Raw genomic sequence first — 126,509 nt, forward strand, 5'->3', positions numbered from 1 at the left:
TTCTCCATTCAGCAGGCTTCTTAGTCCAGGACCAGGCTTCATCTGTCCACAGGATCTGTCTCTGTGTATGCATCATTCCCCAGTGACAGTAAAGAACAGTCACTGCTGACATCATGATACAATCTGAAAGAGTTGTTGTTGACAAACTTCTATCTATCCAGGAATTGGTTTTGATTTCAAGCGGCCCCTGTCTCAGCTGAGAGAGGTGCACCTGAGACGCTACAACCTGCGTCGCTCTGCTGTGGAGCTGTTCTTCATCGACCAGTCACACTACTTCATCAACTTCAAGAAGAAGGTCTCTAACGGCTAGATTCAAGGGCCTGAGGTCTTAGTACAGTGAAGGCTAATGAGGGGAAGACGGCTCCCAGTAACGGCTGGAATGGAGTCAATGTATTGGTATCAAACACAGGGAAACCATGTCTTTGATGTGGCTGATACCATTCCATTCATTCCGTTTCCAGCCGAGCACGTCCTCCGATTTAAAGTGGCACCAGCCACCACGGTCTTTGTCCCACAGTGTTGATCCCAATACCTGTAAAAGATGTGGAATTGTATCATTATTTGACACCAATGATAATGTGAAGTGATTTGAAATGGTCCAGTATAAGAGACATGTATAACCTGACCCCGACCTCCCTCCCCAGGTGAGGAACATGGTGTACTCTAGGATCCTGGGGCTGCGGCCCCCCAACCTCTTCTATTTCGGCTCCCGTTCTCCTCAGGAGCTCCTCAAGGCTTCTGGACTCACACAGGTACAGCTGATAACTCTGGCTGCATCACAAATGGCACCCTATTCCCTATGTAGGGCCCATAGGGCTCTGGTCAAAAGCAGTGCACTATGTAGGGAATAGGGTGCAGTTTGGGATGCAACTTGTGTGTTATAACTATTGATTCAGTAAGGACCTACTACCTCAGCCTACTACCTCAGCCTACTACCTTAGCCTACTACCTCAGTAACATCTTAATGATTTAGTCTCAGATGATGATGTCAGACATGTCAACTAAACTAGGAGGAAGCTAACTGTTTGTGTTTTGTCATTAGAGATGGTATGCAGAGAGGAAGCTAACTGTTTGTGTTTTGTCATTAGAGATGGGTATGCAGAGAGGAAGCTAACTGTTTGTGTTTTGTCATTAGAGATGGGTATGCAGAGAGATTTCCAACTTTGAATATCTGATGCAACTGAACACCATCTCTGGACGTACCTACAACGACCTGTCTCAGTACCCTGTGGTAAGTCCCTGTCCCGGAAACCAGTGAGGGAGGGAGGAATGGAATGAACAGAAGAATCAATGAACAGAAGAATCAACAAACGAATGAATTATTGAATTTATGAATGAATGAATGAACAGAAGAATCAACAAACGAATGAATCATTGAATCTATTAATGAATGAATGAACAGAAGAATCAACAAACGAATGAATCATTGAATCTATGAATGAATGAACAGAAGAATCAACAAACGAATGAATCATTGAATCTATGAATGAATGAATGAACAGAAGAATCAACAAATGAATGAATCATTGATTCTATGAATGAATGCAGGAACAAATGAGCGAACAGCATTCATGCTGTAGTCCAGTCTAATCTAATGGTGTCCCTGGGTTGGGTTGTGTCCAGTTCCCATGGGTGCTGAGTGACTACACCTCTCCAGATCTGGACCTGGAGAACCCAGCCGTGTTCAGAGACCTGTCCAAACCCATGGGAGTAGTCAACCCCCGTCACGCACAGAACGTCAGGGAGAAGTGAGTACTGCAGTAACCTCGCACAGACAACTCCAGGCCTGTGTCCCAAATGCCATCCTATTTCCTATGTACACTATGTCACTATTAATAACCAGGGAATAGGTGGCTCTGGTCAAATGTAGTGCACTATGTAGGGAAGATGATGCCATTTGGGACATAGCCCCAGATCATCTCCAGTTCTGTTAAAACACCAAGCTTATCCTAGTATATGTGTTATGTTCTCTGCATTGAGTCTGTTTATTATGACCAGTATTATACACAGCCTACATGCTCCACTAAATACACTGTGTTACTGCCTGTGTTTCATGTTGAATTCATTGTTGTTCCTGTTCATGCAGGGTACCATTTGAATCATTTTGTCTCGTCTGATCAGGTATGAGAGCTTTGAGGACTCAACGGGCACAATAGATAAGTTCCACTATGGAACACACTACTCTAACGCTGCAGGAGTCATGCACTACATGATCCGTATGGAGCCCTTCACTACCCTTCACATCCAACTGCAGAGTGGCAGGTACAGTAACCCTTCACTATCCTTCACATCTAGCTGCAGAGCGGCAGGTACAGTAACCCTTCACCACCCTCCACATCCAGCTGCAGAGCGGCAGGTACAGCAGGGGTGTGTGTGTGGGTGTATATTGGGTTGTTTGAAGACACAAGTGTGTATCGGGGTGTATGGAGCTGAGGAAGGGAGTATGATGGTGTTTGAAGTTGTATGAGGGTGTAAGGTATTAACCTAACATTTCAAAGTGTGTGTGTGCCTGTTACATTTGAACAGTGTGGTTCCTGGCCGTGTGTGTTGCAGGTTTGACTGTGCAGACCGTCAGTTCCACTCTGTAGCAGCAGCCTGGCAGGCTCGCATGGAGAGCCCCGCTGACGTCAAAGAGCTCATCCCTGAGTTCTTCTACTTCCCAGAGTTCCTGCAGAACATCAACGGTGAGTAGCACTAAGGCTGTGTTCACTTCACATGAGGAAGACTAAGCCTGTGTTCACTTCACATGAGGAAGACTAGGGCTGTGTTCACTTCACATGAGGAAGACTAAGGCTGTGTTCCCTTCACATGAGGAAGACTAAGGCTGTGTTCACTTCACATGAGGAAGACTAGGGCTGTGTTCACTTCACATGAGGAAGACGAAGGCTGTGTTCACTTCACATGAGGAAGACGAAGGCTGTGTTCACTTCACATGAGGAAGACGAAGGCTGTGTTCACTTCACATGAGGAAGACTAGGGCTGTGTTCACTTCACATGAGGAAGACGAAGGCTGTGTTCACTTCACATGAGGAAGACTAAGGCTGTGTTCCCTTCACATGAGGAAGACTAGGGCTGTGTTCACTTCACATGAGGAAGACTAAGACTGTGTTCCCTTCACATGAGGAAGACTAGGGCTGTGTTCACTTCACATGAGGAAGACTAAGGCTGTGTTCCCTTCACATGAGGAAGACGAAGGCTGTGTTCACTTCACATGAGGAAGACTAGGGCTGTGTTCACTTCACATGAGGAAGACGAAGGCTGTGTTCACTTCACATGAGGAAGACTAGGGCTGTGTTCACTTCACATGAGGAAGACGAAGGCTGTGTTCACTTCACATGAGGAAGACTAGGGCTGTGTTCACTTCACATGAGGAAGACGAAGGCTGTGTTCACTTCACATGAGGAAGACTAAGGCTGTGTTCCCTTCACATGAGGAAGACTAGGGCTGTGTTCACTTCACATGAGGAAGACTAAGACTGTGTTCCCTTCACATGAGGAAGACTAGGGCTGTGTTCACTTCACATGAGGAAGACTAAGGCTGTGTTCACTTCACATGAGGAAGACTAGGGCTGTGTTCCCTTCACATGAGGAAGACTAGGGCTGTGTTCACTTCACATGAGGAAGACTAAGACTGTGTTCCCTTCACATGAGGAAGACTAGGGCTGTGTTCCCTTCACATGAGGATGACTAAGGCTGTGTTCACTTCACATGAGGAAGACTAGGGCTGTGTTCCCTTCACATGATGAAGACTAGGGCTGTGTTCCCTTCACATGAGGAAGACTAGGGCTGTGTTCCCTTCACATGAGGAAGACTAAGGCTGTGTTCCCTTCACATGAGGAAGACTAGGGCTGTGTTCCTTTCATATGCGGATGACGAAGGCTGTGTTCTCTTCACATGAGGAAGACTAAGGCTGTGTTCACTTCACATGAGGAAGACTAAGGCTGTGTTCCCTTCACATGAGGAAGACTAGGGCTGTGTTCCCTTCACATGAGGATGACTAAGGCTGTGTTCACTTCACATGAGGAAGACTAGGGCTGTGTTCCCTTCACATGATGAAGACTAGGGCTGTGTTCTCTTCACATGAGGAAGACTAGGGCTGCTGTGTTAGCGAACTCACTCTGGAGTGTCAAAGTGTGCTCTGGGAACTGTCAATCCAGAGTGCTCTATAATCTGAGTAGATTTCCAGAGTGTATTTCTGAAAGCATCCTAAGTGGAATGCAACGATGTTAAGTTCATTCCTATTCACAAGTCATTCCTTACACAGTATATCAACACAACAGAAATATATCATAGTGTTTCATAGAGCCTCATAACCTACCAAATGTTGGATACTCTGTTTACGTAGCGGAGGAAGGATTGACTGTGTCTGTGTGTGTTTACTGCAGGGTTTGACCTGGGCAGTCTGCAGATGACCCACAACAATGTGGCTGATGTTCTGTTGCCACAATGGGCCTCGTCTAGAGAAGACTTCATCAGGAAACACAGGAAAGCTCTGGTGAGGCCTTCCGCCTGGAAAAAAAAATCTATGGGAAACGCAGATGCTACACTCTCTGATTGGACACATCTTAATCAACTAATCAAATACATTTCCTTTTACAAATGCATTTTTCCCTCAATATGGTGTAGGAGTGTGAACACGTTTCCTCTCACCTCCATGAGTGGATTGATCTGATCTTTGGCTGCAAGCAGAGAGGGGAGGAGGCGGTTGAGGCTCTCAATGTCTTCTACTACTGCACCTATGAAGGTAAGGAGAGAGAAGGGCTGAGTCCCAAATTACACCCTATTCTCTATATAGGTCACTACTTTTGACCAAAGCCCTATGGCTCCTAGTCTAAAGTAGTGCACTATATAGGGAAACGGGTACAATTTGAGACTCACAACTTCTCCCAATGTGATATGAGGAATAGGAGTGGGTGAGAGAGCTCTTCCCTCCATCCTCACTCAGACACCACAATGTATACTAGGTACATTTCCATATCAGAGTTGCGTAATAGACTTATATTCTGGTCTGTTCTATTCTGCTGTGTTCTATTCTGTTGTGTTATATTTATTCTGTTATTTTGTGTAGGTGCGGTGGATCTGGATGCCATAGCCAATGAGACGGAGCGCAAGGCCCTGGAGGGCATCATCAGTAACTTTGGACAGACGCCATGTCAACTACTCAAGGTGTGTGTGTGTGTGTGTGTGTGTGTGTGTGTGTGTGTGTGTGTGTGTGTGTGTGTGTGTGTGTGTGTGTGTGTGTGTGTGTGTGTGACCCCTGTCACATTACATTTACAGTCCTGCTTGATTTGTTAAACAATTTATAGTCTCACTCCATAAACCAGAGGGAATGGTTGTATTGAGTCTGGAGAGTAGAGTGTTTATGACTCCTGCTGTGTGTGTGTGTGTGTGTGTGTGTGTGTGTGTGTGTGTGTGTGTGTGTGTGTGTGTGTGTGTGTGTGTGTGTGTGTGTGTGTGTGTGTGTGTGTGTGTGTGTGTGTGTGTGTTTGACTGAATGACACTGTTTATCAGTCTGTGAATCTGACTGTCTGTAGCTCCCTCTCTGGGTGTCCGTCTGTAGTTCTCTGTCTGGGTGTCTGTAGCTCTCTGTCAGGGTGTGTGTAGCTAGCTGTCTGGGTGTGTGTAGCTAGCTGTCTGGGTGTCTGTCTGTAGCTAGCTGTCTGGGTGTGTGTAGCTAGCTGTCTGGGTGTCTGTAGCTAGCTGTCTGGGTGTCTGTAGCTAGCTGTCTGGGTATCTGTCTGTAGCTAGCTGTCTGGGTGTCTGTCTGTAGCTTCCTGTCTGGGGGTCTGTAGCTAGCTGTCTGGGTGTCTGTAGTTAGCTGTCTGGGTGTGTGTAGCTAGCTGTCTGGGTGTGTGTAGCTAGCTGTCTGGGTGTCTGCAGCTAGCTGTCTGGGTGTCTGCAGCTAGCTGTCTGGGTGTCTGTCTGTAGCTAGCTGTCTGGGTGTCTGTCTGTAGCTAGCTGTCTGGGTGTATGTCTGTAGCTAGCTGTCTGGGTGTATGTCTGTAGCTAGCTGTCTGGGTGTCTGTCTGTAGCTAGCTGTCTGGGTGTCTGCAGCTAGCTGTCTGGGTGTCTGCAGCTAGCTGTCTGGGTGTCTGCAGCTAGCTGTCTGGGTGTCTGCAGCTAGCTGTCTGGGTGTCTGTCTGTAGCTAGCTGTCTGGGTGTGTGTAGCTAGCTGTCTGGGTGTCTGCAGCTAGCTGTCTGGGTGTCTGCAGCTAGCTGTCTGGGTGTCTGTCTGTAGCTAGCTATCTGGGTGTGGGTAGCTAGCTGTCTGGGTGTCTGCAGCTAGCTGTCTGGGTGTCTGTCTGTAGCTAGCTGTCTGGGTGTCTGTCTGTAGCTAGCTATCTGGGTGTGTGTAGCTAGCTGTCTGGGTGTCTGTAGCTCTCTGTCTGGGTGTGTGTAGCTAGCTGTCTGGGTGTCTGTCTGTAGCTAGCTGTCTGGGTGTCTGTCTGTAGCTAGCTGTCTGGGTGTCTGTCTGTAGCTAGCTGTCTGGGTGTCTGTAGCTAGCTGTCTGGGTGTCTGTAGCTAGCTGTCTGGGTGTCTAGCTAGCTGTCTGGGTGTCTGGAGCTAGCTGTCTGGGTGTCTGGAGCTAGGTGTCTGTAGCTAGCTGTCTGGGTGTCTGTAGCTAGCTGTCTGGGTGTCTGTAGCTAGCTGTCTGGGTGTCTGTAACTAGTACCTCAGTGGGACATTGACTGACCCAGTGTGCTCTTTCTTCCTTTCTTGTTAGGAGCCACACCCTCCTCGTATGTCATCAGAGAATGCCTCTAGGAGGCAGGCCCGCATGGACACTCTACCCCCCAACCTGTTTGAACAGCTCGACAAACTACGCCCTTTTAAGGAGGTAAAGAGAGGAATCATTCTCCTATATTTCATCAGAATCATAAACTTTCTCTAGTAGTCTATATCATAGCCCCTACATTTAAAATTACAATAACCACTTCAGTATTCAAATGTTGTGTGTGTGTGTGTGTGTGTGTGTGTGTGTGTGTGTGTGTGTGTGTGTGTGTGTGTGTGTGTGTGGTGTGTGTGCGCGCTCCTAGGTGGTGTGTGATGGGAGACCTCTGGTCCAGGCGGTGGTTCCCAGGAACCAGAACCGTTCCTTTATCATCCAGGGCTCTGACGTACTGGTGAGAACACAATCTCACTCACTCACACATGCATACACGTTCCTTTATCATCCAGGGCTCTGACTTACTGGTGAGAACACAATCTCACTCACACACACACAGCAGGTAGCCTAGCGGTTGGAGTGTTGGGCCAGTAACTGAAAGGTCACTAGTTTGAATCCCCGAGCCGTCAATCTGTCGATGTCCCGTTGAGTAAGGTACTTAACCCTAATTGCTCCAGGTCCTTGTGATTAAAATAATTACACATTTACCTGATTTGTTTGATATTAATAGTTAGCAATTAATACTTAACAAATAGGATGATATTTCTGTCCTGTTAGTGTCTGTGTTTTTATGGTCTCCACTCTAGTTCCCTGCAGCTAATCTGGGCGTATGGTCACTGGAGATGGCTTGAGCTGACAAATGAGTTAAAGACTGCATTACATAGAGAAGAAAGTGTTTTACTAGAGATAGTTTAGAGGTAGAACAATCCCTCCTTGTCTCTAAATCATCCGTGCATCTGGGAAACTAAGCCAGGGTGGGTTAAGACAACAACCCACGTGCAGATAACAGGATGAACCCAGAGTGGCTTATGATGCTCCTTGGTCTGAATGAGGGGGGTTGAACCAACCATGACTGAGCATTGTTACTGTCAGCTATACATAGTGTTCTGCATTTGTGTAAAGGTTAGGTTACTCGGTCCAACACTCAAGTGTGGGGGTTAGGGGGGAGGGGTCGACCAGCCTCATTATTTGCAGTAATTAATCAATATTAAATCAAGATGATTGTTTGAAGAAATGGCCAAATCTCTCTCAGTACTGAATTTCCACGACAGTCTCTGTTGATAATGGCTGACGCTGGCCGTGACCTCACTCTCCCAGGGTGTTTCAGGGGGAGTGGGGATCTGTAAAAAACACTTTTCCAATTCACACATGGTATTAATACACACTTGTTAATGTGTGAAATAGGACAAATACTGTATAAGCACCAAATTATCACACACACACACACACACACACACACACACACACACACACACACACACACACACACACACACACACACACACACACACACACACACACAAAGAGACAAACTAGAGAAGGGACACACTGATACCTCACTGACACCAGCCTCTCTCACACTCAGCACAGCTACATGAAACAACACATTCAAAGTGTGCTAAAGATGTTGGACCTTTCTGCTTGGTTGAAGAGATACAGAGGGTTGCACAAGTAACTTTCTCAGGTTAACCAGAAATCCCAGTTGGTAGACTCCTGGAATGATGAGGAGTCTGGGAATGCGCTGACCAGGACTTCTGGAATGATGAGGAGTCTGGGAATGCTCTGACCAGGACTTCTGGAATGATGAGGAGTCTGGGAATGCTCTGACCAGGACTCCTGGAATGATGAGGAGTCTGGGAATGCTCTGACCAGGACTTCTGGAATGATGAGGAGTCTGGGAATGCTCTGACCAGGACTTCTGGAATGATGAGGAGTCTGGGAATGCTCTGACCAGGACTTCTGGAATGATGAGGAGTCTGGGAATGCTCTGACCAGGACTTCTGGAATGATGAGGAGTCTGGGAATGCTCTGACCAGGACTTCTGGAATGATGAGGAGTCTGGGAATGCTCTGACCAGGACTTCTGGAATGATGAGGAGTCTGGGAATGCTCTGACCAGGACTCCTGGAATGATGAGGAGCCTGGGAATGCTCTGACCAGGACTTCTGGAATGATGAGGAGTCTGGGAATGCTCTGACCAGGACTTCTGGAATGATGAGGAGTCTGGGAATGCTCTGACCAGGACTCCTGGAATGATGAGGAGTCTGGGAATGCTCTGACCAGGACTTCTGGAATGATGAGGAGTCTGGGAATGCTCTGACCAGGACTTCTGGAATGATGAGGAGTCTGGGAATGCTCTGACCAGGACTCCTGGAATGATGAGGAGTCTGGGAATGCTCTGACCAGGACTTCTGGAATGATGAGGAGTCTGGGAATGCTCTGACCAGGACTTCTGGAATGATGAGGAGTCTGGGAATGCTCTGACCAGGACTTTTGGAATGATGAGGAGTCTGGGAATGCTCTGACCAGGACTTCTGGAATGATGAGGAGTCTGGGAATGCTCTGACCAGGACTTCTGGAATGATGCGGAGTCTGGGAATGCTCTGACCAGGACTTCTGGAATGATGAGGAGTCTGGGAATGCTCTGACCAGGACTTCTGGAATGATGAGGAGTCTGGGAATGCTCTGACCAGGACTTCTGGAATGATGAGGAGTCTGGGAATGCTCTGACCAGGACTTCTGGAATGATGAGGAGTCTGGGAATGCTCTGACCAGGACTTCTGGAAAACCCAGGAATTTGGGGGAAAGTTACCAGAGTTGTTTAAGCCGTGTTCAGTATGGGACTTCTTTTGACTGTCTCCCTCCCTCTGCTCTCTTCCTTCCCTGTAGGTGACAGTGAGTTCTAACGGTCTGATTGGGACCCACAGCTGGCTGCCTTACGATAAGAACATCGCCAACTACTTCACCTTCACCAAGGACCCCACTGTGGCCAATCCCAAGTAAGTTAGTGGCCCTACAGAATGCCTGACAAAAAATGACAACAAAAAGTAAATCCCACTCTAAACACAGAGAGAAGGATAAGGAGGACCCCACCACACACAGTGTATTGCATACCAAATGGCACCCTAGTCCCTATATAGTGCCCTACAGGACCCTATGGGCTCTGGTCAAAAGGAGTGGGCTAAATAGGGCACAGTGTTCCATTTGGGACTTAAACTGTGTAGTGTGTAGCCATCCCATCTGGTCCCCAGCTCAGCTGCATGCTTTTATTCATGTGACTTCAAAGCACAAGTTTAAATGGATGGAGAAGTCTGTGTTTTATGAGGCTGGAGCGTTAGAGCTGCACTGACCCCATAAACATGTGTCTTATTGGGATTAGTCTGAATGGGAAACACTGGAGTTCCTTTTCATTGATAAACAACATCTTTCTGCTGGAAAATGTTAAAGGACAAATCACCATTTGTTTATATTAACATGACACAACTATAGAAACATTTTGGTTTCAACAACCTCTCTTTTCCTTCAGTTAAAGGCCCATTATTGTAAATCATTACTAGGTTTACTCAACCTTCGCTCTTGGCTCTCTCTCCTGTAGAACCCAGCGGTTCCTCAGCGGTCTCTTCGCCCCAGGGGTAGATCTCAGAACCCAGGTGTTGGTGGTGTCGAACGATGGCCGTCTGCTGTTCAGTGGAGGACACTGGGACTGCAGCCTCCGAGTCACCCAGCTGGGAAAGGGCAAACTGGTGGGCAGGATCTGCCGACACATCGGTGAGCTACAAGATAATGATGGGAGGACGGGGAGGGAGGACGGGGAGGGATGGAGGACGGGTGGAAGGGGAGGGAGGACGGGAAGGGATGGAGGACGGGTGGAAGGGGAGGGAGGACGGGGAGGGATGGAGGACGGGTGGAAGGGGAGGGAGGACGGGGAGGGATGGAGGACGGGTGGAAGGGGAGGGAGGACGGGAAGGGATGGAGGACGGGTGGAAGGGGAGGGAGGACGGGGAGGGATGGAGGACGGGTGGAAGGGGAGGGAGGACGGGGAGGGATGGAGGACGGGTGGAAGGGGAGGGAGGACGGGGAGGGATGGAGGACGGGTGGAAGGGGAGGGAGGACGGGGAGGGATGGAGGACGGGTGGAAGGGGAGGGAGGACGGGGAGGGATGGAGGACGGGTGGAAGGGAAGAGAGGGCGGGTGGAAGGGGAGGGAGGGAGGGAGGGAGGGAAGGAAGGAGGGAGGACGGGGAGGGAGGGAAGGAAGGAGGGAGGACGGGGAGGGAGGGAAGGAAGGAGGGAGGACACGGAGGGAGGGAAGGAAGGAGGGAGGAGGACAGGGAGGATGGGTGGAAGGGGAGGGAGGGAGGGAGGAGGACGGGGAGGGAGGGGGGACGGATGGAGAGGAGACATGTCTGATAGTGATGAGTGTCCTGTAGACCTGGTAACATGTCTGATAGTGATGAGTGTCCTGTAGACCTGGTAACATGTCTGATAGTGATGAGTGTCCTGTAGACCTGGTAACATGTCTGATAGTGATGAGTGTCCTGTCTGTCCTGTCTGTCCTGAAGATGTGGTGACATGTCTGGCTCTGGACCTCTGTGGTATCTACCTCATATCTGGTTCCAGAGACACATCCTGTATCGTGTGGCAGGTTCTACAGCAGGTAGGACTTTCATCTTCCACTATCACAGGTCTTAGCAAATCAGTGGCACTAGTAGAATAAGCAGGGTACAAATGATCTCCTAATTATCTTCATATTTCTACTCTCTCTGTAAAATGGTCTTCTGATGGAGAGTCCAAAAGGTTTAATCTCTCCACCCCTCCTCCCTCTCTCCTCTCCCAGGGTGAGTTCTCCAGTGGTCTCTCTCCTCGTCCAGTGCAGGTCCTCTGTGGACACGACCAGGAGGTCACCTGTGTGGCCATCAGCACCGAGCTGGACATGGCTGTCTCTGGGTCAAAGGTGAGAGGTCAGGGGTCAGATATGGTGTGTTAAAGGGGAAATCTGGGATTTGAGAGAGCCCTTCATTCCAGTTTGAGTGAAATTATCCAGGATGTAGACTGTCACATTTGGTTTATCACGCTCTCTCTCTCTCTCTCTCTCTCTCACGCTCTCTCTCACGCTCTCTCTCTCTCTCTCTCTCTCTCTCTCTCTCACGCTCTCTCTTTCCCTCTCCCTCTCTCTCAGGATGGTACTCTGATAATCCACAGTGTACGTCGTGGCCAGTTCCTCCGTACCCTGCGTCCGCCCAGTGAGAGCTGCCTACCTGCCCAGGTCACTGAGTTGCAGGTGGGCATGGAGGGGCACATCGTGGTACAGACTGCCCTGGAGGGACGCACTGCTGGAAAGGTACGGAACACACACACACACACACACACACACACACACACACACACACAAACTAATCAACTGTATTTATATTTGATTTCATTGTATCGCTCTCAATAATCCCCTCTTCCCTCGCTTTCTCTCTCTCTCTTTCTCTGTCTCCCCCTCTTCCTTCTTCTCTCTCTGTCCTGTATTAAAGGAGAAGTACTCCCTCCATGTTTACTCTGTGAACGGCTGTCTGCTGTCGTCTGTCAGCCTGGAGGAAGAGGTGACAGCTCTCTACCTGGTCCCTGAGTACATCATCCTGGGGACCCAGCAGGGAAATCTACACATCAGACACCTGTGCAGGTGAGACATACAACACAGTGTGTATGGCCATCATCAGCACACACTTCAATTAGACTTCCATAGCATTCATTCATCTGTGTGTGTGTGTGTGTGTGTGTGTGTGTGTGTGTGTGTGTGTGTGTGTGTGTGTGTGTGTGTGTGTGTGTGTGTGTGTGTGTGTGTGTGTGTGTGTGTGTGTGTGTGTGTGTGTGTGTGTGTGTGTGTGTGTGTGTGTGTGTGTCAGTCTGGCGCTGGCGGTGTCTCCCCTGCCGTTGAAGGTGGCGGTGAGGAGTGTGTCGGTGACCAGAGAGAGTAGCCACATCCTGGTGGGCCTGCAGGATGGAAAGCTCATTGTGGTGGGGGCTGGGAAACCAGAGGAGGTAACGTCTGCTTCCTTAATGCACGCTGTTCCAGAACAACTTGCTCCTGACCTTCTATCCCATCTGGAATTCATGTTAGATGATAACAAGATTATCTTTACTTCAATAACATCCCTGATAGTTACATTCTCCTACTTTCAACACATGCTCAGTGTGACCTGTTCTCTCTCTCTCTCTCTCTCTCTGTGTCTCTCTCTCTGACTCTGTCTCTCTCTGTCTCTCTCTGTCTCTCTATCTCTCTCTCTCTCTCTCTCTCTCTCTGTATCTCTCTCTCTCTCTGTATCTCTCTCTCTCTCTCTCTCTGTCTCTGTGTCTCTCTGTATCTCTCTCTCTGTATCTCTCTGTCTCTCTCCTCTAGGTACGTTCGGGTCAGTTTTCCCGTCGGCTTTGGGGCTCAACGCGCCGAATCTCTCAGGTTTCCTCAGGAGAGACAGAATACAACCCCACTGAGACTTCTGGGAAGTGAGGGTCGCCATGAAAACATACGGAAGGCAATATTATCGTAGCCTGTGAGGTTCACCCGAGGCTTGGTTATTGGTTGATGGCCGACACCCAAATGGCATCCTATTCCTATATAGTGCCTATTGGGTTCTTGTCAAGTGCAGCAGTATATAGGGAACAGGGTGCCATTTGGGACACAGACCTTTTTCTACCCACCAGCAGTGGATTTGCTGGATCAGAATGAAGGGAGTAGAGACCCTGGATGTTGGCGTCAGAAAGCCCACCCAGAACTTTACTGGACTGATTGACTGTTAAACGGCCTCTTCAACCTCTATGGGTCCAAACCTTGATGGGTCCAAACCTCTATGGGTCCAAGCCTCTGAGCTCTCCGAGAGAGACACGATAAACCAAGGCTTTTTTTTTCTACAAAAGGGAAAATAAAATATTTTTTGATTTAGGTGGTTTTATACTCTATTTTTAAAAAGGCATCATTCCAAAGATGACTTGTGTTTTGTAGGCAAGAGAGGAGACTCTGTTTTATGTGGCTTCAGACCCCTTTTACTGGGTTGTTCCAAGGCCGGTTGTGTGGCAATGGCACCTTGTCTAAAACTCCTTGAAACTTGAAAACTATTAACGTTGCAAGAGATTTCCATGGTGAAGTACCAGTGTATACCACTAGAGGGTGGGATTTCTCTCTCTACATGTGTGCAATCCTGCTGAAAATAAAATGCAATAACCCGTTTGGAGTGGTCCAGACAGTATGTGCGGTTTTGTATTGTCACATGATGGATGGCGATGTTCACAACAAATGAATCACTGTTGCCTTAAATAGGAGAGAGGAGATGTTTTATGACATGTACGGTATATAGCATCTGTATGTCACATTACTGCTTTAGATGATTGGTTTGATTGGTTTTGTGTTCCTGATGTGTTCCTGGTGTGTTCCTGGTGTGTTGCCTGTATTGCATTAATGACTCATTTAGTTTGTCGGTGGTCTTCATCTTCACTCCTGACACAGATACTATTTTCCAGCAGAGAAAACCTGACTGTAGCTGATGTTATTGTTTCTAACTTGTTGTAACTGAAAAGTGCCTGTCATCTTTTCCTCCAGCACTGATTGGCACGAGATGAGATGATCCCCCTCCTTCTTTGGGTCTCTCGTCTGCCATCTTTCCCTCCCTCCTCCTGCTCTGTCCATCACTTGTACTCCTGTAGCAGGCCGGTGTTTTACAGTAGCTCCAGTCTTCGTAAGGACCTGCGTGTCCTCGGCAACCAAATCTGTGTCACTTGTAACTAACGGTCATATTGTTGGTAAACTGTTAGACAGACAGCTGTTAGTGTCGTCGTCCATCAGGGCTATTTAACCTTTTATACTGATATTATCTTGTTATTTTCTGAAGCACTGAGTTGAACCCTTTTGAACTAGAGATTGCTTGTGTCCCAAATGGTACCCTTTCCCCTATTATAGTGCACTACTTTTGCTCAGGGCTCCGGTCCAAAGCACTGCACTATATAGGTAATAGGGTGCGATTTGAGACGCAGTCGTGGTGTCTGTAGAACACATGGGTGGAAAGATAGACTTGGGCTCCCAACGAGCCAGTAGAGGAATGTACTTCCTGTGAAAACCCCCCTTTTTTTGCCGTATGGGTTGGAGAAAGACTATTGTTATGCACTGTCATGTTGGGATGGGAGAGACGCAAAGGAAGCGTCCCAAATAGCACCATGTGTAGTGCACTACTTTTGACCAGGGCCCCATATATGGTGGCATTTGGGACTCGGTCACAAAGACAAAAGGGAACTGTTGGGGAAATGCAATGGCAACAAAATCGCATCTACCAGCTAACATCTCTAGTCTCTACTAACAGACTGCAATCTGTGATTGGATGGAGAGTGAATTTTGGAGAAAAAGAGAGAATATTGCTGTGATCTTTTCCACCATTCCGGCTCTCTCAGTAACACTTGAGCCTGGGAACGAGGTTAATATTGCTGTAACTTTCATGGTTGTTTTACTGCGTGTCGCTATGCTATGTGTTTAAAAGGTCAAGGGTCACAATATATGGTAATGCATTATTACATGTCTATGTTAATGATCTGGCTGTGATGTTGACAGAACTTCTGGGTTTTATTGAAAAAGGTGTGCCTGAAATGCCTGCAGAAATGATATGTGTCTGTTTGCTTTATTGTCTATTGTCAATAGTTTCTCTATTGGCCCTGGTCCAAAATAGTGCACTATATAGGCAATAGGACCTATGGAACTCTGACTTGTTTTCATAATCAGTTCATCCACTTTTAACCTCCTGACTGATCTCTCACCAGATCTGGGTTCAAATACTGTGCAGAATCATTAAAAATACTTATACCTGAACTTGATTGAGCATGCCTGATTTGATGGACCAATAGAATAGTCCCAAAATGGGAAACGCCATTTGACATTCCTGGCAGGCTAGAGCAAACGCTCAAAATATTTGAAAGATTAAAAGTAGTATTTAAAGCCAGGTCTGTGTCCCACACCACAGTCCCTGAGCCCCAGGACACTACTGCTGAATAAAGAACTCCAGGTAGAAGTTGCCCCTAAACACTGATCTAGTATCAGATTCCACCCCCAGATTCTAACCTTAAATAATAATGGGTAAAATGAAAAATGTATCTAAAGACCGAACGTGTGTGCTCGCATACACCCCTAAAAGACCTTTGCTTGAAAAAATAGAAATAGTACTGTTTGTCCATTTTGAGACGCCGTAGCCAGCATACAATTCTTCAAAATAATCAGAATTAATCTAAGATAATTTAAGAAATCTGTCATTCATTTTTACGTTTTTGCCGAGGAGATCTTAGTCGCGCAATTTTACAGTGGTGGAAAAAGTACTCAATTGTCATGATTTAAGCGAAAGTAAAATACTACTTAAGTATATTTAAAACCAAATACTTTTAGCCTTTTACTTCCAGATGGCACAATTTTCTTGTTGTTTTAATATACGGATAGCCAGGGGCACACTCCAACATAATTTACAAACGACGCATTTGTGTTTAGTTAGTCCGCCAGATCAGAGGCAGTAGGGATGACCAGGGATGTTCTCTTGATAAACGCGTGAATTTGACAATTTTCCTGTCCTGTTAAGCATTCAAAATGTAGCGGGTAGTTTTTGGGTGTCATGGAAAATGTATGGAGTAAAAAGTATATTATTTTCTTTAGGAATGTAGTGAAGTAAAAGTAGTAAAAAATATAAATAGTAAAGTAAAGTACAAATTGCCCAAAAAACGACTTAAGTAGTACTTTAAAGTATTTTTACTTAAGTACTTTACACCACTGCAATTTTACATCCAACTAAGATGTTTGGTGCAGTATTTCTCAATTAAAGAATTTGCATGAAAACGTGTCATTTCTCATTGACTGACAACAGACTTTATAGAGCCCCACAGTGGAGGTGTTATAATACCCATAAAACCTAGTAGTCAAACAGGGAAATGGTTCCAACCGCTTTTCCACCATTCATTTTTCCCATAGGGGATTTTAAAAACACTTAAAATAAGGGCTGTGTTTCAGGTAAGCTTACCCTGGTGTGACATTTTGATAACGGTGTAAATCTCTTTAGGACAAGGTGACTTTTATCAATATATTCGTCTCTATTTACTTTGATTCTAAAATGCTAATTAACATCAAAGTTGACATCATGCAAGACTACAAATGCCTGCAAGCTCCTGCACGTCATCTCTAGCTGATATCTTGCTAACAGGTATTGTTTCAATTTAAAACTTGCACAAGACAGTTCACAGAATTGTCAATTTAAATAAAATGTTAAAATGTATTCATTACTACATTTAGCTAGCAGTAGATAGTTAATATGCACAAACACTTCCAAACTGTTTTGGCTGGGAAACATGCGGACTCCTTAAGATCAGCGTCCGGGGGAACTTCACCTGACTCAATGTTTATGTCCCAAATGGCACCGTATTTCCTACATAGTGCACTACTTTGAGTCCTGGTCAAAAGTAGAGCACTACATAGGAAATAGGGTGCCATTTGGGATGCATTCCATATAAATACTGTACGTATCTGAGAGAGACTAAAAAAGTGCTCATTTGCACCCAGAACAATCCCAATTGAAGCCTGATGTGAGTTGAGGTGAGGTGATATATGTGATATGAGGGCAGGTGATGTGATATATGTGATATGAGGACAGGTGATGTGAGGGCAGGTGATGTGATATGAGGGCAGGTGAGGTGAGGTGAGGGCAGGGCAGGTGATGTGATATATGTGATATGAGGGCAGGTGATGTGGTATATGTGATATGAGGACAGGTGAGGTGAGGTGAGGGCAGGTGATGTGATATATGTGATATGTGGGCAGGTGATGTGATATGAGGGCAGGTGAGGTGAGGGCAGGTGATGTGAGGTGAGGGCAGGTGAAGTGAGGTGATGTGATATGAGGGCAGGTGAGGTGATGTGAGGTGAGGGCAGGTGAGGTGATATATGTGATAGGAGGGCAGGTGATGTGAGGTGAGGGCAGGTGAGGTGATGTGATATGAGGGCAGGTGAGGTGATATGAGGGCAGGTGAGGTGAGGTGAGGGCAGGTGAAGTGAGGTGAGGGCAGGTGAGGTGAGGGCAGGTGAGGTGATATATGTGATATGAGGGCAGGTGAGGTGAGGGCAGGTGATGATAGGTGAGGTGATGTGAGGGCAGGTGAGGTGATGTGAGGGCAGGTGAGATGAGGGCAGGTGGGGTGAGGCGAGGCGAGGGCAGGTGAGGTGAGGCCTGTCTTGGTTTGGACCAGTTCTACTGCCTCTGACCTACTGTTTTGATGTCTCTAATGTTCTTCTAAGCTGTTGAAATAACAAGCTTTTCTAATCAAACTGATTGTCTGTCATGTGTAACTTTTCCATAAACACACAGCTCACATCGTCAAGATAATTCTCTGAGAGATGATCATTTTCTCCAGTGTGAGGATCATCAGAAACAAGACAGTGCTGATCTGATGTTACTTCTTCAACTCAGCCCATGTTGTTGTCAATACAGAAGATCATTCATTCACATTTATTCATTCACTCAGAGGGAGAGAGAACATTTCAACGCTGCTTATTCTACCACTCATCTCAACAGTTTTTCTGTTGTAGAGTTGTATGTTTTTGTTGAAAAGGTCACAGCAGCTACACCACATTTACTTAAAGGGGATCCTTTGAGCCAACATCCTGTCAGCCGGCCCATAAACACCTCATGGGGACAATTCAGCAGGCTGTGGGGAGGGGGTTAAAAAGGCCTGTAGCCCTTCCAGTCAATACAAGCAGAGAAGAAGAGGGGGGAAGTCAGGAAGGGAAGGATGGAGGGGAGGAGGGATACAGAGGCTATTCTTCCTCTGATGTGGTCCTGTTGACAATGGGAGGAGGGCTTGACACCTTGCTCTCGGTTCTAACAGGTAGATTGCTCCTCCTGTCCTATCCTGACCTCTCTAGTCCTGAGTGGAGACTGATGGTGGTGGGAGACAGAGGTTGTATCCCAAAGTTCCTATATAGAACATTACGTTTGACCAGGGCCCATAGTGTCCTGACCTCTCCTGTCTTGAGGGGAGATCTTCCCTCCCTGTGTCTCCCTGTCTCTCCTTGTCTCGCTCCCTCCCTCCTTGTCTTCTTCTCCCCTTCCCTCTCTCCCTCCCTGTCTTCTTCTCTCCTTCCCTGTTTTCTTCCCTGTCTTCTCCCTGTCTTCTCTCCCTCCCTATCTTCTCTCCCTCCCTCTGTCTTCTCACCTTCCCTCCCTCCCTGTCTTTTTGCCTTCCCTCCCTTTCATTTTGCCTTCCCTCATCCCTTCCTCCCTGTCTTCTCTCCTCCCTCCCTCCCTGTCTTCTCCCCTTCCATACCTCCTTGTGTATTCTTGGCTGTAGGACAGACAGATCAGGGTTGTATTACTGCCTGACCTCTCGTCCTGAGGGGAGACTGAGGGAAGCGGAGGATGGAGGTCAGGGGGAGGGGAGGAGGAAGGTGGATATCATGAGCTCCCCCTATCTTGGTGGTCTTCCTGACCAGAACCACAACTAACCACAACTACCCTCAAACTATCTAACTATCCTCCACTCTGACCTCTAGCTCTTTCAATTCCCTCCCTCCCTCCCTCCCTCCCTGTGTCTTCCCTCCCTCCCTCCCTCCCTCCCTCCCTCCCTCCCTCCCTCCCTGTGTCTTCATTCCCTCCCTCCCTTCCTCCCTCCCTCCCTCCCTCCCTCCCTCCCTCCCTCCCTGTGTCTTCTCCCTCCCTCCCTCCGTACGTGTCTTCATCCCCTCCCTCCCTGTCTCTTCTCGGACAGACAGACCAGGATTTTATTATGTCCTTTACGCTGAGCTGCTATTTCTCACCCTGGTATGATGACCACGGCCTGACCACTGACCTCCACCCCAGCCATTGGACAATATGAGGATGCTGATGGTCTGGAGAACCTAGTCATCGCTGACAAAGTCTATGTCCAAAAAGGCACCCTATTCCCTACGTAGTGCACTACTTTTGACCAGAGTCCTATGGGCCCTGGTCAAAAGTAGGGTACCACATAATGATCACTGACTGTAGCCTATTGTTGTCGCAAGGATTTAGTCCAGAAAACGTACGATAAACTCACTTTTTGTGAAGTAAACTGTTTTGAAAATGTATAAAGTAGTAGTGGTTATTTGTTATGTATACTGTAACTGTACTCGGACTATACCAAACATTAGGAACACCTTCCTAATGTATATTTTGTCTTGCCCATTCACCCTCTGAATGACACACACAATCCATGTCTCAATTGTCTTAATGCTTAAAAATCCTTATTTAACCTGTCTCCTCCCCTTCATCTACACTGATTGAAGTGGATTTAACTTGTGACATCAATAAGGGATCATAGCTTTCACCTGGATTCACCTGGTCAGTCTGTCATGGAAAGAGCAGGTGTTCTTAATGTTTTGTATACTCAGTAGAATCCGTACAGTATTTCACTGCAAGAGTCATTTTAGAAAAACATTTTTACAAGGTTGGTTGGAAAACAGAGCTGAGCCTGAGAGAACGAACCACCAGAATAAACCAATGGAAATCTGTCAACTGAAACTGTCAGCACAACAGCTCACAGAATGTTGTACTGGCCTTTCTTGAACTAACACCTGCACTGATTCTGCTGATAGCTGCTGTATTGACTGTCGTGTTTTAGTTGTACCCAGCATTTTATTTTGTTACATTCCCGTCAGGTGAGTCACACTGTTAATCTTTGTTGGCATGTTCCTCTTGCAGTGTGAGAGTCTGATGTGCAACGTTTTGGCCCCGAGATCTTCAAGTGGTCGAGTCACTTTCAAAGCCTATAGTTATTTTCCTAGGGGTTACTGATATTTATATTTGTGGCTAATATTCTCCCCCGCCAGTCTTTTAATTAACATGAATAACACTAATATTAGCCTATAGTTTTAGTAAATACACTACATGACCTAAAGCATGGTCCTTAATATGGAGTTGGTCCCCCCCTTTCCTGCTATGACAGCCTCCACTTTTCTGGGAAGTCTTTCCACTAGATGTTGGAACACTGCTGCGGGGACTTGCTTCCATTCAGCCACAAGAGCATTAGTGAGGTCGGGCACTGATGTTGGGCGATTAGGCCTGGCTCGCAGTCTGTGTTCCAATTCATCCCAAAGGTGTTCGATGGGGTTGAGGTCAGGGCTCTGTGCAGGCCAGTTAAATTCTTCCACACCGATCTAAATAAATAATTTCTGTATGAACCTCGCTTTGTGCTAGTTGGCATTGTCATGCTGAAACTGGAAAGGGCCTTCTCCAAACTGTTGCCAGAAAGTTGGAAGCACAGAATCGTCTAGAATGTCATTGTATGCTGTATATTTCCCTTCACTGGAACTAAGGGGCCCGAACCATGAAAAACTGACCCAGACCATTATTCCCCCTCCACCAAACTTTACAGTTGGCACTATGCATTCGGGTAGGTAGCGTTCTCCTGGCATCTGCCAAACCCAGATTTGTCCGTCAGACTGACAGATGGTGAAGCGTGATTCAACACTCCAGAGAACACGTTTCCACTGCTCCAGGGTCCAATGGCAGTGAGCTTTACAACACTCCAGCCGACGCTTGGCATTGCGCGTGGTGATCTTAGGCTTGTGTGTGGCTGCTCGGCCATGGAAACCCATTTCATGAAGCTCCTGACGAACAGTTCTTGTGCTGACGTTGCGTCCAGAGGCAGTTTGGAACTCGGTAGTGAGTGTTCCAACTGAGGACAGACGATTTTTACATGCTACGCTCTTCAACACTCGGCGGTCCCGTTCTATGAGCTTGTGTGGCCTACCACTTCACGGCTGAGCCGTTGTTGCTCCTAGACGTTTCCACTTCACAATAACAGCACTTGGGGCGGCAGGTAGCCTAGTGGACTTGTAACCGAAAGGTTGCAAGATCGAATCCCTGAGCTGACAAGGTATAAATCTGTCGTTCTGCCCCTGAACAAGGCAGTTAACCCACTGTTCCTAGGCCGTCATTGAAAATAAGAATTTGTTCTTAACTGACTTGCCTAGTTAAATAAAGGTAACCCCCCCCCCCCCCCCCCAAAAAAAAACAGCACTTATAGTTGCTTGGGGCAGCTCTATCAGGGCAGAAATTTGACGAACTGACTTATTGGAAAGATGGCATCCTATGACGGTGCCACATTTGAAAGTCACTAAGCTCTTCAGTAAGGCCATTCTACTGCCAATGTTTGTTTATGGAGCTTACATGGCCCTGTTCTCAATGTTATTCACCTGTCAGCAACAGGTGTGGCTGAAATAGCCGAAACCACTAATTTGAAAGAGTGTCCACATACATTGTATATATTGTGTAGGTGCATGCTTATAAAAGTATATGTTGTATACAAATTATATAGGATAATTAGGATGTCAATGTATAATATTATAACCTAGCACTTGTAATAGCAGCATGTAGGCTAAGCTTTACTGTAGTAGCATGTTGAAGGACAATCACTGATATTTAGCTTTGGTCTAAATAATGTCTGGGCTATTTAATAGGCCTATTAGTTAGAATCAGAGATCATCATTTTATGGGCGTGACCCAGGCATGCAGAAAGTAGCAGCTTTTCAAGTTCATGTTAGATCTTTTAAATGATTCAAAAGGATTTATAAGACAAACATTGAGTGAATGACACACCTTGTAAATAGTTAAGAAGGCACCACATGGGGTCCTGGGACTTCAGAGGGGGGACAAATGGAGACGTCTCTCAGACACAATAGCAGTGGCACTTCAAAGACTGTCTGGCTGCTGGAGAGAGAGAGACAGAAGAGAAGAGACAGCCAGGAGAGAACAATCAACAGAGAAGGTCACTGATATGTTACAACTCTGCTAGGCTACTGTCGTAATGTCCCAATGGCACCCTATTCCCTATCTAGTGCACTACATTTGAGCAGGGCACTATATAGGGAATAGGGTGCCATTTGTGATGTAACAATAGGCTACTGTGTGAGACTACTTTCTAGACTACTAAAATTAAGAAGTACATGAAATAAGTTATGTATAGAGGCAGCTTGTCCAAAAACCAAAAATATAGAGGCTATACCATATGCCTTCCCTGAATATTTGAAAACAGTTTAAATAATGTCTGGGCTATTACATGTATAATTTAGTAATCAGCAGAAGCTGTTATCCAAAGCGTGATAGAAATAGTGCATTCATTAAATAGCCCTGACATTATTTAGGACTAAGCTAAATATCCGTGTTTGTGCTTCAATAGTCTATTACAGTATAGTTTAGCCTACTTACCGGTAGTACAACTGCTAGGTTACAATATTATACATATATATCTTAATTATCCTATATAGTTTATATACATTTCATTTTATAAGCATGTGCTTATTTACATATATACTAAAAATATAGGCTATTATTTGTGTTATTAATGTTAATTAAAAAAAGAGTGTGACGGGGAATATTAGCTACAAAATATTTATTTCTGTTTACCCCCCCCCCCCCCCCCCTGGAAAAATAACCGGGGGTTTAAAAATTAAGACCGCAAAATACAGACCAGGCTACATCAAAGTCCCAACTTCCATTCTTTAAACAGATCCCTACGGCATCTTCCGGAATGTATCTCCTTTTATTTATTACAGTGTATCAAGTTTCATCTCCATTTGAATATCACTTCAATGTGTTTATTGCCGTCGCGTATCAGCCAATCACAAAGCGAGGACCCGGGCTCCAGTGGTAGAGAGCTGAAGGCGTTGAAAGTAAACCAAGCGCTTGAAGATCTCGGGGCCAAAACGCTGCGCTTCAGACTCACACTCTGCAAGAGGAACATGCCAACAAAGATTGAAGTGTGACTCAACTGTAGGGAATGTAACAAAGAAACGGTCTACAGTAAAAGTAGATTGTGTGTAGCCTAAAGAAGAGGATGTTTACTGTTTTCCTGACGTTTTCTTTCATGGCAGTTGATTTCACTGAAGAGAAGCGGCACCCGGACTTGCTGTTGAGTTTTGGGGCAATTTTTCTTCCACCGTATGTGTAGGATACTTTGATGCACTTTTTTTTAAATTGCTCTTATTTGGCCGTGTTCTTGTTACTTTCAAAGTGGTTTATTGACAGCTGCGAATAATTTTTACTTTCAAAGGGGTTTCTTGACAGCTGCGAATAGTTTTTAGGAAACTAGCTGCGCTTTTTTGACATTTACCTGTGTTACTTCTCACGGAGTAGGCTATTGAAGCCTTCTTTGGTCCCAAAGACTTTTGAAGGGGTATAGCCAACTCATTGTACGGGATTTTCCATCGGCGAAGAACTGTGACATGGACGCGCTTTGGGTCTGCACACTTTTTCTGCTCGTTAAGGTAAGTGTCATGACGCTCCTATTCCTGATATAAATAGGCTGTACCTCACTAATATATCTCACAGGCTACTGTCCAGTAATACACGAACAGATCAATTCCCTGTTATGTTCTGCTGACAGTACAATGTATAGTAACGCACATTAGTGTCCTACATGAGGGGAATTCAGTATTTAGCCAATCTGCAAAAAGTTAATGTTTTTCGCTACATTGTAAACTATGTTGGCATTACGCACGCGCTACATTGTAAATACATGCATTTATTTTATTTAACCCTTATTTTACCAGGTAAGTTGACTGAGAACACGTTCTCATTTACAGCAACGACCCGGGGAATAGTTACAGGGGAGAGGAGGGGGGGATGAATTAGCCAATTGGAAGCTGGCAATGATTAGATGCCTTGCATCTTGATTGTGTTACATTGTAATCTAGCCTACTTCTCACTCTACATTTACAATGTTCTGTATAGCTACAGAATGTGACATATTGTCATTATCTACAGCTCTCCTGCTTTTACTCAGAGATAAACTCTGTTTCTCTTTAATCTTCCTTACCAATTGATTAGACTTAGGCTGTATTATTACTATGTGTCATTTAAACGTTAATGCAGGTAGTTAAAATGAGAGATTTGATCTGTACAGATCAAAGTGTCAAAATAATCCTTTCCACAGCTGGAGAAGAGGACAATTTGACACTCCATCTCCTTTCAAGTCCAACAGACCTGAGGGCCTGTAGAGGAGAGGCAGCAGCTCATGTCTGGTCATGTTCCCAGGGCCTAACCCTTTCTTCAAGATCAAAGCACTGGAGATTAAACTCCATCAGATACTCTCTGCATTCATGTGACCCGGGAAAGATATTTATCTGTTTAATGAGGGGATAATATCAACAAACGTTCAGTTTAAATGGAAAACAAAGTTTGGGTTCCCCAAAACACACCTTTGTTTCTATCACAGAGGTTTGACACCTTTGTTTCTATCACAGAGGTTTGACACCTTTGTTTCTATCACAGAGGTTTGTGTGAAAATGTAAAAAAACACATTTTCTTTTGGTGAACTTCTCCAATTAGTTTTCTTTGCTTAACATGAATGTTTTTTCAAATCTCAATGTTTTAAAGATCATTATACTTGTCGTTGAATCCTACCGGCCCACTAATGTTAGTGGTTTGATTGTCCAAGGTTACATTACCAAACTGTATTACAATTCATAGATAGTACCATAGTCCTTCCTTGCGGCAATTCCTGGTAAAAATGCGTCATGAGTCAAACTATTGCTGCGGTCTGGATATCCGGAGCAAAGAAATTATCATTTCTCTCAGTCTGTGGCGAGAGAAGGGCGACCCTGTTTGTAGCAGAACAGTAAATGTAATTTCCATTTAGACGCTAAGCAGTTTTCTGATTGGTTATCACTTGAACTCCCGACCACCGCTTTGCTTTCCCACGGCGACATCTTTGAGAGTCAGTCAGCATTTTGAGAACTTTAATAATAAATTGCAGACAGACAAGCAGGCTCACAGTGGCATGGCTATTGGTATCCAGTAGTTTGTCATGCTGTTAGGAGGAGATGGAAACCTCAGCATATTCTCTGACTGGAACAAAACATGGTTAACAAAAGAAAAAAAGTTCCAGATTCCAAACGTTTACTTTTTAAAGATGACCTGCTACTGCTGATGACAGTAATCAGTGTTCATATTAAAATCATGGACCAATCGGACAGGCAAGCAGCTCTAGCTCCACCCTCCCTACCCATCCCTCTGCCTTAGTGTGTACGTCCCAAAATGGCACCCTATTGCGTATTATAGTGCATTGCCTCCCAAATAGCACCCTATTCCCTATATAGTGCACTATTTTTGACCGGGGCCGATAGGTCCACATTTTGACCAGATTTGCCCAGATAATGAGTCACGGAGGCAATTATGTGCATCCCAAATGACACCCTATTACCTATATAGTGCACTACAGGACCTCTATCTACATCTCCTGTTCTTCTGTCTGCTGGAGGTGTCAGTGTGGAGGTGGTGACACCATGCTGCTGTCCTCAGGGTGGAGGTGGTGACACCATGCTGCTGTCCCCAGGGTGGAGGTGGTGACGCCATGCTGCTGTCCCCAGGGTGGAGGTGGTGACACCATGCTGCTGTCCCCAGGGTGGAGGTGGTGACACCATGCTGCTGTCCTCAGGGTGGAGGTGGTGACACCATGCTGCTGTCCCCAGGGTGGAGGTGGTAACACCATGCTGCTGTCCTCAGGGTGGAGGTGGTGACACCATGCTGCTGTCCCCAGGGTGGAGGTGGTGACACCATGCTGCTGTCCCCAGGGTGGAGGTGGTGACACCATGCTGCTGTCCCCAGGGTGGAGGTGGTGACACCATGCTGCTGTCCTCAGGGTGGAGGTGGTGACACCATGCTGCTGTCCTCAGGGTGGAGGTGGTGACACCATGCTGCTGTCCCCAGGGTGGAGGTGGTGACACCATGCTGCTGTCCCCAGGGTGGAGGTGGTGACACCATGCTGCTGTCCCCAGGGTGGAGGTGGTGACGCCATGCTGCTGTCCTCAGGGTGGAGGTGGTGACACCATGCTGCTGTCCCCAGGGTGTGAGGGTCAGTGCAGAGAGAGAGCCCTGCCTCCTGGGGCTCCCCACCCTGTCATGTGCTCATCACCGTGGAAACTCCAGGCTGCTGCAGCCAAGGAGTCAAACATGTCAAATGGGATCGCACTGCAAGAAGGCCCAAGGAGTCAAACATGTCAAATGGGATCGCACTGCAAAAAGGCCCAAGGAGTCAAACATGTCAAATGGGATCGCACTGCAAAAAGGCCCAAGGAGTCAAACATGTCAAATGGGATCGCACTGCAAAAAGGCCCAAGGAGTCAAACATGTCAAATGGGATCGCACTGCAAAAAGGCCCAAGGAGTCAAACATGTCAAATGGGATCGCACTGCAAAAAGGCCCAAGCGCGGCTTTAGGGAGTGTGTGTGCATGCGTGCTCACGCGTGGGTGACTGCACGCTTATGAGTGTACGTGCACCACTGTGTGTACGCACACTTTTGTGTGTGTGTGTGTGTGTGTGTTGCTTATGTGTGTGTGTTGACGGAGTGACTGTGACAGCCGTGGAGTTCATAGCCCCTTTTGAAAGCAGATAGGGCTCCATGGTGGTCTCCTCTCACCAGGGAATCAAGTCCTCTACTACTGAAGTGGAGAGAGCACCTGCAGCCCCTCAACTCTCTCCAGTGGCCCTGACAGATCAGGCAGATCAGGTCTGTGTGTTCTCTTTTCTCATGCTCCTTGAGCCAAGGAGGTGTCGACTGTGTAGGCTGCTTGGCTCTGTATATAAGCAAGTCCTGAGCTACCATATAACAGTCTGAAATTAGTTTATATAAGCTAGCATATAACAGAACAGTACACAATGATTCTAATACAGTGCATCAAAATTCTAACAAGTCAGCACTTTTTTGGAACAAGATTCCACTCTGATGTCATATGCAAATCGGCTCACTTTTCATGTTGACTTTCTCAACTGCCTATTCCTGTTCAGTAGGCGAGTACGGAGAGATTTTACACAGGTCACATATTCCCTCTGAGGTCCATAAATCGGAGCTCTGTTAGTCCCAGTCCTGATTACTGTGGTCATTAAGCCCCAGGCAGTGTGGATGTTTATACACACACACACACACACACACACACACACACACACACACACACACAAACACTCCACCCCTTGAACTGGTGCACGGAGGGGAATATTAAACTCTATATTTGGTCAGCACAAGAGGAAATGCCAATGGGTCTGGCTCTGCAGAGCAAAGTAGAGCTGGAGTGGACCCTGTCTGGACTTTCTCGTGTGTGTGTGTGTGTGTGTGTGTGTGTGTGTGTGTGTGTGTGTGTGTGTGTGTGTGTGTGTGTGTGTGTGTGTGTGTGTGTGTGTGTGTGTTTGTGTGCGTGCGCTGTTGCCAGTTTCTGGTCTATAGCATGATGAAGCAGCAGTTGGAGACGTTACCAGACAGCATCGCTGCCACAAAATATTTATATTTCAGTGAAGGGTAATTGTGTGTGTGTGGTGTACAGAGATGAGGTAGTCATTCAAAAATCATGTTAAACACTATTATTGCACACAGAGTGAGTCCATTCGACTTATTATGTGACTTGTTAAGCAAATGTTTACTACTGAACTTATTTAGGCGTGCCATAACAAAGGGGTTGAATACTTATTGACTCAAGACATTATGGGGTATTTTGTTTAGGCGAGTTACACAAAATCTGAATTTAATCCGTTTTAAATTCAGGCTGTAAACCAACAAAATGTGGGGAGAGTCATGGGGTGTGAACACTTTCTGAAGGAGCTGTACGTTCCCAGTTTAAAATGATACCAGTAGACAATGTACACCAGATTTTGTACATGCCTTTTAAGTGCTGAAATATAAAATAGTTTAGTGCAAATCCAACCCTTGTAATTTAGGTACAGTATGACTTTTTTTTTAGATGACTGTTAGGCCACAGGAGGTGAGCATTACAGGTAACATTTTATGAGGTTAATTTATTTAATTCATTTTAGGAATGTTGCTTGCAAAATGATTGCAGTTGTTCCCATAGCTAGACAGTACATGGTTGCTCAATGTATCACTGACCTTCGCTAAGCTAGCAACTTGGCTAACACAGCTAGCATTTTAAGTCAATAATATGCTGTTTTTATAAAAATGTTGTTGGCTTTATAATTGTGAGAGAAATTTTTGTAGCTAGTAGCTAGGTAGTTAGTCATACCTAGGTAGCTTAGCTGACTTTTCTCAAAATGAACCTCATTGTGGCTAGCTACTTCTTGTCTCTTGTGCTAGCTTTTACAGCCAAATATCCCTTCAGAAACTTACAACATAAAAATATTGATATGGCCAGCATTATAGACCATTTCTCCCCTCTTACTGCAGCTTTAGCTCATCTTGTAACGGTCCTGACCTGTTTTATGTTGTTTTTTATGTGTTTATGGTCAGGGCATGTGTTTTGGGTGGGCAGTCTATGTTATCTGTTTCTATGTTGGTTTTGGGTTGCCTGGTATGGCTCTTGATTAGAGGCAGGTGGTTTGCGTTTTCCTCTAATTAAGAGTCATATTTAGGTAGGGCGTTCTCACTGTTTGTTTGTGGGTGATTGTCTTCCGTGTCTGTATGTTATTTCGTACCACACGGGACTGTTTCGGTTTATGTAGTCCTGTGTCAGCGTGCTTCGTGTATATGTAAGTTCGTTTGTTCAGGTCTGTCTACATCGTTTTGTTATTTTGTTAGTTATATCCAGTATAGTTCGTTTTCGTCTTTGTCTATTTTGTTTATTTAATAAATCATTATGTGTTCAAACTTCGCTGCGCCTTGGTTCCCTCAATACTCCTCCTTTTCCGAAGATGGAGAGGAGGAGGAACGCCGTTACACATCTCGAAACAACAGAGAAATGCTGTGAAAACCAGTGTGCTGTAAACATTCTAAAATGCAGTGAAAACCAGCGTGCTGTAAACATTCTAAAATGCTGTGAAAACCAGCGTGCTGTAAACATTCTAAAATGCTGTGAAAACCAGCGTGCTGTGAAAACCAGCGTGCTGTAAACATTCTAAAATGCCGTGAAAACCAGCGTGCTGTAAACATTCTAAAATGCCGTGAAAACCAGCGTGCTGTAAACATTCTAAAATGCCGTGAAAACCAGCGTGCTGTAAACATTCTAAAATGCTGTGAAAACCAGTGTGCTGTAAACATTCTAAAATGCCGTGAAAACCAGCGTGCTGTAAACATTCTAAAATGCTGTGAAAACCAGCGTGCTGTAAACATTCTAAAATGCTGTGAAAACCAGTGTGCTGTAAACATTCTAAAATGCTGTGAAAACCAGCGTGCTGTAAACATTCTAAAATGCTGTGAAAACCAGCGTGCTGTAAACATTCTAAAATGCTGTGAAAACCAGTGTGCTGTAAACATTCTAAAATGCTGTGAAAACCAGCGTGCTGTAAACATTCTAAAATGCCGTGAAAACCAGCGTGCTGTAAACATTCTAAAATGCTGTGAAAACCAGCGTGCTGTAAACATTCTAAAATGTTGTGAAAACCAGCGTGCTGTGAAAACCAGCGTGCTGTAAACATTCTAAAATGCCGTGAAAACCAGCGTGCTGTAAACATTCTAAAATGCTTTGAAAACCAGCGTGCTGTGAAAACCAGCGTGCTGTAAACATTCTAAAATGCTGTGAAAACCAGCGTGATGTAAACATTCTAAAATGCAGTGAAAACCAGCGTGCTGTAAACATTCTAAAATGCTGTGAAAACCAGCGTGCTGTAAACATTCTAAAATGCAGTGAAAACCAGCGTGCTGTAAACATTCTAAAATGCTTTGAAAACCAGCGTGCTGTGAAAACCAGCGTGCTGTAAACATTCTAAACTGCTGTGAAAACCAGCGTGCTGTAAACATTCTAAAATGCTGTGAAAACCAGTGTGCTGTAAACATTCTAAAATGCTGTGAAAACCAGCGTGCTGTAAACATTCTAAAATGCCGTGAAAACCAGCGTGCTGTAAACATTCTAAAATGCTGTGAAAACCAGTGTGCTGTAAACATTCTAAAATGCTGTGAAAACCAGCGTGCTGTAAACATTCTAAAATGCCGTGAAAACCAGTGTGCTGTAAACATTCTAAAATGCCGTGAAAACCAGCGTGCTGTAAACATTCTAAAATGCTGTGAAAACCAGCGTGCTGTAAACATTCTAAAATGCTGTGAAAACCAGCGTGATGTCAACATTCTAAAATGTTTTGTCACCGGTGCTTGTTTTGTTGAAATGTTGTTGTCCTCACTGTTGCTCCTACGGCACTAATCTGGTGAGCACCTTTTGGAGCTCCGCCCAAGCAAGGCATTGGATTGGTTTGACATGTGAGGTGAGGTGAGGTGTCACTGATTCCGGGTTCCGACCCCTCTTTAGCTGATTTCTGCCATGGAACTTCCCCAGGCTTCCCGTTTTAGGGAGGCTTGTGCATTCCAAATAGAACCCTATAGGACTCTGATCACAAGTGCACTACGTAGGGTATAGGGTGTCATTTGGGACACACATTGAATACACGGCCATTGAAAGAGACTACAAGCCATTAGCCAAGCTCTTCTCACTGTGATGGGCCATTCTCACATTTACATTTTCTGTCATTTAGCAGACACTCTTATCCAGAGGGATTTACAGTCAGTAGTCATTTAGCAGACACTCTTATCCAGAGGGATTTACAGTCAGTAGTCATTTAGCAGACACTCTTATCCAGAGGGATTTACAGTCAGTAGTCATTTAGCAGACACTCTTATCCAGAGGGATTTACAGTCAGTAGTCATTTAGCAGACACTCTTATCCAGAGGGATTTACAGTCAGTAGTCATTTAGCAGACACTCTTATCCAGAGGGATTTACAGTCAGTAGTCATTTAGCAGACAATCTTATCCAGAGGGATTTACAGTCAGTAGTCATTTAGCAGACACTCTTATCCAGAGGGATTTACAGTGAGTAGTCATTTAGCAGACACTCTTATCCAGAGGGATTTACAGTCAGTAGTCATTTAGCAGACACTCTTATCCAGAGGGATTTACAGTCAGTAGTCATTTAGCAGACACTCTTATCCAGAGGGATTTACAGTCAGTAGTCATTTAGCAGACACTCTTATCCAGAGGGATTTACAGTCAGTAGTCATTTAGCAGACAATCTTATCCAGAGGGATTTACAGGCAGTAGTCATTTAGCAGACACTCTTATCCAGAGGGATTTACAGGCAGTGCATTCAACTACGGTAGGTAGAACAAGCACATATCACAGTGATAAGACAACCACAGCTCACTGTAGAAGCTCATGTGATGGCTGAGATGAATACCTGTTGAAACTGAGCTCCCATCACCCTGATACTGCAGATCTGTGCTGAGGTTCACATGTTGTCTGGCTCCTCAACTAGTGGTGCAATAAGACCTCTGTGCTGAGGTTCACATGTTGTCTGGCTCCTCAACTAGTGGTGCAATAAGACCTCTGTGCTGAGGTTCACATGTTGTCTGGCTCCTCAACTAGTGGTGCAATAAGACCTCTGTGCTGAGGTTCACATGTTGTCTGGCTCCTCAACTAGTGGTGCAATAAGACCTCTGTGCTGTTGATCTTGGAATGAAACGTACCCTCCTTTTCCTTCAAAGCTGTGCTGTTGATCTTGGAATGAAACGTACCCTCCTTTTCCTTCAAAGCTGTGCTGTTGATCTTGGAATGAAACGTACCCTCCTTTTCCTTCAAAGCTGTGCTGTTGTTCTTGGAATGAAACGTACCCTCCTTTTCCTTCAAAGCTGTGCTGTTGTTCTTGGAATGAAACGTACCCTCCTTTTCCTTCGAAGATGTTCTCTTTCTAGTGGTGGTGGAATTGTTTCAGTGCAGTTTTGTGACTGGAATGATCAAATCAAATGAAATGTTATTTGTCATATTGGCCGAGTACAACAGATGTTGACGTTACAGTGAAATTCTTACTTACAAGCCCTTAACCAACAATGCACTTCAAAAAATAGTGTTATATTTACTAAATAAACTAAAGTAAAAATGTTTTATTAAATTAAAAGTAACACAATAAAATAACAATAACGAGGCTATATACAGGGAGTCAATGTGCAGGGGTTCAAGTTAGTCTAGGTAATTTGTACATGTAGGTAGGGGTAAAAGTGACTATGCATAGATAATAAACAGCGAGTAGCAGCAGTGAACAAAATAAAAAGGATCAATGTAATAGTCCGGGTAGCCATTTGATTAATTGTTCAGCAGTCTTATGGCTTGTGGGTAGAAGCTATTAAGGAGCCTTTTGGACCTAGACTTGGCACTCCGGTACAGCTTTCTGTGCGGTAGCAGAGACACCAGTTTATGAATTGTGTGACTGGAGTTTTTGACAACTTTTTGGGCCTTCCTCTGACACCATCTAGCATATAGGTACTGGATGGCAGTAAGCTTGGCCCCAGTGATATACTGGGTCATACGCACTACCCTCTGTAGCGCCTTACGGTCGGATGCCGAGCAGTTGCCATACCAGGCGGTGATTCAACCGGTCAGGGGGAAAATGTGTTGTCGTGCCCTCTTCACAACTGTCTTGGTGTGTTTGGACCATGATAGTTTGTTGGTGATGTGGACACCAAGGAACTTGAAACTCTCGACCCTCTCCACTACAGCCTGTCGATGTGAATGGGGCCATGTTCGGCCCTCCTTTTCCTGTAGTTCACAATCATCTCCTTTTGTCTTGCTCATGTTGAGGGAGAGGTTTTTGTCTCTAACCACCTCCCTATAGGCTGTCTCATCGTTGTCTGCGATCAGGCCTACCACTGTCGTGTCGTCAGCAAACTTAATGATGGTGTTGGAGTCGTTCTTGGCGACACAGTCGTGGGTTAACACGAGGGGACTAAGCAAGCACGACTAAGGGGCCCCCGTGTTGAGAATCAGCGTGGCAGATGTGTTGTTGCCTACCCTTACCACCTTTAAAGGCGGCCTGTCAGGAAGTCCAGGATCCAGTTGCAGAGGGAGGTGTTTACTCCCAGGGTCTTTAGCTTAGTGATGAGCTTTGTGGGCACTATGGTGTTGAACGCTGAGCTGTAGTCAATGAACAGCATTCTCACATAAATGTTGCTTTTGTCCAGTTGTGAAAGGGCAGTGTGGAGTGCAATTGAGATTGTGTCATATGTGGATCTGTTGGGGCGGTATGCGAATTGGAGTGGGTCTAGGGTTTCTGGGATGAAGATTTTGATGTGCGCCATGACCAGCCTTTCAAACCACTTCATGGCTACCGACGTGAGCGCTACGGGGCAGTAGTCATTTAGGCAGGTTACCTTTCGCTTTCATGGGCACAGGGACTATGGTGGTCTGTTTGAAACATGTAGGTATTACACATTCGGTCAGGGGGAGCTTGAAAATGTCAGTGAAGACACTTGCCATTTGGTCCGCACATGCTCTGAGTACACATCCTGGTAATCTTTCTGGTCCCGCGGCCTTGTGAATGTTGATCTGTTTAAAGTTCTTGCTCACATCGACTACGGAGAACGTGATCACACAGTCGTCCGGAACAGCTGATGCTCTCATGCATGCCTAAGTGTTGCTTGCCTCGAGGCGAGCATAAAAGGCATTTAGCTCATCTGGTAGGCTCGCGTCACTGGGCAGCTCGTGACTGGGTTTCCCTTTGTAGTCCGTAATAGTTTGTATGCCCTGCCACATCCGACGAGCACCAGAGCCAGTGTAGTATTCAATCTTTGTCCTGTATTGACACTTTGCCTGTTTGATGATTCGTCTGAGGGAATAGCGCAATTTTTATAAGCGTCCGGATTAGTGTCCTGCTTCTTGAAAGTGGCAGCTTTAGCCTTTAGCTAGGTGCGGATGTTGCCTGTAATCCATGGCTTCTGGTTGGGATATATACGTATGGTCATTGTGGGAACGACGTCGCAGATGCACTTATTAATGAAGCTGGTAACTGAGGTGGTATACTCCTCAATGCCATTGGATGAATCGTGGAACATACTCCAGTCTGTGCTAGCAAAACAGTCCTGTAGCGTAGCATCCGCATCATCTGACCACTGGCATGGTGTGTGTGTTTGTGTGCGTGCATGTGTGTGACACCGTTTATGTTTGTGTGTGTGTGCGTTGGTTCCTGTGTGTGTTGGGCTCGTTGGAAGCTCCACATGTTGACACAAGCTGCTTCTTGGAGCAGACATCGGAGACAGCGGTTTCTCCCAAATGGCACCCTATTCCCTACGTAGTGCACTACTTTTGACCAGAGCCCTATTGGCCCTGGTTAAAAGTAGTGTACTATAAAGGGAATAGGGTGCCATTTGGGAGTGAGTCGGGGAGAAATCCGAGGGTTGTTTAGCTGTTAGCAGGAGGTTAGTTGTTAGACATCTGTTAGTTCCTGTCTTCCCTCAGGCTCCAGGGATAATGGCTAGTGGGTCAATCAGCCCTCAACATGGGCATGTTTCAGATGCAGACTGCTTTAGAGGGCCTTGATGGGGGGGGGGGGGGGGGGGGGGGGTGTAAATCTCTTGTTCTTAGACAGAGTGAGGGGCGGGCGGGAGGGAGCGACACACACACACACACACACACACACCTGCAGAGCTGGGGGGGGGGGGACAGACGGACATCAAAGGCCCCCTCAAAACAGACACACATGCTGGGCTGCAGTGGCTAACTGACACACCCGCCTGGGGCTACAACGGTCTCCCCTCCTCCTCACCCTCCCTCCCTTCCTCCCACCCCTCACTGTGTCTGAGGACAAGAGACACACACACACACATTGTGACTATAATGTCATTCACACCCATGTGGAATGTGTCAATGTGGGAGGGAGGAAGCCCTTTCTACTCCTTCCTTCTTCCTGTCTCAGTGTTTTCCTTCTCCTTTGTTTTATTCTTTCCATGGGTCTAAAGCCAGTCTGATTAAAGCCAGTCTGATTAAAGCCAGTCTGATTTAAAGCCAGTCTGATTAAAGCCAGTCTGATTAAAGCCAGTCTGATTTATAGCCAGTCTAATTAAAAGCCAGTCTGATTAAAAGCCAGTCTGATTAAAAGCCAGTCTGATTTAAAGCCAGTCTGATTAAAGCCAGTCTGATTAAAGCCAGTCTGATTAAAGCCAGTCTGATTAAAGCCAGTCTGATTAAAGCCAGTCTGATTAAAGCCAGTCTGATTAAAGCCAGTCTGATTAAAGCCAGTCCCTCCTGCTAGGCTGCACTGGGCTCTATAAGCCCTTAGGAATGTCTGATGTATCCCTTATGTTTAACACACACTGGGGCTGCCTTCCCAACGGCACCCTATTCCCTATAGAGTGCACTACTTTTGAGCAGAGCCCGGCGAGCGCTATAGACCCTGGTCCAATGTAGAGCCCCATATAGGGAATAGGGTGCCATCTGGGCCTCAGTCTGGCCCCTCCATTACCCGGCCGGGGGCAGATAAGCGCTCAGCACTCTGAAAACAGAGCCAGATCAAAATATATAAAAAAAGACTATTTTCAATTGGCCCACCTTCTCCGCACCTTCTCCCCATTCTTTCCGTCCGATGGCGAGGCAGGCAAAGGGGTGTGTGTGTAATTAATTTCCTGATTTCTAGACGAACATTGAGGTCTTATTTTTGAGTCTTTGGTTGGTGGAACTGGACTGGCCTTGACTGAGACCAGCCGAGAGAGACGCTTGTGCTCTTACTCCTCCAAACATAGCTTGTTACCATAGTTTCCATCCTAGTATTGAGCATATCTAGGTGTTGGCTTGTCACCATAGTTTCCATCCTAGTATTGAGCATATCTAGGTGTTGGCTTGTCACCATAGTTTCCATCCTAGTATTGAGCATATCTAGGTGTTGGCTTGTCACCATAGTTTCCATCCTAGTATTGAGCATATCTAGGTGTTGGCTTGTCACCATAGTTTCCATCCTAGTATTGAGCATATCTAGGTGTTGGCTTGTCACCATAGTTTCCATCCTAGTATTGAACATATCTATGTGTTGGCTTGTTACCATAGTTTCCATCCTAGTATTGAGCATATCTAGGTGTTGGCTTGTTACCATAGTTTCCATCCTAGTATTGAGCATATCTAGGTGTTGGCTTGTCACCATAGTTTCCATCCTAGTATTGAGCATATCTAGGTGTTGGCTTGTCACCATAGTTTCCATCCTAGTCTTGAGCATATCTAGGTGTTGGCTTGTTACCATAGTTTCCATCCTAGTATTGAGCATATCTAGGTGTTGGCTTGTTACCATAGTTTCCATCCTAGTATTGAGCATATCTAGGTGTTGGTTTGTCACCATAGTTTCCATCCTAGTCTTGAGCATATCTAGGTGTTGGCTTGTTACCATAGTTTCCATCCTAGTATTGAGCATATCTAGGTGTTGGTTTGTCACCATAGTTTCCATCCTAGTATTGAGCATATCTAGGTGTTGGCTTGTCAACCACTTACCACTCATCAGTTTGATCTATAAAAGAGTTCCCTCATCACTGGCATCTGCAGCACCGATAAATAAATCACTATCTATCTATCTATCTGATAATTGATGCTAAGCTAACTGTTGTGTTTCTCCTTCCAGGTTGCCCTGGGAGATGCCTGCGTCACTGGGCAGTTCAGCCAGTCAGGGGAGTGCTGTAGCCCGTGTGCTCCAGGCCATGGGGTGGAGGTAGAGTGTGGGATGGAGGACACCAAGTGCAAGCCTTGCCCTGAGGGTGAGTCATGGAGGCAATAGGGTTTAGATGCTGTTGCTTATGCCATTCCCCCAGTAGACATACAACTATAGTACGTACATATTGATAATACTGTGAGATACATTCAAATCACCTATACCTTGTATGTTCTAGGAACGTTCTCCCCATCAGACGGTCTCTCCCCGTGCCTCCCCTGTGCCCGCTGCCCGGCTGGCATCCCAGAGCTGACCTCCTGCAGCGCCACCCAGGATACCCACTGTGACTGTGACCAGCACTTCTACCTGTGGCGGGATGGGAAGAGTGTGGCAGGGCTATGTGCCGCCTGCACCGTGTGTGGACGTGGCGAGGGGGTGGTGAGGCTGTGTGGAGCCCAGGGGAACACCCAATGCCAACCATGTCGCCCAGGAACCTTCTCAGAGGAGAAGAGTGATATCAAGCCCTGCCAGGCCTGCTCTCAGTGCTCTGACACTGAGGTGGAGATCAGAGCCTGCCAGCTCAACTCTGACACCCTCTGCATGGGTGCGTCTCTGTGTGTATGGTGTGTGTATGGACTTAAAGTTGACCGGGGCAGCTCTAGCAGGGCAGCTCTAGCAGGGCAGCTCTAGCAGGGCAGCTCTAGCAGGGCAGACATTTGACAAACTGACTTATTGGAAAGATGGAATCCTATGACGGTGCCACGTTGAAAGTCACTGAGTTCTTCAGTAAGGCCATTTTACTGCCAATTTTTGCCTATGGAGATTGCATTGCTGTGTTCTCGATTTTATACAGTTGTCAGCAACGGGTGTGGCTGAAATAGCTGAATCCACTCATTTGAAGGGGTGTCCACATACACTATATATACAAAAGTATGTTTCCCATGTCAATAAAAATCCCTTTGAGAGAGAGGGAGAGGGAGGGGGAGAAAGGGGGGGAGAGAGGAGACATGTGGCCAACACCTGTACCCACACCTAATCTGAACACTTAGCAACACTCTTGAGGAAACATGAGCACAGTCCAACAGAGAGAAAACACTCTTAAGTGCTGCAGTCAAATGGCTCGGAGCCGACAGCTCTTAAAAAGGGCCTGACAATCTAACTACCCCCACACCAGACCCCAGGGCCTTGGCACATTGGTGACCCCAACATGGTAACCCCTCACTGGCTCCAAATGACCAAGCCTTGGCCTAGTGGCCTGGATCTCCCCAGGAGTCTGGTCATCTGAACACACACAGGTCACCCCATCTGACACTGTAGATAGAGGTCAGGGGAGTCCCCAGTCGTGTTTGATCCTAAAATAGGCCGGATGTAGAAGGAGTAAGGAGGGGTTTGGGGGGTGGGGTGACTGAGGCAGGGGCTGTAGAAAGGGGTAAAGAGGAGGGGGGGTTGACTGAGTCAGGGGCTGGTAGCTGACTGGGTTAGGGGGGCTGGTATCTGACTGGGTCAGGGGGGTCTGGTAGCTGACTGGGTCAGGGGGGTCTGGTAGCTGACTGGGTCAGAGGGGTCTGGTAGCTGGCTGGGTCAGGGGGGTCTGGTAGCTGACTGGGTCAGAGGGGTCTGGTAGATGACTGGGTCAGAGGGGTCTGGTAGATGACTGGGTCGGGGGGGGGCTGGTAGATGACTGGATCAGGGGGGTCTGGTAGATGACTGGATCAGGGGGGTCTGGTAGATGACTGGGTCAGGGGGGGGCTGGTAGATGACTGGGTCGGGGGAGCTGGTAGATGACTGGGTCGGGGGATCTGGTAGATGACTGGGTCGGGGGAGCTGGTAGATGACTGGGTCGGGGGAGCTGGTAGATGACTGGGTCAGGGGGGGCTGGTAGATGACTGGGTCAGGGGGGGCTGGTAGATGACTGGGTCAGGGGGGGCTGGTAGATGACTGGGTCGGGGGAGCTGGTAGATGACTGGGTCGGGGGGGGCTGGTAGCTGACTGGGTCAGGGGGGGCTGGTAGATGACTGGGTCAGGGGGAGCTGGTAGATGACTGGATCGGGGGGGGGGCTGGTAGCTAACCTAAATATGTTCACTGTTTGTGACTGTGTGACTGTGTGACTGTGTGTCTGTGTGACTGTGTGTCTGTGTGACTGTGTGACTGTGTGACTGTGTGACTGCGTGTCTGTTTGACTGTGTGTCTGTGTGACTGTGTGTTTGCATCAACTGTAGGTATGAAAGCCCTCACATTTTATACACAGTCATTGACTTATTACAAAAAAAACATTGTGCCAATGGTAGATGTGTCAAGGCCCTTGATTTGATGTTGAGACAGGGATAAGGACAGGGCAGATATGTTGAGACAGGGATAATGACAGGGCAGATATGTTGAGACAGGGATAAGGACAGGGCTGATATGTTGACAGGGATAAGGACAGGGCAGATATGTTGAGACAGGGATAAGGACAAGGCAGATATGTTGAGACAGGGATAATGACAGAGCAGATATGTTGAGACAGGGATAAGGACAGGGCTGATATGTTGAGACAGGGATAAGGACAAGGCAGATATGTTGAGACAGGGATAATGACAGGGCAGATATGTTGAGACAGGGATAAGGACAGGGCAGATATGTTGAGACAGGGATAAGGACAGGGCAGATATGTTGAGACAGGGATAAGGACAGGGCTGATATGTTGAGACAGGGATAATGACAGGGCAGATATGTTGAGACAGGGATAAGGACAGGGCTGATATGTTGAGACAGGGATAATGACAGGGCAGATATGTTGAGACAGGGATAAGGACAGGACAGATATGTTGAGACAGGGATAAGGACAGGGCTGATATGTTGAGACAGGGATAATGACAGGGCAGATATGTTGAGACAGGGATAAGGACAGGACAGATATGTTGAGACAGGGATAAGGACAGGGCTGATATGTTGAGACAGGGATAAGGACAGGACAGATATGTTGAGACAGGGATAAGGACAGGGCTGATATGTTGAGACAGGGATAAGGACAGGGCAGATATGTTGAGACAGGGATAAGGACAGGGCAGATATGTTGAGACAGGGATAAGGACAGGGCAGATATGTTGAGACAGGGATAAGGACAGGGCTGATATGTTGAGACAGGGATAAGGACAGGACAGATATGTTGAGACAGGGATAAGGACAGGGCAGATATGTTGAGACAGGGATAAGGACAGGGCAGATATGTTGAGACAGGGATAAGGACAGGGCAGATATGTTGAGACAGGGATAAGGACAGGGCTGATATGTTGAGACAGGGATAAGGACAGGGCAGATATGTTGAGACAGGGATAAGGACAGGGCAGATATGTAAAGTGGGCCCCTTCTATCTTTAGTGTTTCCTTCATGGTTCAGTGGTTCTCTAATCAACAGTCTCCCATCTCTTTCCAACCAACAGATAAGAAGCTCCACATCCTGTCTCGTCCCCCTGAGTCTGACGGCCCTCTGGCCGCTCCTCGCCTGCCTGGGTTAGGGTTGGTGAATGATGGAGAGGAGGCCAGCCCTGCCCCTGGAGGAGGAGCGGCCCCCAGTGCCCCCGGGTTCACCCCTCGGGATGATGGGAGCAGCAACCACATCCTGGTCTATGTATCTGTTCTGGCTGCTGTGGTGCTGGGCCTGCTGCTCTACGTCGCCTACAAGTGGTGAGTTGACAGGAGACACGCTGCCGTCTCATTGGCTGCATCCTGATTCTCCACGCTTGAAGCATTGCATTGGCTGGAGGGAGTTGTTCAATTATTAAATGCATGACGGGGTGGAGAATTGTTAGCAAACCTTTCGATTGCCGTCATGTAATTCTGTACTAGGTTGTGATAAAAAATGATCCTGTTGTTATGTTTAGTAAAGAGTGTAAAAGTGTTTCCTCCCACCTCTCGTCAGCTGGACGTCGTATAAGCAGAAGCAGGCGTTGAGTAAAGCCCGCGCTGCAGAGCTGGGGACGTGTCCTGAAGGAGAGAAACTCCACAGTGACAGCGGCGTGTTCCTGGACTCACACAGCCTGCAGGATAGCCAACCAAGTAAAGGTAACAACAAACAGCCATCTCAGGACTACACCAGAATCGACATCACTGCACTACACTTTACTTGAGTGAGAACAGAAGCCCAAATTAAAGACACGTTCTAATCTCTCTCAATGTAGAGCACATTTAGCATTTATCAGACACTTATCTAGAACAACTTACAGATGTCTTTTCTCATCTATTATAACTGTTGAATGGACTTGTGACTATCTGTGTCTGTTGTGTATTCTACCCCCAGGTAGTAAGAGGGACAGTAAGCAGGACAGCCGTCTGTACATCAACCTGCCCCCCCACAGACAGGAGGAGGTGGAGCGTCTGCTCCAGGAGGGGAGCGGGGGCCGCAGAGGCTCCTGGAGGACCCTGGGGGCCGCGCTGGGCTACGAGCCCGAGCAGATGGACCTGTTTGGGCACGGCGAGGCCCCTGTACACACCCTCCTTTCCAACTGGGCCCAGCAGGAGGGCTCCACTCTGGGACTTCTGTGCTCGGCGCTGGCCCGCATCGAGAGGCCCGACGTGGCCGCCGCTCTCACCTGCCCTGCCCAGGGGGTGTCTGTGGTCTGAAGAAGGAGCCATGTTTGGTCCCAAATGGCACCCTATTCCCTAAATAGTGCACTACTAGTAAGCTAATGGTCAAAAGTAGTGCACTATGTAGGGTGCCACAGAGCCTTCCTCATGAGCCTGATAAGACTGGGTCGCATTCATTAGGAACCAAACGGAAGAAAACGGACTGAATCAGGGAGTGACGACCTGAACTTGAACCAATAAGAAATGTTTGTTTTCCGTTGCGAAACATACTGCTGCGATGTGTACTAATGAATACGACCCTTGTGGACTTAGGAGAGGATGGATGGGGCAAACAGCCCTCCTTCTCTCCCAGTGGGATGGCATGCCAGGGGAGGTACTCTTGACTGCCCCATAATGCCTCAGACATTTGAACTGAAGAGGACAGTGGAAGTGTTGTTGCTGGCTCGTTGAGCTGGTTCATCCTCTATTGTAAATGTACAGTATATCCACCATTCTTCCAGTATATATATATATATATTTGTTACCATACTTGTGTATAATCTGCCCAAGCGTTCTAGGAATGGGTATTTATTTGCAGCAATGTCAGAAGGATCCACTCTCTTTCCTGATTTGTTTTGCAGCAATGTGAGGAGGATGCACAACAGCTGCCTGTAACTAACTGAACGGGCATGGGAATGAGACACTCTGTAGAACATTCTTTACAACTATGCAATAAAGGCATTCTGTTCATATTAACAATCAAATCGTGAATTTTAAGACCATTGTAAATATGTGATCATAGATTCATTGTAATATAGTGTTAGAAAGGTTTTCAAGCATGAAGGGGCAATCGCAAACATGTTGGACTGAGGATGCATGATGACAGTCTGTCTCTCTCTCAGCCACTCCATCTTAAAGACATTGGGAGGCCTCAAGCCACTGATGTACTATCACCGTTGCTAATCACTGCCTCTCTCCTATCATCCTTTCTGGTGTGGCTGGCTATCCAGAACATTATCGTTATGTAACAGTCAATCACTTATTCTTGTCTATATTCTAATGTCATGGTGTGTGTTTTTCTAAGATGTCGTTTCATATAATAAATGCTTCTGAAGGTGTGAGTGAGTGAGAGTCAAACGGTGCTCTCTCAGCTTGTTGTGTTACGTGCTCTGACAAGTACAGTGGTTTCGGTCCTACCGGAACGTAGAAGCAAGCAGCTACCTGCTCTGTGGTAGTTTATTCTGAAGATAATCAATCAGTGTCTTTGTTTGTCTCAGTAACCTAACTGAGCAGCGCTGTGACTTGTAACATCAATGAAACAAGTATGTGGTCATGTCAGAGGAAAGTATGGAGGACTTCCATGTACAGCTGAAGTCGGAAGTTTACATAAACTTAGGTTGGAGTCATTAAAAGTCATTTTTCAACCACTCCACAAATTTCTTGTTAACAAACTATAGTTTTGGCAAGTCGGTAAGGACATCTACTTTGTGCATGACACACAAGTAATGTTTCCAACAATTGTTTACAAACAGATTATTTCACTTATAATTCACTGTATCACAATTCCAGTGGGTCAGAAGTTTACATACACTAAGTTGACTGTGCCTTTAAACAGCTGGAAAATTCCAGAAAATTATGTCATGGCTTTAGAAGCTTCTGATAGGATAACTGACATCATTTGAGTCAATTGGAGGTGTACCTGTGGATGTATTTCAAGGCCTACCTTCAAACTCAGTGCCTCTTTGCTTGACATCATGGGAAAATCAAAAGAAATCAGCCAAGACCTCAGAAAAACAATTGTAGACCTCTACAAGTCTGGTTCATCCTTGGGAGCAATTTCCAAATGCCTGAAGGTACCACGTTCATCTGTACAAACAATAGTACGCAAGTATAAACACCATGGGACCACGCAGTCGTCATACCGCTCAGGAAGGAGACGTGTTCTGTCTCCTAGAGATGAACGTACTTTGGTGCGAAAAGTGCAAATCAATCCCAGAACAACAGCAAAGGACCTTGTGAAGATGCTAGAGGAAACGGGTGCAAAGGTATCTATATCCACAGTAAAACGAGTCTCATATCGACATAACCGGTTTGCAACTGCACATGGTGACAAAGATCGTACTTTTTGGAGAAATGTCCTCTGGTCTGATGAAACAGAAATATTGTGGTTGGCCATAATGACCATTGTTATGTTTGGAGGACAAATGGGGAGACTTGCAAGCTGAAGAACACCATCCCAACCGTGAAGCACAGGGGTGGCAGCATCATGTTGTGGGGGTGCTTTGCTGCAGGAGTGACTGGTGCACTTCACAAAATAGATGGCATCATGAGGCATGGAAATTATGTGGATATATTGAAGCAACATCTCAAGACATCAGTCAGGAAGTTAAAGCTTGGTCGCAAATGGGTCTTCCAAATGGACAATGACCCCAAACATACTTCCAAAATTTACCCAACTTATTGTGGGAAGCATGTGAAAGGCTACCAAAAACATTTGACTCAAGTTAAACAATTTAAAGGCAATGCTACCAAATACTAATTGAGTGTATGTAAACTTCTGACCCACTGGCAATGTGATGAAAGAAATAAAAGCTGAAATAAATCATTCTCTCTACTATTATTCTGACATTTCACATTCTTAAAATAAAGTGGTGATACTAACTGACCTTAAGACATGGAATTTTTACTCAGATTAAATGTCAAGAATTGTGAAAAACTGAGTTTAAATGTATTTGGCTAAGGTGCATGTAAACTTCCGACTTCAATTGCAACTCTTGCCATTAGTACTGAATCTGAGGACACTTCCATTTAACTCTCCCCATTAGTACTGAATCTGAGGACACTTCCATTTAACTCTCCCCATTAGTACTGAATCTGAGGACACTTCCATTTAACTCTCACCATTAGTACTGAATCTGAGGAGACTTCCATTTAACTCTCCCCATTAGTACTGAATCTGAGGAGACTTCCATTTAACTCTCACCATTAGTACTGAATCTGAGGAGACTTCCATTTAACTCTCACCATTAGTACTGAATCTGAGGAGACTTCCATTTAACTCTCCCCATTAGTACTGAATCTGAGGAGACTTCCATTTAACTCTCCCCATTAGTACTGAATCTGAGGAGACTTCCATTTAACTCTCACCATTAGTACTGAATCTGAGGAGACTTCCATTTAACTCTCACCATTAGTACTGAATCTGAGGAGACTTCCATTTAACTCTCCCCATTAGTACTGAATCTGAGGAGACTTCCATTTAACTCTCCCCATTAGTACTGAATCTGAGGACACTTCCATTTAAGTCTCCCCATTAGTACTGAATCTGAGGAGACTTCCATTTAACTCTCACCATTAGTGCTGAATCTGAGGAATATAATTTTATACTAGGAAGAAGTTAATTAGTTTTTCCACAGAATGATCAAAGGGCACATATGGAGATTTACAGTTATTACATGTTGGTCTTGAATGAATCATAATACAACTTTATAACAGTTTTATTAAATACTCAATACAACCACTTGATGGGTCACACAGTTAAGAGGTTTGGATTTAGGAGGGTATTTAAAGGGGTTGGGACAGAGACAGTATTAGGAGGGTATTTAAAGGGGTTGGGACAGAGACAGTATTAGGAGGGTATTTAAAGGGGTTGGGACAGAGACAGTATTAGGAGGGTATTTAAAGGGGTTGGGACAGAGACAGTATTATGAGGGTATTTAAAGGGGTTGGGACAGTATTAGGAGGATATTTAAAGGGGTTGGGACAGAGACAGTATTAGGAGGGTATTTAAAGGGGTTGGGACAGAGACAGTATTAGGAGGATATTTAAAGGGGTTGGGACAGAGACAGTATTAGGAGGGTATTTAAAGGGGTTGGGACAGAGACAGTATTAGGAGGATATTTAAACGGGTTGGGACAGAGACAGTATTAGGAGGGTATTTAAAGGGGTTGGGGCAGAGACAGTATTAGGAGGATATTTAAAGGGGTTGTGACAGAGACAGTATTAGGAGGGTATTTAAAGGGGTTGGGGCAGAGACAGTATTAGGAGGGTATTTAAAGGGGTTGGGACAGAGACAGTATTAGGAGGGTATTTAAAGGGTTTGGGACAGAGACAGTATTAGGAGGGTATTTAAAGGGGTTGGGACAGAGACAGTATTAGGAGGGTATTTAAAGGGGTTGGGACAGAGACAGTATTAGGAGGGTATTTAAAGGGGTTGGGTCAGAGACAGTATTAGGAGGGTATTTAGAGGGTTTGGGACAGAGACAGTATTAGGGTATTTAAAGGGTTTGGGACAGAGACAGTATTAGGAGGGTATTTAAAGGGGTTGGGACAGAGACAGTATTAGGAGGATATTTAAAGGGTTTGGGACAGAGACAGTATTAGGAGGGTATTTAAAGGGGTTGGGACAGAGACAGTATTAGGAGGGTATTTAAAGGGGTTGGGACAGAGACAGTATTAGGAGGGTATTTAAAGGGTTTGGGACAGAGACAGTATTAGGAGGGTATTTAAAGGGGTTGGGACAGAGACAGTATTAGGAGGATATTTAAAGGGTTTGGGACAGAGACAGTATTAGGAGGGTATTTAAAGGGTTTGGGACAGAGACAGTATTAGGAGGGTATTTAAAGGGTTTGGGACAGAGACAGTATTAGGAGGGTATTTAAAGGGGTTGGGACAGAGACAGTATTAGGAGGGTATTTAAAGGGGTTGTGACAGAGACAGTATTAGGAGGGTATTTAAAGGAGTTGGGTCAGAGACAGTATTAGGAGGGTATTTAGAGGGTTTGGGACAGAGACAGTATTAGGGTATTTAAAGGGTTTGGGACAGAGACAGTATTAGGAGGGTATTTAAAGGGGTTGGGACAGAGACAGTATTAGGAGGATATTTAAAGGGTTTGCGACAGAGACAGTATTAGGAGGGTATTTAAAGGGGTTGGGACAGAGACAGTATTAGGAGGGTATTTAAAGGGTTTGGGACAGAGACAGTATTAGGAGGGTATTTAAAGGGGTTGGGACAGAGACAGTATTAGGAGGATATTTAAAGGGTTTGGGACAGAGACAGTATTAGGAGGGTATTTAAAGGGTTTGGGACAGAGACAGTATTAGGAGGGTATTTAAAGGGTTTGGGACAGAGACAGTATTAGGAGGGTATTTAAAGGGTTTGGGACAGAGACAGTATTAGGAGGGTATTTAAAGGGTTTGGGACAGAGACAGTATTAGGAGGGTATTTAAAGGGGTTGGGACAGAGACAGTATTAGGAGGGTATTTAAAGGGGCTGGGACAGAGACAGTATTAGGAGGGTATTTAAAGGGTTTGGGACAGAGACAGTATTAGGAGGGTATTTAAAGGGGTTGGGACAGAGACAGTATTAGGAGGGTATTTAAAGGGGTTGAGACAGTATTAGGAGGGTATTTAAAGGGGTTGGGACAGAGACAGTATTAGGGGGGTATTTAAAGGGGTTGTGACAGAGACAGTATTAGGAGGGTATTTAAAGGGGTTGGGACAGAGACAGTATTAGGAGGATATTTAAAGGGGTTGGGACAGAGACAGCATTAGGAGGATATTTAAAGGGGTTGGGACAGAGACAGTATTAGGAGGGTATTTAAAGGGGTTGGGACAGAGACAGTATTAGGAGGGTATTTAAAGGGGTTGGGACAGAGACAGTATTAGGAGGGTATTTAAAGGGGTTGGGACAGAGACAGTATTAGGAGGGTATTTAAAGGGGTTGTGACAGAGACAGTATTAGGAGGATATTTAAAGGGGTTGGGACAGAGACAGTATTAGGAGGATATTTAAAGGGGTTGGGGCAGAGACAGTATTAGGAGGGTATTTAAAGGGTTTGGGACAGAGACAGTATTAGGAGGGTATTTAAAGGGTTTGGGACAGAGACAGTATTAGGAGGGTATTTAAAGGGGTTGGGACAGAGACAGTATTAGGAGGGTATTTAAAGGGGTTGGGACAGAGACAGTATTAGGAGGATATTTAAAGGGGTTGGGACAGAGACAGTATTAGGAGGGTATTTAGAGGGTTTGGGACAGAGACAGTATTAGGAGGAAATTTAAAGGGGTTGGGACAGAGACAGTATTAGGAGGGTATTTAAAGGGTTTGGGACAGAGACAGTATTAGGAGGGTATTTAAAGGGGTTGGGACAGAGACAGTATTAGGAGGGTATTTAAAGGGGTTGGGACAGAGACAGTATTAGGAGGGTATTTAAAGGGGTTGGGACAGAGACAGTATTAGGAGGGTATTTAAAGGGTTTGGGACAGAGACAGTATTAGGAGGGTATTTAAAGGGGTTGGGACAGAGACAGTATTAGGAGGGTATTTAGAGGGTTTGGGACAGAGACAGTATTAGATAAAAGTCTTCACCCAAACTATTTTTTAAGATATGCTTTCCCTTTCCTTGAGATTCCTGCTCCCTCCCTCCAGTCCCTCCCTCCCTCCAGTCCCTTCCTCCAGGACTTCTACTCACTCTGTTCTCAGCTGAAATCTGTTCATGATTTCTCTCTCTGTCTTTACTCCGTGCTCTAAGTGGGAGCAGGCCTGCGTCTCTCTCTAGCAGGGCCCGGGGCAGGCAGTGTTCCATGATTTCTCTCTCTGTCTTTACTCCGTGCTCTAAGTGGGAGCAGGCCTGCGTCTCTCTCTAGCAGGGCCCGGGGCAGGCAGCGTTCCATGCCGTCATGGACACCAGACACTCCAGCTTAACTGCGGTCTGGAGCACACAGGCATGGGGCTGCGGAATGCACATGAACGCAGAGTGGGGTGAGGGTGGAGGTGAGGGAGGGACCCAATACCCTATATAGTGCACTTCTTTTGTCCAGATCCCTATGGGTCCCATTTGCCATTTAGGGTGCCATTTGGGATGCAGGTCAGAGGCTCTCTGCCAGAAATGTTCCATACGCACAAAAAGCTAATTTCTCTAAATGTTTTAGCACAAATTTGTTTACATCCCTGTTAGTAAGCACTTCCTCTTTGCCAAGATAATCCATCCACCTGACAAGTCTGTAATATCAAGAAGCTGATTAAACAGCATGATCATTACACAGGTGCACCTTGTGCTGGGGACAATAAAAGGCCACTCTAAAATGTTCTGTTTTGTCACACAACACAATGTCACAGATGTCTCAAGTTTTGAAAGAGCGTGCAATTGGCAAGCTGACTGCAGGAATGTCCACCAGAGCTGTTGCCAGAGAATAAAATGTTAATTTCTCTACCATAAACTGCCTCCAACGTGGTTTAAGAGAACAATCGCACACTACATGTCCATGCATTGTGTAGGCGAGCGGTTTGCTGTTGTGAACAGAGTGCCCCATGGTGGTGGGGTTATAGTACGGGCAGGCATAAGCTACGGACAACGAACACAATTGCATTTTATTGATGGCAATTTGAATGCACAGAGATACGGTGATGAGATCATGACGCCCATTGTCGTGCCATGTTTCGGTATTATAACGCACGGCCCCATGTCGCAAGGATCTGTTCACCATTCCTGGAAGCTGAACATTTCTATATACTCACCAGACATGTCACCCATTGAGCATGTTTGGGATGCTCTGGATCGATGTGTACGACAACATGTTCCAGTTCCTGCCAACATCCAGCAACTTTGCACAGCCATTGAAGAGGAGTGGGACAACATTCCACAGGCCACAATCAACAGTCTGATACACTATGCAAAGGAGATGTGTCGTGCTGCATGAGGCAAATGGTGGTCACACCAGATACTGACTGGTTTTCTGATCCACACCCCTATCTTTTATTTAAATGGTATCTGGGACCAACAGATCAGTGGAGGCTCCTCAGAGGAGGAAGGGGAGGACCATCCTCAGTAAATTTCCTAAAAATGTTAAGACATTGAAAAAGTTGACCTTTTTAGATAAAACTACACTAAATATATTAACTTCACCAAATAATTGATTGAAACACAGATCTTGCAGCATGAACTGACATGTCCACCAAATCAAAGGATCAGATAATTAATCTAGAGCTAGCTAGCACTGCAGTGCAATAAAATGTGGTGAGTAGTTGACAAAGAGAGAAAGAAAATAGTTGAACAGTTGTCAACAAATTAATTATTTCAAAAAGGAAGGAGAAGCAAGAGAGCGAGTGTCATTCTTTTTCACTTTCAGTTTCACTTACTTAGCTAGCAAATGCAGCTGGCTAGTTTAGCCTATTCAAACACCCTGCTCAAACAGAGGGATGCTATGTTAACTAGCTGGCTATGACTACCCAACACAACACTGGATCTCTTCCAAGTCAAGGTAAGCTTTTAGTTTGATTAAGTTATTGCCACTGGACCACCGGTGTAACTGTTTACTGACACCCTAACGTTACATGATTGTAGCGGGTTTACTAACACATTAGTTATATTAGCTGTTGACTAGGACATTCACTTTAGCTAATACGGGGACAACGATGTACGCTGTGTGGCGGTTATGACATGGTTTGGCTTAGAAAGGTTTTTTCGTTTGGTCACACAAACGAAGGGAAAAGGTTGAGAGGGACTACGTGGCTGCTCTGACACTGAACTGTGTTTATGCGTGATCAGTGGTGTATTCATTCCGCCTCTTCTGTTGAAAAACGTTTCTTAAACGAAAGCAACAGATGTAACAGATGTAACAGATGCAGATCTGTATTCCCAGTCATGTGAAAGCCGTAGATTAGCACCTAATGAATTGATTTCAATTGACTGATTTCATTATATGAACTGTAACTAAGTAAAATATTTGAAATTGTTGCATGTTGCATTTATATTTTTGTTCAGCGTACATATTTCAAATCAGTAAACAGGGCATCTACATCTTGTCAAAAGTAGTGCACTAAATAGGCAACAGGGTGCCATTTGGGATGTAGTCAGCCTATCTATCCCTCCATATGCATCCTGTATTGAAGGGGTAAGTACATAAACAGTGGAAACGGGGATTGGGTGATATGCAGTGCACTACTGGGTGTCTAACCATGTAGTGGAGGTACTTCTCATTTGGTTCTGGGTAAACACTCTAGAAATGTTTCAATAGTGTGCAAGGTGAAAATGGAATACACATTTTTACAAAAACTTTATTTTTCTTTTAAAATGTTTGTACACTCAGTATGACAATGTGCTTGCACAGTACTTACAGTAGAGTTGGGGTGAAACTCATTTTGTACATACCAAAAAAAATAATAATAATCTGTCTCAAAACAAACAAAACAGAAAAATGCTGCAACCCCCACCACCAAAATAATATTCAAACAAGAGTCTGTGAATGGGTGGAATCCTGGCTTTAGTTTACAGAGGAAGGGGGTGTTGAGTTGAGCTGCTGGAGCAGACAGGGGAACTCACTTCAACACTCCCCCCCTTCATTCACCTGTGTTTGGTATACTTATAACCTGTCAATAGCCAAGTGTATCACGGACCAACAGTCCATCCTTTTACAAAGACTCTGCTTACCTAAACATTCTCAAACTATTTCTCAATATATTCACATATAAAGCACTATAATACATGTGTGTGTTTGAACATGGTTTTAATGCAATTTAAATGGTGGTGTGAGAGTTACCTAAATGATCAACGACCCCCAAGCCTATGAACCGGTAACCCTGACGACAGGACACAAACCTTGTTACCCCGGAGACTAAGGAGTAAAACAGCTTGTGTAGCAACAAGACGACAGCACAGGCGCCTCTGTGATGCCCGTCTAAAGGAATTATAATAGTAAAACAATGTGAAATAGAGTTAAAATTACAACGCTACACCCCATTGTGGAGGAGGGGGGGTAGTTGAAACAGAACGAGGGACAGACTGACTGACACATACGCATCATGTGTCTGATAGCATCCAAATCCTGTTCACTTCATAGTACAAGTTAATTAAAGACAAAAACATTGATCAGTAACCCCGTCCCCTGCTGTTCCTTATTCACCACTAAGTCCTCTTGAAGTCTGTCCGTCTGTCCGTCCGTCTGTCTGAGTAGGCGGACTGAAGAGAACAAGCTCCATAATAAAGTTCATTCTTACATTTTTGTAAAAAATAAAAATATTTACTCAGGGAGGGAGCATTGGAACATGGACTATGTCCCAAATGAACACTATTCCCTATATAGAGCTCTCGTCTAAAGTAGTGCACTCTGGGATTCCCCTATGGGCCCTGGTCTAAAGTAGTGCTCTATATAGGAAATAGGGTGCTATTTGGTAAGCAGTCATGGAGGAATTCCCATAAGGACACCAGTCAGAACGATAGAACCGAACCCAGCCTCCACCCGAACCGAACCCAGCCTCCACCCGAACCGAACCCAGCCTCCACCCGAACCGAACCCAGCCTCCACCCGAATCCAGCCTCCACCCGAACCGAATCCAGCCTCCACCCGAACCGAATCCAGCCTCCATCCGAACCGAACCCAGCCTCCATCCGAACCGAACCCAGCCTCCATCCGAACCGAACCCAGCCTCCACCCGAACCGAACCCAGCCTCCACCCGAACCGAACCCAGCCTCCACCCGAACCGAACCCAGCCTCCACCCGAACCGAACCCAGCCTCCATCTGAACCGAACCCAGCCTCCATCCGAAACTAGCCTCCATCCGAACCCAGCCTCCATCCGAACCCAGCCTCCATATAACAGAGGCTCCGGAGGATTGTGGTCTGAAGGCAGGGAGGGCTTGGAGAGTAGAAAGCTTGGACTATCACAGCCCAGCCAAAAGCAGCACCAGATACCCTAGTCAAGTCAATGGTTGGCTTGGGGGGTGTGGCGTGCGGGCGCACCAGAGGAAAGCCAGTCATATGGACAAACGGAGATTTTCTCTTTCTTTACACTGATCCATTTAGACCAGTTAATTACCACTGCCGGACTTCATACAGCAACATCCCAACAGTGGAAAAACATTGAAGAGCAATTTAAAATTATGGTATGTCCAACTCTTTCATGAATCCTTTTCAGACAGGGGAGGAAGAGTTCTAGAGAGAATATGTAAATAAGATTTGAAAACATTGTTAGTTAGGTAAGAAAAAAATGTAGAAAGCTAACACGATAGTGACACTATAGGTTAATGTAGCACCCCTCTCTGGGTCTGAGTGCCAAACAGCACCCTATTCCCTACATAGGGCACAGAGAATAGGGTGCTAGTTGAGACGCAGCCTAGGTGTCGCACACTTCTCTGTGGACACTTCACCTGGAGCCTCTGCCCCTTGGGAGACACCTCCCTCCTCGCCATGATTCTCACCCCCCTCCCACTAGTCCCCTCCCATTAGTCAGTGGGCCCGGCGGCAAGCCTTCAAGGCATCAGTTTAAGACACAGTCTTAGTCAACATAAACATGTCCTCCTCATAAATATGTGTCTGGAGCGATCCCACCTCCACAGTTCAGTTTCCCAGCGTGACTTGACTTTAATCTGGGTTTCAGTGTGTCTCCTTTCACCGTTTGTGGGCCCCAAACAACTGTAGCCTAATCATATTTTCAAGTCTTGATCCCTGTTGTGTTCCTCCAGTCAGACGCAGTGTTAGTCCAGCTCAGTGTCCTCTTTGGGCCGGTAGATGTTGCCAAACTTCTGCATGTATTTCTTGATGTACTCCTTGGTCTTGTGCTTGACGTTTTCGTTGCACTCCAGGTCCTCTGGGTTCTTGCAGGACTTCAGCTCCTTGTTCATGACGCCGTGAGTTAGCTGGAGGAATAGAAAGGGGGAGAAAAGGACAGAAGAAAAGGAAGTTAGATGTTTCTCCTGACAACAACATCACAAAATCCCAAGTTTTCTAGAATCCTGGTTTGAGGATTCAGGATCTTCTGCTAATTCCGTCCTGATTCCGAGAATCTTCCAAACATGATTTCTGGAAAACCTGGAAAGTTATGGGAATTTTACAACAAAAATGAAACTATCTCCATCAAAAGGAAGGTTAGGTCACACTGTGAAGAGATGAGGCTTTCATTCTGACTGATCCATTTCATGAGCTTTGTTCTTTTCCTAAAATGTAGACAGTCAAATGTCAGGGCTGCGTCCCAAAAATCTCAGCTCTCTGTATAAAACGAGTCAATCCAAAACGTTAGCTGGCGCTCTAGTTTAAGAGGTTCTGCTTTAAGGGATTGTTCTGCACGGTATTAAATAAACATGTGAACATGCCAGTTTACTTGGCATCTCTTTTGTTTATTGTGACCATGTGCTCAAGAGTAGTGGTGTGTCCAAATGGCACTCCATTTAAACAAGTCCCCACCGAGTTGTGGTTGTCAACCCAGAGAAACACTCAAAACTACTTGAGGGGAAAAAACAGAGCTTTCTGCCCTTTGAAAAAAAGAATGCTGGCTGAACATTGAGTGAGAGAGAAAATCTCCCAAATGGCACCATTTCCAATACATAGTGCACTACTTTTGAATAGGGTGCCAATAGGGATACACCCAGAAGGAATAGGGTGCCATTTGGGATACACACAGAAGGAATAGGGTACCATTTGGGATACACCCAGAAGGAATAGGATGCCATTTGGGATACACCCAGAAGGAATAGGGTGCCATTTGGGATACACACAGAAGGAATAGGGTGCCATTTGGGATATACCCAGAAGGAATAGGGTGCCATTTGGGATACACACAGAAGGAATAGGGTGCCATTTGGGATACACACAGAAGGAATAGGGTGCCATTTGGGATACACACAGAAGAAATAGGGTGCCATTTGGGATACACCCAGAAGCAGTGGGAGCTGAAGGTTCAGGCGTTTAGTTCTGTTCTGGGGGAAGAGCTTTAGTGAGATGTGAAGGGGAAGAGCTTTAGTGAGATGTGAAGGGGAAGAGCTTTAGTGAGATGTGAAGGGGAAGAGCTTTAGTGAGATGTGAAGGGGAAGTGAGATGTGAAGGGGAAGTGAGATGTGAAGGGGAAGAGCTTTAGTGAGATGTGAAGGGGAAGAGCTTTAGTGAGATGTGAAGGGGGAGAGCTTTAGTGAGATGTGAAGGGGAAGAGCTTTAGTGAGATGTGAAGGGGAAGAGCTTTAGTGAGATGTGAAGGGGGAGAGCTTTAGTGAGATGTGAAGGGGAAGAGCTTTAGTGAGATGTGAAGGGGAAGAGCTTTAGTGAGATGTGAAGGGGAAGAGCTTTAGTGAGATGTGAAGGGGAAGTGAGATGTGAAGGGGAAGTGAGATGTGAAGGGGAAGTGAGATGTGAAGGGGAAGAGCTTTAGTGAGATGTGAAGGGGAAGAGCTTTATCCTTTCAAGTTAATTTCTATCCAGGACTAATTCAATACTCTGACTGTTGGGAGAGGTTCATGTTTTGGATGGTTTGAGACAATAAAATACAAATACCCAAATGATTGCTTTCCACACACCCCCCCTTACCTTTCTGGCAAGGTGTTTGAAATCCTCAGTGTTGACAATGCGTCCCAGTTTGCAGTCTGGTTTCCGGAAGGGATTCAAGCAGGTCACAATGAACTGGGACATCTAAACACAGGAAATAGGAGGTCAAATCGATCATGTAGAGATGTCATTCATTACATTTCAGTCATTTAGCAGACACTCTTATCCAGAGCCACTTACAAGTGCATTCATCTTAACATAGCTAGGTGGGACAACCACATATCTCAGTCATAGTAAGATGGGCTTGACATTAACTTGTAACTTTTTTAGCCATTTGTCAAATGTGCAAACGCGGCTTTGATCTAAAAAAAATATATAAAAAAATCTCGCAAATACATAATTGAAAAACCGCTCGTGCCTGTCAGCGCAGGCCTACTATAATTATACTCTGATAATCTCTGCAGAGACCGGTAGGACAGAGAGTAAAACATTGCATCCCGAGGACACTTTCCATCCCTTTCTGATCGGAGTAGCATAATTGTTTGAGATTTAAAAAAAATAACACTTGTCCATTCAGACGACTTAAAAGGTGTGGAAAGCGTTCCACAGGGATGCTGGCCCATGTTGACTCCAATGCTTCCCACAGTTGGGTCAAGTTGGCTGGATGTCCTTTAGGTGGTGAACCATTCTTGATACACACAGGAAACTTGATGGAAAGAGCAGAGGGTTCCTAATGTTTTGTACACTCAGTGTATAATCCGCTTGTCCAGCTTTGTTCTTTACTTGCCCCGGGGCAAGTGGACAACCGTTAATGTCCTGGTGAGTAAATGTTTTTCTCAAAGTCAGAGCGAGCTAGTAAGACTAGTGCAAGTGTTAATGAAAGAAAGGCCATTTAAACAAAATGGCTGTAGGCTGTAACCTAACAAAATGGCTGTAGGCTGTAACCTAACAGAATGGCTGTAACCTAACAGAATGGCTGTAGGCTGTAACCTAACAAAATGGCTGTAACCTAACAGAATGGCTGTAGGCTGTAACCTAACAGAATGGCTGTAACCTAACAAAATGGCTGTAGGCTGTAACCTAACAGAATGGCTGTAACCTAACAAAATGGCTGTAGGCTGTAACCTAACAGAATGGCTGTAACCTAACAAAATGGCTGTAGGCTGTAACCTAACAGAATGGCTGTAACCTAACAAAATGGCTGTAGGCTGTAACCTAACAAAATGGCTGTAGGCTGTAACCTAACAGAATGGCTGTAGGCTGTAACCTAACAAAATGGCTGTAGGCTGTAACCTAACAGAATGGCTGTAGGCTGTAACCTAACAAAATGGCTGTAGGCTGTAACCTAACAAAATGGCTGTAGGCTGTAACCTAACAAAATGGCTGTAGGCTGTAACCTAACAGAATGGCTGTAGGCTGTAACCTAACAGAATGGCTGTAACCTAACAGAATGGCTGTAGGCTGTAACTTAACAAAATGGCTGTAGGCTGTAACCTAACAGAATGGCTGTAACCTAACAAAATGGCTGTAACCTAACAAAATGGCTGTAACCTAACAAAATGGCTGTAACCTAACAGAATGTCTGTAGGCTGTAACCTAACAAAATGGCTGTAGGCTGTAACCTAACAAAATGGCTGTAGGCTGTAACCTAACAGAATGGCTGTAACCTAACAGAATGGCTGTAACCTAACAAAATGGCTGTAGGCTGTAACCTAACAGAATGGCTGTAGGCTGTAACCTAACAAAATGGCTGTAGGCTGTAACCTAACAAAATGGCTGTAGGCTGTAACCTAACAAAATGGCTGTAGGCTGTAACCTTACAAAATGTGGAAAAAGGAGTCTGAATACTTTCCAAATGCATGCATGTACAGTACCAGTCAAAAGTTTGGACACACCTACTCATTCTAGGGTTTTTCTTTATTTTTACTATTTTCTACATTGTAGAATAATAGTGAAGACATCAAAACTATTAAATAACACATAAGGAATCATGTAGTAACCAAAAAAAAAAAGCGTTAAACAAATCAAAATACACTGCTCAAAAAAATAAAGGGAACACTTAAACAACACAATGTAACTCCAAGTCAATCACACTTCTGTGAAATCAAACTGTCCACTTAGGAAGCAACACTGATTGACAATAACTTTCACATGCTGTTGTGCAAATGGAATAGACAAAAGGTGGAAATTATAGGCATTAACAAGACACCCCCAATAAAGGAGTGGTTCTGCAGGTGGTGACCACAGACCACTTCTCAGTTCCTATGCTTCCTGGCTGATGTTTTGGTCACTTTTGAATGCTGGCGGTGCTTTCACTCTAGTGGTAGCATGAGACGGAGTCTACAACCCACACAAGTGGCTCAGGTAGTGCAGCTCATCCAGGATGGCACATCAATGCGAGCTGTGGCAAGAAGGTTTGCTGTGTCTGTCAGCGTAATGTCCAGAGCATGGAGGCGCTACCAGGAGACAGGCCAGTACATCAGGAGACGTGGAGGAGGCCAACAACCCAGCAGCAGGACCGCTACCTCCGCCTTTGTGCAAGGAGGAGCACTGCCAGAGCCCTGCAAAATGACCTCAAGCAGGCCTGATATAGCAGCAAAGGGGGGGACCAACTCCATATTAATGCCCATGATTTTGGTATGAGATGTTCGATGAGCAAGATATCCACATACTGTTGGCCATGTGTAGTTGATGAGGAGGCGAGATGAGAGGAGGAATCACAGGAAGACTGAGATATGGAAGTTGACTCACCTCTTTCCGGAACGTCTCCTTGCTCTTCTTGGCCAGTTCACTGGATGTGTCTGCCTCTGCTGTCTTAGTAGAGAACTGTGGAAACACACACACACACACACACACACACACACACACACACACACACACACACGAGGGGTCAGGGAACATGTCAGTCTATAGAACAGTCACGTTTCGTTTGACTAGCTTGGTTCGGCCGTGGATTCCTCTAAACGGTCGCCTAGCAGTCTGTCTGGGTCATAGCTACTGTCATTTTCTCAGCTGTGGCAGACAGCAGCAGGTGGCAGCCATTTCTTGGAGTTAAAAGGCCCAGATCAAAGGAAGTGAGGCTGTGTCAGCCACACCATGGAGGCCATGGATGAAACATGGCAGGTGTTGGGCTGAGGCCCTGGACTTCAAGGCCAGTGGGGAAGGCAGGCAGGCAGGCCACACCTGGTCACCAGCCCCCTCCAACAGGAAAGGAGGGAGCCACACAAAGCAGGGATATCCTGCCAGGATGAAGGCTGGGCTCCCTCTCCGGCTAACAGTACCCACCCTCCCCCAGCCCCGGAGACAGGCAGTAGACAGTTGATGCCCTCCCTCCCCCAGAGACAGGCAGTAGACAGTTGATGCCCTCCCTCCCCCAGAGACAAGCAGACAGTTGACCGACCCCCCCCGCCCCGCCCCGCCCCAAACCAAGGTGGTGAAGATCAAAGACAAACACAATGGATTCACACACAGCTCTGCTCCGTGCTTCCTGATGGGTGGTGTGCCCACGGAGCGTACCAGGGAGAAGCATTCAGACTGACAAGAGAACACTTTATGAGCCAGTGTTTAACATAGATTATTTTCCAGGTGGGATGCAAAGCCCTCTAACCAAAACGCTAATTTATCATCAGGGGTCAACAGGGAAAATAACATTTAAGTGGTGTCAGAAACTCAGTGGTTATCATTTCAGGTCCTGGTCAGTAGAGACAGAGACAGACAGAGAGAGACACAGAGAGACAGACAGACAGAGAGAGACAGACAGACAGAGAGACAGAGAGAGAGAGACACAGACAGAGAGAGAGACACAGACAGAGAGAGAGACACAGACAGAGAGAGAGACACAGACAGAGAGAGAGACACAGACAGAGAGAGACACAGACAGAGAGAGAGACACAGACAGAGAGAGAGACACAGACAGACAGAGAGACACAGACAGACAGAGAGAGACAGACAGACAGAGAGACAGACAGACAGAGACACAGAGACACAGACAGAGAGAGAGAGACACAGACAGAGAGAGAGACACAGACACCGCTATCAAGACATGTTGGAAACGGTCCTTGAGCTCATTGATTTTATTGGCCAACGACATCCCATCATAAAAAAAGGAAGAGAAATAGAGACATCCCATCGTAAGAGAGAGATGGAGACATCCCATCGTAAGAGAGAGATGGAGACATCCCATCGTAAAGAAAGAGAGAGATGGAGACATCCCATCGTAAGAGAGAGATGGAGACATCCCATCGTAAGAGAGAGATGGAGACATCCCATCGTAAGAGAGAGATGGAGACATCCCATCGTAAGAGAGAGATGGAGACATCCCATCGTAAAGAAAGAGAGAGATGGAGACATCCCATCGTAAAGAAAGAGAGAGATGGAGACATCCCATCGTAAAGAAAGAGAGAGATGGAGACATCCCATCGTAAAGAAAGAGAGAGATGGAGACATCCCATCGTAAAGAAAGAGAGAGATGGAGACATCCCATCGTAAAGAAAGAGAGATGGAGACATCCCATCGTAAAGAAAGAGAGAGATGGAGACATCCCATCGTAAAGAAAGAGAAAGATGGAGACATCCCATCGTAAAGAAAGAGAAAGATGGAGACATCCCATCGTAAAGAAAGAGAGAGATGGAGACATCCCATCGTAAAGAAAGAGAGAGATGGAGACATCCCATCGTAAAGAAAGAGAGAGATGGAGACATCCCATCGTAAAAAAAGGAAGAGAAATAGAGACATCCCATCGTAAAGAAAGAGAGAGATGGAGACATCCCATCGTAAAGAAAGAGAGATGGAGACATCCCATCGTAAAGAAAGAGAGATGGAGACATCCCATCGTAAAGAAAGAGAGAGATGGAGACATCCCATCGTAAAGAAAGAGAGAGATGGAGACATCCCATCGTAAAGAAAGAGAGAGATGGAGACATCCCATCGTAAAGAAAGAGAGATGGAGACATCCCATCGTAAAGAAAGAGAGAGATGGAGACATCCCATCGTAAAAAAAGGAAGAGAAATGGAGACATCCCATCGTAAAGAAAGAGAGATGGAGACATCCCATCGTAAAGAAAGAGAGAGATGGAGACATCCCATCGTAAAGAAAGAGAGAGATGGAGACATCCCATCGTAAAGAAAGAGAGAGATGGAGACATCCCATCGTAAAGAAAGAGAGAGATGGAGACATCCCATCGTAAAAAAAGGAAGAGAAATAGAGACATCCCATCGTAAAGAAAGAGAGAGATGGAGACATCCCATCGTAAAGAAAGAGAGATGGAGACATCCCATCGTAAAGAAAGAGAGAGATGGAGACATCCCATCGTAAAGAAAGAGAGAGATGGAGACATCCCATCGTAAAGAAAGAGAGAGATGGAGACATCCCATCGTAAAGAAAGAGAGATGGAGACATCCCATCGTAAAGAAAGAGAGAGATGGAGACATCCCATCGTAAAGAAAGAGAGAGATGGAGACATCCCATCGTAAAAAAAGGAAGAGAAATGGAGACATCCCATCGTAAAGAAAGAGAGAGATGGAGACATCCCATCGTAAAGAAAGAGAGAGATTGAGACATCCCATCGTAAGAGAGAGATGGAGACATCCCATCGTAAGAGAGAGAAGGAGACATCCCATCGTAAAGAAAGAGAGAGATGGAGACATCCCATCGTAAAGAAAGAGAGAGATGGAGACATCCCATCGTAAAGAAAGAGAGAGATGGAGACATCCCATCGTAAAGAAAGAGAGAGATGGAGACATCCCATCGTAAAAAAAGGAAGAGAAATAGAGACATCCCATCGTAAAGAAAGAGAGAGATGGAGACATCCCATCGTAAAGAAAGAGAGATGGAGACATCCCATCGTAAAGAAAGAGAGATGGAGACATCCCATCGTAAAGAAAGAGAGAGATGGAGACATCCCATCGTAAAGAAAGAGAGAGATGGAGACATCCCATCGTAAAGAAAGAGAGAGATGGAGACATCCCATCGTAAAGAAAGAGAGAGATGGAGACATCCCATCGTAAAAAAGGAAGAGAAATGGAGACATCCCATCGTAAAGAAAGAGAGAGATGGAGACATCCCATCGTAAAGAAAGAGAGAGATGGAGACATCCCATCGTAAGAGAGAGATGGAGACATCCCATCGTAAGAGAGAGATGGAGACATCCCATCGTAAGAGAGAGATGGAGACATCCCATCGTAAGAGAGAGATGGAGACATCCCATCGTAAGAGAGAGATGGAGACATCCCATCGTAAGAGAGAGATGGAGACATCCCATCGTAAGAGAGAGATGGAGACATCCCATCGTAAAGAAAGAGAGAGATGGAGACATCCCATCGTAAAGAAAGAGAGAGATGGAGACATCCCATCGTAAAGAAAGAGAGAGATGGAGACATCCCATCGTAAAGAAAGAGAGAGATGGAGACATCCCATCGTAAAGAAAGAGAGAGATGGAGACATCCCATCGTAAAGAAAGAGAGAGATGGAGACATCCCATCGTAAAGAAAGAGAGAGATGGAGACATCCCATCGTAAAGAAAGAGAGAGATGGAGACATCCCATCGTAAAGAAAGAGAGAGATGGAGACATCCCATCGTAAAGAAAGAGAGAGATGGAGACATCCCATCGTAAAGAAAGAGAGAGATGGAGACATCCCATCGTAAAGAAAGAGAGAGATGGAGACATCCCATCGTAAAGAAAGAGAGAGATGGAGACATCCCATCGTAAAGAAAGAGAGAGATGGAGACATCCCATCGTAAAGAAAGAGAGAGATGGAGACATCCCATCGTAAAGAAAGAGAGAGATGGAGACATCCCATCGTAAAGAAAGAGAGAGATGGAGACATCCCATCGTAAAGAAAGAGAGAGATGGAGACATCCCATCGTAAAGAAAGAGAGAGATGGAGACATCCCATCGTAAAGAAAGAGAGAGATGGAGACATCCCATCGTAAAGAAAGAGAGAGATGGAGACATCCCATCGTAAAGAAAGAGAGAGATGGAGACATCCCATCGTAAAGAAAGAGAGAGATGGAGACATCCCATCGTAAAGAAAGAGAGAGATGGAGACATCCCATCGTAAAGAAAGAGAGAGATGGAGACATCCCATCGTAAAGAAAGAGAGAGATGGAGACATCCCATCGTAAAGAAAGAGAGAGATGGAGACATCCCATCGTAAAGAAAGAGAGATGGAGACATCCCATCGTAAAGAAAGAGAGAGATGGAGACATCCCTTCGTAAAAAAAGGAAGAGAAATAGAGACATCCCATCGTAAAGAAAGAGAGAGATGGAGACATCCCATCGTAAAGAAAGAGAGATGGAGACATCCCATCGTAAAGAAAGAGAGATGGAGACATCCCATCGTAAAGAAAGAGAGAGATGGAGACATCCCATCGTAAAGAAAGAGAGAGATGGAGACATCCCATCGTAAAGAAAGAGAGAGATGGAGACATCCCATCGTAAAGAAAGAGAGATGGAGACATCCCATCGTAAAGAAAGAGAGAGATGGAGACATCCCATCGTAAAGAAAGAGAGAGATGGAGACATCCCATCGTAAAGAAAGAGAGATGGAGACATCCCATCGTAAAGAAAGAGAGAGATGGAGACATCCCATCGTAAAGAAAGAGAGAGATGGAGACATCCCATCGTAAAGAAAGAGAGAGATGGAGACATCCCATCGTAAAGAAAGAGAGATGGAGACATCCCATCGTAAAGAAAGAGAGATGGAGACATCCCATCGTAAAGAAAGAGAGAGATGGAGACATCCCATTGTTCAAAGAACGGGTCTCTCCCTCTCTGGAGAGACACATCTGAAAACATTTCAGCTCAGAGACAAAAGGGCCCAGTGCGTAGACGCTAAACTAAGAAACCACAAACCTGGTTTCCATTACGATCAAAGAAGAGGGAAAACAAACGACAGAGAGAGAGAAAGGAGAGAGAAAGAGAGAAAGGAGAGAGAAAAATACATAATAACCATGCCTACAACCCATATAGGCACCCTCAGATCAGACCTATGACCCTCCTGCCCACCCCATGCCCCCCACAAAGAGGGCCTCAACATGAAAGTCACACATACACCCAGGCTAACAGGCCCAACCCCCACTCTTACACTAGCCCAAGCCAATGGCATGTACCAGATGCTCAGCAGGCTCTGCTCACACTTACTGGCCTGAGGCCAAACCACACGACTAACAACATTGGACACTTTATGGTACACAAAGCCTTCATTATCTCATCCTGGAATATCCAAGGCCTGAAGTCATCTGCCTTTGGCCTAAAGAGCAGGAACCCAGACTTCACTAAAGAAATACAGACATTGTCATCGTACAAGAAACACGGTATAGAGATGGACCCAGTGGTTACCCTCTAGGTTACAGAGAGCTGGTAGTCCCATCCACCAAACTACCAGGTGTGAAACAGGGTATAGAGATGGACCCAGCGGATACCCTCTAGGTTAAAGAGAGCTGATAGTCCCATCCACCAAACTACTAGGTGTGAAACACGGTATAGAGATGGACCCAGTGGATACCCTCTAGGTTACAGAGAGCTGGTAGTCCCATCCACCAAACTACCAGGTGTGAAACAGGGAAGGGTTTCAGGGGCTATGCTAATTTGGTATAGAGCAGACCTAACTCACTCTATTAAATTAATTAAAACAGGAACATTTTACATTTGGCTAGAAATTCAAAAAGGAAATGAACTAAAACAGAGAAAAATGTCCTACTGTGTGCTACCTATACCACCCCACTAGAATACCCATACTTTAATAAAGACAGCGTCTCCATCCTGAAGGGGGAAATCAATCATTTCCAGGCCCGGGGACATTTGTGGCAACAAACACCTACCTGGAAGGGACAGCATTCCCTCCCCCATCCATAGAACCCCCTAGGCACGACTACGACAATATAACCAACAAAAACGGGTCAACTCCTGCAGCTCTGTCACACGCTGGGTATATACACATAGTCAATGGTAGGCGTCGAGGGGACTCAACCCACATTCTCTCAGTGTTCACCGTCAGCCCACTGACACCCCTATCAGATCGCAGCAAAATCACATTCTACTTGAACAGAGCAATACTCAAATCATGAAGCATCAAAGCCAAAGGAACTGAATAATATTAAGAAAAGCTACAGATGGAAGGAATGTAGTGTGGAAACCTAACCAAAAAACAATTAGGCAAATTCAATTCCTGTTAGACAACTGCCTGGCCAAAATGTAAGAGTGAAGATGTAAACTTGGCAGTAGAAAACATAAACAGTATATATCAGCTTCCCTATCAAATCAAAAATGGCAAGATAACCTAAGAAAATTAGCAATAATGACAAATGGTTTGATGAAGAAAGCAAAAAAACAAAAGAAAGAAATTGAGAAACCTATCCAACCAAAAACATAGAGACCCAGAAAACCTGAGCCTTCACTATGGTGAATCACTAAAACAATACGCTATGGAAAAAGAAGGAACAGCACGTCAGAAATCAGCTCAATGTAATTGAAGAATCCATAGAATCGAACCACTTCCTGGAAAATTGGAAAACACTAAAGAAACAACACGAAGAGCTATCTATCCAAAAACAGAGATGTGTGGATAAACCACTTCTCCAATCTTTTTGTCTCTATAACAAAGAACAGCAAAAACATATACATGATCAAATACAAATCTTAGAATCAACTATTAAAAGACTACCAGAACCCACTGGATTCTCCAATTACATTGAATGAACTACAGGACAAAATACAAACCCTACAACCCAAAAAGGCCTGTGATGTTGACAGTATCCTAAATGAAATGATTAAATATACAGACCACAAATTCCAATTGATATACATCAACAATAACCTTGGGAAAATCGTCTGCATTATCATTAACAGCAGACTTGTACATTTCCTCAGTGAAAACAATGTAGTGAGGAAATGTCATATTGGCTTTTTACCAAATGACCGTACGACAGACCACGTATTCATCCTGCACACCCTACTTGACAAACAAACCAAAACAAAAGGCCGTCTTCTCATTCTCAACAAGTGTGATAAAATTGGCAACACACATTTCTTTCCAGAGGGCTGTGGGCTGAGACAGGGATGCAGCTTAAGCCCCACCCTCTTCAACATATACATCAACGATTGGCGTGGGCACTAGAACAGTCTGCAACTAGAATCTGAAGTCAAACGTCTGTTTGCTGATGATCTGGTGCTTCTGTCACCAACCAAGGAGGGTCTACAGCAGCACCTACATCTTCTGCACAGATTCTGCCAGACCTGGGCCCTCACAGTAAATCTCAGTAAGACAAAAGTAATGGTGTTCCAAAAAAGGTCCAGTTGCCAGGACCACAAATACAAATTCCATCTAGACACCGTTGCCAAAGAGCACACAAAAACTATACATACCTCAGCCTAAACATCAGCGCCACAGGTAACAGCTGTGAACGAGCTGAGAGACAAGGCAAGAAGGGCCTTCGATGTAATCAAAAGGAACAAAATTTGACCTACCAATTAGGATCTGGCTAAAAAAATATATACTTGAATCAAACCATTGCTCTTTATGGTTGTGAGGTCTGGGGTCCGCTCACTAGCCAAGAATTCACAAAATGGGACGAATACCAAATTGAGACTCCACATGCAGAATTCTGAAAAAAATATCTTCTGTGTACAACGTAAAACACCAAATAATGCATGTAGAGCAGGAATGATATGTGGGTTGGATCTTGTAGCTCCTAAACCTAGCTCACCCTTTACCTTCAGATGTTGATATGTGGGTTGGATCTTGTAGCTCCTAAACCTAGCTCCCCCTTTACCTTCAGATGTTGATATGTGGGTTGGATCTTGTAGCTCCTAAACCTAGCTCCCCCTTTACCTTCAGATGTTGAAGAAGCTCTGAAGATGTGATCCACTGTATCTACAGCTAGCGTTATAGTGTCTGTCTACATCCCAAATGGAACCCTCGCCCCTATGTAGTGCACTACTTTAGACCAGCATGCATAGGGTAGTGGTGCACTATGTAGGGAATAGGGTGCCATTTGAGGATGTAGCCTCTGTCTGACACTCTAGACTAGAGGCCCTTCAGGGGGGTGATTTTCTCTCTCCCAGGAAAGGAACCACAGCTGAAAATAATTCCTTTTGCAACATCTTCAATTAACCGATGGGAGGAACACTATCATCATTTTGCACGCAAGCACAAACATTCCGGGAAGCAAACGAAGCTAAAATATTTTGCTTTCTCACAGATGAGTTAGAGGAGATCTGTTTTCACGCAATCATCTTTTAGAAAATCTCCAGTCCAAAAACTACAAGGCACTATAATGGATATTATAGCAGGGTTTCTACTCTTAGACTCACACCACTAGGGGCTCGGACCTAAAGACTGTATGGAACTCTGCTGACCATGTGTGATCATAGTCCTGTGGACAAATGACACCCTAGTCCCTGGACAGTGCACTACATTTGACTAGAGTCCTGTGTGAATCTGATTCAACCATGAGTCATGAGATTTGGGCACTATTCAAATACCTTAAAAAGCCTTCCGGAGACCTTCCTTCCTTGAGGAAATCACTGACCTACCAGTCAGATTGGTGAAAGTAATGAGATGGAAGGAAGCCATGTTTTCATCTATCAACTAACATACATATCAGTGCCCACGTTTCCATCCAACCGTCTTACACGAGTAAAGGACTTGTCGGATCATTTATTTTGTCGTCATGACAGCCCTGATGGAAACAGAACACGGTAAATGTGGCGACAAAACAAAATACCCTAGACAATATCCTTTTGTGTCTGTAAAACGAATTATGCGAGAAATGTCGTCAGAAACGCTTTTATGCTCAAATATTGATAAAAAGAACCATCATATGGAAGTAAACTTGGAGTCACGCGATGACGTGTTGTGTGGTCATCCCACTGCGACTGGTCAGGAAAGCCTGCAGTTTATTAGGCTACAGATAATAAATAAATAAATGATGAAGTTCACAGGGTGATGAAAGAACAAGGTGATGAGCATGATGCTCCTTTCCAATAAACATCCAGAGAAAACCCTCAGAGTTGAAAATGCGACGGAAACCCATTTAACTTGAATTTCAACCGCAAAAAGTATTTCATGTGCACTACGTCATCATCACACAGCCTTTCATCTGCAACAATCAATTTGATGGAAACATCTCTGGAGGGAAAATACACTCAATGTTTTTTATGCAGAGTTTAGAATATTCGTCACCAATTGGATGGAAACCTAGCTAGTGATTAAATCAAGGAAGGATGCATTTGAAAGGCCTTGGCCTGTGTGTTTTCAGGGTTAAAGGTCACCTTGGAGGGGTTCTCGTCGTAGGTGGGCGTCCCCAGGTCCATCTCAGCCTCGTGGTCTAAGCTGTGAGAGTCTTCACTGGCCCCGTCCCAGCTGCTTGGAGGATCCCACTGAGTCTGTCTATAGGAGGGTGGGGTTAGATACACAGTAAGACACACATTCCAGGCAGACAAACACAGCCAAACACACAGAGTTAGTCAGACATGTGCAGTCAGACCGACAAGCTGACAGATACACACACAGTCACAAAAGCAGACAGTACGAGATAAAGACACAGGAAGGCAGACAGAGAGAGACCGGCAGAGACAGGCAGAGACTGGCAGCCTACCTGGTGATGACGTGATAATAGTAGATCTTTCCCTCTCCGTCCCGTGCTACCTTCCAGCTGGGGGGCAGGACGATGGTTTTGGGTTTGGGAGGAGAGGGAGGGGGCAGGTCTATCATACTGTTGGGGACTAACAGAGTGTTGGGCATCTCCTGGACAGAGGAAAAGAGGCAGGTGAAAAGACAGGAAGTCTCCTCTAGTGGTTAGAAAACAACTGTTTATGAGGCCTTCATCATGATAGAAAACAGTATGAAACTGCTGGACAAGAATCACGACTACTATCACGTTGATACACTCTGCCTCCCCCTGGTGGTAGCTTGGGGAAGGGTACAGCCAGACAGATTTGGTGTATGAGGTGGGGGTTTTTCAACGGAGTCATCCACTGACGGATGATGGACAACTGAGAGGATGTGCAACATGTCGACCTTTGTGAGTCTGCAACTAGTCTGAAAGTCATTGACTTTGTGTAAAGTTTTAACAGACAAATACGGACAACGTTTAATACATATATTTCATCAGTGTTCATGCGCCTGGGTCTGGCTGGAGGCCTTACCTGCTGGACAGTCTGTGAGGTGACGATGGTAGTGACCGTACCCCCCTGCTGAACCACCACTCCTTGCTGGTGACCCGTGTACACCGGCTGACCACGGAGGTAGTTGGCAGCCGGATCAGCGTAGGTCTGGCCAGAACAGGGTTGACAGACACACAGAGATCACACAGATACTCAGAGAGAAACCTTCTGATCTGGTCATGAAACAGGGCTTTTTTTTCATGCGTTGCTTGAAAGCCTCTATCAACGAAGGGCGATGTGTGTTGACTGTTCAGTACACTGTGCAGTGTGTGTGCCTACCTGCAGGACAGGTGTGTTAGCCTGTGGATAGGCAGTGGGGATACTGTAGATGGTCTGACAGGGCTGGCCCTGGTAGTAGATGGCTGTCTGGGTGGGAGGTGGTGCTGGGACAACCTGGTACTGTGGTGCTACCTGGGTCTGTACTGTCACAGCCTGCTGGGTGGTAGGGTCCCACAGCGTGGTGTAACTCCCCTGGCCCGCCGACACCTACGACAATAATTAGAAAAAAAGGAAGTTTGGAGTTAGGGGACCAGATGGAATTTGCAACTTGCACTGATGCGGCCAATTAAAAATGTTTACTCGCACAGCCAAGTCAAAGGGTTGTAAAACGAGACCGAATGGTAGCACTCTGGAGCTCTGAATAATAATGAATGTTATTTAGAGTGCTTTTCAAAACATCGAAAGTCACTTTACAATAAAATAAAACAGCATTAAATCAGAAATATAAAAGTAGAGCACCTGAGGGGGCGCAGACACAGCAGGCACTGACAGGACGCCTACCCCCGGGTCCTGGCCTGCCCCGCTGGGCTGCTGGGCATACTGCTGGGCGGTGCCGTGGTGGAGCTCCAGAGGAATAGTGGGTTGGTGGATGTGTTGGGAGATGCTGGAGAGGTTGGAGACTGGAGGGGGCTGGGAGGTAGAGGAGGGAGAGGTCATGCCCAGCTCGGTGATCAGAGCCTGGGGAGGAGTCTGCTCCAAGACCAGGGTGGCTGGGACCAGGGGCTCCACGGGAGGGGTTGGCAGCAGCACCTTGCCTGCGTTGGGGTTGACGGGGTCCACGTAGGTCTGGAGGGGGTAGCCAGGGGGGTAGTGGATGAAGCCAGCTGGGCTGGTAGTGTAGGTCAGGGCTGCATCGTAGGCTAGAGTCTGGAGCTGCTGCTGCCGCTGTTGTTGTTGATGTTGTTGTAACTGTTGTTGATGTTGTTGTAACTGTTGTTGATGTTGTTGTTGTAACTGTTGTTGTTGTTTCTGGACCTCGCGCTGGGCCACCTCCTGTTCAAACAGCTTCCTGCGCTCCTCTGTGGACAGCTTGGTGCGTTCCTTGGTGATGGAACGGGTCTTCTTACTGCTGTTAGCCAGGTCAAACCTAGAAACACACAGTCAATACTACAGAGATCAACAGGTCAAACCTAGAAACACACAGTCAATACTACAGAGATCAACAGGTCAAACCTAGAAACACACAGTCAATACTACTGTCTACAGAGATCAACAGGTCAAACCTAGAAACACACAGTCAATACTACAGAGATCAACAGGTCAAACCTAGAAACACACAGTCAATACTACTGTCTACAGAGATCAACAGGTCAAACCTAGAAACACACAGTCAATACTACTGAGATCAACAGGTCAAACCTAGAAACACACAGTCAATACTACAGAGATCAACAGGTCAAACCTAGAAACACACAGTCAATACTACAGAGATCAACAGGTCAAACCTAGAAACACACAGTCAATACTACAGAGATCAACAGGTCAAACCTAGAAACACACAGTCAATACTACAGAGATCAACAGGTCAAACCTAGAAACACACAGTCAATACTACAGAGATCAACAGGTCAAACCTAGAAACACACAGTCAATACTACAGAGACCAACAGGTCAAACCTAGAAACACACAGTCAATACTACTGAGATCAACAGGTCAAACCTAGAAACACACAGTCAATACTACTGTCTACAGAGATCAACAGGTCAAACCTAGAAACACACAGTCAATACTACAGAGATCAACAGGTCAAACCTAGAAACACACAGTCAATACTACTGTCTACAGAGATCAACAGGTCAAACCTAGAAACACACAGTCAATACTACTGTCTACAGAGATCAACATGTCAAACCTAGAAACACACAGTCAATACTACAGAGATCAACAGGTCAAACCTAGAAACACACAGTCAATACTACTGTCTACAGAGATCAACAGGTCAAACCTAGAAACACACAGTCAATACTACAGAGATCAACAGGTCAAACCTAGAAACACACAGTCAATACTACTGTCTACAGAGATCAACAGGTCAAACCTAGAAACACACAGTCAATACTACAGAGATCAACAGGTCAAACCTAGAAACACACAGTCAATACTACTGAGATCAACAGGTCAAACCTAGAAACACACAGTCAATACTACAGAGATCAACAGGTCAAACCTAGAAACACACAGTCAATACTACTGTCTACAGAGATCAACACAACAGACATTTCTACAAGTCAACAACAGTTTTGGTATGCATCCCAAATGGCTCCCTATTCCCTACATAGTACACTACTTTTACCCAGAGCCCTATGGGACCCTAGTCAGTATACTACTTTTACCCAGAGTCATATGGAACCCTATTCCCTATATAGTACACTACTTTTAAACAGAGCCCTATGGAACCCTATTCAGTACACTACTTTTAACCAGAGCCCTATGGAACCCTATTCAGTACACTACTTTTACCCAGAGCCCTATGGAACCCTATTCTCTATTATAGTACACTACTTTTAACCAGAGCCCTATGGAACCCTAGTCAGAACACTACTTTTAACCAGAGCCCTATGGAACCCTAGTCAGTACACTACTTTTAACCAGAGCCCTATGGAACCCTATTCAGTACACTACTTTTAACCAGAGCCCTATGGAACCCTAGTCAGAACACTACTTTTAACCAGAGCCCTATGGAACCCTAGTCAGAACACTACTTTTAACCAGAGCCCTATGGAACCCTAGTCAGAACACTACTTTTAACCAGAGCCCTATGGAACCCTAGTCAGTACACTACTTTTAACCAGAGCCCTATGGAACCCTATTCTCTATTATAGTACACTACTTTTACCCAGAGCCCTATGGAACCCTATTCAGTACACTACTTTTAACCAGAGCCCTATGGAACCCTATTCAGTACACTACTTTTTACCAGAGCCCTATGGAACCCTATTCAGTACACTACTTTTAACCAGAGCCCTATGGAACCCTATTCAGTACACTACTTTTAACCAGAGCCCTATGGAACCCTATTCAGTACACTACTTTTAACCAGAGCCCTATGGAACCCTATTCTCTATTATAGTACACTACTTTTACCCAGAGCCCTATGGAACCCTATTCAGTACACTACTTTTAACCAGAGCCCTATGGAACCCTATTCTCTATTATAGTACACTACTTTTAACCAGAGCCCTATGGAACCCTATTAAGTACACTACTTTTAACCAGAGCCCTATGGGACCCTAGTCAGTACACTACTTTTACCCAGAGCCCTATGGAACCCTATTCAGTACACTACTTTTACCCAGAGCCCTATGGAACCCTATTCAGTACACTACTTTTAACCAGAGCCCTATGGAACCCTATTCAGTACACAACTTTTACCCAGAGCTCTATGAAACCCTATTAAGTACACAACTTTTACCCAGAGCCCTATGGAACCCTAGTCAGTACACTACTTTTACCCAGAGCCCTATGGAACCCTATTCAGTACACTACTTTTGGGAAAAGGGTGCAATTTAAAAAGGAGCCTAAAGTCATCAAGAGTTTTGTTTCTAAAACCGTTGAAGTATTCTGGAATGATTCAGAAAGTCATTCAGTCATACAGTCAAAGAACATGTGATCATCCATAGCTAGTCAGTGTATATGAGCATGTTGGTGTTCCAGCCAGTCCTACCGGTCCTCATGTCGCCTGCTGCTCCTCTCGTATGCTGAGGGCGGTGGGGAGGTGGAGGCACGTCTCCTCCGTCTCTCTGCGCTGCGGGGTGTCTTCTCAGAGTCTCTGTCCCAGTCTCTCTCTCTATCTCTCTCTCTATCCCGGTCTCTCTCCCAATCCCTGTCCCTTTCTCTGTCACGCTCCCGCTCACGCTCCCTGTCCCGTTCTCTCTCTCGATCTCGTTCCCTGTCCCTCTCCTTGTCCCGCTCCCTCTCACGTTCCCGTTCCCGGCTGCCGGAGGGGGTGCGAGCCGGGGCAGCGACTCGGTCTCGACTACGATCTGTATACATGGAACAATCAAACAGGTTAAAGCCCCACCAACGGTAGGCTGTCAGCACTGTTGAAAATAAAACGTTACACTGTAACAGGTGTGGACACAGACCTAGTGAGAGAAAGAGCAGGAGAGAGGGGCAGAGACAGAGACCTACCGTGTATCTCCTTCTCCACCTGGCTCTTCTTGGGGATCCTGTACACCTCCTGAAGGATGAGTCACACACCACACATGTAAATAACAATAAACTCAGTGTGTGTGTTTATTTATTTATCAGTGTGTTTTAAATCAGTGTTTGTGTGTGTCCTTGCCTTCAGGTCCTTCCAGCTGTCCAGCAGCCTAGCAGCCATGTCTCCTATATCCACAGCACTGAGCAGGGCTTCCTGGCTCCTCTCGCTCTCTACATCAGACACACCCTCCTCCTCATCCTGCGAGGGTGTCCCCACCGCCGCAGGCTCCACGGGGACCACCGGAGAGGGAGGTGGAGGGGCCTCCGAGGCAGGGGTCACTACCTGGGCAGCGTCCTCAGTGCCAGGGGCCACCTCCGGGGGACCCTCAGGGGCCACCTGGCCTGGATGTTCCTGGCTGCCTGGAGCCTTTTCTGTATCTTCAGTCCCAGTCTCTGCTGTGGTGGTCTCCTCTTCCTTCTCCTCAGCAGGCTGCTCCTCTGAAGGGGTCTCAGTAACTTCTGTCCGAACTGGCTGAATATGTGATGATTCCTGGACCTCCACGTTGTCCTGCTCTCCTGCCACAACCTCCCTCTCCTCCGCTGACTGACTTGCCTGCTGCTGCTCCTTCTGTCCCTCACTCCACTCGTCTTTCACCTCCTCGTCACCGCCCTTCTCATTCACCTCCTCCTGATCTTTAAGACAGAGCTGGCTCTCAGCTTCGGGATCTGTGATCTCCATGGTCTCCACCACCTCCTCTGGTGTTTCCTTCAGCTCTGTGACTGGCTCTTCTGTCGGCTCCTCCGTTGTGGGAGTCTGAGCCTGAACCACCAGCTCTGTGACTGGCTCTTCTGTCGGCTCCTTCGTTGTGGGAGTCTGAGCCTGGGCCTCAACCACCAGCTCTGTGACTGGCTCTTCTGTTGGCTCCTCCGTTGTGGGAGTCTGAGCCTGGGCCTCAACCACCAGCTCTGTGACTGGCTCTTCTGTCGGCTCTTCCGCTGTGGGAGTCTGAGCCTGGGCCTCAACCACCAGCTCTGTGACTGGCTCTTCTGTCGGCTCCTCCGTTGTGGGAGTCTGAGCCTGGGCCTCAACCACCAGCTCTGTGACTGGCTCTTCTGTCGGCTCCTCCGTTGTGGGAGTCTGTGCCTGGGCCTCAACCACCAGCTCTGTGACTGGCCCTTCTGTCGGCTCCTCCGTTGTGGGAGTCTGTGCCTGGGCCTCAACCACCAGCTCTGTCTTGGACTGTTTAATGCTCTCCACTGGAGGCTCAGATCGTGAGACCTCCTCGTCCTCCATCTCCTCATCCTCCTCCTTACCGTCCGAGGCCTTGCTGGCGTCCGACATGGCACTGTCCAGGCTGTTCTCGCTGATCTTGAGGCGACGGTAAACGGCCCGTTTGGGAGTGTCGCTGTCCAACTCAGTGCCCAGTTTGGCGACGGAGGCAGAGGAGCCGTCGGGAGTGTTGAGGGGGGTCTGGGCGCGGGACATGTTCTCGCTGGAGTAGCCGTCCTGTTCGGCCCCGGGGGCCTGGGGGAGGGGCGTGTTCTCACTGGAGTAGCCGCCCTGTTCGGCCCCGTGGGGCTGGGGGAGGGGCGTGTTCTCACTGGAGTAGCCGTCCTGTTCGGCCCCGGGGGCCTGGGGGAGGGACGTGTTCTCACTGAAGTAGCCATCCTGTTCGGCCCCGGGGGCCTGGGGGAGGGAGTGTGTATGCGTTTGGGCCCAGCGCTGGATGAGGCTCAGGACATGACTCTCCTCCAACATGTTCTTAGTGGAGATAGGCAGCACTGACAGGGTCTTCATGATCTGGAGACACAGGGAATAGTCAGTTGGTTACAACACACACACACACACCGTGTGTCGATATTCCTAGGACCTTTGAATTAAAACAATCTGAATTGGTTTATTCTAAAGTGCATTCTCATATAGATTCAGTGATCTTATTTGTCATGGTCACAAGTGTGAGGGATGAGCAACCGACGTTAAATATATATATATTTTTGACCCCAAACGGATTTAATTGTCACCTGAAACTGCAGTTTGATGTTGTTGACACTGTTGCCCTTGGCTTCAGAGAGCTCCACCATGAAGATCCACAGTAGAGACAGACCGTGATGGTCCAGGAACTGCTTCAGACAGGATGGGCTCTGGGTATCCTGTTCATACAAAACCACCAGGTCAACATTATGGTAGAGAAACCACTTCTCCTGGTCGAGAAACCCTTCTCCTGGTCGAGAAACCCTTCTCCTGAGACAAACAATAATCCTAACACCCTCCACATAACACAGTAATCCCCAATACAATACACCCTACACACAATATAACAACTTATCAAATCACAATTTATTTGTCACATACGTGTGACAAACTGATTCTTGACTGATTCAGAGGGATACAAAAATAAAACAAGCAACTGAATACCTTTAACTGAAATAAAATATGCGTCCCAAATATCCAGGGCCTATAAATATAGTGCACTACATATGACCAGGGCCTATACATATAAATATAGTGCACTACAAATGACCAGAGCCTATAAATATAAATATAGTGCACTACAAATGACCAGGGCCTATAAATATAAATATAGTGCACTACATATGACCAGGGCCTATACATATAAATATAGTGCACTACAAATGACCAGGGCCTATAAATATATACAGTGAGGGAAAAAAGTATTTGATCCCCTGCTGATTTTGTACGTTTACCCACTGACAAAGAAATGATCCGTCTATAATTTTAATGGTAGGTTTATTTGAACAGTGAGAGACAGAATAACAACAAAAGAATCCAGAAAAACGCATGTCAACAATGTTATAAATTGATTTGCATTTTAATGAGGGAAATAAGTATTTGACCCCCTCTCAATCAGAAAGATTTCTGGCTCCCAGGTGTCTTTTATACAGGTAACGAGCTGAGAGTAGGAGCACACTCTTAAAGGGAGTGCTCCTAATCTCAGTTTGTTACCTGTATAAAAGACACCTGTCCACAGAAGCAATCAATCAATCAGATTCTAAACTATCCACCATGTCCAAGACCAAAGAGCTCTCCAAGGATGTCAGGGACAAGATTGTAGACCTACACAAGGCTGGAATGGGCTACAAGACCATCACCAAGCAGCTTGGTGAGAAGGTGACAACAGTTGGTGCGATTATTCGCAAATGGAAGAAACACAAAAGAACTGTCAATCTCCCTCAGCCTGGGGCTCCATGCAAGATCTCACCTCGTGGAGTTGCAATGATCATGAGAACGGTGAGGAATCAGCCCAGAACTACACAGGAGGATCTTGTCAATGATCTCAAGGCAGCTGGGACCGTAGTCACCAAGAAAACAATTGGTAACACACTACGCCGTGAAGGACTGAAATCCTGCAGTGCCCGCAAGGTCCCCCTGCTCAGAAAGCTCATATACATGCCTGTCTGAAGTTTGCCAACGAACATCTGAATGATTCAGAGGACAACTGGATGAAAGTGTTGTGGTCAGATGAGACCAAAATGGAGCTCTTTGGCATCAACTCAACTCGCCGTGTTTGGAGGAGGAGGAATGCTGCCTATGACCCCAAGAACACCATCCCCACCGTCAAACAGAGGTGGAAACATTATGCTTCAGGGGTGTTTTTCTGCTAAGGGGACGGGACAACTTCACCGCATCAAAGGGACGATGGACGGGGCCATGTACCGTCAAGTCTTGGGTGAGAACCTCCTTCTCTGAGCCAGGGCATTGAAAATGGGTCGTGGATGGGTATTCCAGCATGACAATGACCCTAAACACAAGGCAACAAAAGAGTGGCTCAAGAAGAAGCACATTGAGGTCCTAGAGTGGCCTAGCCACTCTCCAGTCCTTAATCCCTTAGAAAATCTGTGGAGGGAGTTGAAAGTTCGAGTTGCCAAACGTCAGCCTCGAAACCTTAATGACTTGGAGAAGATCTGCAAAGAGGAGTGGGACAAAATCCCTCCTGAGATGTGTGCAAACCTGGTGGCCAACTACAAGAAACGTCTGACCTCTGTGATTGCCAACAAGTACTAAGTCATGTTTTGCAGAGGGGTCAAATACTTATTTCCCTCATTAAAATGCAAATCAATTTATGACATTTTTGACATGCGTTTTTCTGGATTTTTTTGTTGATATTCTGTCTCTCACTGTTCAAATAAACCTACCGTTAAAATTAGAGACTGATCATTTCTTTGTCAGTAGGTAAACGTACAAAATCAGCAGGGGATCAAATACTTTTTTCCCTCACTGTATATCTATAAATGACCAGGGCCTATAAATATAGTGCACTACAAATGACCAGGATATATATATATAGTGCACTATAAATTAAATAGGGTGCCATCCCAGACAGCCGGTGTTCATTGGTGTGGGTCAGGTGTGCTTACTTGGATAAGTTTGAGGCAGATGAGTTTCTGCTCCATGGTCTCCACTCTGACCATCAGCCTGCAGAGAGACACCACCTCCTTCTCATCGTACAAACCCTCCCCGTTCTCCAGCAGAGCCTCTAGTTCCTCATCCACCTGGAGACACAGCAAACCAGCATTCACACACTGACCAGTAACAGGCCAGCATTCACACACTGACCAGTAACAGGCCAGCATTCACACACTGACCAGTAACAGGCCAGCATTCACACACTGACCAGTAACAGGCCAGCATTCACACACTGACCAGTAACAGGCCAGCATTCACACACTGACCAGTAACAGGCCAGCATTCACACACTGACCAGTAACAGGCCAGCATTCACACACTGACCAGTAACAGGCCAGCATTCACACACTGACCAGTAACAGGTCAGCATTCACACACTGACCAGTAACAGGCCAGCATTCACACACTGACCAGTAACAGGCCAGCATTCACACACTGACCAGTAACAGGCCAGCATTCACACACTGACCAGTAACAGACCAGCATTCACACACTGACCAGTAACAGACCAGCAGTAACACTCAGCATCAGCAGTAACAAACAGTTTTTTAGCTACTACACTTGTAGCTTTTGCCAGCGTGAGCCACTTTATCAAGTGTTCTCTGGCCTGAATCGCGCCAAATTCTTGAAAATAGGACGTAGCGTAGCGAATTTTTCCGATGAGCCGCTTGAGCCTCCTATGTCAAGGTTTCATTGAACATGAATGGGAGAGCCTCACGCTCTGCAGAAGTTAGTGTAGCTCTATAAAGACCACAGATAATCCATTCAACGGACTAAACACAGACCCCAGAACTGTGACAAAACTACTTCTTCTCTGCAAAACTGACACAAGCAGCTTTCATGGTGACGTGGATAGGGGGGGGGTTAAAATAACCGGTTAGTTCGTGTTCAGTAACAGTGTTATTTATGGAAAGGAGAAGACGCTGGAGCTCTCAGAACAATTATCCTAAAGCTAGTACAAACCTGACCCATATCTGCCTCTCTAGACCCTGTCAGCATCTCAAATGGCACTCTGTTCCCTATATAGTGCACTACTTTTGACCAGAGCTCTGGTCAAAAGGGTGCCATTTGGGACACAGACCATCACTGCTGGGCGTTTCAGCAGATCACCTGATCAGAGTTATGACATAGCTACATGCCACTGTAGTTCATCTATTGGCCAGAACATTTGCATTTAAAAATGGCTGAGTTTAAAGATGACCTCAATGACACGTCAGACTGTGCTGAGTCAATCTACCAGTTACAAATTGGACTATTATGGGTCAACAGCTAAAATGTGTGGAATCCTAACTACCAGAGTGAAACATAAACCTACATTGCAGGGGGAAGAGAAGAGATTGTAGCTTCTGCAGTTGTATTTCAAATGAGTTTAATTCTATATTTCCACACTATGAGGTTGGAATAATACTGTGAAAATGATAATGCCATTTTAGTGTAATCGCGGTTTGAAAGGGTTGAAATTTCAGCCCAGCTTGGTGGGATAATGTTTTGTCCTCCCTGGTGACACAACACCAGGCGGTAAATTAGTTAACTGACAAATAAGAAAGAGCTCAAAACTTCTCTCCTCTCAGTCCACTCCCAAAGAAAACAGTCCTAGCTAAATTCTCGCTGGAGTAATTGCTCTTCGCTAAGAAGCTATTGTTTGTTTTTGACCATTTTCACTGAAAACAATCACAGTAATGTCTTTAATTGTTACCTCAGAAATGATTTGATATTGAGATAAGAACAGCTGCATCGGACTTTTAAATATTCACTATGGTTGATAGTGACATGAACTCCACAACAGGTCACTCCCCCAACACCTTTTCAAGTGACGGCTGTTCAGACAGAGCCAGTCCTAGGTTTGAAAAATGTCGATCACTTCTCTGTATTGAAGATTCCCCAGATGTCCTACTCATTCCAGGAATCTTCCAAAACAGCATTTATGGAAAACCTGGGACTCTTGGGGGAGGGCCTTTACCAAACCTACACACTCACCGTAGTGAGTGCATTGCTCACGGAGGTGTCCTTCTTGCGAGGGCGCTCTTTCTTCATCTTCCCTGCCGCTGCTCTTACACTGACCCTGTTCTCCCCGCCCAGGAAGCCTCGGCAGCTGGGAGCCCCACAGAAGCACTTCTGGGCCTCTTTCCTGGCGTGTACAGAGGAGAAGGAGTAAAACACTACACCATAGCTATACGGTCAGTCAAGAGAGCAACAGGGGCTTAATAATGTATTGTTATGTTTTCAATGACTACAACAGCAGGGTGACGTATTAGAACAGACAGTCAAACATTGATATGTTACAACAGACATTTCAAATCCAAAGAGAGAAGCTGCGTTCTAAATGGCATCCTATGGGCCTTGGTCAAAAATAGTGCACTAAAAAGGGAATAGGGTGCCATTTGGGACAAAGGTAGAAAGACACTAACCCATACCTCTGGAACTGGTAATCGAAGGTAGAGAGACACTAACCCATACCTCTGGAACTGGTAATCGAAGGTAGAGAGACACTAACCCATACCTCTGGAACTGGTAATCAAAGGCAGAGAGACACTAACCCATACCTCTGGAACTGGTAATCAAAGGCAGAGACACACTAACCCATACCTCTGGAACTGGTAATCAAAGGCAGAGACACTAACCCATACCTCTGGAACTGGTAATCAAAGGCAGAGAGACACTAACCCATACCTCTGGAACTGGTAATCAAAGGTAGAGAGACACTAACCCATACCTCTGGAACTGGTAATCGAAGGCAGAGAGACACTAACCCATACCTCTGGAACTGGTAATCAAAGGCAGAGAGACACTAACCCATACCTCTGGAACTGGTAATCGAAGGCAGAGGGACACTAACCCATACCTCTGGAACTGGTAATCGAAGGTAGAGAGACACTAACCCATACCTCTGGAACTGGTAATCAAAGGCAGAGAGACACTAACCCATACCTCTGGAACTGGTAATCAAAGGCAGAGAGACACTAACCCATACCTCTGGAACTGGTAATCAAAGGCAGAGAGACACTAACCCATACCTCTGGAACTGGTAATCGAAGGTAGAGAGACACTAACCCATACCTCTGGAACTGGTAATCAAAGGTAGAGAGACACGAACCCATACCTCTGGAACTGGTAATCGAAGGTAGAGAGACACTAACCCATACCTCTGGAACTGGTAATCGAAGGTAGAGAGACACTAACCCATACCTCTGGAACTGGTAATCGAAGGCAGAGAGACACTAACCCATACCTCTGGAACTGGTAATCGAAGGTAGAGAGACACTAACCCATACCTCTGGAACTGGTAATCAAAGGTAGAGAGACACTAACCCATACCTCTGGAACCGGTAATCAAAGGGAGAGAGATACTAACCCATATCTCTGGAACTGGTAATCGAAGGTAAGCTCTGTACCAGCTTTGACGGTCCTGGAGGTGAAGAACCCAACTCTCAGCTGGCCGTTCACAGTCCACTGAAATACAGGAACCAAGAAAGAAACATTAGCGAGGTCAGGATAAAACAAACTTGCTTTTTGACTTTGCTGATAAATACTTTGTTGAGGGAAAGTGTACTTGTCATGACCGTGATGCGTTGTCTCACCGAGCCATCTTAAGATGAATGCACTAATTGTAAATCGCTCTGGATAAGAACGTCTGATAAATGACTAAAATGTCAAATGAAATCACAGCCTGAGATGCAGCTCACTGATAAAGTAGCCTCAGTGCCAGTCTGTTTGTGCTAGAATGCAAACTTCATGTCGCTTATTGTCATGTTTGGCTTGACAACGGCAGCAATGGAGCTGGCAAGAGAACACACACACACACACACACACACACACACACACACACACACACACACACACACACACACACACACACACACACACACACACACACACACACACACACACACAAGCCTAAAAGTAGAGCGAAGTACAGGCAAATATGGTTCTGAACCAAGACAAGTGAATGAAATGTATTTACATTTTAAAATGAACTGTCCAGTGAAAATCTCACTTTTAAATGCTCATAATCTGTTAACTCGTACGCAAATAAATGTTGATGACTTGCATGTGGCCAAAGCATCAATTAGAGAGAAATAAACCCCACCTCAAACGTATAAATCAAACAGACCGTTTCAAAATTGCTTGCCATTTCCTCATAGAGGATAAGGTCATGTTTTTAGCCGAGACGGCTAACTGGCTAAACTGGCCAGTCAGCCTGTTTACTTGTCTATAAAAATATTAATGACCGGTATACGCCCACACCATCCTGTTGTTGGGGTAAGCCCACACCATTAAAAACATAGAAAAGCTGCTTTTTAACATTGTTTTTCTTCCAAAAATATTGTAATAAACTATTTCACTCATATTATAACGAATGATAGATTTCATAGAAATCTGGAAACACTGGACAGATACCAGGTAGCCTAGTTGTTAGAGCATTGGGCCAGTAACCGAAAGGTTGCTAGATCGAATCCCCGAGCTGACAAGGTAAAATTCTGTCCTTCTGCCCCTGAAGGGGGTAGGCCGTCATTGTAAATAAGAATTTGTTCTGAACTGACTTGCCTGGTTAAATAAAGGTGAAATAAATACTGAAAGGGGCCTCTGGGCCACATACCTTCTGGGTCTCACAGTTGGGCTCACAGCTGTGGTTCATGAAGCGAGAGCAGTTCCCCTTCAGTGTGGCGTCTATGATCTGAGAAGACACAGAGGAAAGGAGTTTCAGATAACCTTCCACATTACCTGTCAGTTGAAAACAATACAACACTCTGGGTGCATCCCACAATGGCACCCTAGATAAGCTACTACTTTTGACCAGAGCCAAATCAGGGTGTAATTTGTAATGCACACCTAAAACTTGTTGGGATCTGGTAGCGCACGTTATAGGGAATAGGGAGTCATGTTGTACGCAGCCTATACTTGTTCCCGTTTCAGGAGTTCAGTGGACTACATGTCAATGTTCCAGTGGTCTCACCTCGTTATTCTTCAAGGCCATGAAATAGTAGTGGATGTTCTTCATGCTAGCGTATTTTTTCACCCGCGTCTTGAACTCCTTGTGGTCCAACACCTCTCCGCAGTACTCCAGCACAAAAGTGTTTCTGAAATGTTATCAAAATGGTGGAAAACCATTAGCATGACTCCTTTGTGTACAGCTTTTAGGGCAATGGCCAGGGTTCCATCTCATTTTGTCTTTACGCAATTCCTCGCATCCTATCGCCACGCCTCCTTCTCAACCGTATTGGAGAAGGTCCAAGGCGTTTCTCTTAGACCTTCCTCTCCAATGTGTGTTAAGGAGGCGAGGAGATAGGATGCGAGGAATCAAGGTTAAGATCTATTGAGAACGAGTCCTGGGTGCTAGTTACAACATTTGATTTATTTATTATGAATCAAGGAGTACAGGGCTCCTGAGTAGCGCAGCAGTCTAAGGCACTGTATCTCAGTGCAAGAGGTGTAATTACAGTCCCTGGTTCAAATCCAGGCTGTATCACATTGGGAGTCCAATAGGGCAGCACACAATTGGCCCAGCTTCGTCCAGGTTTGGCCGGGGTAAGCCGTCATTGTAAGTAAGAATTTGTTCTTAACTGACTTGCCTAGTTAAATAAAAGGTTATATTTAAAAAATAAAATAAGATCTAAGAGCCTTACGATATCAGGTCCCTGGCCGCCCTCAGTCCCCAGCCCTTATCTTCAGTCAGGATGACCTCAAAGTCTGCATGCTGTTTCATCTGGAAGCGCCGGTTGGAGCAGTAGCCTTCATTCAGGCAGCGTGATGAGCTGCAAAAGACAAGGACATTACATTTGTTTTCATTTTGGCCATTTAGCAGACGCTCTTCTACAGAGCAACTTAGCGCATTCGACTAGGTTAAATAAGGCAACCACATAACAGTCATTGCAAATCATTGCAAATCCTGTTTGAAGATGAACTGGTAAAGGACCAATGATGTAAAACTATACTATAGTGCAGTCGGGAAGTATTCAGACCCCTTGACCTTTTCTACATTGTTACATTACAGCCTTATTCTAAAATGGATTAAATGTTTTTTCCCCCCTCATCCATCTACACACAATACCCCATAATGACAAAACAAAAAACAGGTTAAAATATTTTTACAATTTTATTAAAAACAAAACTGTAATACCACATAAGTAAATCAGACCCTTTAACCAGTACTTTGTTGAAGCATCTTTGGCAGCGATTACAGCCTTGAGTCTTCTTGGGTATGACGCTACAAGCTTGGCATACCTGTATTTGGGGAGTTTCTCCCATTCTTCTCTGCAGATCCTCTCAAGCTCTGTCAGGTTGGATTGGTCTCTCCAGAGATATTCGATCGGGTTCAAGTCCGGGCTCTGGCCGAGCCACTCAAGGACATTCAGAGACTTGTCCCGAAGGTACTCCTGCGTTGTCTTGGCTGTGTGCTTAGGGTCGTTGTCCTGTTGGAAGGTGAAACGTCACACCAGTCGGAGGTCCCGAGCAGGTTTTCATCAAGGATCTCTGTACTTTGCTCCATTCATCTTTCCCTCGATCCTGACTTGTCTCCCAGTCCCTGCCGCTGAAAACGTCCCCAAAGCATGATGCTGCCACCTCCAGACGTAACGCTTGGCATTCAGACCAAAGACTTCAATCTTGGTTTCATCATACCAGAGAATCTTGTATCTCATGGTCTGAGAGTCCTTTAGGTGCCTTTTGGCAAACTCCAAGCGGGCTGTCGTGTGCCTTTTACTGAGGAGTGTCTTCCTTCTGGCCAGTCTGCATAAAATACCTGATTGGTGGAGTGCTGCAGAGATGGTTATCCTTCTGGAAGGTTCTCCCATCTCCACAGAGGAACTCTGGAGCTCTGTCAGAGTGACCATCGGGTTCTTGGTCACCTCCCTGACCAAGGCCCGTCTCACCCAATTGCTCAGTTTGGCCAGGTGGTCAGCTCTAGGAAGAGTCTTGGTGGTTCTAAACTTCTTCCATTTAAGAATGATGTGTTCTTGGGGATCTTCAATGCTGCAGACATTTTTTGGTACCCTTCTGCAGATCTGTGCTTCGACACAATGCTGTCTCAGAGCTCTACGGGGAATTCCTTCGACCTTTTTGCTCTGACATGCACTGTCAACTGTGGGACCTTATACCGGGGCGGCAGGTAGCCTAGTGGTTAGAGCGTTGGACTAGTAACCAAAAGGTTGCAAGATCGAATCCCCGAGCTGACAAGGCACAAATCTGTCGTTCTGCCCCTGTTCCTAGGCCGTCATTGAAAATAAGAATTTGTTCTTAACTGACTTGCCTAGTTAAATAAAAGTAATCAAATATTTTTTTTAAATAGACAGGTATGTTCCTTTCCAAATCATGTCCAATCAATTGAATTTACCACAGCTGGACTTGTTTCCCATGAAAACATACATGAAATGAGTTGCAAAATGAATAGGAAATAGTCAAGACGTTGATAAGGTTATAAATAATGATTTTATATTTAAATAATTGAGTCCTTCAAAAATGTGCATCATCAAAGAATACTCCATTTGCAGCAATTACAGCCTTCCAGACCTTTGGCATTCCAGTAATCTGAAGAGATTTTACCCCATGCTTCCTGAAGCACCTCCCACAAGCTGGATTGACTTGATGGACACTTCTTATGTACCATACGGTCAAGCTGCTCCCACAACAGCTCAATAGTGTTGAGATCCGGTGACTGTGCTGGCCATTCCATTATAGACAGAATACCAGCTGACTGCTTCTTCCCTAAATAGTTCTTGCATAGTTTGGAGCTGTGCTTTGGGTCATTGTCCTGTTGTAGGAGGAAATTGTCTCCAATTAAGCACCGTCCACAGGGTACGGCATGGCGTTGCAAAATGGAGTGATAGCCTTCCTTCTTCAAGATCCCTTTTACCCTGTACAAATCTCCCACTTTACCATCACATTACCATCACATTGCCTCCACAATGCTTGACAGATGGCGTCAATCACTCCTCTAGCAACTTTTCATGTTTTCTGGGTCTCACGAATGTTCTTCTTTGTGATCCAAACACCTCAAACTTAGATATGTCTGTCCAGAACACCCTTTTCCAATATTCCTCTGTCCAGTGTCTTTTCTCTGCCCATCGTAATCTTTTATTTTTATTGGCCATTCTGAGATATGGCTTTTTCTTTGCAACTTCCCGGAGACACCTCTTCACTGCTGACGTTGAGACTGGTGTTTTCCGGGTACTATTTAATGAAGCTGCCAGTTGAGGACTTGTGAGGGGTCTGTTTCTCAAACAACACACTCTAATGTACTTGTCCTCTTGCTCAGTTCTGCACTCCCACTACTCTTTCTATTCTGGTTAGAGCCAGTTTGCGCTATTCTGGGAAGGGAGCTGTACAGTTGTTTCTTGGCAATTTCTCACATGGAATAGCCTTCATTTCTCAGAACAAGAATAGACTGACGAGTTTCAGGAGAAAGGTCTTTGTTTCTGGCCATTTTGAGCCCATAAATGCTGATGATCCAGATACTTAACTAGTTTAAAAAGGTGGCCAGTTGTTTTCAGCTGTGCTAACATAATTGCAAAAGGGTTTTCTAATGATCAATTAGCCTTTTAAAATGATAAACTTGGATTAGCTAACACAACGTGCCATTGGAACACAGAGGTGATGGTTGCTGATAATGTGCCTCTGTACGCCTATGTAGATATTCATTTTTATCTGCCGAATTTTTTTTTTTTTCTCTCTCTCACCAATCTACCCACAATACCCTATAATGACAAAGTGAAAACATGTTTTTAGAAATTCTTGCAAATTTGTGAAAATGTAATACAGAAATATCAAATTTATTCTCACCCCTGAGTGAGTGATGCATGTTAGAATCAGCAATTCCAGTTGTGAGTCTTTCGGGGTAAGTCTAGGTGCTTTTCTCACCTGGACAGTAAAATATTTGCACATTATTCTTTTAAAAATTCTTCAAGCTCTGTCAAGTTGGTTGTTGATCATTGCTAGACAGCCACTTTCAAGTCTTGTCATAGATTTTCACGCCGTTTTAAGTCAAAACTGTAACTCTGCCACTCAGGAACATTCAATGTCGTCATGCTAAGCAACTCCAGTGTATATTTGGCATAGTGTTTTAGGTTATTGTCCTGCTGAAATGTGAATTTGTCTCCCAGTGTGTTGGAAAGCAGGTTTTCCTCTAGGATTTTCTAGTCCTTGCCAATGACAAGCATACTCATAACATGATGCAGCCACCACCATGCTTGCAAATATGAATAGTGATACTCTTGGAATAGTGATGAATAGTGATACTCTTGGAATAGTGATACTCTCTGTTGGATTTACCCCAAACATAACGCATTATTCAGGACCAAAATTCCTTCTTTGCCACCTTTTTTACAGGTTAACTTCTAGCACCTTATTGCAAACAGGATGCATGTTTTGCGTTATTTTTATTCTATGCAGGCTTCCTTCTTATCACTCTGCCATTTAGATTAGTATTGTGGAGTAACTACAATGTTGTTGATCCATCCTCAGTTATCTCCTATCACAGCCATTAAACTCTGTAACTGTTTTAAAGTCACCATTGGCCTCATGGTGAAATCCCTGACCGGTTTCCTTCCTCTCTGGCAACTGTTAGAAAGGATGCCTGAATCTTCATAGTGACTGGGTGTAATTGATACACCGTACAGCGTGTAATTAATAACTTCACCATGCTCAAAGGAATATTCAATGTTTTTTTATTTTATTTGTAACCATCTACCAATAGGTGCTCTTCTTTGCAAGGCATTGGAAAACCTCCCTGGTCTTTGTGGTTGAATCGGTGTTTATAATTCACTGCTCGACTGAGGGATCTTACAGATAATTCTATGTGTGGGGTACAGAGGAGGTAGTAATTCAAAAATCATGTTAAACACCATTATTGCGCACAGAATGAGTCCATGCAATTGATTGTGACTTGTTAAGCACATTTTTATTCCTGAATTTATTTCAGCTTGCCATAACAAAGGGGTTGAATACGTGTCGAGTCAAAACATTTCAGCTTTTCATTTATTATTCAGTTGTAAACATTTTGAAAAACAGAATTCCACTTTGACATTCTGGGGTATTGTGTGTAGGCCAGTGACACAAAATCTAAATACATTTTAAACACAACAAAATGTGGAAAAAGTCAAGGGGTGTGAATAGTTTCTGTAGACACTGTATTTGATCTGCTTTACAGTTTGGTATTACCAGGGTGATGCAAAGGAGAAGAACTCACCACTCGATCATCAGCAGACGGTTAAGGCAGTCCTCCCCACAAGCCATCATTCCACGAGACCGCTCCTCCCTCGACAGCATAGAGCACTCACACTGCATTCTCTTAATGTCTCGATGAGACTTGTTCTTCTTCCTGTACAGATCAACAGAAATTCCTCAGTGGTCGTTTCTCTACAGTCAGATTTACTTCACCTTTTATTTAACCAGGTAGGCAAGTTGAGAACAAGTTCTCATTTACAACTGCGACCTGGCCAGATACTTATGCTGAAGTCATATGATGATAATCGCTTTTAAATTCTGTACAACTAATTTATAAAATAAAACATTGTTTCGATGACTTTGCATGCCAACTATTGCAAAAAAAACTAAAGTGCAACAAAATCTCACCGTTCAGTCAGATACAGGTTTTCCTCAATCAGGTCAAAGTATGGTGGCATCTTCTTAGACCTTGCCATCTCCCTCCAGTTGCTGCCGTCCCGGAAGTCCCTCAGACTGAGCAAAGGGCGTTGCACCTCAGCCTGACCTGGAATCTCCCTGGATTCTTTGGAGACCTTGGGGAGCTCCCTTTCTGCCAGTCGCTCCCTTTTGCTAGCCAGCACAGGTTCTGCCTCGCTGTCCGAATCTGACTCCATTTCTGGCCGCCTTTTCTTGGGAGGACCCCTGCCTCTGTGGGGCCTTGAGTTGTCCTTGTCTCTGGGGGGTTCAACTATGGAAATATTCTCTGGAGTGGCGTTGACAGAGCCTCTGCAGTTGCTGCTTATTTCATGGGCTTGTACGAAGGCTAGCGAGCCTGGAAGCTTGGGACCATTGCATTCAACTGCTAGTCTACTAATGCCTGCTGGTTTCCCCTCACTGTCCTCATCACAGTCATTAGTCAAGGAGTCAGGATGGACTTGACCAACAGGCTCCTGATAATGTGTTGCAGGCACATGGAGGTAGACCGGTCTGCAGGTGGGTTGAGTCGTAGTTGGTAGTTGGGTCCAGTAGGCCCCATTGTTTGTCCTGTACACCTGCCCCAAAGAAGAGTTCCCTGGCTGTTGTGTGTTAGGATGCTGTTGGGATGCCCCATAGCTGCTGTCAGGCTGCTGGTACGTACTGCTGGGCTGCTCCGACTGTGTGAAGTCCCAGCCCAGACTGCTGTTGAAGTCATCAGAACTAGCAAAGTCTCCATGTTGGTAACGGGAAAGCATGCCGCCACCCCTGCCACTTCCATTATGCTGTGGATGCCCTGTGTCAGAGTGCCTGAAGGAGTTCTCAAGGCTGTGGGCAGCAATCTGGCTCACCGTTGCGTCACCAATCTTTGGTCTCTCACGGGCACTGCTATAAGGATCCTTAGAAGGCTGGGCATCGGTGGCGTTGGAGCCCTCGAGCTGGCTAGTGCTATCGACCATGTTGCTCTGTGATTGATATACCATGATGTCATGTGCAGAGAGACTTCCATCAACACAAGGATTACTGGCCTGCCTAGTGCTCTCACACATGGCGGGAAAGCCTCTATGTCTCTGCTGAGGGCTTACCCTGCTTGGGATCTCCTTCCTGTTCAGGTCACCCTCTTGGCCACTGGCCCTGTTAGCGTGTTGTTGACATCCTGGGCTAGTGCTTGGAGTGCAGGGAGACGCAAGCTTGTCTGTTGTGTCCGAGTGAGTCAGGGTGGAATTCTTTGGTACAACCACCACAGAGTGCATCCGTTTCCCGGCAACACCGCAGTCTGAGTCCGACTCTGAATCATCAGTGTCACTGTCCTCGCTTTGGCCTACACCGTCCTGGCTCGACACTAGTGTCTTCAGCAGTTTGCTCTTGTGAGGGCCATCTTTAGGTTTCTCTTCATTACCATCATCATTCCTACATTGCTCCCTTCTAGCTCTGTCTACATGCGAGGTATTATTTAAAAGTGAGGGATCGTCATCCATTTGGCTGACGTGGGGTTTGGTGTCTAAATGGTCACTGCTGGTTTCACAGGTGCCTGGTTGTGCAGTTGGGTTTGTGGACTCTGATTGGTCGTTCCCAAAAGTTATTGGTGCTGAGCTGTGTTCTTGTGTGATAATAATTTCTTGCTTAATCGTCTTGGAATACAACTCAGCTTCCCATTTCAGTTGACCCTTCAGAGACGGCTCTTCCTGGCTGACGTCTTTAGAAAACTCAATTCTCTTGACGGAGATGACCTTTTTCACAGCAGGGTTACTTTCTTGGGAAGGCAATTTCTGAGGATTATCACTGTCTGAGGTGTCTTGTCCAACAATATCCCAACGCGATTTTTTTGTTTTACCTCTGTTTTTCCTTAAACTAGAGTTCTGTTGTTCAGTCTGGTTGGGAAACTGAGGTTCAGGACTAGAGGGTTCAGATTTGAGAGGGACGTTTTTGCAAGACTGCATGTCGATATTCACATTTCTACTATAACACACAGTATTTTCTGGTTTAGTGTTCTGCTTAGGGTGGTCTTTGACAGATACGTCTACTGTAGATGGTAATGACTTTGATCCAACGGAACCTTGAAAAACAGTCTTATCCTGGCTGGGTATTACTCTGTCATTACTGCAGGAAAAGCTAGAGTTGCTTACATCAACCCACTTCTCAGTGGATTCTATTTGGGCGTCTACATGCTGTGCATCTTTTGTTTGTTCAGAGCAAAGGCTTTTATTAACATTGGCAATGTCCCCCAAGGCAAATTTTTCACATAATTGGTCTCCACTAGAGTTGTTCGGTAAAGTTGCTGCCGAGTCATTCTGAACCTCAATGCAATGATGGATCTTCTCATTAACTAGATCCAACGCTGGTTCTTGCAATCTGTCAGTTGTATCACAATTTGAAGGTAACGACAAAGTTGGTTTTTGTAAGCCTTTATCTTGGGATGTGATGTCATTCATGTTGCCAACATCCTCCCTTTGGCAAGTATCTGCTAGATGGGAATCTGCTCCTGCTTTGTCATTTTTGCTCTGAGGGTGAGCATCAGAAGGGGTTTGTATCTTATTGGGACTGTGAAATGTGTCCTTTGATTGTCTATTAGTTTTCACTGATGACATGGAGGCAGACATTTGCTTAGAGTCTGATTTATTGGTGGAAGATGTCCATGCCCCTTCAGAGCCAGAAGAGCGGTCAGAGCCCTGTGACTGAGACTTCCCTTTGTGAGCTACCTCAGATTCACTATAGCTGCTTTTCTGGAGCCTTTTGTCCGATGTTTGAGAGAGGGCATGTGGACTGGAATGATTGGATCGAACACTGATGTCCGGCTTGTAGTGGGTGTTGGATTTCCTGTGATTAGGTTCTACATCAGTAGAGCACTTTTGGAGGGAACTGGAGTCAACAGTTCTCTTTGAGGCCCTCTCAGACTTAGAAGATTGTGTTATTTTATCTATCTCTGAATCTCGTTCAGATTTCGAGTGAGATGAGTATGACTTTGAATCTCTCTGCAAGCTAGAATGGGTGGATGACCTGCTGGAATCACTTGTTCTAGTCCGAGTTCTTCTGTGGTCATCTTCAGAGTCAGAGCTGTCGCCGCGGACTCTGCTGCTATCGGTCCGAGAGCGAGAGCTGCCTCTCCTCTCTCTGTACGGAGAACTTCTGTGACCTCCTGACCTCCGCTCAGAGTCGTAATATGACCGATCAGACCGTGATCCTGACCCTCTCTCGCTTCTAGATCTCTCAGATCTGGAGCGTGTCTCAGATCTGGAACTCGTCCGGGGACCTCTTGATCTGGACCTCGACCGACTCTTAGTCCTTCTGCGGCCTTTGTCAGAGCGGGATGACCGCGAAGGTGTGTGCTTTGATTCTCGGTCAGAGGTTGACCTTAATTCTCGGTCAGACTTGGAATCTCGGTCAGATTTTGAGTAACTAGAGGTTCTTTCGTCCTTCTCAGAACGTGAATGGTTAGAACTTTTTTCTGTTTCCTCTAATTTGGAGCGAGAAGAGGACATATCTTTTGTGTCCTTACTTCTACTCTCCAACTTTGCTGTGGCCTTGGGTTCACCTGACTTGTAGCTAGAAGACGTCTGCACTGAATCAGCATCAGATTCTGAGCCAGGGAGTGTGCTGTCCGACCGGGAACGGATTTGGATGTTTTCTGAGGTGTCTTGCGTCTCTGTTATACTGGAAGTGTTTACATCCACTTTCCCTTCGTGGGAGGAATCAGTCGGTTCCTTGAGACTGAGGTCCAGCTTCACATCAGATACACGAGTGAGAGCATTCTCAGAGGGGCCGTCATTGTCCATGTTCTGAGACTGGGGCGTTCGTGGTGGGGTGACAGTTTCAATTTTACCTGAAGATTCCATTAAAACCTGTTGCTCGGAAGGGGGTGGATCCTGTAAGACAACACTGGTTATGGGACTATCTTCAATAACAGATGCACTGAGAATCTGTTTCTTGAAGTGCATCTTTCCCAAGTCCACTTTAGGTTTGGGGACTGAGGATACTGCCGCCTGAGGTGCAAGGATCTCTGCTACTGGTGTGGGCACCAACAAGGGTGGCTGCATTTGCTCATTTTTGCTTTCCGTATGCTGCCCTGCTCTGTCCTGAGGGAGTGAGGTTGTAGGTGACAGGACAGAGGGGAGTTCAGCAAGAGATTTTTCCTGACTGGGAGGGGCCAGGAATAAGTTCTGCAGCGGTTTCTTTGTCAGAGAGAAGCTGAAAGACACTTTCTGGCGACCCTGATCGTCCAGGTTCACCTTCCTCTTGGTTCCTTTAGGCAGAAGATGACTGGACAACATCACTCGAGGCGAGAGGCCTTTGAGTAAAGCTGCCTTGGTGAGGCCCTCAACCTTGACCTGTACAGGGAACAAAATAAGTAGATGTTACCATGACTATAATTTGAGGAGAAACTATTACAGTAAACCAAATCATATGACCGATCATTCATTTTCCCAAAGGTGATTTCTATGTTATTGAAATGGTCAAAGTCAAAAAGATCCACAACAACTACACCAGCTATTTGTCCAATACAAAACAAATGAACAAAGACGTATTCATCACACTTTTAATAATTGACTTACCGAGGTATCTCCTCCCTCTTCCCTGAGGTAACATTAGGAGAGCATGGGGGGGAAAAACAAAAAAACAAATCAATGTAAACTATTCATAGACTTATGTTGCAACATCTGAAAATCCCTTTGACGCTTTAGCAATCACACAAAATGTATTATGAAATGTAAATCCATGTCCAATAAGGCAACGGTAAAACATACAAATAAAAACAATTTCATGCAAAGATGTAGAACACACAGCCGCTTGAGGGATAGCCTGGCGTGGGTGAAAAATGTCATGTTTAACGCAGGGGGTCTCATCATAGAAACTACATGTCATCGTAGCGTAAAAAAGGCCTAATTCACATTTATGAGAAAGTAATCAACTCTTTTGTTCTATTAGGAGGACTCAATAATGTCATGGTTTTCTTGACGGTACAATAAGCTGCTAGTTAACAAACTGGGTAACGTATTCCTTTAGGATTTGATGTTCTCTTTTTCATCTGTGACCTTCAAAAGTCAGACCATTTTAAAATGACCGTTACCAACATGGGAGGAGCCTTTTCATGTCCACTTTAGTGTCAGTTCCTGTTATTTTAACTAATTATAAAACAGGATTGTCGTTTCATTCATTTGAATTTAGGTTTAGGCTACATCAATCACAAACTCTGCTCATCCTCCTGAAATAGGCCTATCTGCAATACATCATTATAAACATATTGAATTAGCTGTATTTACAAATATAAAAAATATTTTTAGAGTCAGGTTTGACTAGTATTTTTTTTATTTTAACATTGAGGTAGACAATGTGTAAGGGTGGCAGAATGTTACTTGAGAAATAAGCTCTGACAAAAATAGTGCTGAGCCATGAATCAAAATGTCACTTTTTTTGTTATTATTAAACAACTAATTGACTGACGTCGGTTCAATTACTTGAATACAATGTTGTTTTTTGTGTGAGCCAAATGCTCCGTTTCTCAAGAGAAATCAAGTCAAGAACTATGTGGGACGCTGGGTGAAGGGAGTTGTAGATTTCATTAAGGAAATATTCAACCTAGTTAAGGGCAGAAACGTGGTAATTAACTACAATGACTATAATCTATTGTGGCTGTTCTTTCTGGCTCAGACAGAGACGGATACACTTATGCCTGCTACTTTAAGTTAGATATACAGACTGCATGAGAGAGGAACGTACACAACGGCAAGGGATAGAGACAGTTTGTGAAAGTTTGCCTTATCTACTTTGAAGAACTAGTAGAAGGATTGTCAGAGAGCTTTGCAGCATCCTTAGGCAGGCTAGCTAAATAAGATGACTAAAGACTGTACATTATGGGGAGCACAGAGACAACGTTAGATGGCCTGGCTGGCTGCTACTACCTGAGCAGAGCTGATGACTAAGGAATGAAAATTATAAAATAAAAACTAAGTAATATACACAACTGAAATATTATATTATTTCATAGCAATTTCATGTTTTTCTTCTGATTTCTACCCAATGTGGACCTGACAGAGACAATGGAAAATGTTCAATGCTTTGGCAATTGAATATTCACTATTTCCATTCCAAAGGAATTTCGATTGAAAAGCTCATTATTTCATAATGCATGTAAAAAAAAGAAAAAAAAAAAGATTATTTTTTAATTATCTAAACGACCTCAAAAAAGCACTAGTCGCTCAGGACAAAGACAAGAGCAATCTTAACGCATCAAGTAAACCCTGTCATCGTCTCTCAAGGACAAAAGATAAAGAGTCATGGAATCTTTGCACTCAGGTTGTGCACCTTTTGTCTGTTAATATTCTGTGAGGTTGACTGCTGCCATGGTGACCAAGACTTCTGAGTCCACACCAGGTCGGTTGAGCAAACAAACTCGGCAGACAGAGGCTGAAGCTTGAGTACACACTAACATCTATAGGACAGGGGCACTTGACATACTAGCCGATATCTGATGTAACCTCCCATTGTATGCAGAGAGAATAACCCCCGGGAAGAGGGGTGCCGAAAAGTCCGATCTGCAGCCACTTATAAAAAATATATATATATATTATCTAGCTAGCCCTTTTACAAGCTAGGTTGATAGAACACATTCTCCAGGTGAGTATCATCGTTTTTTATTAGGGTCCAATTACGACTGCTTTGACAGTGCTCACATTGAGTAATGAAATTCAGCAACTTTTCTCAAATAAGAAAGTTATGATGGGCACAAAGCACTGACAGAATGGGGTCAAAGTATAGAGTAAACAACTACATCAACCTACACGAAGCAGGTGCTTTTCAAACAGACGCCTTTCCCTAAAGCAGCACTGATAGTCTTTAGAACTGGAACACTGGGACGAGATCAACATTCCAGAATTCAACACACCATGAATGATGTCATGGCTATTCATTGGATACACCAATGGACCAAATGACCAATAGGAGGGGAGGTGGGTGTCTTTTTAGATCCAAATTAAGTTGTTTAGGGGTGTAGTCTACTTTGCATGCATAGATACATTCCAATGCCCACCATTGAGGGTGACAATCTCCAAGTCCCGTGTTTCCCAACACCAGTCCTTGATTACCCCCAACAGCACACATTTTTGTTGTAGCCCCTGACAAATGCACCTAATTCAACTCATTAAGGGCTTGATGATTAGTTGAATCGGGTGTGTTTGTCCGGGGCTACAACAAACATGTGTACAGTTGGTAGTACTAAAGGACTGGAGTTGAGAAACACTGTCCTAGGCCCTAGTGTCACTTCAGTTAGCTAGCAAAGGGCATCGATTACAGACAGTCTATAGTGCCACTCTGACACTCCGTCAAAAGGAAAAAAAGATCCCTGTGTGTGTGTGTGTGTGTGTGTGTGTGTGTGTGTGTGTGTGTGTGTGTGTGTGTGTGTGTGTGTGTGTGTGTGTGTGTGTGTGTGTTTATTGGTAGTACCTGATCTCTGAGTTCACCAGAGCATCCATTACACAGTGGTTCTGGCGTTTGTAGCCCAGTAGAAGCAGCTGGCCAAGAATAAACCAGTTCAGAGCAGTGAGCTCTCCAACGTGATGTCACACCTAACAAAATATTAAAACAAATACATTGGGTTACACACCAACAATAAACATACAATACGCAGTCTCAAAAGAATTTAAGCTGATCCCCCAACTCAAATTGGGTAGACAATTAGGGGTTGAGCTGCAACCATCTCTGTTATCTTTAAAAACATAGGTTCAAATCAAAGAACATCTGACTGCCTTTGTTTACCTTATGACCACCACATGTTCAACACTGGAGGTTGCTTGTAACAAAGCTTTGACTAGAAAATGTGCAAACTGTTTTCTGTGCAAATGAACACATCAGTTTAAACGTTGAACACAAACTACAGCCAGTAGCTAATGCCTATGAATAAACTGTGTATATGTAATCTCTGCAGATGATTATTTTCTGCCTGAAGGGCCCAGCGGCATGCCACAACACTTACAACAGGAGTAAAATAGAAGAATGGTGCCTATGCCAAATGTAGATGTATAAATGATGTCTAAATGCACCAAATGTTTACATGGTGGTTCTAGCTACAAGTCTTACTAAATGCCATTAAATAAGAGTATGTATCACATAGACCTGTTTCCTCTGACCGTTGGTCAGAAACGACATGTCTGTTTAACTGCATTATCTGTCCTTTCAATTTGGCAGAAAGAGGAAGCCATTCCTCGCATTGACATTCATAGTAGTCAGTGGATTGAAAGCAAGTGATTAGCTCATGATAGAGGAGCCGAGTAGCTGTCTTGCGATATAACACCGTAGAGAAAAGAACACCATTCAAAAACATTATTCAGAAATGTTCTGACGCTTCCACTAAATCACATATAGCAAGGTTATCTAGGCTGGCTAGCTACACCAACAGCGAGAAGACAAGGCGACATGACAATATTTTCATCACAGCTTGCAAATGTGGGGTAACCGATTAGTATAATATGTAACGTTAACGTTACACAGATGAGCTCAACAACAGAGCCAACGGCCTCTTCTGTGAACTGGTTAACGTTAAATACGAACACAACAATGAATACACTTGAATGGCATGGAGTTTCTATAATTCTACTCCATAAAACCGGGTCTAACATTCTACAACGAGGAGTCGAGGCCTGCAAGTGAGGCCTGTTGTGGAGGGGGGGTGACCGAATTGGCTAACGTTAGCTAACTAAATATCAAAGTTAGCACAACCTAGTTAATAACCGAGTAATGTTTGTGTTGTAAACTTAACTGTCTGTTCCCAAAAGTAATGTGCACAACATCTAGCTAACTAGTTAGCTTGCAACCAATGCATTGTCCATTATTAAATACATCCAGCAACGTTAGTTAGCTAGCTGGCAACATTGGTGGCTAACTATACTTGGTTGTGTGAAAGATCTGGTTGTGTTAACTAAATTGAAGGCTAGCTGCCGGTGTAGGAGAGTTGAGATCATGTCGCATTAACTAAATACAACATGCCACTTTACCATAGTTAGCCATATATCATGAAACATAGCTATGTGGCCACAAAGGTACTCCAACACTAGTTTGTGTAGGAAACTAGACTGGAAAGCTAACTAGCGTAGCGTGCATGGAAACGGTTAAGCTAACGTTAGCTGCTAGCTAGCTAGCTTGTAACTAATGACACTTTGGAAGTTGTGTGTATTATGGCAAGCCCAATCAATCATCAACAAAAAGAATACCGAAAATAAGCCAGCCAAATACTCACTCTTTCGGGTGCTCTGGGCCATAAAGGTCCCCCATCTTCTAACGTTAACCCTACGCCGACAACAAACAGCTCCGGCTCCCGTCTTGGCTGAAAAACATCAAGCACTGCGGACGTCAAATCCACACGGGGTGTTCGGGTTCGAAATTGTACCTAGCTAACTAACTGTAAGTACCTAGCCTATTCATCAGAAAAGGGGTGCAAAGTTATGATTATTACTCAATTTGGTGAGGTATTCTAAAAATAAAGAGCCAGCTAATTAAACATGTAATTTCTAGCTGGGTTGCACAATTTTGTTGGCTAACGTTATATTTTCTTTTGACAATGGCTACCTAGCTAAATGGCTAGAAATGCCGTACTACAGCGGCGACTCCTCCCCTCTCGACATTCCATCATGACGATAAATATACTTAAAAATATATATATTTTTAGCTTTCCCACTGTTTCCCACCAACTATATATCTAGCTAATTACGTGCAGACTGGCAACGTCCAAGTGTCTGGAAGTTCTGCTTGTGGAACGAAGCTAACGTTTATCACCTGGCGCTCGGATTATTTGTAACAAACACCCCACTGTTTGTAGGTAGCCTACGTTCATGTTTAGCTAGCTATGTGTGATAAGTCTAATGTGATAGATATTCAGTTAGTTACTTGACATAGCTAGTTACCATACAAGCTCAATGTTTATGTAGAAGGAAAAAAAGGATGTCCCTCGTGATTTGACTAGCTGGGGTTTTGTTCTGTTTATCAGAGCACAGTTGTGCTAGCTGGATCACAGCAAGACCATACTGATTGATGTCTGCAGTTGTGGTTCAGGTTGGCCATTGTGGAAACCAGCTGGGCTTGGAATGGAGACTCATTACCAAGAGTGATGCAGGCCAGAGCAAGCAGAATGACAGGTGATCAATTTTGAAAAAAAAGTATCATTGCATGTCCATAGTTCACAGTACCATAGTGACTGTGACTTGAACAAGGTACTTGAACAATCCCTAAATAGCTTGTGAGTGATACCAGGGCTATACGCTAACTTTTTCCCCAAGGAGTATATGTGCTTCTAAATAAAAAATGTAGAAGCACAAATTTAGCAGCACAATGAAAAATGTTCAAGTAACACAGAGTTTATTAACAAACATTTTATTACATACATATTTATACTGCGTGCGTGTACTAAGGGACACACATCTGTGCAACAGCACATACCACCAAAATCACACATTGACCCATGGCTACTAGACGCAAAGGATATCAGTTGTCCAGCTGCTTTTGTATTTTGGCCGTCTGGCACGCTTAGAGGTCAGCCAGCGGTCCACGGCAGGAGTGGGATCGAACTCCTCGACAGGAGGCCCCTCCAGGCTGATCGTCATCAGGTCTTCGGTGGTAGAGACCCCAAGGCAGCTTCTTGTCGAATTCTTAATCCGGTTCTGCGCAGAGAAGCCTCACTCACACTGGGCGGCTGAAATGAGCAGCACCAGCATAAGCTGCACCAACTCCAGTATGTTCTAGGGAAAAGATGATATCTTTTCAATTTCATTTAAATCTTACCATTAACTTATCAAAACCAACCATAGAAGGATACCATACATAACCACTCTTGACTGTTAGTCTACCTTGTAATCGTGCCTGTAGGGGTCCTTTGTCAACATGGTCTCCCACATGCCACTGTAAGACTTGTCCTTGAAATTGTGTCTGACCAGGATGTTCAGCCCCTGCCACTCATCCTGGATTACAGCCATGTTGCACCCTGATCTGTAGGATTTAACAGAGCAAGTGAGTTTGCAAATATGCCAACATAATTGTCTCATATGGCAATGCAGTGTCAAATAAATTCTTATCTCTCTAGAGGCTCCTTGAAATGCCTCATCAGGTCTGCCACACCATCATCGCCAAAGGTGAGAAGGCTGGCCTGGTCTTCTGGCCATGTGTCAGGGTTTAGCACTCTGAAAGACTCCACTGGGGTCTGGACACCCTCATCCTTCAGCAAACCACCAAACCTGGCTTTGAGGTCATCCACCACGCCGATGTTGATGGCCGCCTCCATGTGCTGCTTCAGCTAGGGATTGGTGAGGTCCGTGAAGCCTTTCTGATTCCCCTTCAGTGTTATACCCTTTAACAGAAATAACACACACACACAATGAAATGTCTGCCCATTTGTCTGTCTCCCATAAACATATTTTAAAGACTTCTCCACTGCATTTCCCTCCTTACCCTCAAATTGCTCTATTGGGCAACAAATACATTGATTCCCACACTCAGAATCTGTCTTAATCATCGATTTTAATAATTGTTTTCTCTTACATCCTAACAAGCTCTCATCCTAACACACCTGGAATCTCCTCTCAACACCCTGCTGCTGAGCAAGCATGGTCTGAATCTTCTCCAGCATGCCTCCTGCCTTTGCCCTAAGCTTTAGTGCTTCCAGTCTGGTCACTGTCTTCCGCAACTCTGATGTGGCTTGGGGGAGGATCAGGTCATTTCTTTGCAGGGTGAGGCTAAGTGAGGATAGCTCCTCAAACATGTCTGCACATGTGTATTCTGCCATTTTCTCTTTCTCCATTTCCCATTTTATCTGTTAAGTAGTGAGTAAATAAACTATCACCTGTAAATGACTTGATTCTGAAAGTTCATTTGAGTCTTGGACCTATTTTTAAAAAAAAACTAGTGTTGTATTACATTTCCTCCGTAAAACTGACCTTCTTTGCCCGCCCTTGAACTTCCGCTGTTGTTGATGTGTTGCAGAAAAACAGAGTACTGGCCTTCGTCAGCGGCAAGGTCCTTGTCTTGTCCATGCCGCAGGAACACTTTGAGGGCTCTGTGGACATGGGGGCTCCAGCGAGTTCCCTTGACGCTAGACGGTGTGCAAATATCCACACTGAGCTCTTGCCCAAGAACATAGAGCTCTCTCGTTTGGATTTTCCGCTGAAGTGATACATCTTCCATATCAGATACAGAAGATCGTACACAACAGACACATTTGGCTCTTTCTTCTGAATGGTCAGTATTGCCAGCTCTAGCCTGTGAAAGTCAGAACAGAATCTTCCAAACAATTCACCCCCCCATCTCTTGTGCCAACAGAAAACAATAATTCTGTGTTATTTACCATTCCAACACTTAGCGCACACAGACACACACAGTATTGTTTAACATTCTCTGCTAGCAAATAAAACTAAATCAGATAATTTATTAGTTACAAATATATGTGGCATACAGTGGATTGGGATTATATGCCCCCCTGCCTCTCTGCAGTTGGTCAATCACTCCCCCACGGTGGCACCATCTGCCCAGAAGGAGACGCACTTCTTCATCCAGGATTCCTCTGGGCAAACAGCACGAAATGCGGCCTTGGTGGCATCCAAAACACCTCGAATGGACAACACAAAAAAACAATTATACAAAAGTATTTCTTTCAAAATAAATTCTATCTCCATTACGAATAATGATTAAACTTTAAACAAAAATAAAGCCTATAAAGAGAAACAATTTACCAATTTACATTTTAGTCATTTAGCAGACGCTCTTATCCAGAGCGACTTACAGTAGAGTGCATACATTTTATTACATTCACATACTGAGACAAGGATATCCCTACCGGCCAAACCCGGATGACACTATGCCAATTGTGCGTCGCCCCACTGACCTCCCGGTTGCGGCCTGGGCGTGAACCCAGAGACTCTGGTGGCGCAGCTAGCACTGCCCTAGACCACTGCGCCACCCGGGAGGCCAATGGCATGGGAGTGTTCCGAAGTCTGTTGTCCGACCAAATTTGACTAAAGGTTCTTTCGCAATTTAGTATGGTATGTTTATCTTTATTTTCAGCTGTCTCCACTTCTCCTCAGACAGCAGCACTTGCCTCCTCAAGGCTGCTGACACATGCTTTATGGTGTCTCCTGTCTCAACGGGTACAGATCTCTGCACTGGATATGCCGCCGCGAGATGTTATGTTTCGCTGCGCTATATCTCTTTTCAGATGCGTCTACAATATTTGCAGAACATTACATTGTTTTCTATCTCTAGCCATGGGAACATTTTGAGCCAATTCGCAATGAAACTATATGTTCTCCCTCCGCCGGCTACAGTGGACGTTGAAGTGACAGCGGGGGTCACGATAGCTTCGCTAACATTAGACGCCTCAGGTGAACCTTGTGAAGAGGCTTCATTAGTTGAACCCTGTGAATCCCCCTCGCCTGATTACTATTTCTCCTCGTCTCTTATTCGCTTAAAATAAAATTGAATGGGCTTCATTTTTTGCGATGTCAGCACGTTAATTTACAGCCTATACCGATACTTTTTTCCAGTGTTCACCTTCCTCTCACTCTGACTGGACTGCGTCATCACTGAAAACCCTACTGGGTTTGGCGCATGCCGCTTGTCGGAAAAAAATGATAGATTACAATCTACGGTAATCTTTACTCGCACACTGTGCTCGTAAATCATTTTCCCGGTTCGCACAAATCAATTTTTAGGGGCAAATGCGAGTGGAATACTCGCACTGTAGAGCCCTGGATACCTTTTACAGAATGGTCTGAGATGTTATGATACGCTATTTAAACCCACTAGGTTACAATGAACATTGGGGCGAGGAGAGTAATAGTTTAGTCCAGCAGACGATGGAGGTGGAGAGAATAGATTACTACATTGGAGGGGTGCTACTTCACAGCCTGAGTGGGGGGCACAGAATTTGGTGGGTAAACATGGGACCTGTCCCAAATGGCACCCTGTTCTCTATGTAGTGCCCTACCTTTGACCAGTGCCCATAGGGATATGGGGCTCTACTCAAAAGTAGTGCACTTTATAGGGAAAAATGTGTAATTTGCGATGCAGACATGGGCTCAAGCATAATTTGGAAGGAATAGAGGTCAGAGGTCAGTGAACTGTAATAAGGGCCAGTTTCCCAGACAAAGATTAAGCCTAGTCCTGGACTAAACAATACAATGGAGAATCTCCATTGAAATAGCTTTGTAGTCCAGGACTGAACGTATTATCTGGGTCTGGGAAACTGGCCCTGATGGTGTGTCGTCGCGATCTTCACAGAAATGTCCTTTATGCTGATAGGAAATGTCTAGTCATCTAGGCAGCATAACATAATTGGCGATGATGAGTTTGCTGACTGTTTGTGCTGTCATTGTTCCAGGGCTCAGTTCCAAGCTGTGTGAGGAGATCCGTGACACGTTTCAGTCACATTTTGACTATCAGTGGCGCTGCACCAAAGTGCAGAGAATCCCGTTCAACACTACAGCACTCTGCTGAGTTTAGCCTCACTGCAAAGGTATGTGTTTGTCTTCTTTGAGTCAAAAGTAGCCTTCGTTGCCCAATAATAGTAAACACAGAAGGAATACCAAATATCTAGTTTTGAGTCAGCCCTGGACCTGTATTCATAAAGCTTTAGTAGGACTGCTGATCTAGGATTAGGTCCTCCCTGTCCATAATAATCTGGTTCAACATCAAATTATATTTTATTGGTCGTATACACATATTTAGTAGATGTTATTGCGGGTGTAGGTAAATGCTTGTGTTCCCAGCTCACAACAGTTCAGTAATATCTAGCTATAAAGACATTATGGATATTATATGGATAGAATATTTAGTATATCTAGAATACGTAGGATAGAATAGTGACTATGATCTAAAAGGCAAAACTGATCCTAGATCAGCACTCTGAGAAGTTTTATGAATACGGGCCCTGGTCCTCGCCTGCCTTCAGGTCTGCTGACCGTGTGCTCCTGTTTCATAATGACCAGGCCCTGACCCTGAGCCCAGGCCCACAGAGGGCGCTCATGAGCACATCATCCTCTCTCTCTCTGTTCCACCAGCAGCAGAATCTCTCTCTGTGATGAATTCACACATCACCTCATGCATGGCTGGACTACTGCTGCCTGTCCACAGCCTCACCACAGTCAGGTAGGTACCCATAGTCAGATACTAGAACTATATCCCAAATGGCACCCTATTGCCTATAGTGCACTACTTTTGACCATATCCCTTGTCAAAAGTAGTGCACTATGTAGGGAATAGGGTTCCATTTGGGATGTAAACCAAGGACAATGACTACATTGTGATAGAAGGGCAATACGTTCTACTCTGCTGACCATAGCATTTTGTTACTAATACCTTGTATTAAATACATGTCAATTCAATTGTCCCTCAGTGTAAATTGCTGATGTTGGTGGTTTCTCCAGTGGCCTGAGTTTAGGTCTGTGTGCCCTTTACCTGCAGCCAATCTCCTACACCCCTCAGTCCTTGTTCCAGATGTGCCATTACAAATGCTTGTATGATGTCGATCTGATAGACTTATTGTAAAATCGCATGTCTTTATTACATTGTAATTACATGTGTAAGTACAGTGTTTGGATGGATCAGTTGAATTATTTAATACACAGGGAATTGCTGTCCTCTCAGCGAAAGTGTTTGTTTGTGTCCAAATGGCACCCTTCTATTTATAGTGGACTACTTTTGTCTAGGGTCCCCACAGGTCTCTGGTCAAAAGTAGTGCACTACACAGGGAGTAGGGTGCCATTTGGGACTTAACCTGTATGTATTGTGATACCTCCCCCACTTCAGTGAGAAGACTCGCTGGGAATCCTTGGCCAGCTGCACCCTCCAGCCTGTTCCACAGCTTTCCCCCACAGGGAAATCTGTATCCTTTGTCAAACTATTGTCCAGATTCAACTCCAATTGCCGTTTTTAAGAACAATGATGATATTTTTTTATGGCAAATTTGCATCTGAAATCAATAGGCCTGTGTTTGGAAATCTCTGACACCCAAGTCATAGACTGTTCTCTCTGCTACCACACGGCAAGTGGTACCAATGCACCAAGTCTGGAACCAACAGCACCCTGAACAGCTTCAACCCGCAGCCATAAGACTGCTAAATAGCTAATCAAATGGCTCCCTGCATTGACCCTATTTTGCACAAACTCTTGCACTGACTCTATACACACATACTGGACTCTACCCACACACTCACACATACTGGACTCTACCCACACGCTCACACATACTGGACTCTACCCACACATACTTACACTGACACCCCAACACACACACACACACACAGACCACATACTGGACTCTACCCACACGCTCACACATACTGGACTCCACCCACACGCTCACACATACTGGGCTCTACTCACACGCTCACACATACTGGACTCTACCCACACGCTCACACATACTGGACTCTACCCACACGCTCACACATACTGGACTCTACCCACACGCTCACACATACTGGACTCTACCCACACGCTCACACATACTGGACTCTACCCACACGCTCACACATACTGGACTCTACCCACACGCTCACACATACTGGACTCTACCCACACGCTCACACATACTGGACTCTACCCACACGCTCACACATACTGGACTCTACCCACACGCTCACACATACTGGACTCTACCCACACGCTCACACATACTGGACTCTACCCACACGCTCACACATACTGGACTCTACCCACACGCTCACACATACTGGACTCTACCCACACGCTCACACATACTGGACTCTACCCACACGCTCACACATACTGGACTCTACCCACACGCTCACACATACTGGACTCTACCCACACGCTCACACATACTGGACTCTACCCACACGCTCACACATACTGGACTCTACCCACACGCTCACACATACTGGACTCTACCCACACGCTCACACATACTGGACTCTACCCACACGCTCACACATACTGGACTCTACCCACACGCTCACACATACTGGACTCTACCCACACGCTCACACATACTGGGCTCTACCCACACGCTCACACATACTGGGCTCTACCCACACGCTCACACATCCTGGGCTCTACCCACACGCTCACACATCCTGGGCTCTACCCACACGCTCACACATACTGGGCTCTACCCACACGCTCACACATACTGGGCTCTACCCACACGCTCACACATACTGGGCTCTACCCACACGCTCACACATACTGGACTCTACCCACACGCTCACACATACTGGACTCTACCCACACGCTCACACATACTGGACTCTACCCACACGCTCACACATACTGGACTCTACCCACACGCTCACACATACTGGACTCTACCCACACGCTCACACATACTGGGCTCTACCCACACGCTCACACATACTGGACTCTACCCACACGCTCACACATACTGGACTCTACCCACACGCTCACACATACTGGACTCTACCCACACGCTCACACATACTGGACTCTACCCACACGCTCACACATACTGGACTCTACCCACACGCTCACACATACTGGACTCTACCCACACGCTCACACATACTGGACTCTACCCACACGCTCACACATACTGGACTCTACCCACACGCTCACACATACTGGACTCTACCCACACGCTCACACATACTGGACTCTACCCACACGCTCACACATACTGGACTCTACCCACACGCTCACACATACTGGACTCTACCCACACGCTCACACATACTGGACTCTACCCACACGCTCACACATACTGGACTCTACCCACACGCTCACACATACTGGACTCTACCCACACGCTCACACATACTGGACTCTACCCACACGCTCACACATACTGGACTCTACCCACACGCTCACACATACTGGACTCTACCCACACGCTCACACTTACTTACACTGACACCCCAACACACACACACACACACACACCACATATGCTGTTGCTACTGTCTTATCTATCCTGTTGTTTAGTAACGTGACCCAAACTTATATCTACATAGCTACCTTGTACCCCTGCACATCAACTCAGTACTGGTACTCCTTGTATATAGCCATGTTATTTTCTACTCCCTGTATATAGCCATGTTATTTTATACTCCCTGTATATAGCCATGTTATTTTCTACTTCTTGTATATAGCCATGTTATTTTCTACTTCTTGTATATAGCCATGTTATTTTCTACTTCTTGTATATAGCCATGTTATTTTCTACTTCCTGTCTATAGCCATGTTATTTTCTACTTCTTGTATATAGCCATGTTATTTTCTACTTCTTGTATATAGCCATGTTATTTTCTACTTCTTGTCTATAGCCATGTTATTTTCTACTTCCTGTCTATAGCCATGCTATTTTCTACTTCCTGTCTATAGCCATGTTATTTTCTACTTCCTGTCTATAGCCATGTTATTTTCACTGTATTTATTTAATCCTCGTGTCACTATTTCTATTTATTTTTTATTTGTTTTTATCTTTTAACTCTGAATTGTTGGAAAAGGACACGTAAGCATTTTACTGTTAGTCTACACCTGTTGTCTACAGAGCATGTCAAATAATAAATGGATTAGATATCTTATCCCATCTTTATTTCCCTTAACTGTGCTCTCGGTATAGTAGCCTGGCAGTGTTGGCTGTGGCCAGAGGCAACAAGGATGTCTCTTTCCTCATGTCCAATGCACTTCAGAAGTTGGAAAAAAGGGCAGCGATGTTTCTCTTGGAACCCATTTCCCCTTGACCACTGGACTGGTGAGCAATATGTCTGTCATATGATACAAATGAGATATATGATTGGAAGATGCTATGTAACATAAAGAAGTACCCTAGATTTGAGATGACACACGAGCCATGAGAACATCAGTCTTTTTTTATGAGGTGGATGATGATGTAAGGCACCCCCTGTTATGGGTGTAAGATGGCACAGTGATGCCATCTGTTGGTAAATGTTCATTGCTGCAACTCATGTATTTATACCGGGGTGCTTGAGATACCCGGATGTGTTGTGATGTACAGAACAAGGCTGGTTACTCATGAATGTCTCTGTCTCGTCATTTAACATTCAAACATGGTGTCAGAAGAGGGATCACTAACCATGCTTTCCGCAAATTAGAGTAACCTGTTCTGGTTTACCAAACAAATGCTTATTTGAGTAAAATTTCGCCGGAATTGGCCTTAGCTAGCCTGTCTAGGACTGGGGTGCCGCTAGCGGCCCCCCCCCCCCCCCACATTCCACTGAAAAGGCAGAGCGCGAAATTAAATATAATTTTTTTTTTTTAATATTTAACTTTCACACATTAAAGTCCAATACAGCTAATGAAAGACACAGATCTTGTGAATCCAGCCAACATGTCCGATTTTTAAAATGTTTTACAGGGAAGACACAATATGTAAAGATGTAAATCTATTAGCTAAACACATTAGCATAATCCACCATCTTTTCTTTGTCCACCAACACCAGTAGCTATCACCAATTCGGCTAAACTAAGATATTGATAGCCACTAACCAAGAAAAAAACTCATCAGATGACAGTCTGATAACATATTTATGGTATAGGATAGGTTTTGTTAGAAAAATGTGCATATTTCAGGTAGATGTCATAGTTTACAATTGCACCCACCGTCACAAATGGACTAGAATAATTACAATGAGCAACGTGTTTACCTAACTACTAATCATCAAACATTTCGTAAAAATACACAGCATACACTAATCGAAAGACACAGATCCTGTGAATACAGACAATATTTCAGATTTTCTAAGTGTCTTACAGCGAAAACACAATAAATCGTTATATTAGCATACCACATATGCAAACGTTTACCAGAGCATTGATTCAAGCCAAAGAGAGCGATAACGTAAACATCGCCAAAATATATTAATTTTTTCACTAACCTTCTCAGAATTTTTCCGATGACACTCCTGTAACATCATATTACACAATCCATATACAGTTTGTTCGAAAATGTGCATATTTAGCCACCAAAATCATGGTTAGACAATTACCAAAGTAGCTCAGCTGGTCAGACAATGTCGTGCACCATATTAGACAGTGATCTAGTCTTATACATAAATACTCATAAACTTGACTAAAAAATACAGGGTGGACAGCGATTGATAGACAATTTAATTCTTAATACAATTGCGGAATTACATTTTTTAAATTATCCTTACTTTTCAATACAGTTTGCGCCATGCAAAGCTACGTCAAACAAGATGGCGTCCTAAGCCATTAACATTTTTCGACAGAAACACGATTTATCATAATAAATTGTTCCTACTTTGAGCTGTTCTTCCATCAGAATCTTGGTCAAAGAATCCTTTCTTGGGTCTAATCGTCTTTTGGTCGAAAGCTGTCCTCTTGCCATGTAGAAATGCACATTGCGTTCGGCATGAACTGGAACGGTGCCCAGAGATTCACAGTGTCTCAGAAATAAATGTCCCAAAATCGCACTAAACGGGTATAAATTGCTATAAAACGGTTTAAATTAACTACCTTATGATGTTTTTAACTCCTATAACGAGTAGAAACATGACCGGAGAAATATTACTCCCTACACTAATGCTTGGAACAAGTGCGGGTCGGTGGCCACCGCGCGCCTGACGCAGCTGGAAAAGAGTTCCTACCTACAGGTTTTTTTGATTTATAGTGGCTGTGATTGGGCAATCGACACCATTCAAATCGTCATCACGTAAAGGCATCCAGGGGAAGACGTAAGCAGTGTCTGTATGCTCATAGCTATAACAGTGGCCTTTAAACTGACTCCAGATCAGGGGCCAAAATGTGTGAAATCTGACTCCATGTCAGGGAAATTGCTGTAGAATGAGTTCTGTTCCACTCAGAGACAAAATTCCAACGCCTATAGAAACTATAGACTGTTTTCTATCCAATAATAGTAATAATATGCATATTGTACGATCAAGAATTTAGTAGGAAGCCGTTTAAAAAATTACACGATTTACATAAATAGTGACAACAGCACCCCCTAGCCTCAACAGGCTAGAGTGAGTTTGCTAGTTAGCTTCAGTGTTGTTAGCACCGGTTAGACATGGCAGCGAACATTCCCCCTTCCGCCGTTATGAAGCTCAGCGGGGATTGGAGCACGAACTGGGTTACGTTTACGTCTTGGCAGTGGAGACATGCCGTGCAGCAGAGCTTACTGATATACGGATAAGGTCCATGGAGCTAGAAAGGCCACATATGGACAATGTCAATGCTACATTCAGGCAGCCAGTAAAGAAATTCCCCTTTGCCACAGCTAATGCTAATACTACAGCCAACTCTGCAGTAGACAACCCCAATACATGCCAATATTGTGGCATTTCTCATGGACGAGGAAAAGAACACTGCCCAGCCTATGGAAAAATATGCAAATCCTGTGGTACAGCTAATCACTTTGCAAGAGTCTGTATGAAAAGCAAGAGAAAGGAGGGTAAGGTGCACTCCATTGAAACAAACCCAGATGAAGGGAACAACAGCACAGAGGATGTATATGCTAGCGAGTGCATAGGGGCAGTGAAGGCAAAAGGAAAAAAGTTGTTTGTCACTCTGCTACTTAATAATAAACCACAGCAATGCCAGATAGATTCAGGGGCCACACGCAACGTTATGAGCCTTAAAGATAAAAGGAGGCTCGCGCCCAGAGACAATCTCACACAGAGTAGCACCAAGCTGAAACTGTATTCAGGCCAGTTCATGACCTCTTTAGGCCTGTTTGTGACAGAGTGTGTTTTACGTGGCCAGAAACACACCCTTGAGTTTGAAATAGTTGAGGCTAGTCAACAGCCATTACTGTCAGGTTCTACATGCGAGCGCCTTGGGCTTATTAACTTCACCATCCCAGCTGATCTTAACATTATAGACAAAGTCAAGGCTGGGCCCCTGAGCAAGGAGACACTCCTAAGCAAATACCATGATGTCTTCAACGCACCGGTTGAGTCAGTTCCCGGGGAAGTCCACATTGAGTTGGATGCAGCAATCCAGCCTGTCCAGTGTGCACTCCGCAATGTACCAGTGGCCATGAAAGCAGCTACGAAGGCTCAGCTTGACAAATACGAAGCAGATGGCCACATGATATCCGTCACTGAGCCCACAGACTGAATAAGTAATATGGTTATCATCAAGAAACCAGACAAGCTACGGATATGCATTGATCCTAAACACCTCAACCGGGCTCTGAGACGTTCACATTACATTATGCCCACGTTGGAGGATGTTCTTTACAAGCTCCCAAAGGCCAGAATCTTCACGCTCGTGGACGCCAGAGATGCCTTCCTGCAGTGCAAGCTCGACGAGCCCAGCAGCTACATGACCACCTTTTGGACACCCTGGGGCAGGAAGAGGTGGTTGAAGCTTCCGTTTGGTGTCTCCGTGGCTCCAGAGGTGTATCGTTGGAAACAGCACGAGCTGTTGATGGGACTCAGTGGCGTGGAACCTATAGCAGATGACATCCTCGTAGGGGGCTGTGGGGACAGTGATGAGGAGGCAGAATGTGACCATGAAGCTACTGGCCCTGATGGTCAGATGCAGACAGTTCAAGCTAAGGCTAAGCATAAAAAAGCTTCAGTTTAAAGTGCCAGAGGTCCGCTTTCATGGGCACATCTTGTCCTCCACCGGATTGAAGGCGGATCCTGAAAAAGTGAAGGCTGTCTTGGAAATGCCCCAACCATCTGACGTGAAGGGAGTGCAGCGCTTCGTCGGATTCGTCACTTACCTGGCCAAATTCCTACCGCGGCTCTCTGAAGTGTGTGAGCCACTAAGGAGGCTCATGGACAAGGACGCCATCTGGCATTGGCTCCCAAAACATGACGCAGCGGTGAGGGAAATAAAAAAACGGGTCACCCAGACACCTGCACCTGAGAGTGACTCAAGCCAGTATGGACTTGGCTGTTGCCTCATGCAGGAGGGCCAGCCTGTGGCATTCGCCTCTAGGGCACTCACCCTAACAGAGCAGAACTATGCCCAGATAGAGAAGGAGTGCCTCAGCATTGTGTTTGCATGCCAACGCTTCCACCACTACCTGTACGGGCGCGACAATATTACCGCAGAGACAGATCACAAGCCCCTTATTGCTATATTCAGCAAGCCTCTTCTGAATGCCCCAAAACGACTGCAGAGCATGCTACTGGCCCTACAAAACTACAACCTCAAGGTGGTGTATAAGCCAGGGCCAGAGATGTATGTGAGTGACACGCTCAGCAGGGCTACTGCATCAGGCATTTACACACGCTGCATGCATGAACAACACGCAGTGTGCAGCTTACAAACAGAGCAAGTGGATGTTGAACACATCAACCAGGCTGACTACCTCAATGTTACGGACCAGCGCCTTATACAAATCAGACAGCACACAGACAGGGATGGACAACTCCAGGCATTGAGGTCTGTGATTATGATGGGCTGGCCCGACTCCAAGGAAGAAACTGCTCTAGCCGTCAGAGAATATTGGCCAGTCAAAGAGGAGCTCAGTGTTCAAAACGGAGTAATATTCAAGTGTCAGAGAGTCGTTATTCCCCGGTCTCTGTGCCCTGAGATGTTGGCGCGTGTGCACTCAAGTCACATAGGAGGTGAGGCCTGTTACAGACAAGCACGTGACACACTGTATTGGCCAGGAATGCAGAGTGAAATCAAAGACTATGTCAGCAAATGCACAATCTGCAATGAATATGCCATTGAGCAACAGAGAGAGACGATGATGTCCCACTAGCTACCGATGCGCCCCTGGCAGATAGTAAGTCTAGATCTCTTCCAGCACAGTGGCAAAGACTTTCTGCTGGTAGTCGATCATTACTCAGACTTTTGGGAGATTGACCTCCTCCCCGACCTCTCAGCAGAGACAACGATCAAACGCTGCAAGGCTCAGTTTGCCCGCTATGGCCAGCCAGATAGGGTAATTTCAGACAATGGACCCCAATTCTCAGGAGTTGAGTTCCGAAAATTTGCTGCAGGGTGGGAATTTGAGCACGTCACTTCATCACCACGACACCCAAAAGCTAATGGGAAGGCGGAGTCCGCAGTAAAAATCGCAAAGAACCTCTGCAAAAAGGCTCTGCGAGAGGGCAAAGATGCCTGGAAAGCAATCCTGCAGTGGCGCAATACCCCGACAGAAGGCATGGATAGCAGCCCGGCCCAGCGCCTCATGGCACGGCGCTTAAAAGCAGCTCTGCCAGTAGCCAGCACTCTCCTGGAGCCATGTGTGGTGACAGACATGCTGGTGAAACTACGTCACAGAAGACAGGTCTCCAAGTTCATCTACGACAAATCAGCAAAAGACTTACCTGAGCTCAGGGTGGGTGAAACGGTGCGAATGAAGCCACTACCAGGGGACCGGACGGGCCTCTGGAGACTCGGATCCTGTGTACAGAAAGTGTCACCACGCTCCTACTTGGTCGAAGTGATTGAATCACTGTACCGTCACAACAGGGTTGACCTTCGGATTGCTGAGCCAGCACCTACTCAGAACCCTGATGGTCAAAGGGGTCGCATGACAAAAGACGGAACCCCAGCAAGTCACATGGGGCCTGAGGCACTGGGCGAAGAGCCAGGTGATCACAGGTCAAGTCACATGGGGCCTGAGGCACTGGGCGAAGAGCCAGGTGATCACAGGTCAAGTCACATGGGGCCTGAGGCACTGGGCGAAGAGCCAGGTGATCACAGGTCAAGTCACATGGGGCCTGAGGCACTGGGCGAAGAGCCAGGTGATCACAGGTCGGCTGCTCCTTCGCCCATCAATACTCCCCTTAGACAGTCAGGTAACATGCTTGTGCGGGAACCCGCAGTCCTCGCAGACAAGCCCCCTGTCTTTTCACGCTACGGGCGTTTGTCTCAGCCACCAAAAAGACTTAATCTGTAGGTTTCCATCAGGGATTGTTGACAGACAGAGATAAAAAGTAAAGAGACTATCAAAATGTGTTAAGTTGTTACCTGGAAGAAAAAAAAAATACTAAACTGTTCATGTTGGAAATTATTATTAGGTTTGTTTTGTTAGTGAATTGACACCTCCTGTCCTATTTTATTAAAGGGAAGATGTTATGGGTGTAAGATGGCACAGTGATGCCATCTGTTGGTAAATGGTCATTACTGCAACTCATGTATTTATACCGGGGTGCTTGAGATACCCGGATGTGTTGTGATGTACAGAACAAGGCTGGTTACTCATGAATGTCTCTGTCTCGTCATTTAACATTCAAACACCCCCCTCAGTTGAATGCATTCAGTTGTACAACTGACTAGGTATCCCTTGGGGTTATTGTATCAAAATAGAAAGTTCTGGATAATATGAGCCTTTGATTGAATTAATTGAGAGAAGAAATGTATTTAATTAACTAAAAATGTATATCCCAAAATAGTTGTCTGTTTTAACCCCAATCAATTAGTGAGGTTTTTTCTCTCCCGTGTTTGATTCCAGACCCTTTGATCAAGGTGGGACAAACCCCTTCCTCTCGCCTCCTCACTGTCTGCTCCAATCACAGCAGTGTTTCCTGCCTGCTTGGCCACGTTGTGCAGCGTGCTGGGGAGATGCTGCAAGCAAGGGCCTGCCTGCACTGGTACCAGCACTATGGTGTGGAGGAGCAGGACGCATGCTCAGCTGTCATGCAGGAAGATGACACTCAGTGGCATCCTGTTAGGGCTGCTAATAAAAAGTCTGAAAAAATGATGGCAGTGTTGGAATGGAAAACAGTCATAAGGTCAACTTAACACTTGTGTGAAGTGGACATGATGAACCAGAATGGACTTCAATTCAGAGCCATAGAAGCAGGTTATGGCTTTGCTTCAATGGTCATTGTACAGTCAAATATTCCCTTTTTTTTTTATGTAAACCAGGGCGGGATCAGCCAGCGGCAGCTCCCGAGATGAAATCCTCAGACCCCTTGTGAGACCATATGCTGACACATGCACATTTGTGGCCTGCTGGAGGTCATTTTGCAGGGATCTGGCAGTGCTCCTCCTTGTGTAACAGTATAACTTTAAACCGTCCCCTCGCCCCGACCCGGGCGCGAACCAGGGACCCTCTGCACACATCGACAACAGTCACCCACGAAGCAGCGTTACCCATCGCTCCACAAAAGCCACGGCCCTTGCAAAGCAAGGGGCAACACTACTTAAGTCTCAGAGCAAGTGACGTAACTGATTGAAATGCTACTAGCGCGTACCCGCTAACTAGCTAGCCATTTCACATCCGTTACACTCACCCCCCTTTCAACCTCCTCCTTTTTCCGCAGCAACCAGTGATCCGGGTCAACAGCATCAATGTAACAGTATAACTTTAAACCGTCCCCTCGCCCCGACACGGGCGCGAACCAGGGACCCTCTGCACACATCGACGACGGTCGCCCACGAAGCATCGTTACCCATCGCTCCACAAAGGCCACGGCCCTTGCAAAGCAAGGGGCAACACTACTTAAGTCTCAGAGCAAGTGACGTAACTGATTGAAATGCTACTAGCGCGTACCCGCTAACTAGCTAGCCATTTCACATCCGTTACACTTGCACAAAGGCGGAGGTAGCGGTCCTGCTGCTGGGTTGTTGCCCTCCTACGGCCTCCTCCACGTCTCCTGATGTACTGGCCTGTCTCCTGGTAGCGCCTCCATGCTCTGGACACTACGCTGACAGACACATCAAACCTTCTTGCCACAGCTCGCATTGATGTGCCATCCTGGATGAGCTGCACTACCTGAGCCACTTGTGTGGGTTGTAGACTCTGTCTCATGCTACCACTAGAGTGAAAGCACCGCCAGCATTCAAAAGTGACCAAAACATCAGCCAGGAAGCATAGGAACTGAGAAGTGGTCTGTGGTCACCACCTGCAGAACCACTCCTTTATTGGGGGTGTCTTGCTAATTGCCAATAATTTCCACCTTTTGTCTATTCCATTTGCACAACAGCATGTGAAATGTATTGTCAATCAGTGTTGCTTCCTAAGTGGACAGTTTGATTTCACAGAAGTGTGATTGACTTGGAGTTACATTGTGTTGTTTAAGTGTTCCCTTTATTTTTTTGAGCAGTGTATATATATATATATATATATTTTGTATCACAAAATGTAACGTGATTTAACACACACTACCACAAAGTAGGTGGCGACATGCACAAGCAAAATGTGTGAACGCCATGATGCCAAAGAAGAAGAACAAGAAGAAATGACATGCGAGACAGTGTGGCCAACCCCTCTAGCGACACATTTTCAAAAAGCGACTAGCGACAAATCTAGCGACGTTTTCTGGTGTTATTGGAGACTTTTGGAGACTCTGACATGAAAGCACTTATCGTTCTTACTCTTCTCAACGAGCAGCGGATGCTGCTCTTGGCCCCACCCCCGTCCCAAAGCACTCACAGGCGGCCCAGTCCTCACGCAGCAGTCCCTCCCAGCTGCAGTCAGAACAGGAGATGTTCACCCCTTCGAGTCCAGACTGCAAATGAATGCGGGAAGCCGCATCTGGCTGATCCCGCCCTGGTTTACATAAAAAATAAAAATGTACCTGAATTAGGGCCAGACTAGTTAACATAATTTTCTCACATTGCCATTGACAGTTTTTTCTATTGTCTCTTTTTGGTCCATTTAGATTGTTAATGTAGATTGTATACAAAAAAATGTTATGGTTAAAAATGTTGACTTGTTGTAGGCTCCTAAGTGGACCATAAGGTTAAAAACCAAACCAAATTTAGAAAAATAAAATAAATAAAAAATATAACAATTTGAAAAAATTAAAAATTTGAAAACTAAGTAACTCTGCCAGAGTGTCTCTTTTGGGTCACTTTTGCCGGTCCCAAGCCCGGATAAAGGAGGAGGGTTGGAATTGTGACATAAAAAAAACAAGAATCGACAGAAGAACGTTCATTTGTAGTTCTAAACATATTTATGGTGTTTTTCCCTCATGTTTTGTTTCTATCACGACGTTATTCCTCTTTCCTACAGCGTACATGCACATCGCCAATTATGCAAATTAGACATGACGTCATTTATAGACTTCTCGCGACTTTTAGGACAGCCAATAGCTACGTTCTTACTGAGGAGTTGGTAACACTGACATTGCGAGATCGTATAACTTCTCCGTCTAAGTTTCCGTATTTCCAAACGTGTTCTATACTCGAGAAGGGCCAAATCTATTGTTTCCAGCCATCCTTTTGATTTTTGTCAAATTTTCTAAGAAATAACTTTTTCTCTCGCTGCCTGTGTAAGTTCTCTCTTCGGTGTGACTCTTGGGATGGAATTATCATTCTAGCGTAGCGTTATTTTACGAGTAGCCAGGCTGCAAGGCCCTGCTAACTAGCGTTAACTACGCTAGCTGATATTTAACTAGCTAACGGTAAATTGCGACGTTTTTATACTACTTCAGTTTTTAGTGTTGTATGGTGTATTTTGCTTGTGCATTTTCTTAGGTGACTAAAACGCTGACAATGTGGCTGTTCAACTGTGAACTAACCGGCTAGCATACACAGTGGCTAGCTAGGTAACGTTAGGAACCGTGCTATGGTGGGCTGTTTATTTTTTATTTTACCTTTTATTTAACTAGGCAAGTCAGTTAATTAAGAACAAATTCTTATTTTCAAATACGGCCTAGGAACAGTGTGCTAACTTCCTCAAGTGATGGCATAGCTTTTGTATTTTCTAGCTAGTTTCATCTGGCTAGAACAAATCCGGATACGGTTGCTTTGTGACGGTTTTCTTCTCTTTTCTCGCATTTAACTTGGCTTAAATTAAATGTCGCCTCCAATTATGTTAATGGACGATGATTATGCAACCCTGGATCACGGTGTGCGAGTTGGACTGGAGATATTTGTGTGTGCGAGTTGGACTGGAGATATTTGTATCTCGCGTGCCGTAAAAAGTAATCTATCTAGTTTTACAAATTATATTTTTAAAGTTGTCAGTATATGTTGACGTTAAATTGACCAATGGCGTGTGTGTGCTCTACATGAAATGTGGAATGACGTTTTGACTAGTAGCAGTCACAGTAGGGTACTTTTTTTATTTATAGCTCTGCTGGGTGTGGGCTGCTTCTTTTTGATTTGTGCAACAAAACAACAAAGCATGCTCAAGTATGCCAGTTATTACTCTTATGCCCATGGTGCATTTCCAATAGATTTTACCCTGGTGTTTGGACTGAAGTCATAAGACTTGTTTTTTCCACCTCTGAGGCCTGGCCCAAAAAAATTGAAAGGTCTTGGGCCGTGACCCTACTCAGACTTGGTGCCAGACCTGGGAAGACTTATTTTTTTCTGGGCATGGTTAACACACCTCACAAAGCAACTGTTCCAAGTCCTTAGCCGTAGTGATGGAAACACTTTCCTTATTAGTAATACACCAGGGTGTATGGACTGGAGTAACAACACTGCCGTATTGGAAAAGCCCATATCTGACTGTGGACTGATACATATCAAAGAAAGGATTAAAGGCACGGACATAAAGCACGGGGTGGCACAATTCTATCCAGGCGGAGCGGTCGGTGGTTCTCGTGCACATGGAAGCCCCTCAGCCAGAGAAAATAGGATTCTGCTCTTGTTTTTCAAGGGGTGCCTTTGTTGACCAATCACAGTAGAACATGTAGCCTGCGTGGTGATATATCAACACTTACGTCCAACAGCAGGATCAGCTAACTTGCCCGCTGGCAAACACTTGTCAATTTAGAGTCACGTTTAACAATATCATTTTTTCCACCCTAATCCATTTTTGGATTTATCATTTCTGTTACGTGTAAATACTTTTTTATGAATGCTTATGGCGTTATAGCGTTTCTTCGTTCTTACGTCGATAATGTTTATTTCGTTGCTATGGTCACAGACTTTGGAACAGCTGCCGGAGACACTAGTCGCTTTGATTTGAGGGACAAGTGGTGTACTCAGAGGGGTACTAGGCGATGTTCCGCTGTCCGAAAAGCGCTTAACTATGTTCATGGCTAATGTCATTTCCCTCTTTATCAATTATGGTGTATGGTATGTCGAGATGTAGGCCTAATGATTGATGGGTTATTGCTAGATATTAAGTATCTACAGAAATTGTGCCTTTCGTTTTTTTGTGGTTTGGGTATTCTGATAGTCTGAATAAATGTCTGTTTCTCATATAGATTGGAGAGTTTGTGGCAAATACACGATTTCATGCCAGCGACGCAGAGAAGAAATACACTATATACACAAGTATGTGGACACACCTTCAAATTAGTGGATTTTGTCATTTCAGCCACACTCGTTGTAGACAGGTGTATAAAATTGAGCACATGGCCGAGCAGCCGCACACGAACCTAAGATCACCATGCGCAATGCCAAGTGTCGGCTGGAGTGGTGTAAAGCTCGCCGCCATTGGACTCTGTAGCAGTGGAAATGCGTTCTCTGGCGGGATGAATCGCGGGCCACCATCTGGCAGTCCGACGGACAAATCTGGGTTTGGCGGATGCCAGTTGAACCCTACCTGCCTCGTTGCATAGTGCCAACTGTAAAGTTTGGGGGAGGAGGAATAATGGTCTGGGGCTGTTTTTCATGGTTCGGGCTAGGCCCCTTGGTTCCAGTGAAGGGAAATCTTAACACTATAGCATACAATTCCATTCTAGATGATTCTGTGTTTCCAACTTTGCGGACACAATTTGGGGAGGGCCCTTTCCTGTTTCAGCATGAAAATGACCCCGTGCACAAAGTGAGGTGCAAACAGAAATGGTTTGTCGTGTGGAAGAACTTGACTGGTCTGCACAGAGCCCTGATCTCAACACCGTTGAACACCTTTGGGATAAATTGAAACGCAGACTGCCCGAATTGCCCGACCTCACCAATGCTCTTGTGCCTGAATGCAAGCAAGTCCCCGCAGAAATGTTCCAACATCTAGTGGAAATCCTTCCCAGAAGAGTGGAGGCTGTTATATCGGCAAAGGGGGGGACCAACTCCATATTAATGTCTGTGGTTTTGGAATGACATGTTCGACGGGCAGGTGTCCACATACTTTTGGTCATGTAGTGTATATGTGACTTAACGAAGGAGAATATTGTATGAAACTTGTGAACCTTTTAACACTTGATCGAATTGAATAGTTGTAAAGTGACGCCTGGAATTGTAGATTGGAAGCCTGTCATTATACTATGGCGAGGGACAAGTGGTGATGCATTTAATGTATGCACAGCTGAATTGAGATGGAACAATTTGTGAAGGGGACATCCAGTTTAATGGTTGAACTTTGTCACTCCTGGAGACAACATACTAATCTTTCAGATGTTAGAATCTCCAACCTACTGTTGTTGCGTGTACATTTTTTTATGGTGTTTCCATTTTGTAGTGGCGTAAGTGTCGTATTGGGACCTTCAGGTTTGTGCACAGCGTAGTCCTTTCAGAACGTTTTCAGTTGCTGTTTTCATTCTCAAGGTGTTACCTGTTTTGGGGATGTTATAGTGGAATGGTCTGGAGAGCATTGGTGAGCTGGACACGACTGTTCTGCAATAATGCTATTATGTACCCCTCTGTCTACAGGTGCTGTTGTTTGTGCTGTTGTCGGCATGGCGGTGGTCATCCATTTACAGGGGCTTAGAATCACTGCAGGTTCTGATGACGTTCGCGATTTCTTCACTGGCCTCAAAATCCCAGATGGTGGGGTGCACATTATTGGTGGGGAGCGTGAGGAGGCTTTCATAATCTTTGCTTCCGATGAAGACGCGAGGCGGGCGATGACACGTTCGGAGGGATCCATCAAAGGTTCTCCGGTTCGCTTACGGCTGAGCAGCAAGTCAGAAATGCAGGCTGTTCTCAAGCAAAGTATAAAACCTGAGGTGACCAAAAAGAGGCCATATAAGGAAGGTTTCAGAAGACCGGAAAGAGAAGGCAGGAATGAGGAACCTGGCAGAAAAGAGCTTGTGAAGATGGGCAGTAGATCAGTGTCTTACAGTAACGTACGTAGTCAGGCCCGAAAGCCTTCCTCGAAGCCAAGCAGACAAGATGCCTTGTATTTGCTTATGCAAGGCATGCCTTTTACTACGACCGAAGAGAATGTGAGAGATTTCTTTCACGGATTATTGGTGGAGGACATTATTATGATGAGAAATGACCGCGGCCAACCAAATGTGAAAGGAATTGTCAAGTTCGGATCCAGACTGGATGCTAGAGAGGGTCTGAAAAGAAATCGGGATTACTTTGGAACTATGTTTGCGGAACTCGATGCATGCTCAGAAGAGCAGTGGTTTAAGGCTGGTGGTGGTAGGGAACCTGGTAAAGACAGCAGTGGTACGTTTAGAAGAGGGCCATCCTCGGCTCACAGTGAGAGGTCTCCTGGCCGTGCATCTGGTAGAGACAGCAGTGGTAAGTTTAGAAGAGGGCCTTCCTCGGCTCACACTGAGAGGTCTCCTCCAGGCCGTGCACCTGGTAGAGACAGCAGTGGTACGTTTAGAAGAGGGCCTTCCTCGGCTCACACTGAGAGATCTACTCCAGGCCGTGCACCTGGTAGAGACAGCAGTGGTAAGTTTAGAAGAGGGCCTTCCTCAGCTCACACTGAGAGGTCTACTCCAGGCCGTGCACCTGGTAGAGACAGCAGTGGTAAGTTTAGAAGAGGGCCTTCCTCAGCTCACACTGAGAGGTCTACTCCAGACCGTGCACCTGGTAGAGACAGCGGTGGTAAGTTTAGAAGAGGGCCATCCTCAGCTCACACTGAGAGGTCTCCTCCAGGCCGTGCTAGGTCTTTCTCACCAGTGGCCTACGGGTCTACAAAGTCCTCTTCTCCTCCCAATGATGAGTTCTGTGTCTTGGTGGAAAACCTTCCCTACTTAGTGGAGAAGAAGGACATAAGGGAGATCTTCCAACATGCAGACCTCAAGTATGATCAGATCCTTCACCTTCTTGACAAGTATGGGTCAGAGACAAGGTCAGTATTTGTGCTGTTCAATAGCCTGAGGGACTACGGTGCTGCCTTGACTCTTCACAAGAAGACATTTTTCAAACGATGTGTGTACATCTCTCCTATCTCGAAAGAGAAAATGGTCGCCATGCTAGAATCTGGGGGAAATCCAGTGGATGGCACACCACCCTCTAAAAGGTCTTACAGCAGATCTCAGGAAAGGCTTCCAAGAGAGACCGAGAAGGATGTGTATGAATCTGAGAAGATTTGCCTGTATGTGCGAAACCTGCCTTTTGACGTGCGCAAAGTTGAGATTGTGGACTTCTTCCTAGGCTTCAGGATCTCAGAGGAGGCTGTTGTTTTGCTGCTTGACCATAGGGGCAATGGGCTTGGAGAGGCTTTGGTGATCTTTAAGACTGAGGAGGAGGCTATGAGGGCACAGTCTCTGAATGGGCAAGGGTTTCTTGGAACAAATCTCATCCTGAAATGCATTTCTCTGGCTCAGATGCATGAATTTGGTGTTGGTGAACCTGCAGTGAAAGAGCAAAAGATGGAGAGAAGCTCAGAGAGGTACTTGGCCAGGAACAGTGAGGCGATGTCCCATCTGTACACTGATTACACTGATTACAGGGTCAACCCTGATATAGGCCATCTTCCTATGAACGACCTGCAGGCTCATATTCCTGGAGGCAGCGGTCTGCGTCTCGATTATCAAATGATGGAAAGCCCTGTTCTGCTTGACAACTGGGGCAATGGCTCTGCTCATAGACATGGAGGCTATGGACCTTCTGCACCGCAGCAGTTTGATGGTCCAACATGCCTGAAACTGGTAAATCTGCCTTCGACTATCAGAATTGACGAAATCTATGACTTTTGCTATGGATATAGTGTAATTCCTGGATCGGTCTCATTGCAGTATGACAACAAAGGGATTCCCAAAGGCTCAGCAACAGTTGTTTTTGGATCTCGCTTGGAGGCGTTAACGGCAGTTGAGGAATTGAGTGAAAGACCAATAGGCAACAAAAAAGTAAAACTAGTTTTTGTGTGAAATTTGTCCTCTGTATAGAACATGAAAGAACCTTTTTGGGCTTTAAAATTTGATGTTTTAGGAAGAACAACTCAGACAGTATTTGGTTAGTTTGGTGGATTCCAACAGATGGTGACTGAACAATTTTAGATTTAAAAAATACTGTGTGTGTGTATATATAGCCTTCTACTCAATGTGTAACGGACAAACCTTTTGTCCATAGTCCCCCCCCCCCCCCCCCCCCCTTAAAGAATAACAATGATTTATTTGTATTTTGCCCATCGCTTGCTTGCCATGTAGCCTGTTTCTGAAGCTTTTTATTTTATGAAATTTGCCTGAAATTGTATTTTCTTTAACAGCTGGGTGAAGGTAGAACTTAATTTTGCACTTATGTGTTTAAATGTTTGTTGCATTATGTAGTGTAAAAGTTGTCAATTTAAACTTAGTGGAAATTCTTTGATTAAAATTGATAATGTTCTCCTGTTGTCTTTCAAGATTGTCTAATATGTTTTTGTTGTATGATAAATACTGCATTGCCCATGGTCCTATTTTTTTCCTGTGGTCAATCTGGTGGTCTTTGGACTCAGAATGACCATGAATGCAATGTTATTTTACTTTAGCTGGGGTAGACATGGTTAAGTATCTATATACGTTAGGTATTCCCCAAATCATACGCCAAGTTATACAAGATTTAACACAAGCAAAGGGCGCAACTGTCTGCATTAACTCCCTTTATATTCTGATGCAGATGCATATATTTCGTTCATCAGGAGCAGTGAGAATAGAACGTGAGTTTAGAATGCAGGAGACTTTCACGCTTTACTGAGAATCCGTGAATTGCACCTACATTATTTCCAGAAGTAACCTAGAGTTGGACTACGGTGACCAAAGGACAGAATGTTGTTCACTATTCTCACAGAAGTTCTGGTTTTCCACTTTCAACCTTGAAGTAATAACTGGGTGGCCGGTAGCCTAGCGGTTAGAGCATTGGGCCAGTAATCAAAAGCTCACTGTTTCGAATACCTTGGAGAAGGTCCCTAAGAATTGTCAAGAACTCCGCCCACCCAAGTCACAGACTGTTCATTCTGCTACCGCACAGCAATCTCGGCCTCCCGAGTGGTGCAGCGGTCTAAGGCACAATATCTCAGTGCTTGAGGCGTCACTACAGGCACCCTGGTTCGAATCCAGGCTGTATCACACCCAGCCATGATTGGAGTCCCATAGGGCAGCGCACAATTGGCCCAGCATCGTCCGGGTAGGGCTGGTGTAGGCCGTCATTGTAAATAAGAATTTGTTCTTAACTGACTTGCCAGGTTAAATAAAAAAAATAATAAAAAGCTCTACCGGAACGCCAGGTCGGGAACCAAAAGGCTCCTTAACCGCTTCTACCCCCAAGCCATAAGGCAGCTGAGAAACTCATACGGACACTTTCTCACACATCACATGCTGTTGTTATTTTATCCTGATTCATTCTCTTTTACCCCTACCTACATGTACAAATTACCTCAACTACCTCGTACCCCTGCACATTGCCTGATTATTATTTTATTTTTCTCCAAGGACGCCGTACTACTATGGCTGACCCTCTAATACAACACATTTCACTGCAGCTATCCGGTATATGTGACAATATTTAAAAATGTTATATATATTTATTATCAAATTAATCGATAGGTACATTTAATCTTTCCAGTCAAATGGCCCATGGAGTTGTACCATAGCGCGCTCTTGTGGCATAAAAATGAACTTTACACATACTTACACGCCAATTACATTTATTGAAATAATTATTGTCAATTATCATATTTCTGTAACACAAATGTATATTTAAGCAATAAGGCCAGATAACTGAACAGACAGATTTGCCTTTGAAAATGTGCAGCAGAACTTTTAAGTTATTTTATCAAACAAGTATTGTAACGTGAACATATCGATACTTGGATGATAAAGCATCCGTTTCATATCAGTATGATATTCTAAGAATTTGTTCTGCACGGATTTCAATAGGGAAAGATTGCGTCCGTACCCCGCTCTCGTGTATTTCGTTGAAAACATTACTTTGCTGCGCGTTTGGTGTTGAACCTTTGTGGGGGTAACCACAGCAGAAGCAGCACCTCTTCAGTGTGGCATCTCTCGGAAGGGAAGGCACTCCTGTGTCGCCGAACATACAGGGTCAGGTAAATATGACCTAGACACAATAATGGTATACTTCTAGGGTTTTCATAGTAAACAGAACTTGAGTAACTTTTTTTGCCATGATAAATAAGTTGCGGTCAGCATTATTCGAAAAATGGCCAACGAGATAACTTAGCTAGCTAACGTTAGGTGGCAGCCATGGCTATTTAGCCAGCCGCCTAGCGGTGATGGGGATACTAGTGCTAAAAGTTTTCACCGAGATACTGCATCCATTTAGTAGCTATTTCACGCGAAATGACTGTCACAACTTAATAACTAACTTAGCTAAGTTCAATGGATAAAACCCATAAATCAAAGTTGATAAAGCATAGCTAGTTTTTCTAACGTTATCCGTTGGATTTCTAAGGGGTTTGCCGGTGCTAGCTAGCTAGGCAAAATCAGCTGACTGGGAGAGTTTTTAGGCTAGTTTATCTCAATCTGTCAAATTATTTGTTGCTGGTTTATTAAAGACAACATTCACATCTTATGTAACTAGCCCAGGTCAAAACATCAAACTTCCTAGAATAATAAACTTCTATCACCTTTTTATGGAGGCAAAACGAATCAATCAAGTCAACATTTGAGCTTTTGCTATTGCAGTGCTGATGAGTGAGTGATGAAAGACCTGAGGTCGTGTTTTTATCACATATAGTGGGTGACAGGCAGCACTTTGAATTAGCTAGAGTGACAATCTGTGCTGTCATATCATACAATTGTTTCTCATTGTAGCTTGACAATCAGAGCAGGCAAGAGCACAAACAGATCTGGGACCAGACTAACTTTAAATAGACTTGACCATGACATCCTAAGTTAGATGGCTTCGTAACACTTTGCTGTTACAGGATGGAGGTGTCAAGGAGGCGGATCTTACAGAAGCACCTGCAGCCAGCCAGACCACTGCGGCGCTGCAGTACTGACCAGGGTAAACTAACTGGACTAGTTCACTCTCTCATGTTCAACTGTCAACCTACACATCTTGCTATTTTTTAAGTCTTCCTTGACCCAATTTTATGGAGTGTGATCCTCACAAACAGTCGTGGACTAAGAACAAAATGAATGAATGTGTCGGCTAACGGGCAGTATTCAAGATCCGATTCCCTACCTACCCTTTTACCCAAAGTGTGTTCTTGCTCCCTCCCTGTTATATTTAAAAGCATAGGATTGGTGTAGGCAAAGGTTGTCAGTTTTTACGATATTTCTTACTCAAGTCAATTCATTTTTAGTCCTTGAGGGGAAGTGAGTGAGTGAGTGCACACTTCAAAGAGAAGGGTAAAGAATCAGACTGCAGCTAGTGTCTCACTTTCTCTTTATACAGACCCCTGCTTTAGAAATGCTGAGCCATCTGCGTGTGGACAAGCAGGAGAAAAAACAGTGAGTGATGCATAGTTTTACCCAGAGAACTGACAATTACTTGCTCAGATAAGTAGTAAGTCTGCAGTTAGTCTATAAGATTAATCTATTTCTTGCATTGACCATGTTTTTATCCTGTGGAAAGATTAACAGTATTGGAGTGGAACAGTTTTTTCAAATCCTCCATCTCCAAACTCAGACTCCACAAAAAGACTCCACCCCAACTAAAGGTAAGCTAGCTAGCTATCTATAGAAGTGTGAGTTGCAATGTTTGAATTACTTTAGTCCATAGTTGTGTCCCAAATGGCACTCTGTTCCCTATAGTGCACTACTGTTGACCAAGGCTCAAAGGAAGTGCACTATATAGGGAATAGGGTGCCATTTGGGATACAGAACCACATGTTATCGTGTGTGGATGTTGACTGATTCAAGTGATTCTCTCTCCTAGTGAGGATATCTTACACTAGAGACTTCCTGATTCAACTGGCCAATTCCCCCATTGCCAAAAGAAAACCGGACTTCTTACCAGAACATCCTGTTGTTTTGGAAAAGGCGGTAGGCTCGTCATTTGTCTCATACTCAATTATGACTTGTTTAGTAGTTCCTTTATTGAATCAGAGTAAATTTAGAAGCCTCTCCTTTTGATTTACCTTTCGAATCACTTGCCAACCTGCTCTGTATTTTTACCTTTAACCTGTTCTCAGTGCCATAGCTTAACATGTCTTATTGCAAACTCCTGATATTCAATGTTCATTCATTTCCACAGAGAGAACCTGGTGTGCCAAGGTTGGAGAAGAGGTTTGATGAAAACAATGAAATGTAAGTAAAAATACAAGTGTGTCAATGATCTTGCCTGGTGCGAAGATGCATTTGTAAAGAATATCTTCAGTATTAGATGAAGATTTTGGAGATTCTGTGAAATTGGACCAAAATGTTTTCCTTTACCACAGCTTCTGTAGAGGTCATAAAGCTTTTTTTTGGTGCAATATCTATTTTAACACAATTTTAGAAATCATGAATGACTTATTAATCCTACATGTTTGTGTGAATATGTTCTTGTTTAGGCTTGCCTAGGCTAACTTGGAGCCAGGAAGTCTGGTTGCTGCTGCTGCTGCTGCTTTTCAACCCACACACCACTACAACTTGCTCTGCCATTGAGTGATATTCCAACAACAACAACAAAAAATTCCCAGTTGAGCCCAGAATACTACAGGCATGGGTTGTGTCCCAAATAGCGCCCTATGTCCTAATTAGTGCAATACTTTTGACCAGGGCCGATAGGGTTCAGATCATAAACACCCATGACCATGAGAGTTGTAAGCGAGGGGTATAATTATTATTTTTTAGTTCCTTTGACAAATGTTGGATCCTTTGGTGGACATAAACCTGAAAATATACCATAGCCTACGTTTTAAATTGTGTGCTTCAGTCTAAAATAATAATGCATAGTTGAATGATGTGCCTTGATGCTAACAAATGCCCCTTTCACTGTGTGATGTTTACATATGGCATAATACTAATAATGCCTCAGTGGAGGCCATTGACTCTGAATAACCTTACAACGACCTCCAAGACAAACAATACATTCATTTAACCCTTTCACTTTTTGATATGTTGGAGTATGGGTGTTTTAGCTTTGATATTGTCACTGAAGCTTGATTATTGACGTATATCAACGAATTGAATGTTGAAGTATAGGCTACTGCCTGCTGCATAACTTGTCTGTATTCCCCCATTGAAAACTGTTGCTTGAAATGATTAGGCTTCTAAGCCCGCCTTTGCACACTA

At 45.1% G+C, this 126,509-nt stretch overlaps 5 protein-coding genes across 14 annotated transcripts in view; 4 read left to right on the forward strand and 1 right to left on the reverse strand.

Moving 5' to 3' along the window:
* Window positions 1-15,497, forward strand: part of nbeal2 (neurobeachin-like 2) — a 126,395-nt gene extending 110,898 nt beyond the window's left edge. For all 4 annotated transcript variants that reach the window (XM_055902953.1, XM_055902954.1, XM_055902957.1 and 1 more), the window contains 19 exons: window positions 162-295; window positions 645-752; window positions 1,136-1,231; window positions 1,624-1,748; window positions 2,122-2,262; window positions 2,554-2,684; window positions 4,385-4,494; window positions 4,626-4,743; window positions 5,068-5,165; window positions 6,724-6,837; window positions 7,037-7,123; window positions 9,555-9,664; window positions 10,261-10,433; window positions 11,227-11,321; window positions 11,502-11,618; window positions 11,844-12,005; window positions 12,184-12,332; window positions 12,556-12,691; window positions 13,050-15,497. In XM_055902953.1, the coding sequence (XP_055758928.1) occupies window positions 162-295; window positions 645-752; window positions 1,136-1,231; window positions 1,624-1,748; window positions 2,122-2,262; window positions 2,554-2,684; window positions 4,385-4,494; window positions 4,626-4,743; window positions 5,068-5,165; window positions 6,724-6,837; window positions 7,037-7,123; window positions 9,555-9,664; window positions 10,261-10,433; window positions 11,227-11,321; window positions 11,502-11,618; window positions 11,844-12,005; window positions 12,184-12,332; window positions 12,556-12,691; window positions 13,050-13,157 (2,312 nt within the window). In that variant the 3' untranslated portion in view covers window positions 13,158-15,497. The remainder of the gene's footprint in view (window positions 1-161; window positions 296-644; window positions 753-1,135; window positions 1,232-1,623; window positions 1,749-2,121; window positions 2,263-2,553; window positions 2,685-4,384; window positions 4,495-4,625; window positions 4,744-5,067; window positions 5,166-6,723; window positions 6,838-7,036; window positions 7,124-9,554; window positions 9,665-10,260; window positions 10,434-11,226; window positions 11,322-11,501; window positions 11,619-11,843; window positions 12,006-12,183; window positions 12,333-12,555; window positions 12,692-13,049) is intronic.
* A 7,808-nt stretch (window positions 15,498-23,305) lies between these two features.
* On the forward strand, window positions 23,306-42,660 carry nradd (neurotrophin receptor associated death domain). The gene is made up of 6 exons (XM_055904239.1): window positions 23,306-23,938; window positions 36,971-37,103; window positions 37,236-37,601; window positions 40,420-40,663; window positions 40,899-41,041; window positions 41,277-42,660. The coding sequence occupies exons 1-6, from the start codon at window positions 23,897-23,899 to the stop codon at window positions 41,597-41,599; spliced, it is 1,251 nt and encodes a 416-aa protein (XP_055760214.1). The 5' UTR covers window positions 23,306-23,896; the 3' UTR covers window positions 41,600-42,660.
* A 7,916-nt stretch (window positions 42,661-50,576) lies between these two features.
* Window positions 50,577-96,728, reverse strand: setd2 (SET domain containing 2, histone lysine methyltransferase). 3 transcript variants are annotated; one of them, XM_055902990.1, is made up of 24 exons: window positions 96,641-96,728; window positions 94,852-94,973; window positions 91,965-91,986; window positions 87,370-91,739; window positions 86,984-87,115; window positions 82,428-82,556; window positions 81,758-81,881; window positions 81,401-81,478; window positions 80,156-80,253; window positions 78,781-78,931; window positions 76,755-76,889; window positions 74,400-74,528; window positions 73,258-74,178; window positions 72,520-73,197; window positions 72,366-72,414; window positions 71,899-72,217; window positions 68,693-69,320; window positions 68,234-68,440; window positions 67,937-68,062; window positions 67,387-67,535; window positions 67,061-67,178; window positions 57,539-57,613; window positions 54,830-54,931; window positions 50,577-53,172 (listed from the first exon to the last, which is right to left on the reverse strand). In XM_055902990.1, exons 2-24 carry the CDS (start codon window positions 94,878-94,880, stop codon window positions 53,011-53,013), a joined length of 8,931 nt encoding a protein of 2,976 aa, XP_055758965.1. In that variant the 5' UTR covers window positions 94,881-94,973; window positions 96,641-96,728; the 3' UTR covers window positions 50,577-53,010. The 3 variants fall into 3 exon arrangements, with proteins under 3 accessions (XP_055758965.1, XP_055758964.1, XP_055758963.1); XM_055902989.1 differs by having other exon boundaries at window positions 68,735-69,320; window positions 72,520-74,178; XM_055902988.1 differs by having other exon boundaries at window positions 72,520-74,178.
* A 2,810-nt stretch (window positions 96,729-99,538) lies between these two features.
* Window positions 99,539-121,674, forward strand: rbm12bb (RNA binding motif protein 12Bb). Of its 5 annotated transcripts, none has more exons than XM_055902993.1 (6): window positions 99,539-99,627; window positions 101,765-101,899; window positions 102,372-102,531; window positions 103,192-103,267; window positions 105,986-106,117; window positions 118,816-121,674. In XM_055902993.1, the coding sequence occupies exons 5-6, from the start codon at window positions 106,024-106,026 to the stop codon at window positions 121,215-121,217; spliced, it is 2,496 nt and encodes an 831-aa protein (XP_055758968.1). In that variant the 5' UTR covers window positions 99,539-99,627; window positions 101,765-101,899; window positions 102,372-102,531; window positions 103,192-103,267; window positions 105,986-106,023; the 3' UTR covers window positions 121,218-121,674. The 5 variants fall into 5 exon arrangements, with proteins under 5 accessions (XP_055758968.1, XP_055758966.1, XP_055758967.1 ...); XM_055902991.1 differs by having other exon boundaries at window positions 102,444-102,531; XM_055902992.1 differs by having other exon boundaries at window positions 102,447-102,531.
* Window positions 121,675-122,975: 1,301 nt separating this feature from the next.
* On the forward strand, window positions 122,976-126,320 carry gra (granulito). Its single transcript, XM_055902996.1, has 7 exons — window positions 122,976-123,373; window positions 124,214-124,293; window positions 124,687-124,742; window positions 124,867-124,951; window positions 125,170-125,276; window positions 125,488-125,540; window positions 125,786-126,320. Exons 2-7 carry the CDS (start codon window positions 124,215-124,217, stop codon window positions 125,793-125,795), a joined length of 390 nt encoding a protein of 129 aa, XP_055758971.1. The 5' UTR covers window positions 122,976-123,373; window position 124,214; the 3' UTR covers window positions 125,796-126,320.
* The last annotated feature ends 189 nt before the right edge of the window (window positions 126,321-126,509 follow it).

Source organism: Salvelinus fontinalis, chromosome 38, assembly GCF_029448725.1.
Source record: "Salvelinus fontinalis isolate EN_2023a chromosome 38, ASM2944872v1, whole genome shotgun sequence".
Lineage (NCBI taxonomy): Eukaryota > Metazoa > Chordata > Actinopteri > Salmoniformes > Salmonidae > Salvelinus > Salvelinus fontinalis.

Excerpts from the sequence above, each read along its gene's own strand:
- nradd (XM_055904239.1), top strand. The coding sequence starts at position 23,897 with ATGGACGCGCTTTGGGTCTGCACACTTTTTCTGCTCGTTAAG. Across the intron at positions 37,104-37,235 it reads GTGCAAGCCTTGCCCTGAGG|GAACGTTCTCCCCATCAGAC; the intron begins GTGAGTCATGGA and ends TGTATGTTCTAG. Across the intron at positions 40,664-40,898 it reads CTCTACGTCGCCTACAAGTG|CTGGACGTCGTATAAGCAGA; the intron begins GTGAGTTGACAG and ends ACCTCTCGTCAG.
- setd2 (XM_055902988.1), bottom strand. The coding sequence starts at position 94,880 with ATGGATGCTCTGGTGAACTCAGAGATCAG. Across the intron at positions 78,932-80,155 it reads TACCAGTTCCAGAGATATGG|GAAAGAGGCCCAGAAGTGCT; the intron begins GTTAGTATCTCT and ends TGTACACGCCAG. Across the intron at positions 72,218-72,365 it reads GGTGGAGAAGGAGATACACG|ATCGTAGTCGAGACCGAGTC; the intron begins GTAGGTCTCTGT and ends CCATGTATACAG.
- rbm12bb (XM_055902993.1), top strand. The coding sequence starts at position 106,024 with ATGTCTCTTTCCTCATGTCCAATGCACTTCAGAAGTTGGAAAAAAGGG. Across the intron at positions 106,118-118,815 it reads TCCCCTTGACCACTGGACTG|GTGCTGTTGTTTGTGCTGTT; the intron begins GTGAGCAATATG and ends CTCTGTCTACAG.
- gra (XM_055902996.1), top strand. The coding sequence starts at position 124,215 with ATGGAGGTGTCAAGGAGGCGGATCTTACAGAAGCACCTGCAGCCAGCC. Across the intron at positions 124,294-124,686 it reads GCGCTGCAGTACTGACCAGG|ACCCCTGCTTTAGAAATGCT; the intron begins GTAAACTAACTG and ends CTCTTTATACAG. Across the intron at positions 124,743-124,866 it reads GACAAGCAGGAGAAAAAACA|ATTAACAGTATTGGAGTGGA; the intron begins GTGAGTGATGCA and ends TCCTGTGGAAAG.